At 41.4% G+C, this 139,613-nt stretch overlaps 6 protein-coding genes across 12 annotated transcripts in view; 2 read left to right on the top strand and 4 right to left on the bottom strand.

Annotated features, from left to right (window-relative positions):
* The first annotated feature begins 14,309 nt into the window (after positions 1–14,309).
* Positions 14,310–26,817, top strand: dapk2a (death-associated protein kinase 2a). 3 transcript variants are annotated; one of them, XM_052127921.1, is made up of 11 exons: positions 14,310–14,475; positions 15,544–15,611; positions 17,585–17,806; positions 17,945–18,083; positions 18,248–18,377; positions 18,510–18,558; positions 18,658–18,684; positions 20,713–20,865; positions 21,010–21,055; positions 21,181–21,859; positions 26,792–26,817. In XM_052127921.1, exons 2-10 carry the CDS (start codon positions 15,550–15,552, stop codon positions 21,805–21,807), a joined length of 1,455 nt encoding a protein of 484 aa, XP_051983881.1. In that variant the 5' UTR covers positions 14,310–14,475; positions 15,544–15,549; the 3' UTR covers positions 21,808–21,859; positions 26,792–26,817. The 3 variants fall into 3 exon arrangements, with proteins under 3 accessions (XP_051983881.1, XP_051983874.1, XP_051983866.1); XM_052127914.1 differs by lacking the exon at positions 26,792–26,817 and adding an exon at positions 22,082–22,229; XM_052127906.1 differs by lacking the exon at positions 26,792–26,817 and adding an exon at positions 22,044–22,190.
* An 11,275-nt stretch (positions 26,818–38,092) lies between these two features.
* herc1 (HECT and RLD domain containing E3 ubiquitin protein ligase family member 1) lies at positions 38,093–98,006 on the top strand. 5 transcript variants are annotated; one of them, XM_052114560.1, is made up of 78 exons: positions 38,093–38,307; positions 40,053–40,999; positions 41,201–41,296; positions 42,043–42,237; positions 42,359–42,670; positions 42,766–42,862; positions 43,934–44,077; positions 44,272–44,399; positions 44,484–44,628; positions 45,854–46,025; positions 46,291–46,425; positions 46,876–47,041; positions 47,136–47,261; positions 47,363–47,575; positions 48,057–48,209; positions 48,305–48,437; positions 49,981–50,172; positions 51,513–51,728; positions 51,836–52,009; positions 52,875–52,989; positions 53,081–53,201; positions 53,296–53,476; positions 54,382–54,640; positions 55,684–55,804; positions 55,906–55,957; positions 56,684–56,952; positions 57,093–57,317; positions 57,836–57,956; positions 58,044–58,281; positions 58,456–58,625; positions 58,744–58,899; positions 58,969–59,075; positions 59,171–59,281; positions 59,613–59,783; positions 59,891–60,130; positions 60,266–60,349; positions 63,213–63,742; positions 65,504–66,285; positions 69,390–69,606; positions 69,989–70,149; positions 72,095–72,211; positions 72,304–72,511; positions 72,819–72,940; positions 73,032–73,261; positions 75,172–75,440; positions 75,540–75,592; positions 75,746–75,946; positions 76,433–76,607; positions 80,658–80,925; positions 81,107–81,320; positions 81,641–81,897; positions 82,842–82,969; positions 83,082–83,218; positions 83,333–83,533; positions 84,819–84,949; positions 85,105–85,316; positions 85,397–85,517; positions 85,655–85,801; positions 85,930–86,031; positions 86,133–86,306; positions 87,664–87,981; positions 88,113–88,178; positions 88,292–88,417; positions 88,509–88,647; positions 88,785–88,966; positions 89,479–89,634; positions 89,737–89,859; positions 90,819–90,921; positions 91,062–91,231; positions 91,338–91,476; positions 91,602–91,771; positions 91,882–92,051; positions 92,208–92,373; positions 92,523–92,599; positions 95,243–95,495; positions 96,703–96,855; positions 96,991–97,296; positions 97,379–98,006. In XM_052114560.1, exons 2-78 carry the CDS (start codon positions 40,082–40,084, stop codon positions 97,562–97,564), a joined length of 14,616 nt encoding a protein of 4,871 aa, XP_051970520.1. In that variant the 5' UTR covers positions 38,093–38,307; positions 40,053–40,081; the 3' UTR covers positions 97,565–98,006. The 5 variants fall into 5 exon arrangements, with proteins under 5 accessions (XP_051970520.1, XP_051969780.1, XP_051971257.1 ...); XM_052113820.1 differs by having other exon boundaries at positions 54,358–54,640; positions 73,032–73,240; XM_052115297.1 differs by having other exon boundaries at positions 54,358–54,640; positions 81,692–81,897.
* Positions 98,007–98,509: 503 nt separating this feature from the next.
* aph1b (APH1B gamma secretase subunit) lies at positions 98,510–105,007 on the bottom strand. The gene is made up of 6 exons (XM_052123277.1): positions 104,679–105,007; positions 101,514–101,684; positions 101,280–101,353; positions 101,068–101,190; positions 99,763–99,890; positions 98,510–99,553 (listed from the first exon to the last, which is right to left on the bottom strand). Exons 1-6 carry the CDS (start codon positions 104,789–104,791, stop codon positions 99,386–99,388), a joined length of 777 nt encoding a protein of 258 aa, XP_051979237.1. The 5' UTR covers positions 104,792–105,007; the 3' UTR covers positions 98,510–99,385.
* A 1,213-nt stretch (positions 105,008–106,220) lies between these two features.
* Positions 106,221–111,888, bottom strand: LOC127638098 (putative sodium-coupled neutral amino acid transporter 8). Its single transcript, XM_052119840.1, has 10 exons — positions 111,691–111,888; positions 109,994–110,192; positions 108,741–108,897; positions 108,421–108,525; positions 107,472–107,529; positions 107,158–107,272; positions 106,894–107,041; positions 106,592–106,791; positions 106,435–106,486; positions 106,221–106,323 (listed from the first exon to the last, which is right to left on the bottom strand). The coding sequence occupies exons 1-10, from the start codon at positions 111,886–111,888 to the stop codon at positions 106,221–106,223; spliced, it is 1,335 nt and encodes a 444-aa protein (XP_051975800.1).
* A 7,706-nt stretch (positions 111,889–119,594) lies between these two features.
* On the bottom strand, positions 119,595–127,773 carry tmppe (transmembrane protein with metallophosphoesterase domain). Its single transcript, XM_052117602.1, has 5 exons — positions 126,712–127,773; positions 126,504–126,614; positions 121,863–122,028; positions 121,590–121,729; positions 119,595–121,355 (listed from the first exon to the last, which is right to left on the bottom strand). The coding sequence occupies exons 1-5, from the start codon at positions 127,415–127,417 to the stop codon at positions 121,165–121,167; spliced, it is 1,314 nt and encodes a 437-aa protein (XP_051973562.1). The 5' UTR covers positions 127,418–127,773; the 3' UTR covers positions 119,595–121,164.
* Positions 127,774–135,142: 7,369 nt separating this feature from the next.
* Positions 135,143–139,613, bottom strand: part of LOC127637335 (guanine nucleotide-binding protein G(o) subunit alpha-like) — a 5,465-nt gene continuing 994 nt past the window's right edge. Inside the window, exons 3-8 of the mRNA XM_052118714.1 lie at positions 138,538–138,679; positions 138,026–138,186; positions 137,723–137,851; positions 137,055–137,184; positions 136,608–136,761; positions 135,143–136,522 (exon numbers count right to left, since the gene is read on the bottom strand). Of these exons, the coding sequence (XP_051974674.1) occupies positions 136,335–136,522; positions 136,608–136,761; positions 137,055–137,184; positions 137,723–137,851; positions 138,026–138,186; positions 138,538–138,679 (904 nt within the window). The 3' untranslated portion in view covers positions 135,143–136,334. The remainder of the gene's footprint in view (positions 136,523–136,607; positions 136,762–137,054; positions 137,185–137,722; positions 137,852–138,025; positions 138,187–138,537; positions 138,680–139,613) is intronic.

The following is a 139,613-nucleotide window of genomic DNA, read 5'->3' as shown; positions in this document are numbered from 1 at the left end:
GTGCATAAAATCATGCAGATACAGGTCAGAAGCTTTATTAATGTTCACATCAACCATCAGAATGGGAAAAGAATGTACAGGTGAAACTCGAAAAATTAGAATATCGTGCAAAAGTTCATTAATTTCAGTAATTCAACTTAAAAGGTGAAACTAATATATTATATAGACTCATTACAAGCAAAGTAAAATATTTCAAGCCTTTATTTGATATAATTTTGATGATTATGGCTTACAGCTTATGAAAACCCCAAATTCAGAATCTCAGAAAATTAGAATATTGTGAAAAGGTTCAGTATTGTAGGCTCAAAGTGTCACACTCTAATCAGCTAATTAATCCAAAACACCTGCAAAGGGTTCCTGAGCCTTTAAATGGTCTCTCAGTCTGGTTCAGTTGAATTCACAATCATGGGGAAGACTGCTGACCTGACAGTTGTGCAGAAAACCATCATTGACACCCTCCACAAGGAGGGAAAGCCTCAAAAGGTAATTGCAAAAGAAGTTGGATGTTCTCAAAGTGCTGTATCAAAGCACATTAATAGAAAGTTAAGTGGAAGGGAAAAGTGTGGAAGAAAAAGGTGCACAAGCAGCAGGGATGACCGTAGCCTGGAGAGGATTGTCAGGAAAAGGCCATTCAAATGTGTGGGGAGCTTCACAAGGAGTGGACTGAGGCTGGAGTTACTGCATCAAGAGCCACCACACACAGACGGGTCCTGGACATGGGCTTCAAATGTCAAATGTCTTACCTGGGCTAAAGAAAAAAGAACTGGTCTGTTGCTCAGTGGTCCAAAGTCCTCTTTTCTGATGAGAGCAAATTTTGCATCTTATTTGGAAACCAAGTTCCCAGAGTCTGGAGGAAGAATGGAGAGGCACACAATCCAAGATGCTTGAAGTCCAGTGTGAAGTTTCCACAGTCTGTGTTGGTTTGGGGAGCCATGTCATCGGCTGGTGTTGGTCCACTGTGCGTTATTAAGTCCAGAGTCAACGCAGCCGTCTACCGGGACATTTTAGAGCACTCCATGCTTCCTTCAGCAGACAAGCTTTATGGAGATGCTGACTTCATTTTCCAGCAGGACTTGGCACCTGCCCACACTGCCAAAAGTACCAAAACCTGGTTCAATGACCATGGTATTACTGTGCTTGATTGGCCAGCAAACTCGCCTGACCTGAACACCATAGAGAATCTAATCTCTTGCCAAGAGAAAGATGAGAGACATGAGACCAAACAATGCAGAAGAGCTGAAGGCCGCTATTGAAGCATCTTGGTCTTCCATAACACCTCAGCAGTGCCACAGGCTGATAGCATCCATGCCACGCCGCATTGAGGCAGTAATTAATGCAAAAGGGGCCCAAACCAAGTACTGAGTACATATGCATGATTATACTTTTCAGAGGGCCGACATTTCTGTATTTAAAATCCTTTTTTTATTATTGATTTCATGTAATATTCTAATTTTCTGAGATTCTGAATTTGGGGTTTTCATAAGCTGTAAGCCATAATCATCAAAATTATATCAAATAAAGGCTTGAAATATCTTACATTGCTTGTAATGAGTCTATATAATATATTAGTTTCACCTTTTAAGTTGAATTACTGAAATTAATGAACTTTTGCACGATATTCAAATTTTTCAAGTTTCACCTGTAATCTCAGTGATTTGGACCATGGCATGATTGTTGGTGCTAGTCTTCTGGAGATAAGATATTTACTCCTGCCACATGTATTAAGAAAGCCTTTAAAGACTTCTAATTCAATCTTTATAGTTCCACATCTTCATTTACCAATAAGTACATTAGCAAATTTCTTAAGAGCCATTACAACTTCCTAAATTGACGAATGATCAAAAAAACTCTGGACTCAGATATTACTTTGGAGGAGCTTGTTGAGGTAATTAAAGTCTTACCAACAGATAAGGCCAGATGGTTTTTCCACAGTTTTCTTATGTCACAGAACTGCCAGATGACATTATTATTTGTATCCGAACCTAGAAGAGCTATGCCTACCCTCCATAGAATTATTAATTCTTTCTTCAAATTTTCAGGATACAGGTTGAAATGGTCTAAATCGGAAGCTCTTGCTCTGACAGCATATTGCCCTAACACAGCTTTTCAACCTGGCACCTTCCAATGGCTTTGTAACGAAGGTCAGACGAGGAGTGAGGATCTACATGCAGCTTTTTTAATGGAAGAACAAAAGGTGAACAGGATAACTCAAAATAACAAAACACAGGGAACAAATAAAACATCCATGAGGGGAAAACCAAAATACAAATACGAGAAACACCCACAGAGGGCAGGAACACAGTCAAGGACATACATTACATTTAACAACTGACCACGAATGAACAAACAACAGGGCTTAAATACACAAGGATGATGATTAAATTAAACACAGGTGAGAACAATGAAACTGGCAGTGATGAGGGCAGGGAATTGTGGGAAGTGTAGTCCGGGACAGATGACAATTGAGAAACACAGGGCAGACCACAGGGGATCGTGACAGGCTTAAGCAAAGTATTAGTTATTTAGGCATTTTATTTCCAGAACATTTTAGAGATCTAGTTAGAGTTCATTTTGACCCACTAATTAAAAGGTTCTCATGTGATGTTAATAGGTGAACTTCACTTTGTCAATGACTGGGAAGGCGAATGTTATAAAAATGATCTAATGCAGTCTCTTCCTCTAGACATTCCTCTTTATTTTTAACAATCTGATACAATATAAAAGTCTTTAAACAACCCACAAGAGAGAGCCCCTGCCTGGTACAATATTGAACAAGTGGTCCTTTCCCCAATCTCACCATTGCAAAGTCTTTCTATTAAATTGCCTGGAGAAGTCTTGGTTTTAAAGATTAACCTACCTGCTGGCGATGTCAGTTGGAGGATGGAGACATAGCCCATGCTCTGTGGTTCTGCTCTAAGATTCAAGAATTCTTGGTAAGAGTCCAGAATTGTATCTGTAAGCCTCTAGACACTCAAATTTGTATTAAAGTTATTAAAGTAGGTGACAAATATACAAAAACCTGGGTCCAAACTAGTGTAATGTTTGCAAACAGATAATTCTTAGAGGATGGACGTTAAAAGGTGCTCCCTCATTTCAAGAATGGTTCACCGAATTGGGCAGGGTGGTGGCATTTGAAAAGATGTCATATAAACAGCTTGGTAGATTAGACGTCTATGTAAGAAATGGGACAAATACTTGACCTTTCTGGAAGGCTGTTTGTGAGAACCATGTGGAGAGAAACATGATTATGGAATTTGTAAATTGTATCCTTTGTGGAATTCTTTCTTTTCTCCTCTTTATTTGTTGATTTTTATTTTATTTATTTTTTGTTTGTTTATATGTTTGTAATTTGTTGAGGGTCAGGTTGGGGTTGGGGGAAAAGGAAAAATGGGAGGTAAAAGTAGATTCTTTGTATACTTTATGTTCTATTTCACCTCGGTCAACACGCCACAGTATGGGTCAGCTTCGATAATGTTAAGCTGTCAGGAGATGTATAGCAAATTAATCATGCCCCTGAGTGCAATCAACCTTTACAAATACAGGTGCGAGCTGGCAGGCACTTTATCTTTTTCCCTCCTGAGGAATGAGCTGTTTGGAAATGCGAGTCGTTCTTATTAGGGATTAAAATACATCTGACGAAAGCAACTATAGAAATGAACAAAGAGCGAAACTTGGAAGTGAAAAGAACACCCGTGCATGTGGAAGTTCATTGTTCGCATGCTGACTGGAGCCTCTGCTCGCGAGGGTGAATGCTACCATGTCGGCTTCAGCTGTTGGAATTGGCATTGCAATTTGCGAGTGAGTATTCAACCAACATTATTTAATTTAGCAGTTGCCTCATTGTTGACTTGTTGCTTTTCTGAGCTGGATATATGCATATATGTTAATATGTTATTATTTTCCTCAAAATTCTACAAACTATAACCCCATAATCACAACATGAATTTGTTTGGTTGAAATCTTTGCAAATTTATTCAAAATAAAAAACGAAATAAATCACATGTACATAAATATTCACAGCCTTTGCTCAATACTTTGTTGAAGCACCTTTGGCACCAATTACAGCCTCAAGTCTTTTTGAGTATGATGCTACAAGCTTGGCACACCTAAATTTAGCCAGTTTCTCCCATTCTTCTTTGCAGGACCTCTCAAGCTCCATCAGGTTGGATGAGGAGCGTCAGTGCACAGCCATTTTCAGATCTCTCCAGAGATGTTCAGTCAGGTTCAAGTCTGGTCTCTGGGTGGGCCACTCAAGGACATTCACAGAGTTGTCCCATAGCCACTCCTTTGTTATCTTGGCTGTGTGCTTAGGGTCATTGTTCTGTTGGAAGATGAACATTCACCCCAGTTTGAGGTCCAGAGCACTCTGGAGAAGGTTTTCATCAAGGATGTCTCTGTACATTGCTGCATCTTTCCCTCGATCCTGACAAGTCTCCCAGTTCCTGCCACTGAAAAACATCCCCACAGCATGATGCTGCAACCACCATACTTCACTGTAGGGATGGTATTCGCCAGGTGATGAGCGGTGCCTGGTTTCCTCCAGACATGACGCTTGCCATTCAGGCCAAAATGTTCAATCTTTTGTTTCTCATGGTCTGAGAGTCCTTCAGGTGCCTTTTGGCTGTCATGTGCCTTTTACAGAGGAGTAGCTTCTGCTTTGCCACTCTACCATACAGGCCTGACTGGTGGAGTGCTGCAGAGATGGTTGTTCTTCTGGAAGTTTCTCCTCTCTTCACAGAGAAACGCTGGAGCTCTGTCAGAGTGACCATCGGGATCTTGGTCACCTCCCTGACTAAGGCCCTTCTCCCCGATCGCTCAGTTTGGCCGGGCGGCCAGCTCTAGGAAGTCCTGGTGGTTCCAAACTTCTTCCATTTACGGATTATGGAGGCCACTGTGCTCATTGGGACCTTCAATGCTGCAGACATTTTTCTGTACCCTTCCCCAGATCTGTGCCTCGATGCAATCCTGTCTCGGAGGTCCACAGACAATTCCTTGGACTTCATGGTTTGATTTCTGCTCTGACATGCATTGTTAACTATGGGACCTTATATAGACAGATGTGTGCCTTTCCAAATCATGTCCAATCAACTGAATTTACCATAGTTGGCTCCAATCAAGTTGTAGAAACATCTCAAGGATGATCAGTGGAAACAGGATGCACCTGAGCTCAATTTGTAGTGTCATGGCAAAAGCTCTGAATACTTATGTACATTGTTTTTTATTTTTAATACATTTGCAAAGATTTCAAACAAACTTCTTTCACGTTGTCATTATGGGGTATTGTTTGTAGAATTTTTAGGAAAATAATGATTTTGTGATTTTATGATTTTGAAAATAATTCAATTTTGGAATAAGGCTGTAACATACAGTAACAAACTGTGGAAAAAGTGAAGCGCTGTGAATACTTTCGGATGCACTGTAGATAGATATACTATATGTCGGTTAAGTAATTATATTTACACATTGATTTCGCATAAATAATATTTCGATTTGGTTATTGTTATCACTGTCGTGAATAGTAATATTAATTTAGTAAGAAAGGTATAAATAAATAAACAGACAAAGAAGCCTCATCGTCCGAGTGGTCCAAAACTACCTGGATCATATCCACTTCCTGTATATTGTTGAGCAATGCTGCAGGAAGATGACAACATTGGCTTTTCCTCTAAGGAAGGCCAGGCATAACAGAGGGGGATATGGAGCACCTCTAGAGGTAGATGTGAGAAATGCAAGCATGGTTTGCATGTTTTTTGCAGATCCAGCATTGGTCTCCAGTGCTCCCAGACTCTGGAGAGCCATCAGTAAAACATCAGTGCCACCACCCATATGAACTGACAGTGGAAGCCTCTGGAGTATTTGGAAGTGAAGAGAACCCCCAGTCTGACTCACCCAGAAGAGCTTTGTGACAGTATCTCTCAGACATCTGATCCAATTCCACTGGACCCTTCAGACAAAGCGGTGATTGCTAGAGCAGCAGAACATGCACAGCGGCCACCCAAATCCGCAACACTTGACGACCTCCATGTTCAACAGAGGCCCACAACACCGCAGAGCAGATGGGCTACCTGTATTCCTAGATTATGACAGAGTTACAGTTCTCTTGAAAGGCCCCTAGCTGTAGTGTCCTCCCCATGACATGACTTGGCTGGGGGTGCCGACAGCTTGCTACAGCTCACCAGGTAGGGCACACATTTGCTATGCTGGCAGGGGCAGCAGCCAGGGCTGGTTGAGATGCTACACATTCAAAAATGCATTGCAGAGCAGTTGACAGTCAGCTACGGAAAACGTATCATGCCTCTGCTTTGTCAGCAAGGCTTGCATGCACCAACTCTCTCCTGCTAGTGAATCTAGAGGGTTTGCTGCAAGGTTTGTTCCTCCACTGTGTCCAGCGAAGAAATTCCAGAGTCTCTTCTTTTATTAGATATGCTGATCCTAGGAACAAGTGCTCATGCAAAGGCTTTGGGGAATTCCATGGCTTATATGCTTCAGGTACATTGCCAGATATGGCTATCCCAATCCAATTTAGCAGACCAAGACTGCATAGCAGTCCTTGTGGCTCCAGTGATTCCAGGGGATGTTTTTGGCCACAATCGGAAGCAGCAAGCAGGACAAGGGAGCTGACAAGCTCTGTGAGTCGGACACCAGCTGTCCACATGCCACAGCCATCAGCTGGTGGTAGCTGGGCTCTAACAGGTTTGTCAGGTCAGCCCCACCCAAGGTCGCAGTAAGTCTGCTGCCCAAGGCTCATCAATGGGCTCAGGTCAGGGGGACCAGCATTCCTTTCGTAGATCTGCCTAACACACAAATATCAGGAGGCAGGACGGTTGTCAGCCTCCAGCCTCACACTTTACTCACCAACATCTTCTTTACTGAAACCAGTGCACCCAGTGTCCATGGGCGCTCAGCACACTGAAATTTGGCTACAGCCTCCAATTCAACACCAAGCCACTCCATTTTCTATTGTTAATTGTTTAATGAACATTGTTCCTACGGTTCTAAGGAACGAGACAGAATTCCAGTCTCTTATAGCAGAAGTCTTAGTGCTTTTAGGAAAGGGAGCAGTAACATTCCTGCCCTCAGAGTTGACAGTGAAGGGGTTTTATTCCAACTTAAATCTCAAGAGGTTCAGTCATCATCTAAAGCGACTGCCTTATCGTATGCTCTGCATAAAAACCCTCTTCACCTTCATTAGGCAAAGGAACTGGTTCACAACAGTGGATCTCTGCGATGCTTACTTCCAAATCTGAGTACAAGGTGCCCACTTTTGATCTATCTCCCTGCACCTTCACAAAGTGTTTGGATGCAGTGCTTATTCCACTTCGTTCACCAGGGTGTGTGTATAGCCAATTACCTTGACAATTGGTTAATTTGTTCCCCCACAGAACAGCAGGCCAGGAGCAACACAATGGTCGTGTTGGCCCACCTACAGTAACTAGGGCTGACACTGAAAAGGGAGAGGAGTTGCCTCACTCCCAACATGGTGGTGACATATCTCAGCTTGATTTTGAATTCAGTTATGTAGTATTATATATACAGAAGAATTGAAACGACATGATTTGAATATAGGAAAAACACAACCTTTGCAATCCAGGAATTCTTCACCATCATAAATTAATTAATTGCTCAGAAAGGCCCCTCAGCACGACCTTCTGAACTTCCACACAGAGTTAAAGCAGACTTCTCTTTGAAAGGTTTCCAAAAGACCATCAGATTTGCATGACTCAAATACTAACACATTTCATCTTAATCCAGGAACATTCAACTGTTAGGGGTATAACAGTTGTGACCCGGACCAGATATGGAGAAAGAAAACCAGGAGTCGAGAAATTCAATTAAAGAATCAAAATTTACTGAAGAATAGTTTGCAGTGAAATTGGTAGAGCCAGGCGGCAAAGTCTCACGAGGAGATCGAAAGCTAACTCATACATTACACAAAATCTTACATCAATTATACCATTTGCAAGGAGTACATTCTATTATTTCACTCCTGATTGGCAGAGCATAAAGTCACAACATATAGATAGCTATAGCACATCAACTTTAATCAGCGCAATTGTCGTCCTGGCCCGAGATTTACATCTGAAGTGACCTCGCAGATGGTCTCGGGCGTCTTCGAGTCTGCCTGCTGTGTCTCCCTGGATTCAAAACCTGGGTAGGAGGTCAATATGCACACACGAAACACTGACGAACGACAGTGTTTCTCTGTGCACAAGGGAACCAGAGCACACATTTATCAGGTCATTTTAACCAAAACAGTGAGATAAGAAATATTCACCCCTCAGGCAAAGGAGAGGAAAGAAATAATAAGAGAAAATTTACACTTCTACTTATTCAAGTGCTATCACATAGGATTTTAAATCATATAATTAGTCATGGACAGGTAAAAATCAACCACAGAATACATCTGGAACATATGTTTAACATTCTCCCCGGTGTCTCATCTCAAGCTTATTCCCAAGACGACCTTCAAGTCAGCCTCCGTGCAGAACAGAGAGAGGGCTTCAAGGAATGTGCATGAAATCAAAATTAACTCTTAACACACATATGATTCAGCGTATATTTCAGTTATGCATAAGAAAAACAAAATTGATTATGTGATCATGCATATAGTTAATTCATCATTTTATTAAAGAAGTTAAGCAACAGAATATAGATAGATATTGATATAAAAGGATATATATATGTATTGATATATCTGAAGAGACAAGGGATTTCGACCCTCACCCTTCACTACACAAAGTCACAGTACTTTAGTACTTTAGTACTTTAGTACACAGTAGTATAACTGACAAATGAATGATTATAGCATGATGTACCTCTTTAAAATGTGTGTAATGTTTTATCCATGTTGTATAACCAAGGAATTAACCAGTATGATTTGTAACCAGGGATTTTCATGTTTTGTTACCTACACGTACCATATTAATGAAAGAATGTCAAATTTGGTATGCAAACGCTCGCTTAGTTACATGGAGGAAGCTGATAACATTGAATATCATGTCTCTTGGACCATTCTCAAGATATAAAAGTTCATGTTTAAATATGCACTATTTTTGTGCAGGAGAGTTGTAAGAATCCAAAACAAAGGACCATAAATCAACAGCCCAGTTGACCATGTGAATCTGAAATGTCACTTCTGATTGGCGCAGGACACCTTTGGGGATGCGGCCAATTTCATTTAAAATGTTTCCAAACAGGAAGAACATGCTCTCTCTTCTTTTCTTCTTCTGTCTTCAGGCTCTGCTTGTCTCTCCTGCTCTGCTGACTGCTCAGACTTCACTCTGACTCTTCCCTCATGGTCTTCTCTGGATATCGTCGGAACCAGATCCATGCCATGTGAGGTTCAAGGGAGCTCGGGACTCAACGTCCCGAGGAAGCCTCTCAATCTCTATGGTCCATGAGAAGGCCTCGCTTCAAAGCCAACCTCATCATTCATACAGACAATAATATCCGATCTTACAGAGGTCCAAAACATCGACGGAACGAACTTTCGACCAAGAACCAAGCAACACAAAGAATGCAAGTAAACACCACAACACGCAAGTACATCTCCAATATTGTGCTCAAAGTCCTGGTGTATTAGTTGAATACATTGGGTAATCCGATAGCAAATCAATGTAGACTCAAATAAGGTTAAATGGTTCTCAAGTCTTTGTCTACAGACTCCATAAATTCATTTTCACTGTATTGATCATTTATTTCACATTCTTTCACTCTTCTCACCAACCTGTCTCTTGTATATATGTGTTAGATTAGATTTATGTTTGGAATAGCAATAAAGTTTGTCTGTGTTCAAAGGCGACATGACTGTGGTATATTTAGATAAATAATCTCATCCCTGTTTCTAAAAGATTTCGCTTCAAAGCTGTACCTAAATAGGTGTCATATTATTTTCAATAAGCTATGAGAATAATATCACTCCAATAAGTGAATTAATCATAATTCACTTATTAAAGCTAATTCCTTACAGTAGAAATTGTGAGCGGATACAACGAGACATTGTATTACGATTTTAATGGTGTAGAATAATCTAGTTATTTGTCATTTATCTAATTTATAATCATTGTCGAATGTGACTAATTCCATTATACATTTCATTACCTAATAATGTACAAGAAGGACAGGTGTTAGAAGACGGGCACGTTAAAGGTTCCTGTCTAAATTCATCAGTACCAAATATCTTACATATAATGGTGTGAGAATGAGGGCACTTTAAAAAATTCCCTTCTAAATTTAGCATACCAAATATCCTACAGTTACAATGAGACCCTCTCTGACTCCACAGAGGAAATCAGTGTTGAGAGACCACTTGTCCCAGTTCCATGCAGAGGAGCAGGTGACAGTGAAGTGTGGCCGGAGGCTGCTTGGCCTTATGGCAGCAGCCAGTCAGATTGTGCCTTTGGGGCTGCTTCATTTGCATTCGCTGCAGCTGTGGTTTGCGAGGCACATAGTAGGTCCATACGAGGATTGCCAGTGGCTGATTCCAAGGGACCTTGATTGTCTCCCAAAGGTACAGTGGTGGCTCTCGACCCCAGGTCTAAAGAAGACCTGTGTCCTAAAGAAGTGTGCTTGAGGGTAACCATAACAATGGATGCCTCAGAAATGGGCTGGGGAGCTGTCTGGCAGGGCACTCCAGTACAAGGTCAGTGGGAAGCCTATTGGAAGAAAGCACACATAATCCTCCTTGGAGGAACTAGAGGAAGGATTTCAGGCATTGATCCATTTCCTGCCACAGTTTCAGGAGAAACAAGTTATTATTCATACAGACAGTATCACAGTGGTCTCATACATCCATCACCAAGGTGGGTTCACTCGCACACTTTACACAGGAAGGTTCGAGAGCTTCTCCTATGGGCACATGTTCAGGGGTTGTCACCGAGGGCCATATACAGTATCTTCAAGTAGAGGACAATGTAACATCAGATCTCTTGTCCAGGGGAGGTCCCAGGCCAGGGGAATGATGATTTCACCCAGCCATTGTTCAGGCCATCTGGGCTCACTTCAGGGAAGCCGAGGTGGTGCTTTTTGCCTCACAGGAAACCAAACATTGTCCACTGTGGTATTCAATGGTGGGGCTCAGAGGTCCCTTAGGGGTGGGTGCTCTGGCCAATGAGTGGCCTCATGTTCTCCTGTATGCATTTCCTCCTTTTCCACTTCTGCCAGTGGTCCTGGCCAGAGTGAGGAGTTTACAGGCGAGGGTTCTGTTGGTTCCACCGGACTGGCCCCAGCAGCCATAGATGCCAGATCTGGTCACTTTGCTGGTGGGGTCACCATGGTGTCTCCCAGTCAGTCAAGATATGCTGTCACAGGCTCAGGACCAACTCTGGCACCCTAATCCAAGGCAGTATAGGCTGCATGTTTGGCCCATGGACGGGAGCCATTCGGAGGTCTTGAACAAAACCTACAGACAGCTAAAGCTCTGTCTAAAGCTCTATGCTAACCATTGGGGAAGGTTTTCTCAGTGGTCTCAGTCCAGGGGGGTGGACCCAGTCTCTTTTGATGATAAGTCAAACTTGTCTTTTATCCAGTCCCTGTTGGAGAGTGGTCTGGCAGAGTCAACATTGAGGGGGTATGTAGCAGCCATATCTGATCGCCATGCAGGTTTTGATGACTGTTCAGCTGGTTCCCAGACTCCCATCGGACACTTTCTAAAATGGGCCCGTAGATTGTGCCCATCACGAGCTCAAATTATCCCCTCATGAGATTTCACCTCTTTGAACCCTTGGGCAATTTATAGATAGATCTTCTCTTATTTAAGACAGCTTTTCTTCTTGCTATTACCACAGAAAGAAGGGTGAGTGAGTTTAATGCCCTGTCTGTGCACCCAACATGCTTAAGATTAGGAATAGAGGGCTCAGCTATTTCTCTTTTTCTAAACCCAGCATTCCTTCCAAAAATACTACCCCGTTCGTATGTATCCAGGCCCTTGGTCCTAGATTATTTTCATCCACCTCCTCATAACTCTGTGTAAGTAGCTAGATTGCATCTAATCTGCCCAGCCAGAGCACTGAGGAGGTAAATTGCTTGCACGCAACCTATAAGGAAAACAGATACATTTTTTGTCTGCTATGGGGAATCAGTTTGAGGCCAGGCTGTGTACAAACAATGACTGGCCAACAGGGTGGTCAGGGTGATAGAGTTAGCCTACCATAGTTCGGGGGTGGTCGCCCACTCTACTAGAGGGAGGGCTGAGTGACTCACTAGAGGAAATGTGTACAGCAGCTGGTTGGTCTTCCTCTTTGACGTTCACCAGGTTCCATCGCCTGGATATCACATCAACAGTAGCATCTTCTGTCTTGCAGGCAGTGCAGTGCACATAAACAGTCCTTGCCATGTTTTGTTAATTTGTCAGACACCTGGTGGTTTATTTGTGCAATTAAAATGGAAACTAATACAATTCTCTGTTAACCAGAAAATTGTGATTCTCGTCTTATTGCCCCACTATTTTTCCCTCCTGACCTTATCTCATACACGGTTGGCCCATACTGTGGCGTGTTGACCGAGGTGAAATAGAACAGAGGGTTACGCAGGTGTGATGAGGAGAAGGCAGAAACTGGCTGAACAGTCAACATAAATTTTAATTATATAAATGATCTAAAAACAACAAAACATAAGGACACAGACACAGACACACATGCAGCTGGGCCGTATGCGTCTCTCTCTCGAACTAGCGCCTCTGGTTCCCCTTTATCTTGCTCTCCCGCTGATCAGCTGAGTCAGCACCGACCGTGCACAACTCCTCGTCACAGAAGCTAACCCAGATTCTATGAATTAGGTCAACATGCCATACAGTGTTGTCACTTGGGGAAATGCGTGTTGCCATTCAGCAAAAGAGAAAGTGCCTGCCAGCTCGCACCTGTATTTGCTATGTGTCTCTTGACAGCTTAACCTCAGTGAGGCTGGTCCATACTGTGGTGTGTTGACCTTATTCACAGAACCTGGGTCACATGCTTTATCCAGTGTTATGGTATAACATGGGAAACAAAACTTTTTCAGAAACTGTACATTTAAAGCTGACAGGATAATAATTACTACACAAAATACTAAATTACACAGGAACTGTACAGTCTAAAATGAGTAGAAACAAGGTCCTGAGGGGAAAAATAAACAGCAGGAAATGCAGTAATAATACAATGATACAACCCCAATTCCCAAAGAAGTTGGGATATTATATGAAATTATGTAATTCTAAATGAGAATGCCCCCAAAGTTGTTGGGCAACTGCCCATGTCGCCCATGCCTCAATCTGCCACTGTGTGTTAGCATGTATTACAGCTCATGCTGAAACAAAGCCAGTGTTAAAGTAATGTCTCTGCGCATACCCAATCCGATAATCTCTCATTAGTTTTTACTGCCTGGAGAAGAAGCCTTGGATCCAGGGAGGAAAACATCAATCACACAGCACTGGCGCAGCCTGAGTATCCACAAACCACCTGAGGATGTGCTCCCTCTGTCCATAGTGAGATCTCTCCCCACTCCCTCTATTCTTTCCATCAGCTTCTCATTTAGACTCATTCAGATATCTTCATCTGCTGGTAAATGGCTGCCTCTATTTGCTCTACTGTGAGCATCTCAAATATTAAAACGATTAAAATTTGTATTGATGTGTCTGAGCATTGTTTGTGGTTAAGAGATGGAGATAGATATTGAAATAGTCAACAATGACAATTCTGTCAGGTTAGTTTTGTTAATATTTCGGTTCTCATAAAAAACTAAAACAAGAACACATTGTAACGCAATTATGAATACAAAATTGTGATCTGAAGTATTTACACATATGCCTCACAATTGACATATTATCAAAAAAAAATAAAATTAACAGTTTTAGATTTAACTTTTTGCAGTATGTAGATCTGGAATATCTAAGCAGTACAAAACAACAACAAAAAATCTGTAGCCAACAGTTTTACACTTTTGGATTGGAATCAGTCTTGAATTTTGATAAATGTAGCAATGCGCTGTTTTTTATTATTCTTTTTGGACAGGACATAATCCATTTTGCAACAACTGAAATCTGTTTGTCACATGTTCTACATGAGCGATGATAAAACTTTAGTCCATGTCAACACTAAACATATAGAGGAGAGGAGTCTAACAATGCGAAACATTGATTGTTTACGCATCTCTCAGACTGAAACTGTCTACTAGTCTGTGACCCAAAGTCAGCGCGTTTGTCTTCCGATTGAAGAGCAGGGAACAAATCAATTTCGACGTATAATACAAAACAATCCTTAATTTAAAAAAAAAAAAAAAAAATTGTTTTCGCTCAGGCCTGTCAATGCCACATGCATTGCCATCTTTACTCAAGCTCCAGTTCTGTCTGTCAGCCAAGAGTTCAACAGGTGGCGTGTCCTCTTTTAGAAACATACGCTGCCGGCGGGACGTGTGGAATTTCCTGAAGAAGATCTAGGCTATGGAGAACGCGTGAGCGCATGAAAAGATTCAGCAACATAATATATTTGTCTGCAATGACAGGTAGATTATTTCTGCTCCTCTCTGAGTTTAATGAACTCTTAATTTAAACATGCAAATGTCTTACAAACGCTAGATCTTTGTCGTGCATTTAAAGCTAACCGCAATCGGGAGATCTGCTGATTTATTTAAAGAACATCTAAAGAATTACGTGTGCTCATTGCATTTTCGAAAGCCTGAAAACAAATGTAGGACCTAGCCTACAACATATTTGATTTTGTAAGACAATAGTGTTGAGAAAATCAGACCTTGACGCTCAGGATGACCTACCAACTGGCAGTGGACATATTACGTATCTATGTACTTTTATACATATGTATTTTTATTTTTTGTATTTTTGTATGTTTTTAATTCAACATATATTTTAGGTTAAAACACATAAGGACGTGTGCATGTCTTAAGGGCCTCTTTTAAGTTTTTACCATTTTAATCACCTTTTATACTTCTACAGTATAGGAGTGTCCTGCAGTGTGACAAATTAATTTTTTAAAGTACAAATATTCAATGTTGTCTCTATTTATATGAGATCATAAAACTGTATGTATACCAATTAAGAATTGGAAACATTGTTTTAAATGGTTTTAGATAAATTGTAGCATGTCACACTGATGAAACTGCTTGAAATGTTATTGTCAACTACCGTTTCATGTGTCATGCTTGGCTAAAATGTGTTTCTTTAAGATACCTTTAACATTACATGATGAGTAGGAAATATTGTAAGGCAGAAGAAAGCTATACTAATGTACTACAACTAAAAAAAGAGTGTTAAAAACATAAGTATAGTAGAAATAAATAGTCATTGCATACATTTTAGCTAAATATTCTTGAGGACTCTTTATCTTGCACACTTGAGTACGACCTACATTTGTCAGCCCATCATGAATGGAATGTTTAGGTCACATAGTATGATAAGCCTCATTGCACGTTAATTTATGTAATTTATGTTAATTTATATACACTGTTAATTTATGCATTAAGATGATTATCCTTATCCCACATATTGTAAATGTGTGCCATTATGTTGTTAGTTCAATACATCTGATAGGCTCCTCTCTTTCTTTCCTTAATAAGATTAAAATGGCTGTGTTCAAGCAACAGCAAGTCGAGAATTTCTATGAGATTGGAGAGGAACTTGGAAGGTAAACATATTTGTTTACTTAAAACTGTTTACTTGCTGATAGACAGTTGCATTGTATAACATAGAGTATACAGGTGAAACTCGAAAAATTAGAATATCGTGCAAAAGATCATTAATTTCAGTAATTCAACTTAAAAGGTGAAACTAATATATTATATAGACTCATTACAAGCAAAGTAAGATATTTCAAGCCTTTATTTGATATAATTTTGATGATTATGGCTTACAGCTTATGAAAACCCCAAATTCAGAATCTCAGAAAATTAGAATATTGTGAAAAGGTTCAGTATTGTAGGCTCAAAGTGTCACACTCTAATCAGCTAAACACCTGCAAAGGGTTCCTGAGCCTTTAAATGGTCTCTCAGTCTGGTTCAGTTGAATTCACAATCATGGGGAAGACTGCTGACCTGACAGTTGTGCAGAAAACCATCATTGACACCCTCCACAAGGAGGGAAAGCCTCAAAAGGTAATTGCAAAAGAAGTTGGATGTTCTTAAAGTGCTGTATCAAAGCACATTAATATAAAGTTAAGTGGAAGGGAAAAGTGTGGAAGAAAAAGGTGCACAAGCAGCAGGGATGACCGTAGCCTGGAGAGGATTGTCAGGAAAAGGCCATTCAAATGTGTGGGGGAGCTTCACAAGGAGTGGACTGAGGCTGGAGTTACTGCATCAAGAGCCACCACACACAGACGGGTCCTGGACATGGGCTTCAAATGTCAAATGTCTTACCTGGGCTAAAGAAAAAATGTACAGGTCTGTTGCTCCTTGGTCCAAAGTCCTCTTTTCTGATGAGAGCAAATTTTGCATCTCATTTGGAAACCAAGGTCCCAGAGTCTGGAGGAAGAATGGAGAGGCACACAATCCAAGATGCTTGAAGTCCAGTGTGAAGTTTCCACAGTCTGTGTTGGTTTGGGGAGCCATGTCATCGGCTGGTGTTGGTCCACTGTGCTTTATTAAGTCCAGAGTCAATGCAGCCGTCTACCGGGACATTTTAGAGCACTCCATGCTTCCTTCAGCAGACAAGCTTTATGGAGATGCTGACTTCATTTTCCAGCAGGACTTGGCACCTGCCCACACTGCCAAAAGTACCAAGACCTGGTTCAATGACCATGGTATTACTGTGCTTGATTGGCCAGCAAATTCGCCTGACCTGAACCCCATAGAGAATCTATGGGGCATTGCCAAGAGAAAGATGAGAGACATGAGACCAAACAATGCAGAAGAGCTGAAGGCCGCTATTGAAGCATCTTGGTCTTCCATAACACCTCAGCAGTGCCACAGGCTGATAGCATCCATGCCACGCCGCATTGAGGCAGTAATTAATGCAAAAGGGGCCCAAACCAAGTACTGAGTACATGCATGATTATACTTTTCAGAGGGCCGACATTTCTGTATTTAAAATCCTTTTTTTATTGATTTCATGTAATATTCTAATTTTCTGAGATTCTGAATTTGGGGTTTTCATAAGCTGTAAGCCATAATCATCAAAATTATATCAAATAAAGGCTTGAAATATCTTACTTTGCTTGTAATGAGTCTATATAATATATTAGTTTCACCTTTTAAGTTGAATTACTGAAATTAATGAACTTTTGCACGATATTCAAATTTTTCGAGTTTCACCTGTATGTCTGTGATCTGATTTTCTTTTTAACTTTTCAAAGTTATAGCAGACTCAAAGTGCTTTTGACTATTCAGGTGTGCATGTCATGTGAAATTAGTTATCTTCAACCAACAAGCAGAGCAACCCACACATTGCAAGTATGAGGGCTTGTTGTGCTGTATCAAAGCGCCTTGTAAATGTCGCTGCCTCAAAATATCAAAGGATGTATTATGGTGGTTTGCTTGCTTTAGTCCCTATTTAGGTTTGCTGTAAATCCAAAGTACAGTTTAAAATATTTAATATTTCTCTCTGGCGAATTGGCTTCTTGTCTCGAGATAGTTGTCAATGTGTTTATTTCTACATGTTCTCCAGTGGACAGTTTGCAATCGTTAAGCAGTGTCGTGAAAAGAGCTCAGGCCGGGATTTTGCAGCCAAGTTCATTAAAAAGCGTCAGAGTAATGCCAGTCGGCGAGGTGTGCTTCGAGAAGAGATTGAGCGAGAGGTCAACATCCTGCAGCAGATTCACCATCCCAATATTGTCATGCTGCATGACGTGTATGAAAACAAGACCGATGTGGTGCTGATTTTGGAGCTGTGAGTAGATCTTTTATCGTCTTACAATTTTGTTGTGTAAATGTATTGTTGTTTTTACACTGGTAGTATGTGTGCATTGGTAAAGTTTTCACTTTTTCACCAACCTATCAATACTGAGTAGAAATCTGTTAATTCTAGGGTGTCTGGAGGGGAGCTTTTTGACTTTCTGGCGCAGAAAGAGACTTTGAGTGAGGAGGAGGCCACACAGTTCATTAAACAGATACTAGAGGGCGTGCATTATCTGCACACAAGGAATATCGCTCATTTTGACCTGAAGGTACACTCATTGTTCTTACAACAGTGAGCAGTCACTACACTATGGAAGGGTCTGCACAGAACAACTGTCAGTTCCCAAGGACACACAGTGGAACAACGTGTCTATGTTTGCTTATGAGTGTGGTTGTGCATCTGTGTGTGTAATGTTTGTTTTCTGGTTTGCAGCCTGAAAACATCATGCTCCTGGATAAGAATGCCCCTCTACCCCGGATCAAACTCATTGATTTTGGGTTGGCCCACAAAATTGCTGAGGGGGTTGAATTTAAAAACATCTTTGGAACGCCAGAATTTGTTGGTATAAAACATGCTCTATCCAAAGCCTAACGTCAACGTGCACACTAACACACTTGTGGAACTCATGTTTATTTTATTCCTCCTCTGAGTTTCAATTTACGTATTGTTTTGTGTCTTTTTGCTTTATTTTCAGCTCCTGAAATTGTGAATTATGAACCATTGGGACTAGAAGCAGATATGTGGTAAGATAAAAAAAAATTTCAGTAAAAAATAAAACACAAAATATTTTGCTTGTTTTTTTATTGTAAATACTTCAATTTAATACTACTTTATTTTTCTAGGAGTGTTGGTGTTATTACATATATTCTGTAAGTACACACAATGCAACATACATTATTTATTTTATCAGACTTACTATTTGCACTAGGTGTAAATAGCACCTGCCACAGCAGCAATGGTGTAGTGGGTAAAGACAGTGTTGCTGTGCATTTTATATGCAGACAACCTGGGTTCGATTTCCCCCTTTTGTCCCACTTTTCCTTATCCTGTTTTCTGTCTCCACTCTTAATATTTTCTTTAATAGAACTTATAATAAAAATACAAATTTATATAAAACGTAATTTTCTGGCAGTGATGTGGTCACGGTGACAGTCAGGGAGTTGAGAGAAAGGTTTGTGCCAGGTAAAATTACTATGGTTTTACTATAGTAATATTGTAGTAACCATGTATATTTATGGAAGCCATAGTTTTAATGCCATTAACCTTAGTGTAACTACAGTAATATAAATGGTGTTAATATACACTCACCTAAAGGATTATTAGGAACACCTGTTCAATTTCTCATTAATGCAATTATCTAATCAACCAATCACATGGCAGTTGCTTCAATGCATTTAGGGGTGTGGTCCTGGTCAAGACAATCTCCTGAACTCCAAACTGAATGTCAGAATGGGAAAGAAAGGTGATTTAAGCAATTTTGAGCGTGGCATGGTTGTTGGTGCCAGACGGGCCGGTCTGAGTATTTCACAATCTGCTCAGTTACTGGGATTTTCACGCACAACCATTTCTAGGGTTTACAAAGAATGGTGTGAAAAGGAAAAACATCCAGTATGCGGCAGTCCTGTGGGCTGAAAATGCCTTGTTGATGCTAGAGGTCAGAGGAGAATGGGCCGACTGATTCAAGCTGATAGAAGAGCAACTTTGCCTGAAATAACCACTCGTTACAACCGAGGTATGCAGCAAAGCATTTGTGAAGCCACAACATGCACAACCTTGAGGCGGATGGGCTACAACAGCAGAAGACCCCACCGGGTACTGCTCATCTCCACTACAAATAGGAAAAAGAGGCTACAATTTGCAAGAGCTCACCAAAATTGGACAGTTGAAGACTGGAAAAATGTTGCCTGGTCTGATGAGTCTCGATTTCGAGATATTCAGATGGTAGAGTCAGAATTTGGCGTAAACAGAATGAGAACATGGATCCATCATGCCTTGTTACCACTGTGCAGGCTGGTGGTGGTGGTGTAATGGTGTGGGGGATGATTTCTTGGCACACTTTAGGCCCCTTAGTGCCAATTGGGCATCGTTTAAATGCCACGGCCTACCTGAGCATTGTTTCTGACCATGTCCATCCCTTTATGGCCACCATGTACCCATCCTCTGATGGCTACTTCCAGCAGGATAATGCACCATGTCACAAAGCTCGAATCATTTCAAATTGGTTTCTTGAACATGACAATGAGTTCACTGTACTAAAATATCCCCCACAGTCACCAGATCTCAACCCAATAGAGCATCTTTGGGATGTGGTGGAACGGGAGCTTCGTGCCCTGAATGTACATCCCACAAATCTCCATCAACTGCAAGATGCCATCCTATCAATATGGGCCAACATTTCTAAAGAATGCTTTCAGCACCTTGTTGAATCAATGCCACATAGAATTAAGGGAGTTCTGAAGGCTAAAGGGGGTCAAACACAGTATTAGTATGGTGTTCCTAATAATCCTTTAGGTGAGTGTAGTAATCATGTTTAATTTTGTGGTTACTATGATTTTAATACAAAATACTATGGTGATACTATGGTTACTGTAGAAAAACCATGGTTAATTTGTGTAAGGGAATGTTAGGGTTAGGTTTAGGTTTAGGGGAAAGGGGTTGCTGTAGGGTGTCTTTATGACTCTAAATAAACACAATAAACACACTGCAGTGATGCAACTATACTGTATCATCGTATTGAATTAAAGGTGCATATAGTATCTGCCACTTAGTGCAATGAAGATGCTTATTGTTGCTATTTACACTGTAAATATATTGTATATATAATGTGTAAAATATATAATATTTCTTACTATAAAATTAATAATATTCAGAATAATTTTAGTGCCTTCTAAATGTAGGTTGAGTGGGGCATCTCCCTTCTTGGGAGAGACAAAACAAGACACTTTGGGAAACATCTCAGCAATGAACTATGAGTTTGATGATGAGTTCTTTGGCCACACCAGTGAGCTTGCCAAGAATTTTATACGACAACTGCTGGAAAAAGACACCAAGTAAGCGCGCAGCCTGAGTATGTGTGTGTGTGTGTGTGTGCGTGCGTCCGTCCGTACGTGCACGTGCGTGATTGCGTGTGTGTGTGTGTGATTGTGAGAGCAAAATGTGATGCCAGACATTATCTTTTAAATTATGTATTACAGAAAAAGACTCACGATTCAAGATACGTTGAATCACCCGTGGATAAAGGTATGGGCATTTAGAGGCATTTATAGTGCCATGCATTTGGTGCATTCTCTGATAAAAATTTCATCTCTTTATAGTACGCTTTCTCTCACTCTCTGGTCTTTCTCCACTTCTTTGTCTGTTGTTAGTCTAATGAGCATAAGGACGAACGCAGTAAAGCTCCAGAGAGGAAGAGAGAGCGTAGGCAGCTGAAGACCAAGCGTCTCAAGGAGTACACCATTAAGTCCCACTCTAGCATGCCCCCTAATAACACCTACATCAACTTTGAACGATTCGCTCAGCTGGAGGAGGAAATCTCGGCTATGGAAGGTACTTTCTGCCAGCTGGCCTCAGCCCACGACTCCCTGCAGGAAGACATTGATGCTCTAGTTTCTATTTACAATGAGAAGGAGATGTGGTACAAAGAAGAGAGCGAGAGCATCCGTCACGAGTTATCCCAACTTCGTTATGAGTTTCGTAAAGTTGAGGCACAGAGGCGGGCCGTTCAGGAAGACATGAGGAGCGTGGATGCCAGTGTGAGCAGAGTTAGTGAGCGATATAAGGAGAGGCAAACACACTTTGAGGCCCTGCAGAAAGAGCTGTGTGCCGAACTGCAGTGGGTTCAGGAAGTGGTGGGCACATTCCAGGTCAGCTTCCCAAACTGTAGCTTTAGCAGCGTGTTCAATACCGATGTCAATGAAGCACTGAAAGAACTGTTGAACAGATCCTGTGGAGGAGACTTGCTGACAGGTAGCAATCAGGACCAGCAGAGATGATGCATTAATAACCTCCCACCCACTGACAACACATCGTTATACAAGTGTCACGGTATTTAATCCTATGTCTCTTCCTTGTCTCGTGCCTTGTTCTTAGTGTGTGTTGTGTGGGTGCGTGAATGTGTGGGCGTGTTGTTTGTACCATGATTAGCGCTCTGCCGCAATCACTCCTCTCACCAGCTGTTACTCATTCCCATTCCCTTTAAATTCTCACCACTCTCTCATCTCCTTGTCAGATCGTTGTTTGTGATGTCCGGTGTTGTTCGCTCTTCAGAGTTCCAGTCCAGTTCTCTCGTTGTCCCTGTTTCGTGTCCTGTTTGCTGTTACCCGGATTCGCCGTGTCTGTTCAACACTTCTCTTCACTCTTCTCACCACGATCATCTGACCATTGGAGACTCTGCGCCACTAGACCATCACCCCGGACTTTTCCCCTATCTTCTCAATTTGACTGTCAATAAACTAATTGTCAACTTGCAACTTGCTTCCTAGCTTCATTACGTCACAGAACGATCTGACCACAAGATGGAAGCAGCGAGTAACAATTCAGACAGCCTAGAAGAATTCGTGATGAACAGCAGACTTCGTATGGAGAACCAGGAGAAGAATCTCAATGACACGGCTCGCGCTGTCCAGGCTCTAGTGGCGCAGGTGTCCGGACTCACCCAGCAAATTCAACTTCTGCGAGCTCCCACTGCGCCACCCGCACCGCTGATTCCTCAACCACCACCAGCGCCCCCTCCCAGTCGGAGCCCCGCCTACCGGTTCCAGAGCTATATTCAGGTGAACCTAATTTTTGCCGAGCTTTTCTAACACGATGCTCAATGCATTTTTCTTTACAACCCAGAACATTCTGTGATGAAAGAACCAAGGTCGCTTTTGTCCTGACGCTACTTTCTGGGAGAGCGGCCCTTTGGGGAACGGCGGTGTGGGAGAATCAAGATGAATGCTGCACCTCTTTTCAAGCACTCTCCGCGGAGATGAAGCGAGTTTTCGACCGTGCTGTCTCCGGTAGAGAGGCAGCCAGAGTGCTGGCCGACTTGCGTCAGGGGAGAGATCTGTATCAGACTTTTCTATCGAGTTCCGGACGCTAGCGGCGGAGAGCCAATGGAACGAGGAGGCGCAGTGGGACATGTTCCTGCATGGGCTGGCTGATCGCGTCCAAAAGGAGATATACGCCATGGATCTCCCCACCAAGCTAAACGATTTGATCGCCTTGGCGCTTAGAGTGGACGCAAGGTTATCCAGAATGGAACAGCGAGTACAAACCAACCGCCCCTTGAGAGGATTAGGCGGTCAATGTTCTGGAGGCGGGGACGCGTTCAGCCCCGTCTGTGATCCCGAGCCCATGCAGGTGGGTCGAGCCCGGCTTTCCCGGGAGGAGAAGGAAAGGCGGAGATCCCAGGGACTGTGTTTGTACTGTGGTGGTGCTGGACATTTTGCCTACAACTGTCCTTTAAAAGGATCCGCCCGATAGCAAGTATGAGGCTACTATCGGGTGGGATCTCCGCCGAGAAGACCTCATCCACATCTACCCTCCTTCCGGTAAGTCTTCAATGGTCTAATCACCGTCACGACTGTCGAGCACTTCTGGATTCTGGGGCCGAAGGAAATTTCATGGACTACACTTTTGCACTCAACCACCAAGTCCCCCTCAAGTCTCTCACTCACCGGATCGCTGTTCACGCCCTCAATGGCCAGAAACTTCCCACCATTTCCCTAGCCACTGAAGACATCACTCTCGTCACGTCAGGCAATCACACCGAGACCATCTCCTTCTACATACTGGACACTCCTCTTGCCCCCATCGTCCTTGGTCATCCCTGGCTCACCCATCACAACCCTAAAGTGGACTGGCAGTCTAAGTCTGTGTCAGCGTGGAGCACTCAATGTCATAAGTCTTGTCTTGTTTCTGCCTGTTCGTCTGTTTTTGTCCCTGTTTTTCAGGAAGAGGCGGTGGATTTATCTAACGTGCCCGCGGAGTACCTGGACCTGAAGGAGGTGTTCAGTAAGTCTCGGGCGGCTTCTCTCCCTCCACATCGTCCCTATGACTGTGCCATAGAGTTATTGCCAGGTACATCTCCGCCTAAGGGCAAGTTATATTCACTCTCGATTCCAGAGAGGGAGGCTATGGAGAAATATATTTCTGATTCTCTAGCTAATGGATTCATCCGCCCTTCCTCTTCTCCAGCGGGGCGGGATTCTTTTTGTGGGGAAGAAGGATGGATCTCTGCGACCTTGCATTGATTACCGGGGCTGAACAACATCACGGTAAAGAATACTTATCCTCTACCGTTGATGTCTTCAGCTTTTGAGAGGTTGCAGGGAGCATCTATCTTCACGAAATTGGATTTACGTAATGCTTATCATTTGGTCCGCATCAGGAGGGGGATGAATGGAAAACCGCTTTTAACACCCCCAGGGGGCACTTTGAATACTTGGTCATGCCGTTCGGCTTGTCCAACTCCCCAGCGGTCTTCCAGGCACTCGTCAATGACGTGCTGCGAGACATGGTTGATCAGTTCATATATGTTTACCTGGATGACATATTGATTTTTCTTCTTCTCTCCAGGAACATGTGCAGCACGTCCGGCTAGTGCTTCAGAGATTGCTAGAGAATGGGCTTTTTGTCAAGGCGGAGAAATGCGCTTTTCATGCACAGTCTGTTCCTTTCTTAGGGTACATCGTGTCGGTTGAGGGAATGCGCATGGATCCTGAGAAGATCAAGGCTGTGGTAGATTGGCCAAGTCCAGAGTCTCGTAAGGCCCTACTGAGATTCCTGGGGTTCGCCAATTTCTACCGGCGTTTCATTCGCAATTTCAGTCAACTAGCCACACCTCTGACCGCCCTGACCTCCCCAGAACAACGTTCAGGTGGTCAGACGCAGCTGAGGCTGCGTTTGCCAAACTGAAAGGTTGCTTTGTTTCAGCCCCCATCCTGATAACCCCTGATCCATCACGTCAGTTCGTGGTGGAGGTCGATGCATCAGAGGTGGGGGTAGGCGCAGTGCTATCCCAGCGTTCTCCTTCAGACGACAAGATACACCCTTGCGCGTTTTTTTCTCATCGCTTGTCCTCGGCCGAACGTAATTATGACATTGGTAACAGAGAGTTGTTGGCAGTCAAGTTAGCTTTGGAGGAATGGCGCCACTGGTTGGAGGGTTCGGGGGTACCTTTTATCGTCTGGACCGATCACAAGAATTTGGAATATATTCGCACAGCTAAAAGATTAAACTCCAGGCAGGCTCGGTGGGCTCTTTTTTTCGGTCGTTTTGATTTTACTCTCTCGTACCGCCCGGGTTCCAAGAACATCAAACCCGATTCTTTATCACGTATTTTTGATCACTCCGAACGCCCGTCTACTCCCGAGTGCATTTTACCAGAGACTCTATTCATCTCTACACTCACATGGGAGATCGAATCGAAGGTCAAGACGGCCTTAGAAGGGGTAACGCCCCGGCTCGGTGCCCACCGAACCGTTTGTTTGTGCCGGAGGGGTTACGGTCCAGCGTTATTCAGTGGGGACATTGTTCTAATGTGGCTTGTCATCCAGGAGTTAATCGAACTAAGTTTTTAGTCAAGCAACGATTCTGGTGGCCTTTGATGGTTCGTGACGTTCACAGTTTTGTTTTGGCTTGCTCAGTCTGCGCCACTGGTAAGAGTTCCAATCGACCCCCAGACGGGTTACTTCAACCGCTGCCGGTGCCATCGAGACCCTGGTCCCATATCGCTCTAGATTTTATCACCGCCCTCCCACCCTCACAGGGACACACGGTAGTTTTAACCGTGGTGGACCGGTTCTCGAAAGCGGCCCACTTCATTCCCTTGCCCAAATTACCCTCTGCCAAGGAGACAGCGGTGATTGTCATTGACCACGTCTTTCGGCTACATGGCCTCCCGACAGATGTGGTCTCTGACAGAGGACCCCAATTTGTGTCCAAATTTTGGCGAGAATTTTGTAAATTACTGGGAGCGACTGTTAGTCTGTCCTCAGGGTTTCATCCCCAGAGCAATGGTCAATCTGAGCGAGCCAACCAGGATCTGGAGAGAACGTTACGATGTTTGGTATCCAAGAATCCTTCCTCATGGAGTCAGCAACTGTCTTTTGTTGAGTACGCCCACAACACGTTACCAGTATCATCCACGGGCCTATCTCCGTTTGAGTGTAGTGTAGGTTACCAGCCACCTATTTTTCCTAGTCTGGAATCCGAGTCGCGGTCCCTCCGCTCACGCCTTCGTCCAGAGGTGTCACCGCACTTGGACTAGGGCCGGAGACTCTACTCCAAGTGGGGTCACGCACCAAGGCCAAAGCTGATCGCCACCGGTCTAGGCCTCCCGTATACGTCGTTGGTCAAAAAGTGTGGCTTTCTACTAAGAACATTCCTCTACGTTCCGTATCTAATAAACTTGCACCTAAATTTATTGGCCCGTTCAGCTGTCACCAAGATCGTTAGTCCGGTGGCAGTCCGCCTCAACCTTCCTCCAGCGTACAGGAGAATTCACCCGTATTTCATGTATCCAAAATAAAACCCGTCTTTTATTCCCGCATTAACCCGCCGGTTCGGTTCCCCCGCCGCGACTTCGTAGGCGGGGAACCTACTTATTCGGTCAACCGTATTCTGGACTCAAGGCGGAGGGGCGCGGATTTCAGTACCTGGTGGACTGGGAAGGTTACGGTCCGGAGGAGAGAGGTTGGGTACCGGCCAGAGACATTCTGGATCACTCCCTTATCGATGACTACAATCGGCAGGTAAGGGAGCCTGGGAACGCCAGGAGGCGTTCCTAGGGGAGGAGTACTGTCACGGTATTTAATCCTATGTCTCTTCCTTGTCTCGTGCCTTGTTCTTAGTGTGTGTTGTGTGGGTGCGTGAATGTGTGGGCGTGTTGTTTGTACCATGATTAGCGCTCTGCCGCAATCACTCCTCTCACCAGCTGTTACTCATTCCCATTCCCTTTAAATTCTCACCACTCTCTCATCTCCTTGTCAGATCGTTGTTTGTGATGTCCGGTGTTGTTAGCTCTTCAGAGTTCCAGTCCAGTTCTCTCGTTGTCCCTGTTTCGTGTCCTGTTTGCTGTTACCCGGATTACGCGTGTCTGTTCAACACTTCTCTTCACTCTTCTCACCACGATCATCTGACCATTGGAGACTCTGCGCCACTAGACCATCACCCCGGACTTTTCCCCTATCTTCTCAATTTGACTGTCAATAAACTAATTGTCAACTTGCAACTTGCTTCCTAGCTTCATTACGTCACAACAAGCACATGAGAGTTACACATGCTAAAGGCAATTTACATTAAAGGCTCAACAGTGCTGAGGCTTAAAACTGAAGTTGAAGTATGCTCAGTTGGAGGGAGCTTAAGTATATACATGAAATATGCATGAAACAATTTACATATAAACACTCATCGTCCAAATTTTCCAATTACTCCCTCAGTGCAGTCAAATCAACATGCTTACATGATTATTTATGCAGTAACACTATACAATAAGGTTCCATTAGTTAATGCATTAGGTATCATGAACAAACAATTAACAATATATTTTATACAGCATTTGTTCTCTCTCTTTCCTAGCGTTTGCCCCATGCAGGTTCTGCTTCGTGATAGTCCGCATATACATATCTGATTTGGCCGAAGTTTTTTTTACACCGGATTCCCTTCCTGACGCAATCCCCAGTGGCTGGGGGACTCTCACACACATACGGGGCAATTTAGAGTCTCCAATTAATTTAACCTGCATGTTTTTGGACTTGCGGGGTAAACCGGAGCACCCAGACAAAAACCCACACAAACATGGGGAGAAAATGCAAACTCCACACAGAAAGGCCCTAGTTGAGCCAGGACTCGAACTCAGGACCTTCTTGCTGTGAGGCGACAGTGCTAACCACTGTGCTGCCTTTTACAGCATTTATTAAACTTTGTTGAGTAATGTTAACAAAGTGAACCTTATTGTAAAGTGTTACGATTTAAGCTTATGTTTTAAATTCAAACAAGGAACAAAAATTATGTCAATTCTGATGTTTTTAATGGTGCTGCAAAGGTCAGTTTGGTGACTATTGTTTTCCTCTAAAATCAGAGTTCTCATCTGAAGAGCCGTTGAGATAAAGCAAGATATTGTTTTGATTTGAAATAGTCTAGAGATATTTAGAATCTTTGTGTTTCCTTTCTTTATAAATATGTGATTAGCTGTGATTGAATTTGTTTTGTGATGCAGTGTTTATACAGAAAAGTGTGTCCGCTGTGGATTATTTGTTTAACAGATTAAACAAAAAAAGCTTTAAAAGGCAAGTGAGTCAAGCTTATTTGATTAAATTGAGCTACCCCATAACCCAGCACTTTGTATATGTCTCCCCCAGCTTCTGGTTTAAATTCCTTTTTCGGTTTTTGTCAACTGAATGTGTTTATGTGGAATGCATGTGTTTGGTTTTAGGTTGTTTTGAACAATAAGAGAGATACAGAGGGATCAGTGGTCATGGCTTGAGATGGTATTGGATGATGCAATATGCTATCATGAACCTATCAGAGACAAATCTGTTTTACACAATGGAAAACACTTTTGGATTTACTGAAAATGGATGTTAATTCTCAGTCAACAAGCTGTCATTGCATAAGTCTCTCACATTCTGCCCATTAATGGTTAATTATTTAAGTGCTAGTGTTTGTGTGAAACTTGGCATGATCATGTTGGCACTGGTTGAATACCGACTTTTCTTTTACTTTTCAACAAAGTTATCATTTCAGAAAAGATTTTAAAGTTGTCATTTTCAGTATGTTAAATTGTATTCATCCATTCATGCTTTGATGACATACTTCAAAGCTTCCTTTCCATATGTTGTAGAGTTTATACAGTATTACACATTGATAAACAGTATATTTCTTATTTATAATTTTTTTTAAAAGAGTCTTCTTGGCCTGTTACAAAAAGTAGAATAATTACAGTGCCCACATACATCAACACAAGTGTTGCAACATGGCCTCAGGGTCCTCTGTTGTTAGGTAACAGCAAGAGCAGTGACCTATTGGTGTTTGATCACTTAGAAACGATAAGACAGATAAATGATGGCTGAATGTTTTAATGAAATTAAAGGGCAATTAGTGCAGTGTTTCAGCCCTCAAACAGTTTGTTATCATGATAATTTGCTAACTTTATTGTTAGACACACTGAGAACAACCCCTGAAAGTAAGTTATGCATAGTTTATTCTTATTAAATTATAAGCTTTTTTTTATCTTGTTTTTTATGTTTCCTTGAACTCACAACCCTCAAATCTGCTTGTTTGTGTGTTTTTAGGGGTTCAAGTCCGAAGGGCTGAAACCCTATTGTAATTGTAGGGTTTCGATTTTATTATTATTGTTTTCTCCGCTAAAACTGATCAAGGTGGAGACCAAACCGCCCCGATCGGCCAAATGGGTGCATGAACAAAACAAAAATAACTCCATAACTCGTGAATCATGAGGACTAAACAAGAATAATGTTTTCCTATGCGTCATGACGAATAGTTTTGCCCCATGTCCCTTTTTTTGTTTTGCTGCGCTCTTTAGTTCCCTCTCAAGAGGTCTCTCCTATTGCGTAAGTAGCTTACGCTATAGGAAAATTCCGTTTCTCGAGAAATATTGAAGTCTTTATGTAAAACGCATTGCAGCTGCACAGCATACAGCAATGAGCGAGGCAGCTCGGTCATTGGCTGTGCTGCAGCAACTTGCTCGAACCAATGACGGGGCGACTCTGAACGCGCGCTTCGCGCTCGCGCGCTCAGAGCCCGCCAAGATGGGCGTGGCTAGGGCTATATATTAGGCACCCCGTCATGAGAGTTCTTTAGATTTAATCTCCTTCAGCAAAGACCTTCTCTTCGCTGGATCCTCCGGATTGTTGGAGTCTTTTCGCCCGCCTTTGACAAGCCTACAGCAGGACTGCTAAGAGGACGCCGGCGCCTTCAGCCGCCTTCGAAGCCTTCTGCTACGCCATCTGGCGCGCATCACTGATATTCTTTTTTACTTACAAGTGTTCGCCTCTGCGACGCTTTTGATTTAAGTAAAAGAGCAATTTTCGAGGTGTTGTTCCAAATGCCTTTAACCTGGGCCTCGTGCAGAGGCCCTCTTCCTGACGGGGACCGTCACGTTATCTGCACTCGCTGCCTGGGACCTGACCACGCAGAAGCTGCTCTCATTCAGGGCGGATGCCCTGAATGTGACTCCCTGGGCCTCGCAGAGCTGCGCGCTCGCTTTGCCGCCTTCGCCGCAAACGAGCCTGCTTCCACCGTGCTGCCGTCTCCTCTGTTCGAGCCACGCAAGAAAAAGCGCCGCTCACAGAGGCTGCCAGAGCGCCGGGCCAGTCCCCGCGTGCTTCACCACTACCCAAGATCTCCCCGCCGCCAGTCCATTTCACGCAGGCGGACCAGCACCCCTCCAACAGAGCGGTGGGTCTCGTCTCATTCGGCGCGTCAGGGGACGACGGTGAAAAGGATGACAGCCTTTCTATTGACGCTGCATCCGACGACTGGCCGGGCTCGGCATTCGACCCCGTGCTGTCGACATTTGCGGACACGAGCACGGGCACCAGCATGGACTCTGAGATCGTCCGCATCCTGTCCAAAGCCGTGGAAGACCTCGGGCTCGACTGGTCTTCTCCGGAAGAACCTGCCCGCAGCCGGCTGGACGAGTGGTTCCTGCAGGGGCGCCGGCAGGCCCCTCGACAGAGACCCTCCCCTTTCTTCCCCGAAGTTCACGACGAACTCACAAAGTCGTGGAAAGCCCCACACTCTGCTCGCCTGAAGCCTTCTTTCTCTTCCTCGCTCTCCTCGGTGGACGGCGCGAGAGAAAGAGGCTACGAGGGAACCCCGCCCCTCGAGGAGGCTGTGGCCAACCATCTGTGCCCACCCTCCACCGCTGGATGGAAAGCCAAAGCTTCTCATCCCTCGAAGCCCTGCCGATCTACCTCAGCTCTCGCCGGCCGCGCATACGCCGCCGCCGGCCAAGCTGCGTCAGCGCTTCATTCCATGGCTGTTCTACAAGTTTATCAGGCCAAACTTCTCCGCACCATGGACGAGTCGGGACCTGAACCTGAGGCTTTCAAGGACCTGCGCAGCACCACTGACGTAGCCCTGCGAGTCACAAAGGCCACCGCCCAATCCATCGGCCGGGCCATGGCTAACCTGACTGTCCTTGAGCGCCATCTGTGGCTGACGCTAACAGAGATGAAGGACGCGGATAAGGCGCCATTTCTTGATGCGCCTATCGCTCCAAGCGGCCTGTTCGGACCGGCGGTAAAAGAGTTTGCTGAACGCTTCACTGAAGCTCGGAAGGATTCGCAGGCTATGCGTCACTTCCTGCCCAAGCGCTCCAGCTCGTCTCAGAGCCGCCAGAGACCGCCTCAGCAGCAGCAGCGAGCCAGGGCGGCGCCTCCCGTCTCCCAGCCAAAGAGCAGACCTGAAACGGACACTCGACGCCGCTCGCATTCCGCTAACCGAAGGAAGCCGCCTGAGCAACGGGGTCCTCGGCCCAAGATCGTGCTGAACCTGGAGCTTCGTAAGTCTTCCTAGCAATAGGAAGAAAAAGAGAGAGTGCGTGTCTCGCAAAAGCCGGACCACTCTCTCTAAAATGTGTGAAAATTTACCCAGTCCCCTTACAGGCGGCTGGAAATGTCTGTACAGCAGTCAATGGGCCAGTCACAGAACTCGCTCACCTGCAATCAAACGCCGTTTTAACGGCAACACACAGAAATCACAAAAAGAGTCATTTTCTGCCTGTGTCACTAAGGGGTCACGTGTCCACACTAAAGTGCGCATTCCCACGTATCAATACTGTCCAAACAGTGCCAAATACTTCCCCAGCTCCAGCTGGACGCACCATATATGTAGATCGTGTGCCTATTGTCATGTATGCACCACTACACGAAAGCACTGTTCCCACAGTTATAAACACTTCCCCAGTAAAAGCGGGAAATACTATAAAGGTAGCGCGCGTGCCTGCTGTCCTGCATGCACCCCTACACACAAACACTGTATGCATAGCCAAACCCCCGCGAGCGGGAGGCTTTATGAAAGTGGCGCGCGTGCCTACTACGGTATATGCACCCCCACCCATAAGCACTGCCCATACAGTTTCAAACAGTTCTCTGTCTCATGCCGCAAGCATCACAGATGCGACGCGTGAGCCAAGAAACTCCCCGCCTTGGCTCTCAGAGCCCTGCTTCCGTACCTGAAAAACGAACACGTCCTGGTCCGAACGGACAACATGACTGTAGTATCGTATATAAATCGCCAGGGTGGACTCAGGTCGAGCTCCCTGCACTCTATGGCCAGGGAGCTCATCTCATGGTCACAGCACCACTTGCGCTCGCTGAGAGCAGCGCATGTGCCAGGCGTCCTGAACCAGGGAGCGGACATGCTGTCCAGAGACAAGGTTCTCCCAGGAGAATGGTCTCTCCACACCCTGACGGTTCAGTGGTTATGGCAAACCTTTGGCAAGGCGGAGGTCGACCTCTTCGCCTCCAGGGAAAATGCGCACTGCCCCTTTTCTTCTCAAAGAGGACGGACGCCTTCGCCCAAGTCTGGCCGAGCCGCCCTTGTATGCTTTTCCCCGATCGCGATGCTACCTCAGGTCATCAGTCGGATCAGGGAAGTGAAATGTGCAGTGCTCCTGGTAGCCCCTCTCTGGAAAAACCAGACGTGGTTTCCAGAACTGATGCAGATGATGCAATCTGCCCCATGGCCGATTCCGCTGAGGCTAGACCTCATCAGGCAGGCCAACGGGATGATTCTTCATCCCCGCCCTGGTCTGTGGGCCCTCCATGCATGGCCCCTCAACGGGTTCCCGAGAACCTCCCCAGTGGAGTTTTGAGAACCATCACGGAGGCGCGAGCGCCCTCTACGAGACGTTTATATGCCCAAAAGTGGAAAGTGTTCAGTGACTGGTGTGATACCAAGAGCTTGAACCCCAAATCGTGCGAGATACCAAGTGTACTCGCCTTTTTGCAAGAGCTGCTGGAGGTGGGCCACACACCCTCCACGCTCAAAGTCTATGTGGCTGCCATAGCGGCGTCACACAATCCTGATAAAGGACGTTCATTAGGGAAAAACGACCTAATCATTCGTTTCCTAAGAGGCTTAGGAGGATGAACCCCCTCACCCCCCTCGGTGCCGATCTGGGACCTGGCCACGGTCCTGGACGCACTCAAGAGTGCCCCGTTCGAACCTCTCCGAACCGTGCACCTTAAACAGCTCTCGCTCAAAACTGCGCTCTTGCTGGCGCTCGCCTCAGTCAAGAGAGTGGGCGACCTGCACGCGCTGTCATCAAGCACTGCTTGCCTGGAATTTGGACCTAACGACTGCAGAGTTGTCCTTAGGCCAAAGCACGGGTATATTCCTAAAGTGCTCTCCACACCCTTCAGAGTACAGGTGATATCTCTGGCAGTGCTATCGTCCCCAGCGGACGAAAGCGACGCTAATTTACTCTGCCCGGTCAGGGCGCTCAAGAGTATATTTGGAACGTTCTGCCCCGTTCAGACAGACGGAACAATTATTTGTATGCTTTGGCGGCCGCACTAAAGGTCTTGCAGTTTCAAAGCAAAGAATATTGCGCTGGATAGTGGATGCTATAGCGCTGGCTTATGAAGCCAAGGGCCTTCAATGCCCCTTAGGCGTCAGAGCTCACTCTACGAGGAGCATGGCCTCCTCGTGGGTGTGGTCGAGTGGGATACCCATTGAAGATATTTGTGCGGCAGCAGGCTGGGCCTCGCCTTCGACATTTATCAGGTTTTATAACCTACAGGTCCCCTCATTCCAACATTCTATCAGCCTGACTGTAGAATGGACTGGAGTATGTATATGCTGAGCATTATCTCCTCCCTTATAGGTCCGTCTCTGACTGACTTAGAGGATTTTTTATGCATATCAATACATAGAAAAATCAGTACATAAGTTATGTGCTTGTGTTTTTACAATGAGCGCCCCACCATGGACCTCCTTGGGGCAAAGGCGCTCTGTATTTTCCCATTATTTAGCTCGCCATTGGCCGGCTTGTTGGATAATCACTTTGCTTTAAGGCTCAGGCATCCGCCTCTGGCTTTATAGAGTGAAGTCAGCACGCACGGCGTTTTGCATGGTGTTCCCATAGCGTAAGCTACTTACGCAATAGGAGAGACCTCTCGAGAGGGAACGACTCAGTTACTAACTTAACCTCGGTTCCCTGAGAGGAGTGAACGAGTATTGCGTAAGCTGCCGTGCTTGTGCTTGGTCAGTTCGCTTCAGTCGATTGAACCTAAAGAACTCTCATGACGGGGCCTAATATATAGCCCTAGCCACGCGGCGTTCAGAGTCGGCCCGTCATTGGTTCGAGCAAGTTGCAGCAGCACAGCCAATGACCGAGCTGCCTCGCTCATTGCTGTATGCTGTGCAGCTGCAATGCGTTTTACATAAAGACTTCAATATTTCTCGAGAAACGGAGTTTTCCCATAGAGTTTTCCATAAGGGAACCGAGGTTACGTTAGTAACCGAGTCGTTTTCCCGCTATTTTGTTTGAATACATTTCAAAGTGAACTAGTACTACATTCGCCTGATCTGAACCAAACCAGTGCGAAAGATTCAGTGGAGTCCAAAACATGAAATGTTTTATATATATATATATATATATATAAGTTTGAACATTTGATTGATCGTCGCATTGCTAAGCCAAAACGTAAATATGTTGCCATTTTTACGAAAATGGTTATAACTCTTGAAAAGAATGAGATATTGACACCACATTTTATATCGTCACCAAAGTCATGCGTTTGATTGATTGTTTTAGTTTTAGCCATTCTAATGACACACACTAAAAATGTGCACCTCTGCCTCTTGGGGGCGCTATCCAATCCACTTGAAATTTTGCATGGTGTTTTTTTTTATTTTTATTAACAGAACATAATATACAACAGTATACAAATACAAAATATACCATTAATTCCATTAATAATAAAAAATAACCACGAAAAATACTACAAGTCTTTTTTGTTGACAATATTCTCCAAACAGGTGCAATTAGTTCTTGATCGCCTGGAGAAAATGAATGAAATGAATGAACTTCCCCAAAATAATAAGAAGTTGTGCATGCAGTGTTTTGTCAAAGGTGCCAACAAGTCTGACAGTCACATATCTTGAAAAACATGGCCACCGTCGACCAATCAGCTTTTAGCAGCTATTTGACAATGTTAAAAAAAAGGAAACGAAACGTGGTATGCATATTTGTTGGTCGGCCTAAGAGGTCTGTGCAAAATGTAAATAAATAATAAATCGTCCACCGGAAAGCGCTATCGCGTTTGACATGCGTGTAAACGGTTTAACAAAGAAACACGTTATTCATATTTTATGATAGATTTCCTCATTCTGAATAACTTTGCCTCAAGAACTATTGCTGTGAATCAAATCGTTTATGAAATATTTGAGATTGTTTTAGTTGCTAACAGACTGTCCAATGAATACGTAATATCTGTTACATGTGTACTTAGACCGTAAATGCTTGAACCCCATCAATTGCTGATTGCAGCTATATTATTATTTAGTTTTGTTAAGTGTGTGCGCACCAGGGACTAAAAACGTTCATTCTAGGCAGAAACTGTATTTTTTAAATTCCGTTTCGCAGCCAACAATTTGTAATCAGTTGGAACAAAATAATAATAAAACAGTTAATAAGTATTTTTACAACTTTTTTTGATGACTGTGCTAAGGGTGGGTGAAATACCAGTTGCAGTCACATTGTTGGGAGATCTTGCTAGAGAAACAAACGTCCTGGTCTTGAAAACTCAGTGAATTCAATCAAGACTTGGTAACAACTGAGAAATGTACTTTTTTGCCTTTTTTGTATCTGTATTAACAGATAATGTATATGTACAAATTGTTTACAGTTTAAAATGTCTTCATTCACAGAATGCTACATCCACAACTAGCAATGCAGCAGTTTCCTTCAGGATCAAAGCACATTTAATTTTTTCAGACAATTAGAAAAAAATGCTGTGATACATCGTTTGGCCTTTGATTTCATTAAAAAATAAAAACGATCTGAATGAAATTAACCATTTATAACCAGTCACCAACATCTGAAAATAAAGTTTTCACTCCAGAACAAATTTGAACAATTTAAATTATTTTGTTCCTGTTTTTGGTTACGTTCTACAAAAAAAATTAAACAAATTAAATAAAGGAATAAAGAAGTTGTTTGTTTCTTGAGCTGTTTTTAGTCCCTGGTGTGCACGGTCAAAGTGTACATTGCTGTGAAGATAACTCTGGAAAGAGTCTTAGTATTTTTTTATAGCATTATATATTATCTAGTATTTTTGCTGTACAGAATGTCTCTCTTGCATTAAACCAATTCACAACCTTGACTTAAAGCAGTTCTGTCACGGTCTAGTAAGGAAGGACCCAAAGGCAGAACAGGGCTTTTATGAAATAAAAGGGTAATAAAGAGTAATAAACATTTGGAAATACAAATAACTGGAGACAGGAAACAGACCAGAAAACACCAACAGAGTAACAAAGAAAAACAATCTAACAAAGACAGAACAAATGAGATATACATCTAGTGGAGCTGGTAATTGGAGGCAGGTGACCTGATGAGCTGGGTGGAGAAACAATCTGTCGTCCTGGCAACTGAGCTGACGTTCTCCACCTGGCACCTGCAAAACACAAGAGGGAGGGAAACACAGACACACAAGACAGACAGGAGGGACTGTCTAGCCCATGTGACATTAAATATATATATATATATATACACACACTGGTGGCCAAAAGTTTGGAATTATGTACAGATTTTGATCTTATGGGAAGAAATTGGTACTTTTATTAACCAAAGTGGCATTCAACTGTACATTAATGATGCAAAAAAGTACCACCATCACTATTTGAAAAAAGTTATTTTTTATCAAATCTAGACAGGCCCCATTTCCAACAGCCAGCACCTTATCCTTGTGTAATCATGCTAAATTGCTAATTTGGTACTAGAAAATCACTTGTCATTATATCAAACACAGTTGAAAGATATTTGGCTTGTTAAATTAAGCTTAAGTCTTTGTTTTTGAGTTGCCACAGTATGCAGACTGACATGTCTTAAAGTCAATATAGGTCAAAAATGGCAAAAAAAAAAAAAAAAACAACACACGCAACGCTTTCTCTAGAAACTCGTCAGTCAATCATTGTTTTGAGGAATGAAGGCTATACAATGCTTGAAACTGCAAAAGAAAATGGAAGATTTCATACAAAGGTGTTCACTAAAGTCTTCAAAGACAGCACAACTGGCTCTAACAAGGACAGAAAGAGATGTGGAAGGCCAGATGTACAACGAAACAAGAGGATAAGTACATCAGAGTCTCTAGTTTGAGCAATAGATGCCTCACATGTCCTCATCTGACAGCTTCATTGAATTCTACCCGCTCAACACCAGTTTCATGTACAACAGTAAAGAGAAGAATCAGGGGTGCAGCCTTATGGGAAGAATTGTAAAGAAAAAGACTTTAACATTTTTCTTTAAAAAAAAAAAAAAAAAAGTGAGCAAAGAAACAGACATTGGACAACAGATATTTGTAAAAGAGTGTTATGGATCTTAACACAATTGAGCTTTTGTCGGAACTGCTAGACTGTAAGGTGCGTGAGAATTGCCCGACAAAACTACAGGAAGTGTGGGGAGAAATGTCACATGAGTATCTGGACAAACTGACCGCTGCAATAACAAGGATCTACAAAGCTGTCACCGTTTCACGTGGAGGATTTTTTTTGTTGAGAACTCTTAGTTTAAGAGGTTCTGAATTTTTTTTTTGTGAAGAGATGCTGTTTTTTTTTTTTTTTTTTTTACATTGTAATAGTAATTTTTCATGTTATTAATGTCCTGACTATACATTGTGATCAGTTGAATGCTGCTTTGGTGAATAAAAGTACAACATTTCGTTCCATAAGAGCAAAATCTGTATGTTATTCCAAACTTTTGTGTGTATTATGTGTAGAAAAAAGCTATTTATTTCTTTTTACTGGTGTAGTGGGCGTTTTTGTCTGTTTATAGATATAATGGAAACCATTGTACTTGTGCATTAAAAAAATCCAGTGGTTGGCACAAACAATTTCATGTTTTCGTTAAAAACAAATAAACTACACTTCTCTTTAATTCATTCACTTTCTTTGTGTATGTGTGAATAAACTGATGCACCACAAAGGGTTTCACGTAATGAACACACTGTCAATATTTATACAGACAGATATGGTTTTATGTAGTTGGCGCTTAGGCTCGTGAGCGCTGTTGCTCTGTCTGTGCAGCGCGTGTAATAAATGGTAGGGAGGGACTGAACACAACACGAAGTCTGCTGCTGCTGTACATAGCAGCCACCAAAGCTCTCACCTCACTATCAATTATTCTGCCTTACCAAATCTTCAACCGGCAAATACCAACCTTTTCTATGCACTGTTACATGCAGGTGCAGAGGGACCATTAATCGCCATGATAGCCATTTTCGCTCGTGCACCGAATAGGCCTTTGGCAGTTTATGGTAAGCTTTAGCCTCACCTTTCAGTTCTTTATAACACAACAGCGGCATGCTCAAACCATTTCAAATGTGACATTGTGTTCAATATTCTGAGCTTGCATTTCAGTTTTTTTAATGGCCTATATGTCAATTGCACGATTAGCTTTATTGTACTGTGAAACAAAGACGATATTGCATGATATTACTGTGAAATTTCAGCAGCTGACTCATGTACAGTCGTAGGTGGAGGGGATTGATCACATCAACCACAGACAAGCAGCTGTACAGCCGGGCTAATGCGACAAGCTACTCATGTTACACAGACCTGTATTCAATAGACAGTCATTTTAGTTTACTATTTAACCCAAGACACTATTAACGCGATAATTTAATGTAGCCACAGAGCATGCAATGTGTTGTTAGTGAATAACACGCTGTATTATTAGCTTAGCTTACTGGCGTCTGCTGGTCTGTTAGCTTCACTCATGCTAACGCCAATAATTTACAGACGTGAACACATAACTGTTTACTTCATAAGCACAGAATGTCGACCTTTTGAACACAAATAACACACGTATTCGGGTCTTTTACGAATATTTAAGCAAAGAGTGGTTCAAGAGCAAGGGTTGTTTAAGTAACGTTAGCCGACAGTCAGCTATGTGAAAGGATGCTTCAGCTAGATGATTAAGCAAACCGCAAGACTGGCAAAACTTGTACTGGGAATCCCTAGAAACCAGTGACAGTCAGACAGTTAGCTGGAAACGTCATAGTATTTTATCAGCCATACTTAGTACTGGCTTGTTGTAAATGTAATTTCTAGAACCTAGAGAAAGGCTAATTAACCAGATGTGCTGCTGTATACTTACGTTGTACATAACGGACAACCTGTAATTTGAATCGGATTGGAAAATGTAAGATATCTGGCATTATGAATTTATAGGAGTGGTCTTATATTCTTTTGACCATTTGAGAGGTAAATGAGTTAGACAGCCAGCAGTGTACACCTAGCTTTCTTATGAGAATAATCACTGCTGTATATGGTACAAAACTGCTGCATGATTACTCTTTGAAATAGATATCTGGTGTAGGAACCGGCAGCCTCGTAATTTCGTATGAAAGGGTTTAGTGCATGTTATCATAGGCTGATCTGAAATGTTTATTAAAAATTAAGGAGCTATAGGCTGCATTGTTTTAATTCATACTGTAGAAATTAACAGGGACATACCATGCAATCATTAGACAACATTTGCCTGTTGCACTAGTGTCATACTCGTTCTGGTCAAGTTTCTTATAAAATCAAACAATGGTATAAGATGTGGAAAATCAGACCTTCTAAAGTCGACCTACTAATGAAAGTTTGCTGACTCAATAAATAAGTAATTAATCAATGGGATGACTCGAGACCTAGATTTAGACACTTGTGCTGAATTCCCAAAGCCTGTCTTTTCGATCGTTACTTTGGCAAGTTGACAATTATGTGTCATTGTGACTCTTCTAGACCTGAGGACCTTTCTAGCTAGTTCAGTGCTGAAGTGACAGCTACCATTTCCATTTCCTTTAATGCATAATTAATCACCACTTTGTATTGTTAATCATTGTTTATGATTGTACCAGAATTTCTTGAGGTTATATTCTTGAATCTTTTAATATCTACTTTAAACCGATGCATTGGTTTTGCCTCATTTGCTGAATAAGGGAACAGGTTTCTCTGGTAATGTGTGTGTGAGACCTTTCACGGCTCAATTCCACTGTACCTGTTTATCTCTTAGATGTGACGTTGTGGGTGTAAGGTGGCAACATGGCTGCAATGATACCGCCAGTTAAACTAAAATGGCTGGAGCACCTCAACAGCTCCTGGATTGCTGAGGACAGCGAGTCCATCTCAACACGCGAAGGAGTTGCTGTGCTGTACGGCAAGCTGCTGGCCAACAAGGAGGTGGTTCTTCTCCCTCAGCAGGTGCTCTGTCTAAAGGGCCCTCAGCTGCCGGACTTTGAGAGGGACTGTCTCTCCAGCGATGAGCAGGAGCATTATCTGGACGCGCTGCTGGCCAGTCAGTTGGCTCTGGCCAAGACGGTCTGCTCAGACTCGCCTTTCGCCACTGCCTTGCGCAAACGCCTGCTGGTACTGCAGCGTGTTTTTTATGCACTTTCCAACAAATACCATGACAAGGGCAAGGTCAAGCAGCAGCAGCACTCTACTGAGAACACTTTGGGTTCTGCTGACATGCAAGCAGTTAGTGAGCGTCCTCGCTCTAGTACAGACGCTCTTATTGAGATGGGCGTGCGGACTGGTCTTAGCTTGCTGTTCGCTCTGCTCAGACAGAGCTGGACACTTCCTCCAGCCGGGCCAGGAATCAACCTCTGCAACGATGTCATCACTACAGCCATCGAAGTGGTGGGCTCCCTTCCACCACTATCATTGGCGAATGAGAGCAAGATTCCACAGATGGGCTTGGACTGCTTGGCCCAAGTGACCACGTTTTTGAAAGGAGTGACCATGCGGAACTCGGGGGCAGACGTGGTGGGGAGGAGGCTGGCATGCGAATTGCTACTGGGCTTGGCGGCACAAAGGGGATCACTGCGCTACCTGCTGGAATGGGTGGAAATGGCACTGGCTGCATCGGCTGGTGTCACTAGCCAGGATATACAGAGCCAGGAGGGACTGATGGGATACAACTGCTTCATGAACATTCTAATGCAGATGAGAAGTTCACTGGTACCTACTCACAAAAACACAACACTGTCATGACACCAATGATAATGATAATTTAATCCTACTTGCAAAAAATTTCATTACATGCTATATCAACAATTTGTTCTGGATTTGCAATTACAGTATATTTGAGTGAAGAGATGCTGTTGATTAGGCTATATAAAGATGTGTGTTGACTTTTGTTTTAAATGTCTGGTGTTGTAGGGTTCATCTAATGATCGGAGCCAGTGGAGAGAGCCGACCCGCACACCTGATGACCTCTGTTCCCTTTATGAGGCTGCACTTTGTCTGTTCGAGGAGGTAACATAAAAACTATTGTCTATTTGAAAATATATGTTTAATTTAAACAAGAGGAGACCAGATCTGTTAAAATATGGCTTTCATATTAATTACTCAATGAAATCTAGTTTATGATAACATTGTATTGAGGTGTGATGTAGTCTTTTAAGGAAAGAAAACTAAAACAACATTTTTTTATCACCCTTGTATTAATTTGGAGATGTAGGACATCTTTGATGAAGACTTTACACATTTAGCTGTTAAAGGTGCTGTAAGCAATTCGTTTTTCATGGAAAAGTATGCAAAAGAAATGTCCCTCTCCCTTAGATAATAATGAAATATGTGTCCTAAGATATCTCACTGGTCTCTGTGACAGCTTTAGACTTTAACTGCAAGCAAAAATATGCCTGCGGAACGCGGACATTGACACTTTTTTCACCGGTCAATAATTTTGTTCTTTCTCATTGAAGCGGATCATTGAGGCTATGATCCATAATGTTTGTCAGTTGGGGCGTTATTGTGCCATTGTTGAATTTGACAGCCACAGGAACAAACAATGCTTCTCTTTTGCTTCGTTTTGGTCTCAAAATTATCTGTAGAGGGCTGGGTTTTGGAATGAGGGGGCATGGCAAATTCAATGGCTCAGTCACGTGAAAAATTCAGAATGCTATAATGGATCGTGTTGAAGCGCCAAATATTTGCAGGAAATGCAGCCATTTCTTTCTCATATACCAAATAATTTATTTTTCAATTCCCTTATGCTATAGGTGTGCCACATGGCTTCAGACTACTCAAGAACCTGTGCAAGTCCAGACAGCATCCAGGCGGGCGAAGCGGCAATGGTATCTGAGACCTGTGAGGTGTACGTGTGGGGCAGCAACAGCAGCCACCAGCTTGTAGAGGGCACTCAAGAGAAAATCCTACAACCTAAAGTAGCTTCCAGCTTCAGTGATGCACAAACGGTATTAAGCATATTCATATTAACCATTTATACATTGTTGTTAGTATTCTCCTCTGTACCCACTATGGAAGTTTTTCTTTTCAAGCGGGTATGTCTTAATGACCAAATTTTCTATCTTTCAGATTGAAGCTGGCCAGTACTGCACTTTCGTCATCTCCTCTGATGGTTCAGTCCGAGCGTGTGGGAAGGGTAGCTATGGCCGCCTGGGACTGGGTGACTCAAATAATCAGTCCACTCTTAAGAAGCTGACCTTTGAACCTCATCGTGCCATTAAGAAAGTTTCATCATCCAAAGGCTCAGATGGCCACACGTTGGCTTTCACCAGTGAGGGGGAGGTGTTCAGCTGGGGTGACGGAGACTATGGCAAACTGGGTCATGGCAACAGCTCAACCCAGAAATACCCCAAACTAATACAGGGCCCTCTGCAAGGAAAGGTACTTGGCTCATATAGTTATGCATCACTTGAACATCTCAGGCACTCAAAACAAATCTGTGAGTTTAAATGATTAATATCTTGGATTGTGTGTAGGTGGTGGTTTGTGTGTCAGCAGGCTATAGACACAGTGCTGCAGTCAGTGAAGATGGAGAGCTCTACACATGGGGAGAGGGGGACTTTGGAAGATTAGGTATTTTCTAACTCTCTGTATTTCTGCTGTATTTATTACCTATACACACTTCATATCTGTAGGGTTCCCACATACAAACCCAATTCTGATTCAGTTTGAAAAATGCTAATAGATACAAAAAGGAGAGGGGGTTTGAATCCAGGGTGTGCTGAGTGACACCAGCCAGGTCTCCTAAGCAACCAAATTGGCCCGGTTGCTAGGGAGGGTAAAGTCACATGGGATAACCTCCTCATGGTTGCTATAATGTGGTTCGCTCTCGGTGGGGTGCGTGGTGAGTTGTGCTTGGATGCCGCGGAGAAAAGTGTGAATAGCATGCCATGTCTCTGTGGTAATGTGCTCAACAAGCCACGTGATAAGATGTGCGGATTGATGGTCTCAGACGTGGAGGCAACTGAGGTTCTTAGAAAAAATGAATACATAAAAAAAAAGAGTGATTTGTAAAATCGGTTCACCTTGTGATAAAATATTATTTGTGAATTGAATGTGTTTTTTTCTCTAAATAATATACACTAATTTCAAATCAGATGATGCAACAAGCTCCAAAAATTTTGCGACAAATTTCCGTTCCCTCACTGTGTTACCACTGTCATGCGTCTGTAATGGATGTTATGGCATGGGATCATATAATGTGTTGTTGTAGTGTTTTCAAACTAGCTCAGTGTGAATCAAATTTACAAATCACTCCTTTTTGTTATTATAAGCATTTTCCATACTGTCCCAACTTTTTCTGAAGTTCTACATGGAAAAGCTGAAAGAATAAGGGAATTTTAAAGTTGTGATTTCCAGGAAAAATTATGAAAGTGTAATTGTTTTAAGTCAATAAAAATCTTCTCAATTATACTCTGCTGTAAAATATTTCAGTACCTAGAAATTGCTCTCTCTGAGTGCAATTTCTGTAAAATGATTCTAAAAAACACTTATCAAGAGCAACTGGATAAGTCATGGAAATGTATTGGTCTCAAGGTGTGGGAACCCTGTATCTGCCAGCAATGTTATAATATATATATATATATATATATATTACTTAATTTTATGTTTACAGATATGTATGTTTGTCTACACTTTATGTAGGTCATGGTGACAGTAACAGTAGGAATATTCCCACACTTGTTAAAGACATCAGTAATGTGGGTGAAGTGTCATGTGGAAGCTCCCACACCATTGCCCTATCTAAAGATGGACGTACTGTCTGGTCTTTTGGAGGTGGAGACAATGGTGAGTTGACTAATATTGCAGAGGAGATATATGTATGGGGCTGCTGTGCTGTTTGTTTTGTCAGTAAATGTTGCTTACTTTTTAATCCACTTATAGGTAATATTGCATGTAGTTACTTGTTTATATGATGATGGAAATCCTATGGTTAGGCAAACCACTCCTGGATCATCATCATTTGTTATGCTTCTCTGCAGGAAAACTGGGTCATGGAGACACCAATCGTGTGTATAAACCTAAAGTGGTGGAGGCGCTCCAGGGAATGTTCATTCGCAAAGTATGTGCTGGCAGCCAGTCATCTCTGGCCCTTACCTCTACTGGTCAGGTATGTCATGAAACTGATTGTTGAAATCTACCTAGCTCACTTCGCATTTTTGATAATTTCATGGTTTTTGAATTTTTTGTGTAGGTATACGCTTGGGGCTGTGGTGCATGTCTTGGATGTGGTTCGTCAGAGGCCACAGCTTTAAGGCCAAAACTGATCGAGGAGCTTGCTTCAACCAGAGTCGTTGACATCTCCATAGGAGACAGCCACTGCCTTGCTTTATCTCATGGTAAGATGGTACCGTAAACAGTGTCAGAAATGAACACTGTAGGGCAAAAGTTGCATTAAAGTATTTTTTTAAATACTTAAGTTAAAGAATTGATTAAGTTCTCAATCTGAATAATTCGATTTCGATTAGAACTCGTAGTTTATTTGAATGTGTATTACTAGGCTTATAATAGAATATTAAGAATTGTATCAGAATTTATAAATAAAAACAGAGGAACTCATTATGTGGGCAGTTTTTTCCCCCACATTTCGGATTTCGGTGGCATTTTTGCCTCGATTTCCCCCTTAATTGCTGACCCTGACTGTAAATCACTTGAAACCAATGTAGAGTGCCCAAAGATACTTGTCTATCTAAAATTCTGTTATCATTTACTCACCCTCATGCCATTCCAAACTTGTTTTTCCATAGAACACAAACTGAGAGGTTAGGAAATGTCAGCCTCAGTCACCATTCACTTTCAATGTATGGGAAAAAAGATGCAGTGAATGTAAATTGTGACCAAGTCCTCTGCCTAACATCTCCTTTTGTGTTCCATGGAAGAAAAGTAAACCCAAATGAGTTAGGAACAATATTAGGGTGAGTAAATTTTTGTATGAACCATCCCTTTGAATGGTTGCAAAAACAATATTGAGCACAGCAAGACATTCCTGCTAATTCTTTATAGTACTGCATAATTCACCAAATAATCAATACACTACAACAATAGTATATTTCTTGGTTTATGTTCCTCCTCAAATATCCCTCAGATCTTTATCATATTTTCAGTTTCACTCTGTTGCATAAAGAACTAAACTAAACAATCAATGGCTGGTGGTAGGGTGCTGTTGGGTTATTGAATTTACTTGGAGCAGTACTGTAAGGGTTGTTTGAGATAGTGGAGAAAGAGAGGGGTCAGACTAGTAGCAGCAGGGTATGTGCTGACTCATAGACACTCAGATAAGGTGAAGCGAGGGGCCCTTACATACGATGTCACAGACAATTTGACACGGTGTGCTTAAACCGAACATGGACTGTTCACATGTGTTACAAAAATTGAGGGGGCAGATTGCCTTGTCAGCTTAGGCCAGACTGCTTCACACACCTGCACTATAAAATGGATAAGCCTGAAATAATTTGCCTTATTATAAAACAACTTTTTTGTAGTAACTACTAAGTTTTAACTACTTGCTGTGCTGTGGATTTGATCTAAGGGCTTTTGTTTTTCATGTGGATGTTTCTTTTGAAGACAATGAAGTGTATGCCTGGGGCAATAACTCCATGGGCCAGTGCGGTCAAGGGAATTCCACTGGACCCATCACCAAACCCAAGAAGGTGATTGGTTTAGATGGAGTGGCCATTCAGCAGATCTCTGCTGGCACCTCCCACAGCTTGGCATGGACTGCTCTCCCTAGAGACAGGTTAGCAAAAACTTTGAACCCCAGTATGAGTGAAATTGTTGCCAAAATCTTCCTATTAAAAAGAGAATTTAGAAATTCATTACCCTTATTTAAAATTGATTGATTTATTGTGCATGGTTTTTCCTATTAATAACGTTTTATTTTGTGCATTCTTGTGGCAAGAAGTTTCTGTTCTTTTGGGTTTCTTCTTTATTTTCCTTTAGTTACTATACATTTTTTTTGTATTTCTAGATCTAAGCCATTTATTATGTATGTGTTTGTGTAGGCAGGTGGTGGCCTGGCACAGGCCGTACTGTGTGGACCTGGAAGAAAGCACTTTCTCTCACCTTCGCTCATTCCTGGATCGATACTGTGACGGCATCAACAACGAGATCCCACCACTGCCTTTCCCATCCTCCAAGTGTGTATTCTGCCACCACCATAGACTAGTGCAGTTTGGTCACTTATGTTTAGACCATTATTTTTGAAGAATATTATTGAAGAATCACTGCTGCTTTTGAGATTAAGTTGAGTCTTAAACACTGGTCATAATACCCCTATAATATGACTTAATGAGCACAGTTTCTCATGGAAGACAGGACATATCTAAGGGCTAAGGTCTCTCTCTCTCTTTTTTTTAAATAGCCAATAGCCTTTAGTTTACATCACAGCCATAAACATGTCAGAGCAGGTGGTTTAGGGTGCGGGGACATTCTCATTCTATAAACCACAAAACTCCAAATTTAATTTCATGGTTTCTTTAATCAACATTTAAAAAAAAAAAAAAAAAACTTCTTTAAGATTATTATATATTAACTGAAAATTCTTGCACCCTGGAGTTCAGAGTATAACTTTTGTTTTGGGCCAACAGGGAGCATCATAACTTCTTGAAATTGTGCCTGAGGCTATTGTCCAATCACCTGGCTTTAGCACTGGCTGGGGGTGTGGCCACCAGTATTTTGGGAGGTCAAGCACGGCCACTCCGCAATCTGCTCTTTAGACTGATGGATGCCTCAGTGCCTGATGAAATCCAAGAGGTCTGTGTTTGTGGTAGCACGCTTTCATGTATTTCTGTGATGTTTTTGATGACTCATAGTTTTCTCTGATTTAATGAAATTGTGTGTTTTGTAGGCCGTCATTGAGACTCTGTCAGTAGGAGCGACAATGCTGCTGCCCCCTCTTAGAGAGAGAATGGAACTTCTGCATTCACTCCTTCCTCAAGGGCCAGACCGCTGGGAGAGCCTCTCCAAAGGACAGGTATGTGTGCGCTTGTTTGTAAGGATCAGACGGTCAAATTTAACTTGCAAAAGCATCTGTCAGTCATGCTCTTGTGTATTTGTGTGTGTTATCTGTTACAGAGGATGCAGTTGGACATAATTCTCACTAGTTTGCAGGATCACACCCATGTGGCATCTCTTTTAGGCTACAGCGCTCCTCCAGATGCCTCTGAACCACCCAGTCATCCTTCTGACTCTACGCAAGTGCCTGGCACACAGCCTGATACACATCCTGACACACATTTGGCAGAGATCTTAATGAAAACTCTACTAAGGAACCTGGGCTTTTACACGGTCAGTCTTCTGCAGATCAAGATCTCAAGGCTTTATTTACACTGTCCACCAGATGGTTCTAATGAGATCTGGCATAGATCAGATCTTGTTTCATGGGTTTAAAAGGGCCATTTTCAAATATGGTTCTGAATCTTATTGGTAGGCTTTTGGGGGGTATTTACACTTTGTCACTTCACACATTTTTACTGATCGGATTGCTATCTGATATAATAAGCACATTCCATTTACACTTGGTCTGTTTATGATCAGATAGCTATCTGATCTGTAAAAATGCATTAAGTGACAGTGTAAATGCTGCCTTTTGATATCTGGTTATCTTACCTACATCTAAACACACTGATGTTTACAATACAGATCAACACATGTTTGAAAATGCAGCCTCCAATATATACTACTGGTTGACTCCACAGGGGTTCAACTGCTCCTTCCTAGAGACTTAAACAACAGCCTGTTTTCACGTGTGTGTATGTTAACCCCACAGGACCAGGCATTTGGAGAGCTGGAAAAGAACAGTGATAAGATCTTGCAGGAAACATCATCATCTGAGAGCAGCCAGCCAGCTCACCTTCATGAATTGCTCTGTTCTTTACAGAAGCAACTACTGGCTTATTGCCATATCAACTGCGTTACAGAGGTACATAAGCACATACATATCTGAAAGCAAATCAGAAGCACTATCTTTGAATGTTCTGCCAGAATGATTTACTTCTGTATGTGTGTGTTTGTCAGGGCTGCAGTAGTGTGGCTCTTCTACATAAGCACTTGCAGTTATTGTTGCCTCATGCCACAGATATTTATAATCGTTCTGCAACTCTTCTGAGAGAAAGCTCTGGAAATGGCAGTGTGTGTGAGAAGCTACGAGGTTTGTGAAAAAAATAAAATAAAAAAATATATATACAGTGTATCTGGAAAGTATTCACAACTTTTGTTGAAGCACCTTTGGCACCAATTACAGCCTCAAGTCTTTTTGTGTATGATGCTACAAGCTTGGCACGCCTATTTTTGGGCAGGTTCTCTCATTCTTCTTTGCAGGACCTCTCAAGCTCCATCAGGTTGGATGAGGAGAGTCGGTGCACAGCCATTTTCAGATCTCTCCAGAGATGTTAATTCGGGTTCAAGTCTGGGCTCTGGCTGGGCCACTCAAGGACATTCACAGAGTTGTCCCATAGCCACTCCTTTGTTATCTTGCCTGTGTGCTTAAGGTCGTTGTCCTGTTGGAAGATGAACCTTCACCCCAATCTGAGGTCAAGAGCGCTCTGGAGCAGGTTTTCATCAAGGATGTCTCTGTACATTGCTGCATTCATCTTTCCCGCAATCCTGACTAGTCTCCCAGTTCCTGCCACTGAAAAATATCCCCACAGCATGATGCTGCCACCACCATGCTTCACTCTAGGATGGTATTGGCCAGGTGATGAGCGGTGCCTGGTTTCCATCAGACATGACGCTTGCCATTCAGGCCAAAGAGTTCAATCTTTGTTTCATCAAACCAGGCCTTTTGGCAAACTCCAGGTGGGCTGTTAGGTGCCCTTTACTGAGGAGTGGCTTCTGTCTGGCCACTCTAGCATACAGACCTGATTGGTGGAGTGATGCAGAGATGGTTGTTCTTCTGGAAGTTTCTCCACAGAGGAAACGCTGGAGCTCTGTCAGAGTGACCATCAGGTTCTTGGTCACCTCCCTGACTAAGGTCCTTCTCCCCCTATCACTCAGTTTGGCTGGACAGCCAGCTCTAGGAAGAGTCCTGGTGCTTTCAAACTTATTCCATTTACAGATGATGGAGGCCACTGTGCTCATTGGGACCTTCGAAGCTGCAGAATTATTTCTGTACCCTTCCCCAGATCTGTGCCTCAATACAATCCTGTCTCGGACGTCTACAGACAATTGCTTGGTTTGTGCTCTGACATGCACTGTTAACTGTGGGACCTTATATACACAGGTGTGTGCCTTTTCAAATCATGTCCAATCAACTGAATTTACCACAGGTGGACTCCAATCAAGTTGTAGAAACATCTCAAGAATGATCAGTGGAAACAGGATGCACCTGAGCTCAATTTTGAGTGTCATGGCAATGGCTGTGAATACTTATGTACATGTGATTTATTTGTATTTTTTTTTTTGTTCTTTTTTTCTTTTTAATACATTTGCAAAGATTTCAAACAAACTTCTTTCATATTGTCATTATGGGGTATTGTTTGTAGAATTTTGAGGAAAATAATGAATTTAATCCATTTTGGAATAAGGCTGTACATAACAAAATGTGGAAAAAGTGAAGCGCTGCGAATACTTTCCGGATGCACTGTGTACACACACATTTAAACTTAAACTCATATAAACTGCTAATGGACTAAACATATTGGCAAAATATATCTCTGACATTCTCTCTATGACTCTGTTTGTGGATGTTGTAGATGTGATCTACATGTCTGCAGCAGGCAGTATGTTGTGTCAGATTGTGACGTCCCTGCTGTTGTTGCCTGTATGGGTGGCAAGGCCATTGCTCAGTTACCTCTTAGACCTGCTGCCCCCTCTGGACCATCTCAACAGACTCCTACCTGCTGCTGCACCTCTAGAGGAACAGGAGTTACAGTGGCCTCTACACGGTCAGACTTTATTGAAATTCACATTTTCGATCTTACCTGTTACTTGTGTTTTTTATTTAATTTAATTTATCCATTTCTCCCAATTTAGAATGCCCAATTCCCACTACTTAGTAGGTCCTTGTGGTGGCATGATTACTCACCTCAATAAGGGTGGCAGAGGACAAGACTTAGTTGCATCCGCTCCTGAGACAGTAAATCTGTGCATCTTATCACGTGGTTCGTTGTGCATGACACCGCGGAGACTCCGCACAGGAGGCTCATGCTACTCTTCGCAATCCATGCACAACTAACCACGCGTCCCATTGAGAGCGGCAACCCCTAATCGTGACCACGAGGAGGTTACCCCATGTGACCATGCAACCGGGCCAGTTTGTTTGCTTAGGAGACCTGGGTGAAGTCAAGTTGTACCTTTGTTTTGAAATGTACAAGAATCAGTGCGGCAGTCACAGTTGGATCATGAACTGGGGTCTTGGACTTCCAGTGGCTTCCAAAGCCTTAAGCAGCGTTTCCCAAAACTGCACCAGGAAATACAGTGCAATTTGACCACTAGGCCGAATTGTTTAAATATTACGGCAATACAAATTTGAATTGTGGGTCCCTAGAGCCTCATTAGACCATAATCCTGTCCTGGCTGCAGTGTCATTCTGATATGATCAAATATGATGCATGTTGTAGCGGTTGAAGTTCTTGGGTAAAAAAACAAACAAACATTGTTGGTTTGAACCCTATCACCAAATATCATCATTGTGTTCTTTAGAAAATCACTTGTACTGTAAAGCCTAAAGAATGCCCCGTTTTGACACGAACGCTCAGCCTTTCAAGGTATTCTTCATTTGAATGTGCATGCATGCACATGTTGTCAGTGTATGCACACTATAACTTCTATGTGATGCACACACATTCTGACATGTACATCTAATGTTTTTGTTTCCACCTTTGTCTCCTGTTGTTTGCAGTGATTACATCTTTTTCTAGTGCTTCTTCATGAAAGCAATGGCTCAACTGTGAGTGTTGCTACCTTGTGGACCCACTTATTAGCACAAATAATTCCAGGTGCATTCACATACTACATGTTCAGAGTACGCATGGTTAGAAAAATGTTATTGCTGGAGAGCGTTCCTGTCCCTGTCGATAGTGTTCGCAGCAAGGTCCCCCAACAATAGTGATCTCCCCTTCAGTAGTGATCTCTGGGGGGACTACACTGGTTGCACCCAACCCCCCTCCGAAGCTCAGGGCAAGGTGCGACTGCTCCGGTTTCACCACCCTAAGAATGGCTCTGCTCGCAAATAATATACTGAGAATTTTTTTAATATACTGAGAACTTTCCTATCTTCCTGTAGGCACCCCAGATCTGGTTGATCCAGTTTGTGTGTCAGGACCGGCACAGTACTGGGTGTGGTTAGTGGATCTTGAGCGCACCGTAGCCCTTCTGGTGGGACGCTGTCTTGGGGGAATGCTGCAGGGTGCCCCACCCTCACCAGAGGAACAGCATACTGCTCACTGGCTCAAAACACCACTCTTCAGTAATGGCTTAGAGACTGACATACCCCAACTTGGTATGCACATACAAACACGCACATACTATTGTATGCCTGCAAAACTCATAGATCACAGGGTAAGCAGGTCAAATATTAAAGCTCAAAATAGTATGTTGATGTTTCAGATGCTTGTATCAGCTCTTTGCTGGAAGTGGCTTTATGTGGGAATGAGGAGCAAAGACCCTTTGATTGTCAGTTGCGTGCTGACATGAGTGTGCTAGTGGATTTGGCCCTTGGATCAACTAAAGAGCCCACGCACAGCCTGTGGACAAACTTGCAGGACTATGCCATCAGCAAGGGTATGACACACGCCTACTCGCCTGGTATCTCCTAAAGAATCACTTTTAGTTGCTATTGCTGTTTTTATACTTATTATCCCCTTTTTTTCCCAATTTGGAATGCCCAATTCCCACTTCTTAGTTCCTCGTGGTGGCACGGTTACTCAATCCAGTTGCCTCCGCTTCTGAGACCGTCAATCCGCGCATCTTATCACGTGGCTCATTGTGCATGACACCGCGGAGACTCCGCATGTGGAGGCTCATGCTACTCTCCGCGATCCATGCACAACTAACCACACTCCCTATTGAGAGCGAGAACTACAAATTACGACCACGAGGAGGTTATCCTATATGACTTTACCTTCCATAGAAACTGGGCCTTTTTTTTTTTGCTTAGGAGACCTGGCTGGAGTCACTCAGCACACCCTGGATTTGAACTTGCAATTCCAGGGGTGGTAGTCGGCATCAATACTCGCTGAGCTACCCAGGCCTCCCAGTTGCTATTGCTGTTTAGAAAGATCACACTACTTTAGATAAATATTTGTCCTTATCCGACTATAGCATGGATCTTATGTCATATTTGAACTTAAGATCCCTGCAATAGGGCACACCATTTTTCTACATTTACTGCTTTGAGTTTACAGTACACATAATGGCATTTGTCTCTCTTATTCAAGATTTCTATGTGACAGCTAGACATAAACCACATCTTTATGTTGTAAACTTGTCACAAAGCCTCGTTTTGTATGGTTGTAGTATGATTTAAGTTATATCAACTTGTATTTGTTAGGAATTGTGCGAGCCAACAGCTTTAATTGTGTGTGTGTGTGTGTGTGTGTGTGTGTGTGTGTGTGTGTGTGTGTGTGTGTGTGTGGCGTTGGGATAGATTGGGACAGTGCGTTGCTGCCTAACGAGGCTCTGTTAGACACAGTGTCACGGTTCGTACTTGGTGTACTGCTGAAACACACAGGGCTGCTGGGACAGGCATGTGGAGAGGGGAGGTATGACCTTGAAGCCAACATTACTATAGAGAGTGGTACATAATATTACACAGCTGTGGACACTGCTGAAATTTTTTTTCTCTCCATGCAGATATCAGCCATGTAAGCTGTTGGCTGAGGTGTATCGCAGTGTTTATAAGGTGCGCAATCGCCTCTTGGCTTGCAAGAACATGGAGCTCATCCAGACCCGCTCGTCATCCAGAGAACACTGGGTACGACTTCACATATGTTTGCACAGATGCTCTACTTCTCATATGTCTTCTCGTGTATTTAATGTAATTTCTTATTGGTGTCTGCAATGTTCAGATTCCTGATAACGTGGACTCAGTGGAGTTGGACCCTCAGGAGCACTCCTTCACTCGAACTATAGATGAGGAGGCTGAAATGATAGAGAGAGACAGAGAAAGAGAAAGAGAAAGAGAGGAAGGACACCAGGAGCAGGAAGACGATGAGGAGGAGAGAGAGCATGAGGTCATGACCGCAGGAAGTGAGTTCATACTTATAGGTCAAGGGCAAGTGCGTGTTCTGAGATGGGCTGATGCTTTGGGTGGCATTTTTTTAAGTTGTCTCACACGTTTGAACACACTTAATACCTTTACTGTTTATTGTCCCAGATCAGACATTGTAAAGATGTATTAATTTGCATAAATGTTATTGATTCAACATTACACGCAGTAAATACACTGTGCTACAATATACAACAAAGTTCATGTTGTTCCAAACCTGTGTGCTCTTTATTTTTTCTGTGGAACACCAAAAGAGAATTTTAGAAAAATCTTCATGCTGCTTTTTACATAGAACAGGGGTGTCAAACTCGGTTCCTGAAGGGCCACAGTCCAGCAGAGTTTAGCTCCAACCATTGTTAAATACAGCTGAAGCAGCTAATCAAGGTCTTCAGGAGTACTTCAACATTACAAGGAGGCATTTTGGAGCAGAGCTGGAACAAAACTCTGGATGGCTGTGGCCCTCCAGCACTTTTCAGTGAATAAAAACTTTAATATCTGTCTGTTCCTCTTCAGAAGACTGGTAATATAGTTCACGAGTCATATGAGCTGCTTTTATGCTTCTTGTTTGTCACAAAGAACTGTCGTTGTATGGAAAAACCTGTGTAAAAATTCTATGAAAAATTAGCTTTTTGTGTTCCAGAGAAGGAATAACCACAAATGGCTTTGGAATAGCATTTGGGTGAACTTTCCCTTACATACAACCTAACATAGATGAACAGTAACCTCACTTTGTCTTTATAGAAAAAAGAAGAATGACGCACAATGGCGTTGTGTAATAACCAGCCTTAGAAACGTAATAACGGCATGCTTCTTGGCTGCTTTCCTAACCCAGCTGCTTTGTGTCTTGTCTTGGTGGATACAGAAATCTTTCAATGTTTTCTATCAGTACGGGAGGCTGCGCGAGGGAGAGACAAGGATCGAGCCGGCAGCATGAGCATACAAGAGGAGCCGGCTCAGCACGGGCTTGAGCGCAGGTGCAGCACTGTTCCGCAGGAAGGACAGGATCTTTACACCACCGCATGCAATGCTGTCATCCACCGCTGCGCCATGCTCCTGCTGGCCGTCAGCACACCACTCACACAGCAAATCAACCAGCAGACGCTGATGGGCGGGGTCAACCAGGATGGAGGCGGGTTTATTACGAGGTGAGTGGCATCAGCAAATTTTATCAGTAAGCTGATAAAACAAGTGCAAGCATACCTTTAAACTTTTAACCTGATGCACATTGAGCCCTGTTAACATTTTGAAGCAAGTCTATTATAATCGTAACCCTTATCTGTGAAGCCTGAAGTTCTCACTGAACTCCCTTACCTCTTTTCCAGTGCATGCTCTGCTACAGCCTGATCAGGAATGCCTGACCTACTTTTCAGATTTCACATTATCCAGTTGCCAAAGACCATGTGTGCTGACCTAATTCTGAAGCACCTTTTATAGGCTGACCCAAATGCAATTAGTTTAAAAGCAGTGGTTATTCTGATACTTTTCAAGGAATAAAAAAAAAAAAAAGTAATTCATTAGTGACATTAATTTACTGTATATTTGGGTCATGTTTCTTAAAGGAATGTTCCGGGTTCAATACAAGTTAAGCTCAATCGACAGCATTTGTGGCATAATGTTGATTACCACAAAAATATATTTCGACTCATTCCTCCTTTTCTTTAAAAAAGCAAAAATCGATTTTACAGTGAGGCACTTACAATGGAAGTGAATGTGGACACTTTTTGGAGGGTTTAAAAGGAGAAATGTGAAGCTTATAATTTTATAAAAGCACTTACATTACATCTGTTAAAACTCATGTAATATTTGAGCTGTAAAGTTGTTTACATTGTAATTATCTACAGACATTTTGGGATTTTAGGGTTTGTTGACTTTACATTGTCATGGCAATAATTGTATTATGCTAAAATCATGTTTACATGCATATTGTTTATATTGTGTGGCTATACTTTTGAAAAGGTTAGTATTTTAACCCCCATTCACTTTCATTGTAAGTGCCTCAGAGTAACCCATATTTTTGCTTCTTTTAATAAAAGGAGGGGAACGTCAAAATAAATGTATGTGGTTGTCAATAATATGCCACACATGCGGTCAACTTGTATTGAGCCCAGAATATTCTTTTAATGCATTATGTGAACTCATAGAAACTACTAACCTTTTTTTCTCTAATTTAATTTTGTGTGTTTTGTAGGAGTGAGAGCCTGACAGCTGAGAGTCGATCCATTCAGAACAGTCCCAGCTACAGGCTCACAAAATCCAGAAGTGAGTCTGATCTGTCTCAGCCAGAGTCTGATGAAGAGGGATACTCACTGGTGAGCTCCACCACACATACTCCACCCGATCTTATCTGCTTTACTCTTTGTATGACAGTTTGAATTGTGGTTACTTAACCTATTGGTGTGGATTATTTCAGAATGCAAGGAGGAATGTGGATCTGGATTTAGCTTTCACTCCTAAAAAAAGAGGTAAAAGCCCCTCCCCAAACACCCTTAGACCTTCTAACACTTCTGCTGGAATACAGTGTACTGCTCTCTTAATCTTAATATTTGTGCAAGACTGTTTGTGGAAGTACACATGTAACGCTGACAAACTTGGGTGTCAGTCTATTTTCCTCTTGGCCAAATGTGGGTGTAAAATGAGAGGGAACAGTGGTTTTCTTTTGCCATCTGTCTTTCCTCCTGTATTCTCTTAATTGTCTGCCATAATTCAGCACCATGCTACTATGTGGAGAAGCTTGAAACAATTCAGCTAAATAATAATTCTGATCCGCACCACTCATAATATTCATTATGCGTGTGCAGGCCTGCACAGAATGTGTGGCCACAGAATTCTGCAGATATCCACAGAATTCAAACAAGTTTTAAACTCTGAGCATTTTCAGACATTGTTATTGTTTGCTATAAAAAATTCATATTTGCCCCTGTCATTTTTCTATTGGACAGGACTCACCCAATCCTGCTTCTGGAAAGCCACTCTCTGACAAAGTTTAAAAAACCTGAAATATATGAATAAGGTCTTGGGGTGCTCTTGAACATTACAGAAAGTGTGAAATGAAGCGCTGCAGGAAGCGGTAGGGTACCGTTAGCATAGTGCCAGGAGCAGGATTGGGCACAATTAGCATAGGCATTTGCTCTGCTTACAATTAGATTCGACTAAATGATGAATCTCTTTATGTGTCTTTTGTCTTCTAGGCTTTCTTTACAGTTCTCCAGACTCTTCTGCTGAATGGTTTGGGGGACGATTGGCCCGTGAGTGTTTATACAGCTATCCACAGTTCTACGAGGAGTCAGACCTCGATCTAAACCACTCTCTCAGGCTCCATGCACTAATTGAGAACATAGTGAACTTCATCAGTGGAGATGTTGGGAACACCCCTGCTTTTAAAGAACCAGAAGAGAGTGTGTCTACCAGCCCACAAGCCATTATTATAGCCATGGAGAAGCAACAGGGCCGAGCAGAGGTATGTGTCCGCACTCACATACTTCCATACACTCTGACAATTAAGATCCCACTATATCTGTCTTTACCTCCCTCACATTATAGAAGAAGAATCTGCTTATTTTATCCTTTTATGTTGCTGTTTTTCTTTTGTTTCTGTAGTTGCGTCTGGAGGCCCTTCATCAGATTGTGGTGTTAATTTCTGGGATGGAGGAGAAGAGCAGTCAGGCAGGCACTGGAGGTGGAGCTGGATGGACGTGCCTTAGTTTTCACTCTGCCTCTTTGCTAACATCAGTCAGACTGCAGTTCCTGTCTGGGTGTTTTGGCCTGGGTGCCATCAGCAGTGGTGGTCTCAAGGGGGAGAGTGTCCAACTACACCATTACCAGGTAATTATCTAGCACACATATCTAATTGAATTGAACTGATTCAGATAAGAGGCACTAATGAGTGTTGCATAATATTGATTATAATCTGACTATTATGCCACAACAATGTCAATATATTATACTATACAAAAAGTATTGCTCATTGGCCCAGTGTCAAGCTGAGCTGAGCTTCAAGTGGACTTTTATGTTGGTTTTACTGACTCCATATGAGTGCATTTAGAAGTTATTTTGGTTACTGACAAAGGATGACCAATTGTTTTTAGATATTTGGGAGAACATTGAGGCTTATAAAATTGATCAGTCTGGCTTGAGAAAAAATCTCACCATCTATACATTACAGTATTCACTCTATATACTATACACGAATCAAGTCAATCACCCTCAAAATAAATAATGTCAATTATTTAATATTGCCAGGTAAATTATGTCCTATAGACTGGGCGTGAAAAAAAGAATTGCTAAATTTTATAATTTATGTTACGGGCTTTGCAAGTGTTGTTCTTTGTCTTTCCTTATAGGATGAAGTCAGAGCAGCCAAGAAATGTTTACAGATGGACATTCAGACAGCTGTGCATAAGATATACCAGCAGCTGTCAGTCACATTAGAGAGAGCCCTTCAAGCAAACAAGCACCACATCGGTATTGTGTCTGAACATACACATACAGTGATTAGACTCCATACCTGCATGACATCATGTATATTTAAAATGTTGTGTGTGTCACCAGAGGCCCAACAGAGGCTGCTCTTGGTGACAGTCTTCGCTTTAAGTGTGCGTTACCAGCCTGTGGACGTGTCATTGGCTATCTCCAGTGGCCTCTTGGATGTTCTCTCTCAGCTTTGTGGCACTGAAACTCTCCTTGGACAGACTCTGCAACTATTGCACAAGCCTACGGGCTCTCAACTCAGCACTGCTCTTAAAGTAGCCAGCACCAGATTGCTGCAGATACTAGCCATCAGCACCGGGTATGCCACATTACTTCACAGATGCTCTGACTTTCTATAGTTGGTTAAGATCTAAACCGGTCAAATGCCTTATAGACTCGCTCTGAGATTATGGTGACATCTGTCTGTTAAGATTTCACAAACACATTGGTTCGTGGCCTTTAGAGCTAACTGAATATTGCTATTCCCTATCAGAACATATGCAGACAGGTTGAGTCCAAAGGTGGTCCAGTCTCTTTTGGACCTTCTGTGTAGTCAGCTGAAGACTCTGCTGTCTCAGGCTGCAGGAAGCACGCTCAGTGCAAGTCCAGATCTTCAGGAGAAGACTGACGATTGTGCAGATGTCCAGAAAAAAGATTTCCGATGTAGGACACTCAACAGCAACCATTCAAGCGCAGTAACACACCTGCAAACACTCATTAAGTCACAAAGTTGTTCTGTTGTTATTATTATTTATTTATTTATTTATTTTTGGTGGTGCAGCATTGTTACGAAAGAGACACACTGCAGAACTGCACCTTGGAGACTTCTTGGTGTTTCTGCGTCGAGTCGTCTCTTCCAAAGCCATCCAGTCCAAGATGGCATGTCCTAAATGGACTGAAGTTCTTCTCAACATTGCTGCTCAGAAATGCTGCTCAGGTAACAGCTCACAAACCCATCAACTTGTAACTGTCTAAGTGCTGTTATACTTAGAAATATATTTTTCAGGCATTCCATTGGTTGGTAATTTGAGGACTCGGCTGTTAGCCCTGCATGTTCTGGAAGCTGTACTTCCTGCCTGTGAGAGCAGTGTGGAGGACCATCTGATGTCCCAGGTCTGCCTCCACACACCTATGTTGGGCTTTTTTATTTATTTTTCTCTTTCACTCTAATGGTTTTAGTTCTTAATTTATTTGACTATGTGTGGCAGGTGGTGGAGAGATTGTTTTCCCTGTTGTCTGACTGTATGTGGGAGGCTCCTGTTGCTCAAGCCAAACACACCATGCAGCTGAAAGAGAGAGAGCAGGAGCTGAAGCTACAGGTGAGAGAGATACAGCCGGTCTAGTGTAAGCGGATTAACCTCACCCCCATCTTGTTCCAGACTCGGATGACTTTCTGTCTTTAGTGGAAAACAAAAGGACATGTATAGGTGGAATGTTTTGGACCAAGAGCCTTGGTCCCCATTTACTTTCTTTGTATGGAAAAAGAGCAGTGTCAGCATTCTTTTCACCTTTTCAGTTCCATGAATGAAAGTCATATAGGTTTGGAGCAACATTAGGGTGAGAAAATATCTGAATTTATAATTCAAGCAAACTCCCCCTTAAAAATCCACCATTCTGTGGTCACTTTTGCTGGTTTTGGACCTGTCTTAGGGTGAGCCAGAGGAGGAAGAGGAAAATTTACCTATCCAGGAGGTGACCTTTGACCCTGAGAAGGCTCAGTGCTGTGTAGTGGAAAGTGGACAGGGACTGACTCATGGCAGTGGGGGCAAAGGTTACGGTCTAGCTTCCACTGGCATTTCATCTGGCTGTTACCAGTGGAAGGTTCTACTCACTTTCTTCTATGCACACACATTCCACACAATCCAATTTCTAAATACAAGTCTTTCTCTGTCTATGTGAGTGTAAGAGTGCGTAATATGTGTTTTTAGTTCTATATTGTGAAGGAAAATCGTGGCAATGAGGGCACGTGTGTGGGTGTGTCGCGCTGGCCAGTGCATGACTTCAACCACCGCACAACGGCAGACATGTGGCTCTACCGCGCATACAGTGGCAACCTCTACCATAACGGAGAGCAGACCCTCACGCTGTCCAGCTACACACAGGGAGACTACATCACCTGTGTGCTGGACATGGAGGCTAGGACTGTGTCCTTTGGGAAGAATGGAGAGGTGCTGTGCTGCCTATTCAAAAATACACACATTGTCAACCACTTTTACAACCCGCAACTTTCTCTAATTAACTCACTTCGTATCATAGACCTCCTAATACCTTTATGTGCTAAACCATGATGCTTTATGTTGCAGGAACCCAAACTGGCCTTTGAGGATGTTGATGCATCAGAGCTCTACCCTTGTGTCATGTTCTACAGCAGCAACCCAGGAGAAAAGGTGAGACAAAGAGACGATGATGTTGATGTAACATCAGTGGTACTGGCCATCTTTTTTGATGATCTAAAATAAAGCTGAAAAAAATTAACCTTTTCATTGGGCATTTCCAGTGGGTTTCCAGTAAGGTCTGTGGTTTACTTGATGAAACTTTCATGTTTTGCTCTACAACATAATTTATACACAGTCATACCTTAAATCTGAATTTTGAAACCATTGTGTTCTTTAAAAACGGAAATTGCGTGAGTCACGTAACAACGTTTTGATACTTCTAATGATATAAACTGGTGAGACTCGATACACCCTGATCCATAACTGTTCTAGGAAGACAATATGTCAAAGAATTAAGAATCCTCTGCTCTGGAGACATTAAAAGACACTTGCGTGCTCAAGCTGACGTCCCTCTAGAGGCCTCAAGCCAGGGAGTCGATTTGGCCGGATAGGTGAAAGAAATTCGACGAGAATTGCTTAACGCATCAGCAATGCTAACGAAGGTTCTTGCTGCAATATGTCGATCAATTCTGGCCAAATTTCTAAGATCATCCGATAAAGATCTCGTGTTACGTGAGGAGTAAAGGAAGGCTTTCTTGGAAGAACCACAGCATTTTCTTGTTCCGAGACTTTGCCAATTTCACGAAAGAAACGTGATCGATTCAATGAATGGAAGAAACTGTTACATCAGCGTTCGCTTTTGCATTGATGTTCCCAGCCAAATTGAGAATAAATACTAAGGATGGCTGTAAAGTATTTGCATGTCCCCAGCAAGCAGTCATTTTGTATTACTCACATTGCAGCCAAGTAAGCTTGACTCACTGAACATTCACTTGACTGTCCGAGGAATCTGGGCACCTTTTTTTTTTGTTTCTTTTTGTGCTGGTTCAACTAGAGGCTGGAGTTTGTTTTGTGGAGTATTTCTTGCAGGACATTGGAGTGATTGGGTCATTTGTTGCACTCATGTTGCAGTTGAATGGGCTGGCTCACTGAACATTTAATTTCACTGTCTGAGGAAACTGAACGACATCTCTTTATATATATATATATATATATATATATATATATATATATATATATATATATATATATATGTGTATATGTATATGCATGCATACAAACAGTATCTCACAAAAGTGAGTACACCCCTCACATTTTTGTAAATATTTGATTATACCTTTTCATGTGACAACACTGAAGAAATGACACTTTGCTACAATGTAAAGTAGTGAGTGCACAGCTTGTATAACAGTGTAAATTTGCTGTCCCCTCAAAATAACTCAACACACCGCCATTTAATGTCTAAACCGCTGGCAACAAAAGTGAGTACACCCCTAAGTGAAAATGTCCAAATTGGGCCCAAAGTGTCAATATTTTGTGTGGACACCATTATTTTCCAGCACTGCTTTAACCCACTTGGCATTCAGTCTCAGACATTTGACTCATTGGTCGCTTCCACCTGAGAGAGCCCCTGCCTGGTTTTGTATTGAACAGGCAGTTCTTGCCCCGATTTTGCCATTGAAAAGCCTTTCTGTCAAACTAATCGGAGAAGTTAAATTACACCCCATTATCTCGCATTTGCACTAAGAAAGGAGAAAAGTGTCCAGTGTGTTTAATTCGGACATTTATTTAAATGTTGCCTCGAGCATATGGCTGAACCAAAAATTGTGTATTAATAAGTCGCTTTCTGCTGGTCAGAGTGGATTGTGAGCGGGGGTTACTAAACTCAGTGACCTATCTGAGAGTGGAGTGTTGAGATCCTTTGAAAATATAGTTCAACATTTTGGGATTGCCAGATCAGTTCTTTAGGTATTTACAGCTGTGCCATCTGCTCTGTCCTTTTTTTTTTTTTTTTTTTTTTGGAGGAGCACACCTCCCTAAAACAGCAGATACTCAGGGAGTGGTGATTACTTATTTAGGAAAAGGTCATGAGGCATCAGTGAATTACTCCCTGCTAATTCAGAGTCTGAGGAACAGAGCTTAACTTCAATCAAGAGATTATGGGAGAAAGATTTAAACTTTGTATTAGAGGAATTGTGGTCTAGGATAAAAAAAATAAAAAAAAACCAAGTCTGCATCTAGAGATGCAAGGGTGTACCTTTTCAATTCAAGATTTTACATCGAATCTATTGGCTCCCCTCTAGATTGTATAGGGTTGGTGTTAAAGACACACCCACCGGCTGGAGATGCCAATCAGAAGATGGAGACACAATCCATGTCTTTTGGTGGTGAAGATCCAAGAATTTTGGTTGAAGGTTCAGAGTTTTATATGTGATGTATTGGGCACTCAAATTTCATTTTGCCCAGTCCCTGTATTTTGGGCGATGGGACGGTCATCAATATGGGGGATAAACACTTGTAATTGGGTTGTGACCAGTGTTAATTTCAGGGTGGGGTTGGTGATTGGGGAGGGGTAATAGTGGGTGTTAAATGTTGATTCAATGTATATATGTTGTTTTTCTTTGTTATATATCTACAAATCAATAAACATTTTTAATTGGAGGATAAAAAAAAGGAAATTGCTAAGTTGCTATATAAGTATTACCTCGGTCATCCGATTCATCAAGCATGTAAACTCGCAGCCTTGTGGTGGTGGTTGTCCTTATGTAGCAACTTCTTTGAAACTAGATCTTTAAAACAGTTGAAAAATTCACATTTAAAAATTAGAGCGCGACTGTGTAATTTATGTTGTAGAGCAAAATGTGGAAGTCACTTCATTTAATGTTAGACTTCATTTTACTCTGCTATTCTTAAAAATCCTTTCAAAATTCCAGAGGGGAACCTATGCTGAATTAGCCTTTTGGCTAATTGGCATCATCATTGAACAGCTATGATTATTGTTTGAAAGGGGAATTCTAAACTTTCCACCTTGCAGGTAAAAATCTGTGACATGCAGATGAGGGGCACACCCCGTGACCTGTTGCCTGGTGACCCGATCTGCAGCCCTATTGCCACTGTCCTCGCTGAAGCCACCACCCAGCTGGTGCGGATCTTGCACCGCTCTGAACACTGGACGCAAACTATCAACCGCAGCATTCTGCAGCGCCTCCAGCAGATCAGAGGTTGTCTTCGGGAAGGCGCACCTCCAGCAGGGGCCACCAGACTGCACAAGAGCCGCTCGGCACAGAGCCGAGAGGAGCAAGATGAGAAAGAGGAAGAGAGAGAGGAAGAAAGAGGAAGAAGCGGACGGCATGCTTCCGTAGAGCTGTCAGAGATGCACTTGCGAACGCTGTGCCACCAGGTGTGGCCTGTGTTAGCTGTTATAGGGGGAGTAGATGGTGGGTTGAGGATGGGGGGACGGTGTGTGCACAAGCAGACTGGGAGACATGCCACTCTGCTGGGTGTGGTGAAGGAGGGGAGCACATCAGCCAAGGTGCAATGGGATGAGGCGGAGATCACAATCAGGTGAGAGATTGGTATTTGTCTGGGTTTTTTTTTTTACTCTCAAATGGAGATCTATCTGTCAAACTAAAGTCCCGTTCAAACTGCCAGGGATTTTATCGCTTTAGGTCTCTAGTCCCTGTATGGTAGGTTGCTAGTCGGCCAATTAAAAAATACGATTTTCTAATTTGAAAAGCAATTGGTTTTCTTGCCTAACCTAATCCTAAAATATACCATTCTAGAGGAAAAAATGCTCCATGCATCAAATAATTTACAAGATGAATGATCTGTGAATGTATGAATCAAACTCTCTTGTCATGTAATACTTGTCCACGCATCATTTAAAATGATATCCATGTACACTATGTGGCTAAATGTTTGTGAACATTTAATTAACAGGTTTGGGTATTCCATTAATTTCAGTAAAAACAAATCTTAATGCTACAATATAGTGGAATTTAAAGAATTGTGTGCTTCCATGTTTGTGACAACAGTTTGGGAAGGGACCTTTTCTGTTCCAACATGACAATGCTCCTGTGCACAAAGAAAGTTCTATCCATAGTTTTCCTCTGCAACCACTATGATGATTCTGATTGCCTGTTTTCTGTTTCTGGTCTCAAGAAGCAATGTAAAAACTACAGAAACAAGCGATCCAGATGGACTACAACAATCATTTAATTGTTATTTGGAGTTCAAATTAATTTCAGGTTAATTTAAACTCAAAGTAGTTCATGATATCAACGCAACTAACCTCGGACCATCGCTTCATGAATTCTACACAATCAGTTGAGGCACTGTCAATAAAACACTTGTCATTTCGTCTTTGTGAAGTATCGGTACAATACAGCCACATGCGTTTTGACATTTTTACAAATGTAATACTTCAAACATCACATTACCCGATAAGAATATATGCCAATGTGAGTGAAAACACTGGAGACCGGAAACTGACAACAGGTTAATTGTGGAACACATCCATGTTCCAGGAAAAATGTGGATAACCCCACTGAACACCTTTTGGATGAAATTGATGCTGACTGCGAGCCAGGATGAATCATCCAACATCAGTTTCTGACTTCACTGATACTCTTGTATCTGACTGGGAGCAAATCAATGCAGCTATGTTTTCCAACATCAAGTGGAAAGTGTTTCCAGAAGAGTGAAAGATGGTTTTGAAATTAAATTATCGAGCACATATAAATGTTGGTGTACAGGTGTCCATTAACTTTTAGCTATATTGTATGAGGTTACAGACAAATCATGCAGAACAAAAAAAATGCTCAACTTCTCAATCTTGCCTGCACTTAACTCCAGTATGTAACAGGAGCTCCACTGTCTTCACTCCCATTGGTTTTTACTGCCGAAAGTTGCTCCTCAGTTGCATAAAACATTTAAACTTTTTTTCCAATTTGTTGAACCTCTGGACATGGCCACATATTGTTGCTGTTGCGTGTGTTACCAGAAGTCACCTGCTCTCATTGAAAATGAATGAGATCAGAACATTTTGTCGCTGGCGGTGTGAACAGGGCTTAAGGCTTTTTTTTGGTAAATTCTTTTACGTCACTTTTACTTCCCAGAGGTCTCCCACTTTCTTTCTATCTCCTGGTCTCCTTTGTCTATATTTCTTCCTCTTAATCCATTCCTTTGACCTTGTCCTGTGCATTAGCTCAATGACGTTGCATGTCCCTGTCCCCCTGCTCTCTCTCTCTCTCTCTCTCTCTCTCTCTCTCTGTCTTTCTCTCTGTGTTTGGTTTGTCACTCTTTTTCATGTTTTTTGTCACCCAGTGACACGCCGCTGTATAACCTGGAGCCGATTGAGGCCCTGCCCTTTGACGTATCTCGTTTCCGCGGACTCACTGCGGCTCTGCTGCTGGACCTCACCGCCCTCGCCAGCCTGCAGGATGACAGCCCCAAACCTGCCTCCTCCCGCCGGCATGAGCGCAGACATCGGCACGAACCCCAGGAAGAACGTGAGAGTGAGGCACGCACCAAGACAAAGGATGGAACAGGAGACCTGCGTGTATCTCACAGCCTAGATGAGGTTCGAGCTCGCACACCTACCAATTCACGCTCCGAGAGTGAGCTGGCCACCTACACGCAGGACACCACGCAGGACACCACGCAGCACACCACGCAGCAAACGCCAGCCGAGGGACGCCGCAGGCTGCAGGAGATTGTGGGGTCACGGGGAAGCTCACAGGAGGCTGCCGCGCAGATGGAAGTGCATGCGGTGCAGCTGACATATCTGTATCTGGGAGCGATGAAGACTTTGAGCGTCCTCCTGAGCTGTAGTAAATATGCTGAACTGCTGCTGATCCCTAAAGTGATGCCCGACAATGGCCATAATGCAGACTGTGCCAGTCCGGGTGTGAGCGTCTGTCAGGAAGAGGCGGAGATGCGATCGGCTCTACAGTTTCTCATGCGACACATGGTGAAGCGGGCAGTGATGAGGTCACCCATCAAAAGGGCAATTGGGCTGGCAGACCTGGAGCGGGCACAAACCATGATCTACAAACTGGTGGTCAATAGCCTACTGGAAGAACAGGAAGGCCAGAGTGCCAAACCAGGTACATCAAACACCTCTAATACATGCAAACCCACATGCACATGGTCTTAAAGGAAAGCTGCATGACTTTCATGAAACTCAAAAGGAGATGTTAGGCAGTATGTTAGCCTCAGTCTCCATTCAATTTCATTGTATTGAGAAAAGATGCAATTTAATGAATCTAACGGAGGCTAACATTCTGCCTAAACAGCAAAGTATATTTTGGTTTTCCATGTTCCAGATAGGATTATGCACGTTGTGCGTGACACAATTGTTATCGTCAGCACAGTCCGCACATGGCCGGGTTTTTCCTCACAACACAGACTGTCCTAATCTGTGTGCATTGTCATCATATGTGCTTCCCTTTAACTGTACTGAAAGAGTATCACGAAGTCGCAGTGTGCATGCGTCAAACGTGTTCGTATTCGCTCACAGTATACCCGAACTTTAAAGGAATAGTTCAACAAAAAATTCAAATTCTCTCATTATTTACTCACCCTTATGATATCCCAGGTGTGTATGACTTTCTTTCTTCACCAGAACACATTAAAAGAAAAATTTAAAAATGAGTTTGCTCAGTAGGTCCTTAAAATGCATGCGAATGGAGATTTCAATTTTGAAGCTCCAAAAATCACACACAGTTTTTGGTGCAAAAAAACATCAATATTTAAGTACTTTTTAACTATGCTTGACGAGAGGACGGGAGTCTAATGGTCTCTCATGTGACTTATTCGCATTGCCATGATACCGACATAATCTCATGTTCTCATCTCGGTTGAGGCATCCAGGGTGAGCACACAAACACCATTGTGAGTAAAGAAACAGATAATTACAGATCTAAGCCAAAACCAACCAAGCTACTGTACTGCCGTGGCAAAAAGTATTGGCAGTGACATTTTGTGTTTTGCGGTTTTCTCCTGGTGGTGTGGTGTTGATTCACATTGTTACTAGATTATTGTGCAGAGTGATCAGATGCATTTTAAATAATTGAAAAAAGCTTCATTGGCCAAAAAAATTTACTTTATCACAAAAACCCAAATTTCACAGTTTTTTTTGGTCCTGGCACAAAATGACCAGCCAACATCATTTCACTAATCATATCAGCAAGACCTGGGAAAGTGTGAACGAACTAGTCAGGTGAAATCACTCTATCATTCTGTTTGGATTATAAGAGCAGACTGATTGCTATAAAATGAGGGAAGAATTGCTTCCAATCATTGTGTTCTTGTTAGCAATGGTTACTTCTAAAGAAAGACGTGCAGCCATCATCGCTTTGCATCCAAATGGCCTCACATGCAAGGAAATTACTGCAAAGAATATTGCACCTTAAAGAACCATTTACCGGATCATCAAGAACTTCAAGGAGAGAGGTTAAACTGCTGTGAAGAAGGATTCAGGACGTCCCAGAGTGTCCAGCAAGCACCAGGACCATCTCCTCCTGAGGAGTCTGCTATGGAATCGTGTCGCCACCTGTGCTGAAATTCTGCAGGAACTACAAGGATTGGACAGCAGAAGACTGGTTCAAAATTATTTTCTCTGAGGAAGCTCCCTTTCTGACTGTTTGGGACATCTGGAAAATTGATAGTCCAGAGAAGAAAAGGTGAACGCTACCATGAGTCCTGTGTCGTGCCAACAGTGAAGCATCCTGAGACCATCCATGTGTGGGGTTGCTTTTCATCCAAGGGAGTGGGCTCTCACAATTCTGCCCAAAATCACTGCCATGAATAAAGAATGGTATCAAAACGTCCTGCAAGAGCAACTTCTCCCAACGATCCAGGAGCAATTTGGTGATCCGTGCATTTTCCAACATGATGGAGCACCAAGTCACAAGGCAAGAGTGATAATGAAGTGTCTACTCCGGAAATTAATCCCATAGAGAACTTGTGGTCAGTCCTCAAAGGTGCGTGGACAAGCAGAAGTCCACAAATTGTGATCAAATCAGAGCACTAGTAAGGCAGCAATGGATCGCCATCAGTCAGGATTTGGCACAGAAGCTGATATCCAGCATGCCAGAGCGAATTGCAAAAAAGAGGTTATGAAGAACAAGGGTCAACACTGTAAATATTGACTCTTTGCATAAATTGAGTGTGTTTGCCAATAAAAGCCTTTAAATCTTATGAAACGCTTATCATTGTTTTCCAGTATACAATAGAAACGTGAAAAAATGATCTACAAATACTGAAGCAGCAAACACAAAATGTCTGTAACTGCCAATACTTTTGGGCACGGCTGTACAGCGTTTCTCTTCACTTGTAAACAGTGCTGCTCTTCCAGCTGTAATGCACTTTTCTCAGTTCTCGCGTGTTTCATGTGTTAATGCGATTATGTCACATGCACATACTGCTGCTGACAGGAAGCATAATTTTTGTTTAAAAAAGTACTTAAATATTAATCTTTTTTTGCACCAAAAGCGATCGTGTCACTTTAGAAGACATTAATTTAACCGCTGGAGTCATATTGATGACGTTTATGCTGACTGTCTTTGAGCTGTCTTGGATATTTGGAGCTTCAAAAGATAATTTTCAGTTGCATTTTAAGGACCTACTGAGATGAGATATTTTTCTTCATATGTGTTTGGTGAAGACAGAAAGTCATACACATCTGGGCTGGCATGAGGATGAGTAAATAATGAGAGCATTTTCATTTTTGGGTGAACTATCTATTTATGTCCTTAATGTGTGTTTTGTCGAAGAAGGAAAGTCATTAGGATTTGAAACATCATAAGGGTGTTTTATTGATGACGGAATGTAAATTTTTACTTTCTTTTACAAATGTCCCTTTTCAGAATGTAAGATGTTTTATGACCCCAATGAGTTCTTTTGGTAAAGCTCACGGCGCACTGTGTCATACAAGCAGTCACACTGCAGGAATTTGACCCCAACATTTCTGACATTGCCAGAACTTTGTTGGAGGAATAACTTTATCACAAAGGCAATTTATAGACCATCATTGAGCATATTACCATAAATGATCCAAGACTGAAGATTTTGCATCAGGATGAAATACGTTTTAATGATCTGTGAATTTGGTCTCAGGGGGCAAAACTGTGGCAAAAAGCCTTCTGTCTCAATCTCATTCTCAAAAAACAGTGAATCTTTTCATAAAATATGTGTCTGTGCTTTTTAGTGGACACAGAATGTGAGGAGTTGGAGGGAGAGCAACAGTTTCAGACTCCAGTCACCACCTCCCCCTCAGCCTCTAGCAGCACCTCCTTCATGAGCTCCTCACTGGAGGACACCACCACAGCAACCACACCTGTTACCACAGCAACCACCCCAGTCACTGACGCTGAGACCGCACCAGCTTCTGAGTCACCTGGAGTGATGCCACTCAGCCTGCTCAGGTACATACATGCACACACTAATACACACTCACAGTTTGTCAGGCCTTTTATGTTGAATCTTTTTGACTTTGAAACATTGAATCTTTAAAGGGACAGTTCAACCAAAGAGGAAAATTCTGCCATCATTTACTCACCCCAATGTTGTTATGTGACTTTCTTTCCTCCGTGGAGCACAAAAGATGTTAGGGTGAAAGTTCATCACGATTCACTTTCATTATATCTTTTTTCATTCTGCCTAACATCTCCTTTTGTGTCCCGCAGAATTAAAAGTAATACAGCTTTGGAACAACATACAAATTACTTTTGGGTGAACTCTCCTTTTAAATTTTCAAAGCAGTTTTCATTATTAATCAGTGTTTATGTACTGTATATGTTTGAGCAGACAGATGTTCTCCAGCTACCCGACCACCACTTTGCTGCCGGCGCGTAGAGCTCAGACCCCTCCCGTCTCATCATTGCCCACCTCACCTTTGGACGAGCATGGCCGTAGACAGAGCCTCACATCACCCGAGTCCCAGCCTGCCAGGACCACCAGCAGGACAGGTACAAACACACACACAAGATTAATCGCCTGTATACACAGTATAAATGTAAAGTTATGACTTACATCTGCACAGACAATGAAGAGAATACACTGAAGAATTTAACTAAGTTACATGCTTGTCAGAATGCATAACTTGCGTGTCTTGTGAATATGCTGTTTCCTTAATAATGCCCTACACTGGGGCGTGGTTAGCTTAGCGAGTAAAGACGCTGACTCCTGGAGTCACGAGTTTGAATCTAGGGTGTGCTGGGTGACTCCAGCCAGGTCTCCTAAGCAACCAAATTGGCCCAGTTGCTAGGGAGGGTTGAGTCACATTGGGTTAACCTCCTAGTGGTTGCTATAATGTGGTTGTATCACTTTTTACCAGAAATTTTAAATATATATATATTAAAAAACAAATGTATAGGCATTCTTCATGTCATTCTTATCCTATGTACTTAGCCATTGTCTTTGTTTTAGTTGGTTATTTTGTTGTGGTAGCCTTTACGCCTCTGAAATAACTGGATAATTTGATAAAGTGATATGGAACCGTTATGCTGTCAAAACCAGGAACTACTTCATAGTTGTGCGTTTACTGGAAAATAATAGAGTGCAACAGTGCTCCATCCACTTATTCAGCATTTGGGTTACGGAAGTATTTTTTCCATTCTTTTTTCAAAAGACTTTTAATAAAATCCTCCATAAAAGCGTTCTAAGCTGTGAACCAAACCAACCAGTTCCGAGGTGAATCACATCATCACAAACTTTGTTTGTATTTAAAAATTGGACAATAAGACAAATTTACAAGATTATGTACTTGTCTTTCACAAGGGGTACAAACTACCATACCATGAAACATTGTGAATGGTGTAATTGAATAACAAATGTAGGTTTATTGCAGAATATTTAAATATGTACAATTATAAGTAGTTTAAGAGTAAATGGAGACTGATTTGATTGTCACTTACAGTGTGTCATGGGAGTGGGCGGTTGTTACAAGGCAAATTTTGCAGTCTTTGTTGGCCATGGTTCTCTGATTGGTGAAGTGTTCTCTGCTACCATGGGTAATGTAGTTGTTTACCAGGAGTTCCACTTTCAAACATGCTATTTAAAGGAGCAATCAGTCATTTTCCCCCCATTAAAAAAGTTTTACTCATTGACTTATTTTGAAACGTGTATAAAATCATGACCACTCACCACCACTCACTGAGTACTCTAGTCATATCGGTAACCTTATAAAAACCTTTATGATGTATGGGGGCTGCCATTATAGACTCACATGGCAAGCTGATAACTGCTCTCAGTAGCCTAGGTGTCACTGTATGTCCAAGATGACCAACAAAAGTTACAGAGTGCACATTTAAACAATGAAGATGAAATAATGCAGATGGATGGTTCAACATAAGCATATACCATTGATAAATAACCTGGTATGTCTGTCTAGAATCTAACGCTGAAAATCATTCCTCTAAGGAAAAACTTAATGGGACTTTTACTTGCGGAACCAGACTGTTGTCCACCTTAGAATGTCTGTCAACCAATCAGAATCAAGCATTCAACAGACATGTGGTATTAGGAAAATTAAAGCATTAAGAACTCATAATACAATAAGAATGTTTTATTTTATTTATAATTGTTAGATTTTTTTTTACATGTTTAAATTAATAAATGGTTATGCTTTTTAAAATGTTTGAACATTTGGTTAATGTTTGGCATGTTACGCTTTTTGTCATTTTGCATAGTACTGTCAACTAAAATGTTATTTTCTTTGAATAAAATTGTGCCATTTTGTCAAAGTAAAATTGGCCAAAATTAATGAATATGACAAAGTGTTAAATAACATTTTGGTCAAAGAATAGAAAACTATGATTTAAACAAAATCCAGTCAGTTCAGTCATATCTCTAAAAGCATACTTAATTATGCTAAATTCTCCAATACCTACCTCTGTTTTTGTTTTCTCCAAGCTCTATCGGATCCCAGCAGTCGACTCTCTACATCTCCACCCCCTCCAGCTATCGTAGTTCCACTGTTGGAAATGGGCTTCTCGCTCAGACAAATCATGAAAGCTTTGGAAGCGACAGGTACACAAACACCCAGTCAGGGTGTCTTCATTTACTGTTGAGAATCATGTTACCCTATCAGTGGTTGAGAGCTTTTCTGTGTTTGTTTGTAGGTGCTTGTGGTGAGGCAGATGCTCAGAACATCACTGTACTTGCGATGTGGATGATCGACCACCCGGGGACAGCAAACTCTGAAGAGTCTTCAGACCCCTGTTCTGGGGCTGCAGGAGGGGGCAAGAGCATAGAGAGGAGCTACCTGCGCTCCCCGGAAGACATCCCCAATGCTGATGCTGCAGAGTTGGAGGAGGGATTCAGTGAGAGGTATAATGTGACAACTTGACAATGTATGGGATAATTTGTAAATAACTTGGGTCATTCTTTGGTTTGGTTTTAGACTTTGAGTCTTATCTCTTGTGAAATGAATGCTTTAAAAATTGGAAAACAAAAACAAAGCACAACTAGGTTTTTGTGGCCCCTGTATATTATTTTAAAGCTAATATACGCTACCATACTTCAACCACATACATGGACCTCCAATGATGTCTGTCAGGTACATTTCTGGTAGGTACGTTTTATGTGTTAATCAAATTAATCTCGTGCAACAACTTCAATCTCTCTCTCTCCTTAGTCCTGAAGGACTTGATCAAGGTTCAGCCTCTGCCTCGGCTGATCCCACTCACAGGGGACGCTCTGCAGCCAGCAGGAAGCACCGCTTTGACCTTGCTGCACGCACTTTACTAGCTCGTGCAGGTACATGCAGTCATGCATCAAAACACAAAGAAAACCCCAAGCTCTCAAAAGTCCTCACAAGCATTACTAAAATTTAAATTTTTTCATGTAGCTGGATTGTACCGCTCAGTACAGGCACATCGAACTCAAGCCCATCGAGAAGGCTCCGGGCTGCAGCAGGAGTCTGGGCCTCTGGGAGCGCTGTACGACTTCAATCTGGATGAAGAGCTGGAACTGGAGCTGGATCAGGAGGCCATGGAGGCCATGTTCACCCAGGAGCTGGCATCTGACTCCGACATTCTGGGAATGTGGATCCCAGAGGTATTGGACTGGCCAACATGGGTGTGTGTGACAGCAGCCTGGGGCTGCCGCTGCTTTACTACTCACCTTTAACCCCAACTGCACGGCTGTACAAACAAACATGCCCCTACACACTCAGAGATGCACTCTAACACACGCACGCTTACTTAGCTGTCTAAATCGAGACATAACATAGCCTAATATTGTTTAATTTCATTTCAATATAACTACTATAGACGAACACAAAGTATTTTTAGAATATTATAAAACAGTATTTGCTTTATTTATTTCTCCAAAGGGAGGTTTTGTCAGATTTAGCTCACTTTTGGGGACAATTTTTATCTCCAAACTATAGCTAAATACACACACACACACACACACGCGCGCACACACACAGCTCTGAACCACTGCAAAATTATCAGTTTCTCTGGATTTACTATTTATAGGTATGCATTTGAGAAAAATGAACATTTTAGTTTTATTCTATAAAGTACTGACAACATTTCTTCCAAATTTCACATAAAAATATTGTAATTTAGAAATTGTATTTGCAGAAAATGACAGCTGGTCAAAATAACAAAAAAGATGTTTTCAGACCTCAAATAATCCAAAGATAACAAGTTTATATTCATTTTTAAACTACACAATACAAATGTTTTAACTTCGAAAGAGTTCAGAAATCAATCTTTGGTGGAATAACCCTGATTTTCAATCACAGCTTTCATGCATCTTGGCATGCTCTCTACCAGTCTTTCACATTGCTGTTTGGTGACAGTGCCAATCCTGGTTAAAAAAATTCAAGCAGCTCTGTTTTGTTTGATGGCTTGTGGCCAACCATCTTCCTTTGATCACATTCCAGAGGTTTTCAATGGGGTTCAGGTCTGGAGATTGGCCTGGCCATGACAGGCTCTTGATCCGGTGGTCCTCCATCCACACCTTGATTGACCGGTCTCATCACCAATTCTCCACCAAATTTCAAAGTGGGTCCAAGACACTGTGGCTTGAAGGCCTCTCCAGGTCTCCATCTTACCATTAGACGACCAAGTGGTGGATCAGTGATGATCTGGGGGTGTTTCTGCAAGGCTGGAATTTGGCAGATTTGTCTTTGTGAAATACGCATGAATCAAGCCATGTACAACGTTATCCTGGAAGAAAACTTCCATCTGCTCTGACTATGTTCCCCAACTCTGAGGATTGTTTTTCCAGCAGGAAAATGCTCCATGCAACACAGCCAAATAAAATATTTTTATTTGGAATTTGCGAGAAATGTTGTCAGAGATATTGATAATTTTGCAGTGGTCTCTATATGTATATTCTCACATGCACATACTGTATTTGTGATTTCTTTTCTCCTCACGTTACCAGCATTCAAAGAAAACAATCACATTTCTGCAGAAAGCACAGCCGCTCACTCACTCACACTAATACTGGTGCATGCTGACACTTGTATGCTGAAGCAGCATACATTGATAATGGGATTAGAGGTCGACCGATAGTGGATTTTGCCAAAACTAATAAATTAGGTGGTGGGAAAGGCCAATAACAGATTAATTGGCCAATAGTTTTTAAAAACGATTTATATAATGTAAAGAAAATTTACTATGGCGGGCACAGAAAAAGATTTGGTGTACAACGCAGGACTTTTATGTATAAACAAGCCCAAAACACATCTGGGTACAGATATTTGCCAATAACCGATAGTTCCAAAAAGCAATCAGATAATTGGTAAAACCGATACATCGGTCTACCTCTAACTGGTATGCTTCATCACTGATCTATGTTGTACTGTTTGACTTCAATTAACATTAAAATGTGTGTTGCGCAAAAGCCTGTAATCAATGTGTTTGTGTTCTCAGTGTATTCTTGTGTGCTATTGTGAAACAAATCAAAACGTTCTCCTCCATCTAACCACAGTTGTTTGGCCTTGTCTTGTCTGTCTGCGTGTGTGTTAGCACGTGTGCGAGTCGGAGGACCGTGATGAGATGGTTGTGTGCGAGCTGTGCGGGGTGAGCGTGTCCAGTTTTAACCAGCACATGAAGAAGAGCCACCCGGGCTGTGGTCGGAGTGCCAATCGCCAGGGTTACCGCAGTAATGGATCTTATGTGGACGGCTGGTTTGGAGGAGAGTGTGGAAGCGGGAATCCCTATTACCTGCTCTGTGGCAGTTGCAGAGAGAAATACCTCAACATGAAGAGCAAGATCAAAGGACCACTGCCAGAAAGGTGAGCTTGTGAGAGAGAGCAATCACATGCATGTCTTGCAATACAAGACATGAATCTGTGATAAACATGTAATGTTTTTCACTGTTCTCTGTTGTTCAGGTATAAAGGTCAAGCTCCAGACCTGTTGGGAAAGCAAGACAGTGTGTATGAAGGTATTTAAAGGAAAAGATCATGCACATACACACAAAATAATGCAAAAAGCGTTTGTCAGGTTCCCATAACTTTTGGTAAAGAGGAGTGAGAACCATGTTTGTATATGTGAGTTTGGGTCAGTGTGTCTTAACTCATGCTCTTTTGTTCTGCAGAGGACTGGGACATGTTAGATGTAGATGATGCAGAGCGTCTGACAGGTGAGGAGGAGTTTGAGATGCTTTCTGCTCCGCTGGGTCTCGGTGAACACAGACCCGTCCCGGAGGCCGTCCATTTTCCTGACACTGACCCCCTCGGAGCATCTGTTGCCATGGTCACAGCCACCAACAGCATGGAGGAAACTCTTTTGCAGATAGGTACGATAATAACACCCTACTGCTGTGGTTATGTGATTGCATTAAACTGCAATGCAATTGCTGCAAATGCACCAATGTATTTCAGAGTGAAGCAGAGTTTTATCATCTTTGGATTGTAAAATGTGAAGGCTATAAAATGTTTACTTCAGAACATTGTGAACTGAGGAATCATGCGCAATAAGACCAGAGACTTTTTTTTTTGATTTCTGTTGCCTTTTCAATTACCCTGCCTGTGCAGTATGTATCAGACCTTATTCACTGAACAAGAACAGAAAATAATAGAACAGAAATGTAAATCGTATGTAAAACTATTCTCACGCAAGTTGTTGCATTTAAGTAATTTGGGCATTTTACCTAAATATTGATGCATGAACAAGTTACACAGAGATTTTCTTTTTGTAGCATTTTTTAAGAAAAGGCCCATTGTCTAGTAAGTGTATATGTGTGTCTCTATGGATTTCAGTGTAATGCATGCTCTGTCTACAGGTTGCCAGAGTTCAGTTGATAAGAGCTCATCAGGTCGATTGTCTCTGGGGGAGCAGGCGGCAGGTCTGCAGACATCTGCTGATCGCCTGGTAGCTCTGAAGAGAGTCACTGCAGCTGCACAAGTCCTGTTGGCCAGAACGATGGTCATGAGAGCACTGTCCCTGCTCTCAGTAAGGTTGGTTGTTTTTTATGTGCTAAAGGATTGGTTCACCCAAAAATTTAAATTTACATAAAAAAAAATGTGTATGACTTTCTTCTACTGAACACAAAGATTTTTAGAAGAATTTTTCAGCTCTATACATTGTAAGTACTTTTTACTATAAATATCCACTTTCACATTCATCTTCTTTTGTTGTTGACAATTCGCATTCTTCGTGCATGTCGCCACCTACTGGGCAGGGAGGTGAATTTATAGTAAAAAGGACTTAAATATTGATCTGTTTCTCAACCACACTTCTATCGCTTCAGAAAATATAGATTTAACCACTGGCGTCATATGGATTACATTTATGCTGCCTTTTTGTGCTTTTGGAGCTTCAAAATGTTGTTACCGATTCACTTGTATTGAATGAACCTCAAACATTCATTTAACAACTGTTCAGCAGAAGTAAGAAAGTCATACACATCTGACATGTCATGAGGGTGAGTAAATTATGAAAGAATTTTCTTTTTGGGTGAACCGTTCCTTTAAGCAAGCAGTAAGCATCATACCATATGAATAAGAATGAACCTTAACAGGGTGACCAGGACCCTGAAATTGAGGAGGGTTTTGTTAGACTGAAGGGGTTTATGACTAGCTGAATGAATGAATGAACGTTAGTTACACTTATATAGACCTTTTCTGACACTACAGCCATGGCCAAAAGTATTGGCAGTGACATCAATTTTGTGTTTTGCTAATTTTTCTGCTTCAGATGTTTTAGTGTTGATTCCACATTGTTTCTAGATTATTGTGCAGAGTGATCAGATGCATTTTAAATAATATAGAAAAGCTTCATTTGGCCTAAAGAATTAACTTTAAAACAAAAACCCAAATTTCACAGTTTTTTTTGGTCCTGGCACAAAATGACCAGCCAACATCATTTCACTAATCATATCAGCAAGACCTGGGAAAGTGTGAACGAACTAGTCAGGTGAAATCACTCTATCATTCTGTTTGGATTATAAGAGCAGACTAATTGCTATAAAATGAGGGAAGAATTGCTTCCAATCATTGTGTTCTTGTTAGCAATGGTTACTTCTAAAGAAAAGACGTGCAGCCATCATCGCTTTGCATCCAAATGGCCTCACATGCAAGGAAATTGCTGCAAAGAATATTGCACCTGAAAGAACCATTTACCGGATCATCAAGAACAAGAAACAGTAAAGAAGGCTTCAGGGGGTCCCAGAGTGTCCAGCAAGCACCAGGACCGTCTCTTGAGGAGTCAGCTACGGGATCATGTCGCCACCAGTGCAGATCATGCTCAATATTGGCAGCAGGATGGTGTGAGTGCATCTGCACGCACAGTGAGGCAAAGACTTTTGGACAATGGCCTGGTGTCAAGAAGGGCAGCAAAGAAGCCACTTCTCTCCAAGAAAAACATCAAGGAAAGACTGAAATTCTGCAGGAAGTACAAGGACTGCAGAGCAGAAGACTGGTGCAAAGATATTTTCTCTGATGAAGCTCCCTTCCCGACTGTTTGGGACATTTGGAAAATCGATAGCCCGGAGAAGAAAAGGCTACCATGAGTCCTGTGTCATGCCATCCATGTGTGGAGTTGCTTTTCATCCAAGGGAGTGGGCTCTCACAATTCTGCCCAAAATCACTGCCATAAATAAAGAATGGTATCGAAATGTCCTTCAAGAGCAACTACTCCCAATGATCCAGGAGCAATTTGGTGATGATTTGTGCATTTTCCAGCATGATGGAGCACCATGTCACAAGGCAAGAGTGATAATGAAGTGTCTCGGAGATCATTACATTGAAATTTAGGATCCATGGCCAGGCAACACCCCGGATCTTAATCCCATTGAGAACATGTGGTCAATCCTCAAAAGGCGAGTGGACAAACAGAAGCCCACAAATTGTGATCAAATCCGAGCACTAATAAGGCAAGAATGGGTCATCAGTCAGGATTTGGCCCAGAAGCTGATATCCAGCATGCCAGAGCGAATTGCAGAGGTTATGAAGAACAAGGGTCAACACTGTAAATATTGACTCTTTGCATACATTGAGTGTTTTTGCCAATAAAAGCCTTTTAAATCTTATAAAACGCTTATCATTGTTTTCCAGTATACTATTGTAAAGCAGTTCAGTGGAAAGGAGGCGGCGAGAACAGGCTTGACGATATAAATATTAGTTATAATAATAAACCAAAACAAATAACACACAGATCAGCTGCCTGTCATTCTCTCGAGCCATCGTACCGGCTGCTTTTATCCCTTGCGTACACCCATCAGACTGATTATGGACCAGGAGTGCATTGTTCCAGCCCGGCCCCACCCTCCTCCACTATGCAACCATAGAAACATGTGAAAAAATAATCACAAAAAGTACAAATACTGACGCAGCAAACTTTGCAAAACACAAAATGTATGTCACTGCCAATACTTTTGGCCACGGCTGTACACTCAAAGCGCTTTACACAGTGAACAGGGGACTCTGCTCAACAACCAGCAGTGTGCAGCATCCACCTGAATGATGCAACAGCAGCCATAGTGTGCCAGTTTGCTCACCACACACCAGCTATTGGTGGAGAGGAGATAGTAGAAATATTGTTCATTATCCTGCTCAAAACACAGCTACTTGCCAAATACACTGGCGGCTAAAGGTTTAGAATAATGTACAGATTTTGCTCTTTATGGAAAGAAATTGGTACTTTTATTCACCAAAGTGGAAATCAACTGATCACAATGTATAATCAGGACATTAATAACTTGAAAAATGACTACTACAATTTGAAAAAAATACACTTAAACTACTTCAAAGAGTTCTCATCAAAAAAATCCTCCACGTGCAGTGACAGCTTTGCAGATCCTTGTTATTCTAGCTGTCAGTTTGTCAAGATACTCGGGTGACCTTTCACCCCACACTTCCTGTAGCACTTGCCATAGATGTGGCTGTCTTGTCTAGCAGATCCCACAAAAGCTCAATGGGGTTAAGATCCATAACACTCTTTTACAAATATCTGTTGTACAATGTCTGTTTTTCTTTGCCCACTCTAACATTTTCTTTTCTGTTTCAAAAGTGGCTTTTTCTTTGCAATTCTTCCCATAAGGCTGCACCCCTGAGTCTTCTCTTTACTGTTGTACATGAAACTGGTGTTGAGCGGATAGAATGAAGCTGTCAGCTGAGGACATGTGAGGCGTCTATTTCTCAAACTAGATGCTCTGATGTACTTATCCTGTTGTTTAGTTGTACATCTGGCCTTACACGTCTCTTTCTGTCCTTGTTGTCCTTTGTCTTTGAAGACTGTAGTGAACACCTTTTTGTATGAAATCTTTTTTTGGCAGTTTCAAGCATTGTATAGCCTTCATTCCTCAAAACAATGATTGAGTTTCTAGAGAAAGCCATTTCATTTTTTCAAAAAAATGTTTACCTAATATTGACCTTAATACATGCCAGTCGATTGCATACTGATGCAACTCAAAAACAAAGATAATGTTAAGCTTCATGTAACAAACCAAATAGCTTTCAGCTGTGTTTGATAAAATGGCAAGTGATTTTCTAGAACCAAATTAGCAATTTAGCATGATTACTCAAGGTGTCGGAGTGATGGCTGCTGGAAATGGGGATGGTCTAGATTTGTTTAAAAATGACTTTCATATAGTGATGGTTTAGTTTTTTACATCAGTAATGTCCTGACTAAACTTTGTGATCAGTTGAATGCCACTTTGGTGAATTCAAGTACCAATTTCCTTCTGAAAGCAAAATCTGTAAATTTGTCTAAAATTTTGGCCAACAGTGTAAATAAATGTATGTGAATAAACTATATAAAGGGAATTACTAATTTGAGTTTAAATGATTTTATTATGTGAGAGGGAAGAGACAGTGGAGTGATATGTGAAACATAAGGCTATCACAGTTTTGTAGGAAAACAGCTGCCAATTATACAAAAATATTTGACTATAGATTACTTGATTTTGATTGGACAATAAATGGCATTCTACAGAGCTATGTAATAAATATATACAGTATATAAAGGCAGAGTTTCTCTATAGATTGTCATTTTTGTGTGCTGCTTAGTGGTTCGAGTTGCAGTCTGGCTGCAGGATTGGAGTCTCTAGGCTTAACAGACATCAGGACTCTGGTACGTCTGATGTGTTTGGCTGCAGCAGGTAGAGCTGGACTATCTACAGGTCTTGCATTAGGCCCTGGATCCTCTGAACGGCCACGAGGGGCCAACAAGCCCACCAAACCCATCTCCTGTTTGGCATACCTCAGCACTGCTGTGGGCTGCCTGGCATCGAATAGCCCCAGTGCTGCCAAACTACTGGTTCAACTGTGCACTCAGGTAGCCAAGTGATTACCTAAATATCTACTGTGTAGATTTTCCATAGACAATCACTGTCTAATAACTACACTTATAGATGTGTAAATATCTAGATATCCACAAAAATATTAAAGCGGGTGTTGAATCTTTTTGTCTCACTCATTTTGTCATACCATTCCCCATTTTCTTTCCCTCTATGTAGAATCTGATATCAGCTGCCACTGGGATGAATCTGACCACAGTGGATGATCCCATCCAGAGGAAATTCCTGCCAAGTTTCCTGAGGGGTGTGGCAGAAGAGAACAAGCTGGTGACATCACCCAATTTTGTGGTGACCCAGGCACTGGTGGCCCTGCTTGCTGATAAAGGTGCAAGGCTTCGACACGGCTACGACAAGGCCGAACTGGAAAAGAGAGGTCCGTAAACATCTAGTCAGCCACTTTAGAATGCCTGCTACATTATGCACTTAATTATTTGTGTTTTTTTCAGTCATCTATTGTTATAATTTCATTTTGTTTGGTTAATCTCATATTTATTTATTTTTGGCAGCAAAAAAGGGAGTTGTTAGAGTTCTTGCTGTCCAAAACTTCAGTCTTTGCCTATCATTACCTACCATTTTAATTTGTCATGTTGGTTTTTTTTGTTTTGCATGTGTGTATTCGTCTGTGTGCACATGTGCGTATGTTTATGTGTCTTCTCGTTCGTGGCCTGGGTTTGCTATGTTCGATCATCGCAGGGTTAATATCGCCTCTCTATGCACACCTTTCCTGTGCCCCCCTTGCTGTAGGCCCATTGGAGCTGGCAAATGCTCTGGCGGCGTGCTGCCTCTCATCTCGACTCTCGTCGCAGCACCGCCAATGGGCCGCGCAGCAGCTGGTGCGCACACTGGCTGCTCATGACCGAGACAACCAGAGCCGCCCACAGACATTTGCAGACGTGGCAGGAGACCTGCGAAAGTGGTCCACTTTCAGACTTGAGGCTCACCAGAGCCAGGTATGATTCCTCCAGCCTACTCAATCAAGAGTCATTCTATGTGTTTGTGTTTCACACATGTGTTGTACACATTTACGTTTGTCAATTTCAATAATGTCCTGAATGTTTTAATATGTTATGTAACTTTTACTATGCACAATGATCATAATGCTAGGCAAGCACATCACAGATAAATTTAGTGTAGGAGTTGGCTGTTGGAATAATTAAATATTTTAAATGGGCCGCACTTAATTTTTCGACTAGTCGACTCCAAAATGTAAATGTCAGTGAAATTAGTCATTTTGCAAATTGTACATTGCGAACGGTTAACACACGAGTATTGCTCGATTCATACAAGCATGATAATATAAGCTTCAACAACCCTACCAGACAACATATCCAAGCATTATAACAAGTAAAGAACTTTGCCAAACAATTAACAGATAAACATCCATTCAGAGTGCATGAACTGTGTGACTGACTGAACTGAATAGTGTTGTAGTTTCCCCAGCCAGAGCGACGTGACAGTCGGTGCTCCTTTTCTGTGTTTACGGACATGACGTTATGACATAAGGATGATCAACATAAGCATGTGATTTCGCTCCAAATACGACCCCAAAATACTAATTCTTCCTGTAGTGAATCAGGGTAAGATAAGGACATTGTTTTTTAACACTGTTTTTTATGTACTCAAACAATAATTGCATTTTGTTCATTTTTATCCCAAAAAAACATCCATAGTGCATCTCTTAAAAAAAATAAAAATCAATTCTATGTCACCTTTGCGCAGTATTAATCTAAAAAAGCAGGTCGTTCACATTCAGAGGTTAGTGATGAATGATAAAGTGATTATTGTGTCAAAAAGCATTATGGTTATTGGAAACTTCAATTTAAAAATATTGATTACAAAAAAACAATATAAGTAAATCTCAAGCTTTTATGCCAAGTAATTTGGTCTCTTGCAGGTGATCACATGCGGGTGGTGTAGTAAAAAAGGCCTCCTGGCCACCAGCGGGAATGACGGAACAGTCCGTGTTTGGAACGTCAGCAAAAACCAGTACACTCTGCAGCAGACATGTGTCTTTAACAAAGCGTGAGGTTTTTCCTCTTTCTCCTGCTTTGATTTATTTCTGCATTTAAGCCTGTTCTTTAACCAGTAAAGCTGTTGCCTGAAAGGTCACATTTCTGGTCTTGTGTGTTGTCAGAGATGACACCTCAGAGGAGTGTATGAGTAATATGGGCTCACCAGGTGATCCGAGCCTTGCTCCAGTGGCCTGGAGTGTCAGTGGGAAGTACTTTGCTGCTGCCATGGAGAAAATAGTGAACATCTGGCAAGTCAATGGTGAGTTACCAGGATAATGCTAATAAATATTATTTTATGATTAAGTCAGTGTACATAGTTATTGTGTATAGTGTACATATATTAGAAAATATATGGTGTGTGTTTGTGCAATAGGTGGGAAGGCCTCTTTTGACCTGCAACCCCATTTGGTGTCGTCGTTAGCTTGGCCGGAAGAGGAGACGGGGTCTCTGTGGGGCGGGGAGCCTCGAGAGCTACTATTGGTGGGTCGCATGGATGGAACACTGGGCCTTCTTGAAGTCCTGGATGATTCTGACATGCAGAGAATTGAACTTCAACACTGCTACAGGAAAGACGGTACTGACATTTTAAACCTCCACATAAATTCATGCTAATGGCCTCTCAAGAATGATGTGTTAGTGAATGAGACCCCGTTTACACCTGATATCAAGATGATATTAAGATGTGTTTTGAGTGATCCAATCACGTGTGGACTGTGTTAAATACAGTTGTAAATGCATTCTGGACAGCAGCGAAGTGCCACCTCTCACCGGTCAGTCAACTGCTGCACTAAAATAACAGTTTATATTTTGCTGGTTTAGTATGGCTTTAAAAGGAAATAGCCATCCAATCTGGAAACTTGAAAGAGCACTTACAGAAAAGACGTACAGAACTTCAATGAAGTTCTCATGCAGATATGTGTGTCTGATATCAACATAAAGTAACAAAGATGAAAAGCACACCTCTGAAGCTCCAGTTAAAGGAATATTCTAGATTCAATACAAGTTAAACTCAATCGACAGCATTTGTGGCATGATGTTGATTGCCACAAACATTTATTTATACTTGTTCCTCCTTTTCTTAATAAAAAAAAGCAAAAAATCTGGGTTACACTGAGGCACTTGCAGTGGAAGTGAATGGGGGCCAATTTTTGAACATTAAAACACTCACTGTTTTGAAATTTTAGCCACAAGATATAAAGGATACAGTTTGTGTGTAAACATGATTTTAAAGTGATTAACTCGCTTACTATACTTTTCTGTCAAAGATATAACCAATTTTATAACTTTGTTGCCATGACGATGTTGTCACCAAACCCTAAAATGCCTGTAAAAATTACTTTTTAATTTACAGCTTCAGTTTTAACAGAAGAATTAATGCAAGTGCTTTTATAAAATTACAAGCTTTATATTTCTGCCTTTTTAAACCTTCCAAAAATTGTCCGCATTCACTTCCATTTGTAAGTGCTTCACTGTAACCTTGATTTTTGCTTTTTTTTTTATTTTTGTGGTAATAAATATGATGCCACAAATGCTGTCGATTGAGCTGAACTTGTACTGAACCCGGAACATTCCTTTAACACTGGTACTCCACTAAAATGACAGAATTCTGTCCGAAATGTTGCATTTGTGCTTGGATTAAAATTTATCCCCATCTAGGAGAAACAGTGTGCCTTTTTTTTTATTTTTTTTTATTTTATTTTTTTGCAGTTTATTATTATACAGCAACACACTGATATGGTGATTTATGTTGTCATAAAATCAGAGGCCCTCCCCTTGAAGTCAAGTGGTTAAACTGGGTCTGAGACTGCTTTAAGAAACTTTTTCACTTTGTCACATTTGTCTGTTGCTGCTCTCTACAGTGGCCGTGATTCAAATTGCATGGTACAGTGAGGACCGCCCCTTTGCTGTTGGATATGCTGATGGAAGGCTTCTGATTGGCTCTAAAGAGCCTTTAGAAAAAGGATCTGTGGTGGTTATTGATGCCCACAAGGTCAGAGTCATCATGATTCTTGATCTAAACTGACACACATATAAACATATGCATGATCATACTTTCACTCATTAAGGCACATAATCCATGTGAAGAACTACTTTAACATGCTTTCATTGATCCACTGAATGTCGATTCTTTGTTTTTTCCTGTAGGAAAGCATCATTTCATTGCGCTGGGCTCCAGGTGGGCAAGTGCTGATAAGCTGTGCCAAAGAGGAGATTATTCGACTATGGTCCGGATTGGGGACAGAGTTGGGCCAAAGTTGGACGTGTCTGCAGAGTATCACCCACCCTGCTGTTGTTAATGCTGTTGCCTGGTGCAACCTGCCTGGTCAAGGACCCAAACCTCTCAACATGTTTGCCACGTATGTATACAAACAATAACGCATGAGAAAATGCCACGATGCAATAATGCTTTATTATCTAGACATCTTGTGTCTTGCAGATGTTGTCAGAACGGTCTGGTATCTGTGTGGATGGTACCACAGGACCCCTCATCATACTCTCAGTCCAGCACTGCCTGCCCTGATGCATGGTGGGAATCAGAATCCAAGTCAAAACTGATGGTAAATCCAATTTCTCAGCATTTAAATATCTCTGAATTTATTGTGAATTATCCTGGGTTAGTTGTGCTTCTCAGCCATTTCAAGACTATTGTGTCTACTAAGTTTTTAATCATGTGTCTTTCCTGGTCTCTCTCCAGCTGGACCCACAGCGGTGTGAAGGAGCAATGTGTGTGCTCCAGCTGCGGGGTCATATGACTCCTGTTCGAACAGTAGCTTTTAGTCCAGATGGGTTGGCTCTGGTGTCTGGGGGTGTTGGCGGACTTTTGAACATCTGGTCTTTGCGGGTCAGTGTCTGTCACAGACATGCACACACTTTATAAAAATATACAGGCGAACACTCAATCCAGCCCACTGTGTGTAAAGAATCTATAGTGTTTTCATGAAGATAAATGTGCTTTATTTATGGATGTAGGATGGATCAGTGCTGCAAACAGTAGTTGCTGGATCAGGAGCTATTCACAACACCGTTTGGATTCCTGACGTGGGTGTGGCAGTCTGCTCCAACCGCTCAAAGGTAAACAAATCCTAAATGTTTCAATATCAGTTCATTTTTCTTTTGTTTAAATGAGGATTTTTTTTGCAAATATCTAGAAGAAGTCTGTATTTTTTCTGTAGGATGTGCTGGTTGTTAATTGCTCAGCAGAGTTCATGGCAACCAGTCATGTGTTAGCAACCTGCCGAACAGCGCTGAAGAAACAGGGTGTTATGGGACTGAACATGGCACCATGCATGAGGGCTTTCCTGGAGAGACTTCCCATCATGCTTCAGGAGCAATATGTATATGAGAAGGTACACACTTTTATGCACACACAACTCTTAAGGTTAGATTACACTACTCAACTTATACAATTTCATCAGATTTAAAAAATACTAGGTGTCTCACACTTACTGACTGTGTAAATGGATACAGAAAACACTGGGCATCACACACCTAACCACTGAGGATCAAACACTACCCACAGGGCCGGTCAAGCCATTAGGCGACAAAGGCGAGCGCCTAGGGCGGCATCGCTTGGGGGCACTTCTTATAAGTTAAAAAGGAGTTAAAAATAAGAAACATAAACAACAAATACATGTTGGTTGCACTGCATGACTTTGATTTTGTGGACAAAAGCATTTTAAAAAATGAATTCTATTTTAAAACAATTGTTTCACTGCTTATTTTTTTTTAAGAAATAACAATAACATATTATTCTGCAGGTAGTCATGCATGCATGCAATAATACAATTTATTATTTCAAGAATTTCAGCTTTTAATGAGCCTTTTTTAATGAGCCTTTTCACCCTCTGTTATTGTATTTTATTATTTATTTTGTGAATAAAATTCATGTCATGAAAGAAACACACACACACACACACACACACACACACATTTGTTTCTACTCCAATAAGCGAAGTTTGCGCTGTTTATTTGAAGGATGTTTAAACAGTGGTGCAAAAAGTTGTTCTACACACAACAGTGTTTTATAGGTGAAACCATGAATATTGTTTGAATTAAAAATGTGTGCATGTTTAACTGTACATTTGTCATAGCAATATCTTACCAGCAATATCTTACCTTCTGTTCTCTTCTTTTTAAAGAAAGACAAAAGATTTCCTCTAACTGTTCTCTTTGCCATTTCTGAAAGTCGTTAAAACTTTTGAAAACTTGCATTACCTTCAGTGGTGTAAGTTTCTTTTTAACACTAAGATGGACAAGTCAACCCATCATCGCTAAACTCCGACATACCTGTTTGCCGGTGTTTTCAGAAAACCGGTGCCTTTTTGTGGTGGATAGAGGGCTTGCATGCTTATGGTTGTCAGATTGTGTGACTAAAGCGGCAGAATATTTCCAAACTGTGTAAATGTAAAGATCTGATTGGGGGATTTAACCTCTTGAAATCTGGCAACCCCAAACATGTCAATCTAATTCCAAGTTCTAAATATTTTACTTGCATAATTAGTTCTATGTAATACATTGCATGACACAATTGATCTAAAGGGGATTGTAAGGGGGGATGGTGGTTTACAAAGGGATGGTATTTGGTATTTCTTGCAACAAGGTGGATGGCATCCACTCGCATCCCCCCTCAACTAGAGCCCTAACTATATAGGAGCATGTTGATGTGTATTGAGGTCATTTCCAATTTCTTTAACTGTGTTTCAGCCTCACGTGGTTTGCGGAGAACAGCTCATCCACAGTCCTTACATGCAGTGTCTTGCGTCTTTGGCGGTGGGTCTGCAGCTGGATGCTCTGCTGTGTCACCCTCCTGTCCCACTCCACCTGGCCCACTGCCCACCTGAGCCTGGCTCCTCCTCTTCACCCTCCCCTGGCTCCTGGGCCAGCAGTGAGTGGGCATGGCTCCAATGCTTCACCACCACTGTCAAAACAGCCGAGGCTCTCGCACGTGGACATACCTTCCCCGAGTCTTTCATAGTTCCAGACCTGGAGCCCGTAGCCAAGGACAAATTGGCACTGCTTATGGTGAGAGAGAGAAACTGAGATTTGTTAGGGACAAAATGACAGGTTTAAAAATACTGTGACCACCATAACACAGTGTATATCTGATGCTTACATGTAACAGAGTGTCCTATTTGTTTTTGTGGTAAACACAGGATAACAGCAAGTGGATGTCTGGGATGGATGAACAGATCATGTCTTGGGCCACGTCCAGACCAGAGGTGAGAGCAAAGACTAACATTTGAAAACACGTACAAATACATGGTCACTATTCAAACTGCATTACACCTATGAGATATGTTTAACATATTTGAATTATCTTTGTATGTTAAAGGACTGGCACCTAGGAGGGAAGTGTGATGTGTTTTTATGGGGTGCTGGCAGGCACGGGCAGCTCGCTGAGGCCGGACGCAACATTCTGGTGCCAACTCTTGCTCCCTCATTTTCTCAGGCCCAACATGTATGCATCTAAAAAAAACACACACACCAATACTTTGATTATCCCATGCTTTCCTGTTTTATGTAATTGATTATTCTTTGTTTATTGTCAGGTTGATTGTGGGCAGAACTGCACATTTGTGATCCAGGCAAATGGAACGGTGTCTGCATGTGGAGAGGGCAGTTACGGCCGCCTCGGACAAGGAAATTCAGATGATCTGCATGTCCTCACTGTCATATCTGCTCTGCAAGGCACGCAACAATTCACACACTTTAACTATATATTACTTCAAAATTCAAAAAGATTTTCATTATATGCTGAAAGTGTTAACTCTGTGTGTGTGTGTGTGTGTGTGTGTGTGTGTGTGTGTGTGTGTGTGTGTTTTTAGGATTTGTGGTGACTCAGCTTGTAACATCATGTGGGTCTGATGGCCATTCGATGGCTCTGACTGAAAGTGGAGAGGTGTTCAGCTGGGGAGATGGAGATTATGGAAAACTGGGACACGGCAACAGTGACAGACAACGCAGACCCCGGCAGATAGAGGCACTGCAGGGGGAGGAGGTGGTGCAGGTCAGAAACACACTCTTTTAACATATTCTCATTAATGCTTATTCTTCCACTTCTCATTTACTCTCTCTTACTCATGTACACACCTAACAATGGGTCTGTAGGTAGGGCTGTGAACTGCAGGAAAAAACAATGCCAAATGCAAACAACAAAAAGCACATCCATATAATCACATATTTAGAGTGGCAAAACAAATAGGCCTATTTTCTTGTAAAGGAAGGAGAAAACACTTTTAACATCTTTTGTTTTTGGTGTTAAAGGCTATGTGTATAATCAAACTCCTTTGTCACTCATTCATTGGTCACATATGACTAATAATACTAATACAGTATTTAGCACAGTGTTTGTTCCATGGTATTAGGATGAATATGTATAAACAACAGCAAAAGTGTGATTTAACAGCTTACGTCTGGCTTAGTCTTCTTGTCCAATTTACAGTCTGGATCCTGAAGCAAAGTAACTGATCTAAGGTGTGTGTGTGATAATGTTCGTCAATGATGTATAATTGTGTGCAGATGTCATGTGGCTTTAAGCACTCAGCGGTGGTGACTGCAGATGGAAAGCTCTTCTCCTTTGGTAATGGAGACTATGGCAGACTGGGGCTTGGAAACACCTCTAACAAAAAGCTGCCAGAGAGAGTCAGTGCTCTTGAGGGTCACCATGTCGGCCAGGTAAAACAGAATACAGTCATTTTTCACAAATATACATGTACACATGTACATGAATCCAGTGTTTATGTTCAGTTTAACATGTCTGTGTATGTGTGTTTGTAGGTTGCATGTGGGCTGAATCACACTCTGGCAGTATCGTCTGATGGAATGACGGTTTGGGCATTTGGAGATGGAGACTATGGCAAACTGGGTCTGGGAAACTCTACAGCCAAATCATCTCCACAGGTACAAGAACTGGGACATCTCTGTGAGGACACTATAGCACAAGATACATACTACTTTAAGACCACACGCAATGCCTTGATGAGCGCATGTTTCTTTCCTGTGTTGATGTATTTCCTATTAAAACAGCACACGGGGGAGGGAAATATCAAAGGAACTGTATGTTTTTATTTAATTATCCATTAGTCTTTAGTTTGTTACATTCATGAACATGATTTATTACATGCTATTGCTAGTCAGAGGCAGGTCCTATTAGGGAGAGGAACATTCTAATTTTGTATACAGCATTTGTTTGGACAAAATTTGTGTGTTCATTATGAGTCATCTGTATTTTTGGTTTGTTTTCCCAGAAGAGAAAAACTAATTTTTGAACATCTACAGTACTGTGCAAAGGTCTTAGGCACAAACGATTTTTCATATAAACATTTGTCTTACTATGGTTCTTTCATATCTTCTGCTTAAGTGTGTATATAGGAAATAGCAATTTAAGATTCCAAGCATACCGTTTTGCAAATAGAAATGAATAGAAGAAGAACCAGGATCAGTAAAACAGATGTTGGTTTGGAATTACTTGAAGAAACAGGAGAAGCTGAGACAGCCGAAATGGAAGAACTGAGGCAAGTTCTCCAAGAAGCTTTGAAAAACCAAGAAAAGTCAGGGTTATCACATCAAATTTTTTTGTTTGTTTGTTTACTGCACTTTGTATGATGTTAATTGATAAACTTATTCATTGCATTATTTTTGAAAATATCCTCACTATACAAAATTTTTCATAGCTGCCTAAAACCTTTGCACAGTATCTGCTACAATTTATTTAGTCAAATTTTAGAAGTACACTGGCATATTAATGACCTCAAAGATAGCACTTGAACTGAAAGCCACAAAAGTCCAATAACATCATAACACACTCAACAAAACCACTCTTGATCTTTGCAAAAATAATTTGTGTGCTTGTTTTACAGAAAGTGGATGTTTTGTGTGGAATTGGAATAAAGAAGGTGGCGTGTGGGACACAGTTCTCCGTTGCTTTAACTAAAGATGGAAACGTCTACACGTTTGGCCAGGGTAAACCATGGACACAGACTCCCTTCTCAGAGAGACACTGTACACTTATGAATATGCTCTTAGAATGTTAACGCTAGTCCAACATTTCTAACAATTGTAAGAAAAAAGTCATTTAGCTGATTTCTGTACTCATTTGATAGATCGTTTAATTGGTCTGCCAGAGGGCCGAGCACGAAATCATAACCGGCCTCAGCAGGTCCCTGCTCTTATGGGCATGTTCATGGAGGATGTGGCTGTTGGGGCAGAGCATACGCTTGCACTCTCATCAAATGGAGATGTTTACGCCTGGGGGAGCAACTCAGAGGGTCAGGTGTGTGTGTTAAGGGAAAGAGGATTTTCAGCTTTTGCGTCTTTTATGTTTTTTATAGATAATATGAGCAATACCATGGGGAATTAAACCATTTGTGTGTTTGTAGTTGGGCTTGGGCCACACCAACCATGTCAGAGAGCCGACCCTCATCAGTGCTTTACAAGGCAAAAACATCAAGCAGATCTCTGCAGGTCGCTGCCACAGTGCCGCATGGACTGCACCACCTGTACCACCACGTGCTCCAGGTACAAACACATACACACTTCATTGCTTATACTAATTGTTACAACCTGGTCTCACTGATAACTCAAGCTACAAGCCAGATTATAGTTATTTGTGTCATTGAGACTGGATATGCTCATGTTTTCAGGTTCATCAGTGCCTCTGCAGCTTGGCTTGCCCGTGTGTGTGCCTCCTCAGTACAGTGCCCTAAGAGAGGTCAGTATGGAGGCTCTGAGAGCCAGACTACGCCTTCTCTACCATTTCTCTGACCTCATGTACTCTTCATGGAGACTGCTCAACCTCAGCCCCAACAACCAGGTATGCACACAAACATTTGAGGTTTGCATTGTTAGGTTTGCTCTTTTAAATCCTACAGCCCCATGAACATTGTTTGTGATAATACAATTATGATGCATTTTCTGTTTCAGAGCTGCACATCGCGCTATAATGCTGGAACATGGGGTATTGTTCAAGGACAGCTGAGGCACCTGCTGGCCCCTAGAGTTTACACATTGCCCATGGTGCGCTCCATCGGTAAAACCATGGTGCAAGGGAAGAATTACGGCCCACAAATCACAGTCAAAAGAATCTCCACACGGTCAGTCATTTACAAAATTATGGCCAGAACACTCTATATGTAATTTTTACCTGATTTTGTTGTTGTTTTTAAAACATTACTGGTAGCATACACTGTAAGAGCACCTTAGTTGCTGGTGATGCTTTTCTTACCTCTGATCTCTTCCTTTTCCTTCAGAGGGAGAAAGTGTAAACCCATCTTTGTGCAGATCGCTAGACAGGTTGTAAAATTGAATGCATCTGACTTGAGGCTGCCATCGCGAGCCTGGAAAGTCAAGCTGGTGGGTGAGGGAGCAGATGATGCAGGAGGGGTGTTTGACGACACAATCACAGAGATGTGCCAGGTATCATGAATCCTAACAGTGATGGATGTAATCACAGCTCAGCTCATATTAAAGCATTATTGCAAAATTTCATGGAGAATGAGGAGGGTATTTGAGAGAAATGTTCTTGAACTGAAGTGTCTGATTGAAACATGTAACTCTGACTGTAGGAGTTAGAGACAGGAGTGGTGGAACTTCTTATCCCTTCCCCCAATGCTGCTGCTGAGGTGGGCTACAACAGAGACAGGTAAGAGCTAGCTGAACCTTGTCCACTCTTTTTATTGCTATGTATTGGTGTTTTTAAATGATAGGCTTACACAGTCATGGAAAACCTGGAAATGTTAGGAACATTTAAAATTGCTTTCCAGGCCTGGAAAAGTAATGGAAACTAATAAAATCTCAAAAGTTATGGATGGTGAATATAATTCATGTTTTTTATTTTGTAGAGTTAAAACTTGCTTGCAAGCCATAGTGATCCAGTAGTCTGGTTTGTCTGTGAATCATTCTTTTAAAGCTACAATATGTAAAAAGCTTTAAGCTTTACGTAATTTCTGTTTGGTTAGAAATTACCAAAAGTTAATTAATGAGCAAGTACATCAACACTCCCGTCTTCCAAACCGTGTATTTGCCTTACCCCAATTCAATATGGTAAGCCGATAATAATTGATGATTTATATTTTAGAGCTGTTGGGACGGATTTGGTGTGAAATTTCATTCTTCCGTCAGTCATCCGAGTGTGTTTACGTCACATCTGTAAATAAAGAAAAGAATGTACGGGGCTACTACAGCGCTTGTGTATGTGCATTTGGTAGTTAGAAGCTGACAGCTTGTAGCCACAACACATGAGCAACACTGACCATTAATTATTCAAAAAGGCAACCCTCTGGGGAATTACCCATTTTCAAAATAAAAGAGTCTGCAAGAAAAAAGGGAAAGCATCAGAGCCCATAATAATGAAAATGGAATTAAATCCATGCAGAAGAGCAGAGCCAAAGCCCGACTGACATAATTACCAAAACGGTGTTCCTCTGCAAGTAACTTGCAGTTCTATACTTCAACCGCTAGAGGGCCAAAAGTTTTACATAGTGTAGCTTTAAGAGAGTTGAAAAGGTTCACAAATCTAGACGATTCATTAGCAAACCGATCTGAATCAAAATAATTTTTCAAAAATGTATCCAGAACACAAGTACATGGAAAGCATGGAAACTCTGGGAACCCAGTATAGACGATTAGCATATTTTATTCCACTCAAACCAATGTCTTATACATACAGGTGAAACTCGAAAAATTAGAATATCGTGCAAAAGTTCATTAATTTCAGTAATTCAACTTAAAAGGTGAAACTAATATATTATATAGACTCATTACAAGCAAAGTAAGATATTTCAAGCCTTTATTTGATATAATTTTGATGATTATGGCTTACAGCTTATGAAAACCCCAAATTCAGAATCTCAGAAAATTAGAATATAACATGAAATCAATAAAACAAAAAGGATTTTAAATACAGAAATGTCGGCCCTCTGAAAAGTATAATCATGCATATGTACTCAGTACTGGGTTTGGGCCCCTTTTGCATTAATTACTGCCTCATTGCGGCGTGGCATGGATGCTATCAGCCTGTGGCACTGCTGAGGTGTTATGGAAGACCAAGATGCTTCAAAAGCGGCCTTCAGCTCTTCTGCATTGTTTAGTCTCATGTCTCTCATCTTTCTCTTGGCAATGCCCCATAGATTCTCTATGGGGTTCAGGTCAGGTGAGTTTGCTGGCCAATCAAGCACAGTAATACCATGGTCATTGAACCAGGTTTTGGTACTTTTGGCAGTGTGGGCAGGTGCCAAGTCCTGCTGGAAAATGAAGTCAGCATCTCCATAAAGCTTGTCTGCTGAAGGAAGCATGAAGTGCTCTAAAATGTCCCGGTAGACGGCTGCGTTGACTCTGGACTTCATAAAGCACAGTGGACCAACACCAGCCGATGACATGGCTCCCCAAACCAACACAGACTGTGGAAACTTCACACTGGACTTCAAGCATCTTGGATTGTGTGCCTCTCCATTCTTCCTCCAGACTCTGGGACCTTGGTTTCCAAATGAGATGCAAAATTTGCTCTCATCAGGAAAGAGGACTTTGGACCACTGAGCAACAGACCAGTTCTTTTTTTCTTTAGCCCAGGTAAGACGTTTGACATTTGAAGCCCATGTCCAGGACCCGTCTGTGTGTGGTGGCTCTTGATGCAGTAACTCCAGCCTCAGTCCACTCCTTGTGAAGCTCCCCACACATTTGAATGGCCTTTTCCTGACAATCCTCTCCAGGCTACGGTCATCCCTGCTGCTTGTGCACCTTTTTCTTCCACACTTTTCCCTTCCTCTTAACTTTCTGTTAATGTGCTTTGATACAGCACTTTGAGAACATCCAACTTGTTTTGCAATTACCTTTTGAGGCTTTTCCTCCTTGTGGAGGGTGTCAATGATGGTTTTCTGCACAACTGTCAGGTCAGCAGTCTTCCCCATGATTGTGAATTCAACTGAACCAGACTGAGAGACCATTTAAAGGCTCAGGAACCCTTTGCAGGTGTTTAGCTGATTAGAGTGTGACACTTTGAGCCTACAATACTGAACCTTTTCACAATATTCTAATTTTCTGAGATTCTGAATTTGGGGTTTTCATAAGCTGTAATCCATAATCATCAAAATTATATCAAATAAAGGCTTGAAATATCTTACTTTGCTTGTAATGAGTCTATATAATATATTAGTTTCACCTTTTAAGTTGAATTACTGAAATTAATGAACTTTTGCACGATATTCTAATTTTTCAAGTTTCACCTGTAGATAAATGCATATATGAATCCATGATCTGTTCATAATTTATTATCTTTGTGTATCCTCAGGTTCTTGCTGAACCCCTCAGCCTGTCTGGAAGAGCACTTACTGCAGTTTAAGTTTTTGGGAATTCTGATGGGAGTGGCCATCCGCACTAAGAAGCCTCTAGATCTGCACCTGGCTCCAATGGTGTGGAAGCAGCTGTGCTGTATTCCTCTCACCCTTGAGGACCTGGAGGAGGTGGACCTGCTCTGTGTGCAGACCCTCAACAGCATCCTGCACCTGGAGGACAGCGGCATCACCGAACAGAACTTTTATGAGGTGGACCCACAAAATACTCACTTACACTGTGTTGCACAAATGTTTCGAAGCATAGTATATAAATGAATGTTTTGCCCTCATATAACACCATAATTAACTGGATGGGTAAAGTTTTGTCAAGACAAATTTTAATGTTGGCTTGACAAAGCCTTGTCTTTTAACTAGTTCATGATTATCTGAAAGATTTTGGTTGTTAATTGTGGGTATGACATACTGATAGGATATTGCTCTTGGTCAACTAGATCTGCTATGCTGCTGTGACTGCAGAGCAAGTACAGAGACTTTCTACTGCTAAGAAATACACAGATATACTAAGTTGTAGACATACTGATGCTGCACAATTAGACAAGACATGTTGCATTGAGCATGTAGGACATGCTGCTGCACAAATAGAGTTTACAAACAATCCAGGTGGAGGTGGGTTTCAGAGAAAAACTCTTACAGCTACAGTGAAACCACCTTATCAGCATAACTGAGCAATTTAAATGTAAGACAAAGAAAGACGCTAGTTGATTGGCTACCCGATTACATGTCAAAGGACCTATCAGTTTACACCATGTAAGCAATTGGCTAAAAGGTCTTTTTTTTTATTTTTTAAGTTTTAAGTTTGGTGGGTATACAGACATAACAGTAAGAAAAACGGCGAGTGAGCAAGTTGGAGTCAGTGTCCTGACTCTCACCGGTCTCTGTGACCGCTTTAGACTTTGAAAACAGCGAACAAAAATGTGTCTGTGGACATTGACGCTTTTCACCTGTCAATCATTTTGATCATTGAGGCTATGATCCATAATGTTTGTCAGTTGAGGGCATTATTTTGCCACTGTTGAATTTGACAGCTATAGGAACGAACAATGCTGCTATTTTGCTTTGTTTTGGTCTCAGAATTATCTTTGGAGGGTGGGGTTTTGGAATGAAAATGGCTAATTCAACTGCTCAGTCACTTGAAAGCTTCAGAATGCTCGTCGTTTGATGTGCGAAAACCAGTCCAGTCAGTTAGAAAAGACATACCACACTTTTCCAGAACAGTCTGAAGGTCTCTGCCAAGTTAGGTGGATGTAGACTGAAAGCTTTAGAAGTTAGTTTTAGAAATGTTGGTCTTTATTATAATAAGACAAATAATAATAAAACGTTAACAAATAAAAATAAAATTGGTCAGTTTGTTTAACCATATTCAGTTTACGAGTATTCCCTTATTATTTTTTTACAGATGATTCCCCTTGATTCATTTGTCGGTCAAAGTGCTGATGGAAAAATGGTTCCCATCATCCCAGGAGGAAACAGCATACCACTGACCTTTTCCAATAGGAAGGAGTATGTAGAGCATGCCATTGAGTATCGCCTCCATGAAATGGATCGGCAGGTTTGTGTTTGAGCCAGTCATTTTGAGTGGATCCTCACGCTTCATTTTCCCACTCCTGCTATTGTTACTACTTGTCATTGGATCCATTTGTAACATACCTCTTCCATTATGGTCTCTTCTGTATGTGCGGGTTAGGTGGCGGCAGTTCGAGAGGGCATGTCCTGGATAGTTCCTGTTCCGTTGCTCTCTCTACTTACAGCTCGACAGCTGGAGCAGATGGTGTGCGGGCTGCCAGAGATCAGCGTGGAGGTTCTGAAGAAGGTGGTTCGCTACAGGGAGGTGGATGAGCAGCAGCAGCTGGTGCAGTGGTTCTGGCAAACGCTAGAGGAGTTCTCCAATGAGGAGAGAGTGCTCTTCATGCGCTTCGTCTCTGGACGCTCTCGTCTGCCGGCCAACACTGCAGACATCTCCCAGCGGTTCCAGATCATGAAGGTGGACAGGGTAAGCATATGTGTATTTGTATATATGGACATAAGTGTTTGTGTGTATGTACTAATGTGTGTCACTCTCTTGTCTCTCACAGCCATATGACAGTCTTCCCACCTCTCAGACGTGCTTCTTCCAGCTCCGCCTCCCACCTTACTCTAGCCAATCAGTAATGGCCGAGCGGCTGCGTTATGCTATTAATAACTGCCGTTCTATTGATATGGACAACTACATGCTGTCCCGCAATGTGGACAATGCAGAGGGGTCGGACACAGATTATTGACACAATTAACACAGTGTATATGCTGTGTTGGACTGTTTAGGATTTGGTACAGGCTTTTATTATTTTTATGATTAAACACAATCCAGTGTTTTTATTTTCACCATTCATCATTTTGTTTCTTAGCAGTTAAACTGAACTTGGATGGGCCACACAATCTGTTCACACACACACACACACACACACACACACACATGTATATTCCTTCTATTCTCTGAAGCTCAGTCTTTTTCCACTATCCATTTTTTGGCTCTGCCTCTTTTTCAGGATATTCTGCATGAAATTATGTTGTTTAAAAATGTATAGAATGATTTAAAAAACAATATTGCACATTGTGTATAATGCTTCATTAGGAAATTGTTTTACTTGAGTATCTGTATTTATTTGAATTTTTTGAACCGCATTCACCAGGTTTCTTATGGCAGAGATGCAATAAATGTTTCAATCTAAAACTGCCCTCTGAATCATCAGGGTCAAACAAATGCAAAAAACAAAGAGAGGAGGGGTAAAGGGGTAGTTCACCCTAAAACGAAAATTCTCTCATTTATCCACCCTCATATCATCCCAGTTGTGAATGGCTTTCTTTCTTCACCAGAACACAAATTAAGATTTTTAGAAGAATATCTCAGCTCTGTAGGTCCAAACAATGCAAAAAGATCATAAGACTCTATTGGTTGAATCTATGTCTTCTGAAGTGATCCAATCTGTTTTGGGTGAGAACAGACCAAAATACTCCTTTCTCACCAAAACTCTGGACATAACCAGTCTCTTTAGCAATCATGATTTCAAGCTTGATTACACTTCCACCTACCAACTAGTGCTCTGCGCATGAGTCAAGCACTAGGAAGTGTCATCACGCTTTCCTCGTTGACGAGAATGAAGAATTCATCATGATTTAATACACTTCAGGAATGATTTCCTTGCTTCACAAACAGAACAGAAATTAATATTCATGCAAGAAATATTATGGAGATTGGGATAGATTTAATCTCAGGCTACTTTAAGTATGGAATATCATACACATTACAGCAAAAGGTAACCAATGAAAATGACATCTGAAAAGATGCCACCAACCCTCTTATGTAATTAATATCATTCAGACGTTCCTGTACAAAGTGGTTTCACTGCTTTAATCATTCAAGAATTTGCTATTTAAATGCATACCACGTGGTTGGACATAAAAGGCAAAATAACACCGCTGGGCTAAGAAGAGGTGAAAACGGTCTTGAAAGACAAATGTGCAAAAAAAAAAAAAAGAGACAAAAATCCAGACACATTAAATCAAATTAATTAAAAAGGAAATGCAATGCTCCAGGGTTTGGTCACCAAAGAATTAAAAGGTGAATAATGCTTTGTAAGATTCATTGCAGGGCTGATAAGGACAGAAAAGGTTATTCTGAGACTCATTTGTCAGTTAAAACAAAATAAAGGAAAAAACCTGACTGGTGGCACAAGGAGAATAAACCATTTAAAAGCTAGCCCTATACAAGGCCTTGTTCAAAACCTGCTACAGATGTAAGAATCACAGGGAAGCAGCTCTAGCCCTGTCTACAGAATCCTTCAATATAAAAAACACACACACTGATGCTTTCTCTATCGCTCACACAGAACATGAGGTGCAGAACAGAAAATAGAAGAGGAGGTAATTACAGAAAGTGCCAGATCTGCAGACATAAATACATATGTTGTTCAGCAACTATTCATATGCAAACTACCCAGACCATAAGTCCCTCAGTTAAAAGAGTCCAGGGCTGCTGGTCATGTTGTTGAACTATTTGCTCAGTGAGCCCATCATTGGAGAAAGTCCAGTTTGGAGCCGATGGGTTATCTAGGCCTGTGATTGGCCAGCAGGAAGTCTTTATCTTTACAGGTGAGGCAGAGTTTAAGGTTCCTCAAAGATCCTCCGGCACATAAGTATGCCCAGGCTGCCATGACAGACAGGATGATATAGGTTGGGATCAGACTGCCCTGATAGTGTGGGTTCACAAATGTCTAAAATACATAAAAAGGAATCAGATCAAAGGAACTTGGTACTTGCAGTCAATTGAATTAATAAAAAAGCCTGAGTGGAGAAGTAACAGAACCAAGTGTATAGCTGAATGCATGATCACATGATGCACTTGTGATCAGAGTTAGTCATATGCTGGTGTCAGTGTTTCTCTTCTATGAGTAAAACAACTGTACAATATATTTCTACTCACCAGGCATGATACTAGTAGATGACTGATGACCACAGCTCCAACAGCCCACCATCTCTGTTTCTCACATGCCTCAAAGAAAACAACACCCCAGAACATATGCAGCAAAATAATGGCCAGTGTCATAAACGCTGTGGAGACACACATACACACAGAGCAGGGATTAACACTTTGGAGCAGGGTTTCCGTTGTCCTGTAATTACCGGACATTGGCCGGTAAAAAAATTAAATGTCCGACAAAATTAAATCTCTCCGGTCAAATTGTCCGATTAAAATTGCCTAATAATCCCGTCCCCCTAACACAATCTGAATTTGAGAATAAGCCTAAAATGTATAAAGCAAAAATACACCGATCTCTTGCTATGTTATAAAGGAACAGGCTCTATCGTTTGAAAGTTATGAAACAACATCTCATGCTGCATTTCAAATAAAGCGCACGCCTAAAACGGCTGCAATATAGACCTAAACAACGAACGATTGAGTGAGACGTTTCAAATATGGCCAGGCCCAGGCAGACTAGCTTTAAAAGCTTTTTTCAGAGGCCAGACGATGGTGAATCAGGAACATCTCATTATAGATAGATCAGTGCTTCTAATCCGCGCAGTTTTTTTTTTCTCTATCATCAAAACTGAATAGCCTATGTTCATCAGTGCATGGTTACAGTCTATATCAAGCAGGGACACGTTTGTGTGCATTTTATTTTGTGATTTCACCGGAATTAATAGAGAGTCTCCGCAACAGCGATAGATTGAAACGCGCGTCCTAGTGAAGATTGCGCAACTCGCGCAACTCGCGCAGCGCGTCGTCCATGCAACTGATAGCAGCTGACACGAGCGCTCAGCTTGATTTCAAAAACAACAGATTTTAGCGCTACATCTCTTATTTAATAACGGACTAAATGAATGATCTGCTAGTTAACTGGAGATGTTTTATTTATTTGTATTAGGTACATCCGTGCCTCAATGTTTCAAAAAGTGAATGTGTGTGAAACCACAGTAAAAAACAATTGGCGTTGATTGACGCCAATCGGACGTTCATGTTTTTTTTTTTTTGTCTATTTGAAAGTTAAGCTAATAATAATAATATGTTGCATTCTATACGGCCTGATTATGTCATTTTTTAAGTTACATAGACTGCCTCCAGTTTTCCTCAACTTGACTAATTAAGAGGCGATATATTTGACCGGCATATCATCAAAATGTCCGTAAAACGAAACCTCACCGGCACCATTTTTTTCTAGCGGAAACTCTGCTTTGGAGACACTAAACTTTATTCTCTGGGTTGAAACACAAATTGCCATCTTATTACCTGAGGATAAGAAATAATGTTGAGAGTCGCCATGGATACCAACAGTTCCTGGGCCCAAAGAGTCAGACAGTATGTTGACCACAGAGAACGCTCCACTCATAAAGCCAAAGCCCAGACCAGATACTGCAAATAAGTCACAAACAGAAATTCATATAGAATCTAACAAACATTAGCTGTTCACCTTACTACCAGCACAAATGTGTGACGTATACCATAGGCTAGCTGCCGCATGGAGATGGGCACGGTGTCCTCTTGGCTGAGTGTTAATAGGCCATCATTTGCTTTCCTGTGAGAGATGCAATGAAATCAATTAACAACCATCTGTGTGACACTGCAGAAAGCTTTCCTTCAAAATATCAATGTGAATCACAATCTCTGGCTTATTTAAAATCACAATTCTGGGATTTATGTTGATGCAAACACAAAGATGGGATGTTAACTCTTACTTCAGCAGTTTGTAGTAACCAAATCTGAAAACCTCTTGAAGCAACACAGAGAGCACCACTCCAAAAATAAGCAGTCCTCTCTGCTGAGTGGCACTGTTCTTGTTGCTGATCTGAACTGTGATGAACCACACAAGAGAGGACAGCAGCACAGACACCAGCCAGAAAAATGCCCTAGAGCAAACACAACCATGTTACAAATGGGTCAATGATGTGATGCTGATTTTTTTTATTATTTTTTATTTTTTGTCTGGATCTATTACAGGAATAGTTCACCCAAAAATGTAAATTCTCTCATCATTTACTCTCCCTCATGCCATCCCAGATGTGTATGACTTTCTTTCTAGTGCAAATACAAAGGAAGATTTTTAGAAGAATATCTCAGCTCTGTAGGTCCATAAAATTAAATGGATTTGGCCACTTGAGTTGTATGGATTAATTTGTCTTGTATGCTGCCTTTTATGCTTTTTGGAGCTTCAAAGTTCTGGCCACCATTCACTTGCATTGTGAGGACCAACAGAGCAGAGATACTCTTCTAAAAATCTTGATTTGTGTTCTGCAGAAGAAAGTCATACACATCTGGGATGGCATGAGGGTGAGTAAATAATGGGAGAATTGAAATGTTTTGGGTGAGCCATTCCTTTAAGCTTTTCAAAAATACAATTCACACAAAACAAGTGTTATAACCCTACAGAGATTTATAGTTGTGGGGATTTTTTGGCATGAAAGTAGTTTGAAAAAAAAAAAATTGTTTGAGAGTTTCCAGTCACATAATAAATTAACTAGACTATAGTCTATATATAACAATCAGAGATGGGACCAAGTCACACATGTGCAAGTCTCAAGTCTTAACCTTCAAGTCTCAAGTAAGTCCCAAGTATTTTTTTCTTGGGCAAGTCAAGTCAAGTCACAGGCTATGTCAAGTCAAGTCCAAGTCAAGTCACAGACTATGTCAAGTCAAGTCCAAGTCAAGTCACAGACTATGTCAAGTCAAGTCCAAGTCAAGTCACAGACTATGTCAAGTCAAGTCCAAGTCAAGTCACAGACTATGTCAAGTCAAGTCAAGTCAAGTCACCTTATTGTTGTAATTTTACCTGCAGAATCTGATCATAATAAAGTGAAAAGACAAGATATAAGTAACTGTCAGTAAATTACAATACTCATGTTCAGTAAAATACATCATGGAATCAAACAAAATTGTAACTTCATAAAATTATTTATTTTTCACTTCTGCCAACAGTGTTTGAAATGTTTTACATTTTCAACATTGAGTCCATAAAACAAATAACAGCTTAACATCCAACAGACTCCTCTCTGAACACCTCCCTCTCTCTCTCTCAAACACAGTTATGTACATTAAACTTTGTTACATTTCTCCTCTCTCTCACACACACACACTCTCTCTCTCTCACACACACTCTCTCTCTCTCTCACACACACTCTCTCTCTCACACACACTCTCTCTCTCTCTCTCACACACACTCACTCTCTCTCACACTCTCTCTCTCTCTCTCTCTCTCTCTCTCTCTCAAACACAGTTACATACATTAAACTGTTACATTTCTCCTCTCTCTCACACACACACTCTCTCTCTCACACACACTCACACTCTCTCTCCCACACCCACACTCACTCACTCTCGCGCTCACACACACACACACACACACACACTCACTCACTCACTCACTCTCACACCCACACTCACTCACTCACACAGAGTATATCCATAAGCCTATTTTTGCAATGTCTGTGAGTGGGAAACGTTGAGGTACCAGCGCGCGTGAATGTCATGGCAACGTACAAAACAAAGTACCTCGCGCGGGAAACACTTAACGTAAATGCGCGTAACTAACGTAAATCAAGCAGGCTAGTATGCAGCATAAGCCACGAAGTGTTGGCGAAATAAAAAATTAATGGACAGATTTTTTTTTTCAGAAAACTTCTTGCACAAAATAAATTCAAGCACTTTCAAGGACCTGTATCTATGTATGTTTATTTTCAAGAACTTTCCAGGGCCTTGAATTTTATTTTTCAGATTCACAAACTTTCAAGGATTTCAAGGACCCGTGGGAACCCTGCTATTATTACATTAGCTAACTACCAACTAACCAGATAAAATTAACAAATTGACAAGCACTTACTGGGCAGAATGGCTCTTCAAATGGCGGACGAAATTGGAGGTTGTCGTCTGGCTGTCCGCGATCTTAACGTTGCATGTCTTGCAAAGCGCTGTTCGTCTTTTGCCACCTTGATAATAATTTTTGAAGCCGAAAGCGATGACCCTCGGTAACGTTACCCCTCCAGCTGACATGTTGATGTGTTATCTGATCTAAGTGGGCGTGGTGTGCGTAAGGTACGAGAGGGCATGGCTGATGATAGCCTATAGTGTCGTGATCCAGTCATGACAAAACTATTCTCAGCCTGCGCTCCAGCTGGATCAATTTTATTTTTTTAAATAATTTATATATTTTATATTCAAACTGAAAACATGTTAACACTCAAGTCATTCAAGTCTTCGTGTCTCAAGTCAAGTCAAGTCCCGAGTCTTTAATTTCCAAGTCCGAGTCAAGTCTCAAGTATTTTATTTTCTGTCAAGTCAAGTCACAAGTCATAAAAATAGCGACTCGAGTCGAAGTCACCAAGTCACAAGTCCCCATGTCTGATAACAATTATAGATAACAATATCAGTTCATTCAAAACTCACATCTTTATTCCCTCCATATCAAGCACTTTTCTAATAGAAGTTATCTAGACGTAAAACCTGAACAGCTGAGAACTGATCTATGGCTTAAGCGTCCGTGTTAACAGTAGTAATAAAATGAAAAATCAATCCACTTTGGTGAAAATATTTTAAACCACAAAATTTTACAAGTTTAAGGCACAATGAGTGCAGCTAGCGCTCCCTGTTTCATTTACTACCAAAGTTGTTTCCTCATTCCTTGACTTGTTTGTTTCTTCAATTCTTAAAACTTCTCTACAGTTGCATTCATAGTCGTGTGATAAAGTTTCCCCCTTTATGATCTGCAAGTATATTTAAAGACCTGAAAATCCAGTGATTTCACCAAAGCACCAGATGTGAGGATTCTGCCCAGATTACTTGCTGTATCACGGGACTTCAAACCCACAGTGAACCCCCACACGGGAGAGCAAGACAGCACCGGTACATACCCTGCAATGAGGAAGATCACACGGAGCGGATCCCGGGCGATTGTAAAGACGAACAAAGCGATGGCCGGGCCAAAAGCGATAAACGTACAGCCGAAAAACACCGCCACTGTCATGATTGAGCTCGGCTAATCTGCTAATTCACTCTATTCCGGCCAATTCACTCAGACAAGAGTCCACAGAGGCAATCGACACCTTTCACCCATGAGAGAGAGTCCATGCGGTTGTCAGTCGGTTCATATGAGGAACATGGATGAAGAGTTACCGAGGCGTGTGTGCCTTCTTTCTTCTTCGAAATCGGTCGAGAGGATTCAGCGGTGCGCTTCACAGCACAATGGCTGAAGTTACTTCCGGTTCCTAGTCAGGTGACCATGTTTAGGAAGCATATTTTTTGACACAAGTTTTCCTTCTCACCAGGTAACATATGTAATTACTTACGTTTGCAGTAAAAAAATAAATGGGTTTTATTTGTATCCTCTTGTAACAGTTCATGTTGAAAAATATGTGTTTTATTTATTTACTTTAATTTCAATAAAGAACCATAGAGCTTAAAAGGAAAAGTTCACCCAAAAATTTCACCCTCATGCCATCCCAGATGTGTATGACTTTCTTTCATCTGCTGAACACAAATTAAGTTTTTTAATTAATCTCAGCCTTGTAGGTCCTCACAGTGTAAGTGAATGGTGGTCAGAACTTTGAAGCACTAAAAAGCACATAAAGTCAGCATAAAAATAATCCAGATGACTCCAGTGGTTAAATCCATGTGTTCAGACATGATATGATAGGTGTGGGAGAGAAGTAGATAAATATTTAAGTTCTATTTTTCTTCATGCATATCGCCACCTACTGGGAGGAGAATTTATAGTCAAAACTGATTTAAATATTGATCTGTTTCTCACTCACACCTATAATATCTCTTCTGATGATATGTATTTGATAGACAGATATGAAGATATTTATTTCACTGGAGTCTTATGGATTACTTTTATGTACTTTTTTGGATCTTCAAAATTTGCATTTTATGGAACTACTGAGCTGAAATAGTCTTCTAAAAATCTTTGTTTGTGTTCTGCAGAAGAAAGAAAGTCAAACACATCTGGGATGGCATGAGGGTGAGTAAATTATGATTTATTTGGGTGAACAATCCCTTTAAATGAGCTTTCAATTCAGACTTCAAACTCACATTTAGGCAAAATCTTAAAATGTAATATTTAAACACAAATCATTCTTTATATTCATATGCATATTCTCTCATATACCACCTAAATAGGGACAGTTATTACATTCAACACATTTATCTAAGCCCATACTTGTCTAAACACAATTATATAAGACAAAATATGCTTTCTGTCTATTTCATTAGCAAAGGCAAACAGATCTAAAACTGAACAGTGATATAAATACAAGGCACTTTTTTATTTTAAAAGTATTCAGTTCAATCACATTATACCATCTTGAAATTGATCAACTTTGACATTTATAAATTAATCAACACACTCTACTGAGGTAATGATATTGCAAATGATGAGGATTTCATTATGAAGGTTAGAATTTGTGAAACATCTCCATAGCAGCTATAGTGGTGCTCTGGCCAAAGATAAAAGCTCCAGTAATGACAGTAATCACACCCCAGGCTGTAAAGAGGGTTCTGAAAGAGAAAGACAAAAATATATAAATAAATTGTGTGTAAGAGAGAGAGAGAGAGAATAATTAAATAGGTGTTAAATTATAGAAAAGTAGAAACACAGACATTACTAACCTCTTCCTGTGACTGATAGGTTCTGTCTGCATGGCGAAAATGAGGCACAGCCCTGCAGAAAATCAGCTTGGTAAGTTTCTGTATCTGAAAGTGCATGAATGTTTGTGTGCTGACCCCTAAGTGGGATGAGATTGTATTGTATCACTGAGTGCCTTACCAGGAAAGATGAAGATAAAGAAGGCACTAATTCCTCCAATTACGCTGATGACTTCACTCATGTCTGGTACATAGATGGCGACGAGGAGAGTCACAGTGATCCAGAGAATTGTTAGAATCAAACGGCACCGACTCTCAATCACAGATGTAATTAAGGCCCGTTTTTCCCAGAAGCGCAATATTTGTGTTTGAATCACAGACCTGTGAATTAGACACAACCATTGGCACATGAGTGTGTATACAGTATGTATATGTGTGAGCACAGTGAGCTATACAAATAACTGTATTTATGGTTTACAGTACCTGCCCAACAGTAGTATTATAGGATAGATGGTGATAATCGAAATCCCAAACAGCAGCCTAGCAATAATCATCACAACATCATTTCCAGGATATGACATCAGAATATCTGAGGCTACTGCCCGTCCAAATGTAAGAAAGCCAAATACACCTGCAGTATTGCAACAATGTGTCAGTCTTTTAGTATCTTAATTTCCACATTGTATGATAATAACAATCTCTTTAAATATGGGCATATATCACAGAGGATTTGGCCAATTAACTCACCTGTAAGAGTATAAATAAGCAGGCAGAAAACCATAGAAGTAACCGAGATGAAGACCCAATGTGTAATCTTCTTGTTCTCCATGCTGCTGTATATTGCAATGCAAGCTTCGTGACACTGTAATATAAATCATATATATTATATATAATACATATATAATAATAATATATTTTGATCTGAACAAAAATAAAAAAAACTACAAATAAACAGTAAACAGTTCAGCATATAAGCCTTGAAAAAACAAAACAGTCAAACATTCAAAGGAAATTGTTTTAACCGCTCATGCAAAAATGCACTAGTGATTGTACAATCGGACCTGGAAACCAAAACAGATAGTAGGAACCACACTGAACATGGAGGCCAACGAGTCCAACCTGTTACAAACACAAAACATAAATAAAAATGATATTCACTCATATGGAAAAGCAAATATAGCACATTATAACTAAGGCTGTCGATTTAATGTATTAATTCAGTGTGTTAATGTAAAAAACCACACACAATTAATCATGCCCCCTGACCATATGTAAATTCTGTAATGAGGAATTTTTCCACTAACAGAACAATTCAAGCTTGAAGTACCACTTTCTTGTTTTTGTGAGTCGCTGTCAGCATGGGCAGTCAGCGCAGCTCCAGCTGTACAGGGAACCAACGGACAGCTGTTCATAGACAGCTAGATGGAACAGAGTGCAAGTGTCCCTTGACACGTTCGTTAAAGCTGCAAACTACATTTAACTTGACACTCCTAAAAATGATAATGGCAAATGCAATCTAAGTGAGACGCTCCAAAAGCATCCATCTGATGCATCTACAGACGGAACACAAAAACATGTGTAATGAGAACAGCCCAAGTAAACCTTGGGTAGATTGCTGTCGACAGGCTTGTGTTCAACGATATGGAAATAAAGCAAATACTATATTGACTTTAAAGACACCTTTTTTATTGTCTAATGATTACACTTTAATCAACGCTTTACTTGTCTGCCACAATAATGTAATTGTTATATTTACATTATTATTTTGTTATGCGTATATTAATTTATTTATTATATTATTCTATAATAAATACATCATTATTATAATAAATTTAATAATTATGTATTTAATTATTTTCATTTGGGGGACTTATTGAGCAAATATTGATATATGCAATTAATTGTGATTAATTTGGTTAACTATTCTGCATATAATGTAATTCATTCGATTAAAATTGATTGACATCCCTACTTATAACACATTTCTATTTAGATCAACTCTTAACTCACCCTTCACTGTGCTCTGGTGTAATGTCAGCTGTATGCTCATCTTTCAGGTAATACTTCACAATTACAGCCACGCTCAGGTATGTAGCAGCCAGAGTTCCCAGTACACTAGCAACATAAACACACAAATTTTAAGTGATCAGAGATAGTGATAGGTAAGGCAAGTAAATGTAGGAAACGAGGTGGGGGAAAAGGAACTAAGCATTATGTACTGCAGTGCTTTTCACCAGACCCTAAAATGATGATAGTATTAAATGTTATATAAATCCATCACTAATTCACTAGGCACTAAATGAAAAATATATCAGTTTTTGAACACATACCTTGTGTATTTCTGGATGCCGATCTCTTTGGGTATTGAGAGTGGGAGGATGATAACAAGGCACATGACAAAGAGTGCAAAACGGTGATCTGCGTACCAATGATATGGTATTTCTCCTTCTGTAGAGCCTGTCACAGTCTCATACAGAGACAGACACACTGCAACACACAAACAATTATATTTAAAAGTGGACAGGATCTCTCTCTCTCTCTCTCTCTATATCTATCTTTCTTTATTGAGCACAATTGTGTTTACTTATAATAATGCTAAACATAAATTGTGTAAAAAAATACTGACAAGAAAATAATAATAATAATTAAATTAAAATTAAAATAAGGTAGTGTGTAAAATAAGTAGTGAATAAAATAAGATAAAAAAAAAATTATAGTAACAATATACACTATACAATATAAAATTACATTAAAAATGTACAACATATTATGGAAAAAAAATGCTGAAACATATGTGCATAGATACCCCTTTGAGACCCCTTTATTATCTCTCTCTCTCTCTCTCTCTCTCTCTCTCTCTCTCTCATATACAATTAATAGATGTTATCGTTGCTCACACAAAAAGGGACACACTCAAAAAAATGTATTATCTCATTATTTACTCACCCTAATGCCATCCCAGATGTGTTTGACTTTCTTTCTTCAGCAGGACAGAAACAAAGGTTTTTAGGAGAATATTTCAGCTCTGTAGGTCCAAACAATGCAAGTGAATGGGTAACAAAATGTTGACGCTCCAAAATTCTCATAAAGGCAGCATAAAAGTAATCTAAAAGACTCTGGTGGCTAAATACATGTCTTCTGAAGTGATATGATAGGTGTGGGTGAGAAACAGATCAATATTTACGCTCCTTTAAATTATCCTCCCCTGCTCCCATTCACATTCTTCTTCTTCTGTTTTTGGTGATTCACAGTCTTAATGTATATCGGCCCCTACTGGGCAGGGAGGAGAATTTACGATAAAAAATACATAAATATTGATCTGTTTCTCACCCACACATATCATATCATGTCTGAAGACATGGATTTAACTGCTGGATTCTTACGGATTCATTTTATGTTGCCTTTATGTTGATTTTGGGGCTTAAAAATTAGATTTTTTTTCCATTTTCACAACTTCCATTGTGAGGACCTACAGAGTTGAAACATTCTTTTAAAAATCTTCATTTGTGTTCAGCTCGACAGGCACATCCACACACAGAATGACTCTTATGGAATTAAAAAGTGGCACAAACACCATACTTACGTTTATCAAGTTGATCCTGCACAACCACCAAAAAGGCGACAGAGATCATGAAGAGGTTGAAAACAAAGCAGATCTCGCACAGATGGCCGATCCTCTGTCCACACACTTCTCGCACCACATCATGATATGTGTTCTGCCGACTGATTGATGAGGCATAGCCGAGAATGATCAACCCACTGATCAGAAATACCAGAGAAACCTGAGAAACAGAAAGAAAGATGCTGATTTGCTTTAAACCCCACTATGTATGTATGCACTGTAGGCATTAACATTAGCACCACTGTGTAAGGCTTTATGTGAGCTGGCTGGCAAGGAACTTCTAGTTTTCAGGAGCACTCCAAAACCCCACGAGGAACCTGACACACAGGCACAAACCACAAGTGCAGATGCTATCTAGTAATATAGTGAGAATGGCTAAGTCACTGCCAGTTTGAGGTAACTTTGCTAAAGATCTGCTAATCTGGAAAGAGAAATGGACCCTCAGTCACCCCCACACACACTTTAAAGACAGTAGCTTTCTCTGAAACACCTACCACCTTTCATTTAATTTGTGACTCACTGTGAGTAACACCCTGATGTCATCCCAGATGTGTATGACTTTCTTATTTCTGCGAAACACACAGCTGGAGCTGCGCTGACTGCCCATGCTGAAAGAATACCTCTAGATCCCAGTGAATTGTTCCCAGAAACTTTAAGGTCCAAAAAGCACATAGACTGCAAAAATATAATCCATACAACTCCAGCAGTTAAATCCATGACTTCAGAAGCGATATGATAAGTTTGGATGAGAAACAGATCAATATTTAAGTTCTTTTTTTAAACTATAAATCTCCACTTTCACTTTCTTCTTCTTTTGTTTTTGGCAATTCACATTTTTTGTGCATATCACCTCCTATTCAACAGGGAGGAGAATTTATAGTCAAAAAGGATTTCACTATTAATCTGTTACTCACCCACACTTATATCACTTCTGATGGCACGTATTTAACCACTGCAGTGGTTAAAAATGTTTTAATTACTTTTAAACTGCCTTTATGTGATTTTTTTGGAGCTTCAAAGTTCAGGCTACCAGTCACTTGCATTGAATGGACCAACAGAGCTGAAGTATTCTTCTAAAATCTTCCTTTGTGTTCTGCAGAAGAAAGAAAGTTATACTCATCTGGGATGGCATGAGGGTGAGTAAATGATGAGATAATTTAATTTTTTGGGTGAACTATCCCTTTGATATAATAACATTGAGGATTTTTTTTATTATTATTGTTATTGTAACGTAAGTAACCTAATATATGATTACGTTTTATTAATTTAATTTAGTAAAACATTACACAATTCAATTTTATGGAATTTTGTTATGAAATTGAAATGCATATATTTTTAAAATAGACATATAAATATATAAACCCTCACTCAAAAACTAAAAACTAAAATAAGCTTAAAATTATATATATAGGCCTATATATAATTTTTATTTTAGTTTTTTAGTTTTTGAGTGAGGGTTTTTCCCCACCCCAAATACTTATGATCACATCAATATCAGAAACAAATGTAGGGTTAGCATTATCAGTACTTCAAGGATATTATGATTCTTTCCCAAATGAAGCTAAATATTGAGAGCAAGGGAGCAAAACACTCAATTACCTGTGTAAAAGTCTAGCGTTAAAAACGACTTATCGACATTTGTTAGAAATTTAACACACCATCTCTACACTGATGGCCGTATTCACGCCGCCAGCCTTCTCAAAAGCCCAGGGAAAGTTAAGCAAACCCGCGCCGAGGGCGGATTTAAGCATGATGAAAACAGCTCCAAATGAGCCGAGGCGTGGGACTTCCGAACCCCGCGCAGGTTTGGAGAGGAGACTGATGCTGCGGATGCTCTCCCGGGCCAGCTCCTCCATGATCAGTGCGTGCACCGGACCTCCTCAAGCGGCACGAGGATGTATCAAGAAAATCAGATTCTCAGATTTAAAAAAAAAAAAAGTATAACAAAAAGCTATGGAGCGTTTTCCCAATGCATCCGCACTTGACTGGTCTAAACTCGTGGTTCAATTTAGTTTTGCGAGTGAAGCAGCTGCCTCAAGTAAGCCCCCTTAAAAATGTCATCCCAGGGTGAGAAATATTGTAAAGACTTGCTAGCGTTTGTAATAGAGGGGTTCGAGCTTAAATGAATGCTTCTCTAAAGATGCATATTACGAGGAATTTGCTGGTGATTTCACACAAGAACGATTTAAGCACTGCAACTGTCCGCTTAAATTAGACCCTGGTGATCTGTTTGGCAGTGGGCATTCATGGATTTATTTTCAAAAGTGGAAGGTTGTGTAAATTTAATTAGTGCTCGTCTTGCGACCCCGCTCGAACCACTTGAGTAAACATTCATTTAAAGCTCTCACTTGAGGCACGTGCCAGAAAAAACAGCTCGTTTATGAACTCCCATTGCTTTGCTTTGATTACATTTTGAAGGAAATGAAGATGTGAATATGGCCAATTTTAGTTGTCAGTGCTCAGTAGTAATGTATCACATGTAGTCTGGATTACGTAATCAGATTACAGAAATCAAGTAGGGTACAATGGGGCTTGCTGTTTTTAACATTATTTCCATTGGCTGACAAATTTACATTATAACTATTGCTCTTATATCTACACATTACCCCAAGTGTGTGCGGCTTTACCTCCAAGTGTGTGTTCCTTTTACACCAAGTGTGTGTGGCTTTTACCACAAGTGTGTGCCTTTTACCCCAAGTGTGTGTGCCTTTTACCCCAAGTGTGTGTGCCTTTTACCCCAAGTGTGTGTGTCTTTCCCCCCAAGTGTGTGTGGCTTTCCCCCCAAGTGTGTGTTCCTTTTACACCAAGTGTGTGTGGCTTTCCCCCCAAGTGTGTGTTCCTTTTACCCCAAGTGTGTGTGGCTTTCCCCCCCAAGTGTGTGTTCCTTTTACACCAAGTGTGTGCGGCTTTCCCCCCAAGTGTGTGTTCCTTTTACACCAAGTGTGTGTGGCTTTCCCCCCAAGTTTGTGTTCCTTTTACCCCAAGTGTGTGTGGCTTTTACCACAAGTGTGTGTGCCTTTTACCCCAAGTTTGTGTGCCTTTTATCCCAAGTGTGTGTGCCTTTTACCCCAAGTGTGTGTGCCTTTTACCCCAAGTTTGTGTGCCATTTACCCCAAATGTGTGTGCCTTTTACCTCAAGTGTGTGTTCCTTTTACCCCATGTGTGTGTGTGCCTTTTACCCCATGTGTGTGTGCCTTTTACCCCGTGTGTGTGCCTTTTACGCCAAGTGTGTGTGCGTTTTACCCCAAGTGTGTGTGCCTTTAACCCCAAGTGTGTGTGCCCTTTCCCCAAGTGTGTGTGCCTTTAACCCCAAGTGTGTGTGCCCTTTCCCCAAGTGTGTGTACCTTATACCCCAAGTGTGTGTGCCTTTTACCCCAAGTTTATGTGCCATTTACTCCAAATGTGTGTGCCTTTTACCCCAAGTGTGTGTTCCTTTTACCCCGTGTGTGTGTGCCTTTTACCCCAAGTGTGTGTGCCTTTTATCCCAAGTGTGTGTGCCTTTTATCCCAAGTGTGTGTGCCTTTTACCCCAAGTTTGTGTGCCTTTAACCCCAAGTGTGTGTGCCTTTTACCCCAAGTGTGTGTTCCTTTTACCCCAAGTGTGTGTGGCTTTTACCACAAGTGTGTGTGCCTTTTATCCCAAGTGTGTGTGCCTTTTATCCCAAGTGTGTGTTCCTTTTACCCCAAGTGTGTGTGGCTTTCCTCCCCAAGTGTGTGTGGCTTTTCCCCCAAGTGTGTGTTCCTTTTACCCCAAGTTTGTGTGCCTTTAACCCCAAGTTTGTGTTCCTTTTACCCCAAGTGTGTGTGGCTTTTACCACAAGTGTGTGTGCCTTTTATCCCAAGTGTGTGCCTTTTATCCCAAGTGTGTGTCCTTTTACCCCAAGTGTGTGTGGCTTTCCTCCCCAAGTGTGTGTGGCTTTCCCCCCAAGTGTGTGTTCCTTTTACCCCAAGTTTGTGTGCCTTTAACCCCAAGTTTGTGTTCCTTTTACCCCAAGTGTGTGTGGCTTTTACCACAAGTGTGTGTGCCTTTTATCCCAAGTGTGTGTGCCTTTTATCCCAAGTGTGTGTTCCTTTTACCCCAAGTGTGTGTGGCTTTCCTCCCCAAGTGTGTGTGGCTTTCCCCCCAAGTGTGTGTTCCTTTTACACCAAGTGTGTGTGGCTTTCCCCCCAAGTTTGTGTTCCTTTTACCCCAAGTGTGTGTGCCTTTTACCCCAAGTGTGTGTGCCTTTTATCCCAAGTGTGTGTGCCTTTTATCCCAAGTGTGTGTGCCTTTTACCCCAAGTTTGTGTGCCATTTATCCCAAATGTGTGTGCCTTTTACCCCAAGTGTGTGTGCCTTTAACCCCAAGTGTGTGTGCCCTTTCCCCAAGTGTGTGAGCCTTTAACCCCAAGTGTGTGTGCCCTTTCCCCAAGTGTGTGTACCTTATACCCCAAGTGTGTGTGCCTTTTACCCCAAGTTTATGTGCCATTTACCCCAAGTGTGTGTGCCTTTTACCCCAAGTGTGTGTGCCTTTTACCCCAAGTGTGTGTTCCTTTTACCCCAAGTGTGTGTTCCTTTTACCCCAAGTGTGTGTGCCTTTTACCCCAAGTGTGTGTGCCTTTTACCCCAAGTGTGTGTGGCTTTCCCCCAAGTGTGTGTTCCTTTTACCCCAAGTTTGTGTGCCTTTAACCCCAAGTTTGTGTTCCTTTTACCCCAAGTGTGTGTGGCTTTTACCACAAGTGTGTGTGCCTTTTATCCCAAGTGTGTGTGCCTTTTATCCCAAGTGTGTGTTCCTTTTACCCCAAGTGTGTGTGGCTTTCCTCCCCAAGTGTGTGTGGCTTTCCCCCCAAGTGTGTGTTCCTTTTACACCAAGTGTGTGTGGCTTTCCCCCCAAGTTTGTGTTCCTTTTACCCCAAGTGTGTGTGGCTTTTACCACAAGTGTGTGTGCCTTTTACCCCAAGTTTGTGTGCCTTTTATCCCAAGTGTGTGTGCCTTTTATCCCAAGTGTGTGTGCCTTTTACCCCAAGTGTGTGTGCCTTTTACCCCAAGTTTGTGTGCCATTTATCCCAAATGTGTGTGCCTTTTACCCCAAGTGTGTGTGCCTTTAACCCCAAGTGTGTGTGCCCTTTCCCCAAGTGTGTGTACCTTATACCCCAAGTGTGTGTGCCTTTTACCCCAAGTTTATGTGCCATTTACCCCAAATGTGTGTGCCTTTTACCCCAAGTGTGTGTGCCTTTTACCCCAAGTGTATGTGCCTTTTACCCCAAGTGTGTGTTCCTTTTACCCCAAGTGTGTGCATTTAACCCCAAGTGTGTGTGCCTTTAACCCCAAGTGTGTGTGCCTTTTACCCCAAGCCTATTAAATCAGCCTATTGCTGATATACATCCATATTTTGTGTGTTTTCAAATGGGGGGCTGGGGGGTTTGTATAATTGCGTGCATAAATGCTGAACCGATTGCATTAGTGTGGTAAAGTTACTTTTAGTATTGCAAATTGCATTTTGAACCAGCCATTTTCTTGCTTGTCCTATGTATGGTGAGGGGAGTGTTTGAGCCTATTCCAGCTGTCTCAGGCCGAAGGCAGGGAAACACCCTGGACAGGTGGCCAGTCCATCACAGGGCTAAATACACAGTCCAACACATTCACACTCTCTCTCATACCTACGGGAAATTTAGAGTCTCCAATACACGTGACCTGTCCTTGGCTTGAGCCAGGACTCAAACTGGTAGCCTTCTTGGTGACAATAAATCTCCACTTTCAATTTCCCATTCTTCTTTTATTTTTTTGTGATTTACCAGGGAGAAGAATTTATAGTAAAAAAATGACTTGAATATTGATCACACACCTAATATATCGCTTGTGAAGATATACTGTAAATTTAACCACAGTCTTATGGATAATTTTTTATGCTGCCTTTATGTGTTTTTTGGACTTTCAGAGCTGAGATATTCTGTTAAAAATGTTTGTTTGTGTTCTGCAGAAGAAAGAAAGTCATAAACATCTAGGATGGGATAAGGGTGAGTAAAGGATGAGAGAATCACATTTTTTTGGGTGAACTATCCCTTTAAAGGAATGTTCCGGGTTCTATACAATCGACAGCGTTTGTGGCATAATATTGATTACCACCTTGACTTGCAAAAATCTTGGTTCCAGTGTGGCACTTACAATGGAAGTGAATGGGGGTCAATCTGCAAACGTTACTTAGTGTCAAAAGTATAGCCACAAAACGTAAAGAATATGTGTGTTAACATGATTTTAGTGTGATAAAATCTCTTACTAACCTTTTCTGTGTAAAGTTATTGCCAATTTTACAACTTCATAACCATGACAATGTAATGTCAATAAACACTAAAACGGCTGTAAAAATTACCATATAAACAACTTTACAGCTCAAATAATACACAAGCTTTAACAGAAAAATGAATGCAAGTGCTTTTATAAAATGTTAAGCTTGTCATTTCTGTGTTTAACTTTAAACCCTCCAAAAATTTGCCATATTCACTTTCATTGTAAGTGTCTCACCGTAACCTCGATTTTTGCTTTTATAAGAAAAGGAGGAGTGAGTCAATATTCATTTTTGTGGTAATCAACATTATGACACAAATGCTGTCGATGGAGCTGAACTTGTGTTGAACCCGGAACATTCCTTTAAGTCCTTTTTTACTATAAATTGTCCTCTGATATGCACAAAGAATGTGATTCGCCAAAAGAAGAAGAATTTGAAAATGAAATGCTACATCCCAAACCGCACTCTTCTGCACTATTGTACTTCATTTTGAATTGTAAATAGTGCAAGTAGTATGTTTACACTGAAAATCAGCAAAAACAAGTGAACTACGAGAACCATCAAAACGGAGTGTGGAATGCTGGAAAGTTTGTAATGTTGAGATTCACCTTGGAGCTGGTTGGTTTGGTTCATGACTGACAACTCTTTTATGAAGGATTTTATGAAAATAAATTAATAGAAGAATACATTCATAGATCTGATTTTAAATATGTAGGTTTTGTGTGTGCAGAAATAAATGACAAATCTACACATTTACTGTAATCACAAAACCTTTTGTGTTATATTTGCAAATTAAACAACCATTTCTGACTTATACAAAACATAATTGTCGAAAATACAGAAGTAGCAGGCATTTAGAATAAAGTTAAGGACAAAATCCATTGATATTTCTCACTTTGGGCAGATCATTTTGCATGAATACATCACTTACGGTCTGGCACATACATTTTAGTCACACAAGCTGAAATATATGAACACAGCCGAAGCTCAAATCAGATCCAAAAGTGTTGCATGGTGTAGTGAAAATGCGGCTTATTTCTGTTTCTCACCCACACTTATCATATTGCTTCTGGAGACATGGATCATCCATCCGCTCAATGACCGATCGCGCCCCCCGGCCATGAAGGTCAGAAGCGCCGGCACTCGAACGGGCGATGGTCACCCCTGTGGTCCAGAAACGCAATCTATGGACTGGACCTGGTCGCAATTTTGGAGGTAGACAAAGCACACTTTCTCGAACGCCCCCGTCTCCAAGCTCCGTCCATTAGGCGGCACCGTTGACGACACCACCCAGCAGTCTTCAGCGGTGAAGTAGCAGACGGAGGCCATTTCACACATCCTGCCCCACCGCAAACCTACCACCATGGGCCATGCCCCGTCTGCTCGCCGAGGGCGTCCTCCTGTGGCTTCAAGAAAAGTAAAAAATACGTGCTGCTCTGCCTCAACCAAGATTGGGCCCAGCCCTCAGCCCCAGTGTCGAGCACCCCGCAGGAAGCGCATGCCCAGGTAGACCTGTTTGCCTCCCGAGAGACCTCCCACTGCCCTCTCTGGTATGCCCGAACAGAGGCTCCCCTCGGGGCAGACGTACTGGCACACAGATGGCCTGCAGGGCTGCACAAGTACGCATTTCCCCCAGTGAGCCTTCTTGCACAGGTGCTGTGCAAGGTCAGGGAGGACGAGAAACAAGTCACACTAGTGGCTCCCTATTGGCCCACCCGGGCCTGGTTCTCGGACCTCGTACTCCTCGCGACAGCCCCTCCCTGGCGAATTCCCCTGAGGAAAGACCTTCTTTCTCAGGGACAGGGCACACTCTGGCATTCGCACCCAGACCTTTGGAACCTCCATGTCTGGCCCCTGGACGGGCCTACCACCTACAGTCGTAGACATGATCAACCAAACCAAAGCCCCTTCTACCAGTTTTGTTGGGGAAAAGAGGACACATGGTCATTTACCATGGGGATTGTTTGAAAAAAAATCCCATGTCCTAAAGGCTCGAGTCCGAGTCAAGCTTTGGGTAAGCACGACTTAATCACCAGGTTGCTAAGAGGTGCCCGGAGGTTGAATCCCTCCCGGCCAAGCCTGTTCCCCTCCTGGGTTCCCTCGGTGGTCCTCGCGGGCCTCCAGAGAACTTCTTTCGAGCCGCTAGAATCAGTTGGACACAGGGCCCTCTCTCTTAAGACTGCCCTGCTGATCGTGTTCACCTCCATCAAGAGGGTCGGGGACCTGCAAGCGTTCTCTGTTAGCGACACTCGTCTGGAGTTCGGTCCGGCAGACACATATGTGATCCTAAGACCGCGACCGGGCTACATGCCCAACGTTCCTACCACGCCCTTTAGAGACCAGGTAAACCTGCAAGCATTGCCCCAGGAGGAGGCAGACCCAGCCCCTTCTTTGCTGTGTCTGGTACGTGCTTTGCGTACCTATTTGGACTGCTCGCAGGGCTCTAGATGTTCTGAGCAGCTCTTTGTCTGCTTTGGCAGGAAAGGGAACGCTGTCTCCAAACAGAGGCTTTCCCACTGGGTCGTGGATGCCATTTCATTGGCCTATCACACCCAGGCCGTGCCCCATACCCCCCCCCTTTTGCGGGTCCGAGCACACTCAACAAGGAGTGTTGCGTCCTCTTGGACACCTCCCTAGCAGACATATGTAGAGCAGCGGGTTGGGCAACACCTAATAAATACCCTTGCAAGATTTTTACAATCTCAGGTCCGAGCCGGTAGAACTCGGTAACACATTGACGGACTGGCCGGGTGGATCGCTTGCACCTAGCGTCCTTTCCCTCGGCCGAGGTAAAATTGTGCGCTTTCTCATCCCTGGATGATTCCTCCCTAGCCCTTGTGGGTCCGCAGTCTAGGGTAACCAGAAGGATTCCGACGACTCTTTTGGGGCATTGGGGAAGGGTACGTGCAGTCTGACACAGCTGCTCACCTTTGCACGTAAAATATCAGCAGAACACCTACACGGCTCAGCACATTTAAATTGGACCCCTAGTGTCGCTTCTTCGACACAACATCGAAGTGAGAGACAGACGGGGAACGTCTAGGTTACAGATGTTCCCTGATGGAGAGAACGAGACGTTGTGTCCTCCCGGCCACGTCATTGAGCCGAGCCACTGTAGTGGCCGGACCATTTCCGGCTCCTCAGAAAAATCCTGAATGAACTCGACATATTTCCTTGCCTTTATACCCGTATGTCCGGGGGCGGGGTATGCAAATACTGTCTGCCAACTTCTCAGTGGCCTTTTTTCATAGATCAGAGGCATATTCGGCGCTCAAGAGAGACCTCTAGTGTCGGTTCTTTTGACACACTATAACCTTTAGTGAGAACATGACTCATTAGCAGGCCCAAAAGATATTAAATATACTGTATGCTCATACTAGAATTTTAGTTTGAATTATTACAATAACAAAAACTGTTCTGTTTGAAGACTGGGTGTTTGAAGCCAACTTTCAAAACCACTGCTAGAGAAAGCAAGCATTATAGAAATTGGACATACATATTGTATAGCCCTATGGATGACTTCCCTTTGTGACAAGCAGCCCTGGTCACCCCTTTATAAAACATGCTGTTTAGAATACTGAGGCCCTATTCCTATTGGATTAATGATGCACTGTTGTAGAAACAACTTTTAATAATCAAAACTTGTAATGGCAACAGCAGGTGATTAATGAAATCCCTGATTGACTCACAGTGCAATGAATTCAAGTTTGATTACATGATACAATTTTAATTAAAATAAAGAGGCCTGGGTTTAACATCCCAAACATCTATTGAATGATTAAAAACTGGCACCTTTTGGAATATTATCATATTAAAGTGCTTGGATTTAGATCGAGTCCACCTGAGTCAAGTCAAGAATCTGGATTTAAATTGTAAATGTAAACTCAATTTAATTGAGTTTTTATTTCTACTTCATTTTCAATTTGTCCATTCAATTTAGTTTTTTTTTATCTAAAATTATGGGTGAAATGCATTTAATGTAATTAATTAAATACAATTAATATGTTTAATACATTTAATAAATGGTCATTTTAAAACATTTAATAATGCCCATAAACTAAAACAGAAAAGATCAGATACCATTAGAAATTAATTTTTATTACATTTCTAATGGAATTTTCAGTCCCCCTGCTGTGTCTAGATGTAGCCTACTTCCTTAAAGTTAAGTAGGGAGAGAGAGAAAGTACTTTACAAGAGTGCGCGCTGCTGCTCTCAGCCAGAATAATCGCACGTAAGGCCATGTACACGTGAAAACTGATGCACAGTATATCATATACACAGAATGTATGATAGTACTAACTGTAGAGAGCACATCATTATGACGACAAAGCCAAATCCCGGACATTTAGAGGCAATTTTGAAATCCCGCCTGGATGCTTTTTCAGGTCTGAAAAAGAGGACATGTCTGGGGAAAAGAGGAGGTATGGTCATTTACCATGGGGCTTGTTTGTGTGTTTGTTTGAAAAAAATCCCATGACTAAAGGCTCGAGTCCAAGTCAAGTCCAAGTCCATTAAAATTGGACTTGATTCAGACACAAGTCTGAACTCGATTGCCCCAACTCTACTTGGATTGCAACTATTAGCTTACAGACAATTATAACTTCTGAATGTGTCTCTGATCAAGATACTGCACTGACCCATTCTGTAAAATTGGCTTGGACAAGATTGTGCATATACAGTATTATAGCAATTCATAGTGCAAACACTTTCAATTTTGAAAAGACTGTATGCCTAATAGATATTTGATAAGAGAACAAAATAATTATGCATACATTACAAAATAATTACAGTGTAACTCATTGTGTGAGACACCAATCTTTTTAAGGTAATATAGGGAAAAATGTGTGTTTGATCCCTGCACTGTTGACTCAGGCACGTAACAGTATAATTTTTGTGATTTCTGATCGGCTTGCAATTCTCATTGGGATGCCATAATAACCAGTTCCAGGGGTAACATAGACCATAGTGTGTTCAGAGACACGGTAGAGTCCACAGAAAAATGGATTTGCAAGGAATGCCAGAATGGTGAGGGGGAACAGCTGACCAGCATGTGTATGACCTACACAAACAAAAAAATTGCATTTTGAGCCCAATCATGTACAAGTCATTATAGTCAAAACAGATAATATTTTCTTTGGTGTGATGCAGCAGTATGTTCCTAATGTAGTTCTAGTAAACTTGTTTGAATAAAACCAAATATATGCTACCAGTGCTACAATTGACAAAAAGTGTACTTTCTAGGTAACACCACTATTAACGATAATCTCATTGACATAAAGTCTATGCACAATACCTGAGAGAACCAGGTTGATGTCTGGCCTTTGCTGGAGGGCCTGTTTGGCAGCCTGAGGTTGATGTGCTAGAAGAATAATGGGCCTCTGAGCACTACAACCACTAAGAGCTTTCTCAACATCCATGCCATGGCCGGGGTATCTTTAACCAAAGCAACACCACTGACGTGAGCCCATAGGCAAATAATACTATATGATCAGACTTGAATGAATTCAAAGGAGCCTCTTGGAGAGGATAAGCTTAGCAGAGAGTTATAACCTCACTGTGAACTAACCGTAGCATCTGAGCCTCTAAGTCATCGATGCCTGCAAGGCAAATCCAGTCTTGAGTCTGTTCAGGGCTGAACACTTTTGCGTGGCTGTTGTGAAGTGGCTCGATTCCCACTGAGCGCAGCAGTTCAAACCAGCCTTCGACATCAGCAGTGTAGTAGTCATGATTGCCTGAAAAACACAGCAAAAACATTGTATGCATACAGCTTTAGTACATGTTTTTAATAGAGGTAATGAACTTTGCAGATACTGATAATCAAGGTGCTGGAAAAGGCTGATACATTCCTCCAACTCGGTTGTAAACAGCGCTGTTCTTCCGGGTGTGTCGCATGTGCATCAGTTCTCACATGAACATGCCAACATGATTATGTCACACATGCATACTGCTGCTGACTGGTAGTGATGTTTTATAGTTAAAAAAGGACTTAAATACTGATCTTTTCCACACCAAAAGCGACCGTGTTGCTTTAGAAGACATGAAGACGTATGGATGAAGTTTATCCTGACTGTCTGTTCTTTTTGGAACTTAAAAAGTCCAATCACCATCCACTTGCATTTTAAGGAGAGCAAAGATAATTTTCTAATTTTCTTCAAATGTATTCTGGTGAAGAATGAAAGTCATGCACATCTGGGACGATATGAGGGTGAGTAAATTATGAGAGAATTTTCATTTTTGGGTGAACTATCCCAATAATATTAAAAAGAAACATCGTCTTTACTGTGACAGGCACAGACATGAATAGAATCTCAGATGCAGTTTATTTTGCAATTAAAATCCCAAATATAACCATAAAGCAGCAAATATTTTGTCCATCATGCAGGACTTTTAACTGTAAACAAGCCTAAAATCCAAAGGGGATAATTATTTTACATTTACATTTAGTCATTACCGTGCGTTCACACCAGAAGCGGCGAGAGCGTCAAAATTCGCTCTGGCTGCCCTGCCTTCAACGCTCAAGGACGCTCTGACGTAGTTGAAATAGGTGGCAACGTTTGTTCAGAATGCTTTGTTTTGTGAACTATATTTAAAGGGGCCGCAATTTAAACATCCAGACATGTCGACCATTTACTTTTTGCCGACCTATCACAAGTAGCGTATATCCTCATGAACTCTTTAAAATGTGAAAATAAGAAATCGACCGATGGCAGAAAGTAATTAAAATTATAGTTGTTTGTTATCAAAATAAAATACATTTGTAATAATAACTGTGGGTCTTGGTAGTTTTATATCCCTGTAAGCAAACAGGGATAGATCATATATTACTGGGAAACCCGCCACGGCAATAATTAGTTTCTCCTCCATTTTATCTTCGGAACTAATGTTTGGTGGGAAACAAAGTTTACACGGTTGTGTTCTCTAGACTTTGCTAGAGCGGAGCACTTCTATATTCCAATAGGTTGCCGCCGAACCGCGTCAAAGCTCATTACCATAATGTTGACTGCACTTGAACTTTGATCTGACGCCCACACCGCCCCAAGACACGCTGGTTGTCATCGAAAATGAATGACTTCCGGTCGATTTAATGCTCTCGCCGCCTCTGGTGTGAACGCACGGTTAGGCAAACCCTTTTATACAAAGTGACTTACAATTGAGGCACATAGCAAACAATTTGTAATACAAAAGTTAACAATATCTGCAGTATCGCACTGCCAAGTTCTCAAAGTGGCAGGAGTTGTATAGAACTTACGATTACAGTTTTTCTCAAATGATTTTACACATTTCTCCAAACAGAGGTCACTACTCTCAAAACAATTAACACAGCCATCTGAACACCTTATATGTTACGATTGCAGGTGAAGGCAGACACGGGACAAGGATCTACTTGCAGCGGAAAGCTTTATTGAATAACAAAACAAACACGAACAAAGAAAACATCCACGATGGGAAAAGGTAAAACAAAACACGGAGGGCATACAAAGGGTTAAACGGGAAGTAAATAAAGATAGAGAGCACAGATAACAGGCGTCCACATACATCAAAGACCGACACAGGAATGGAGAAATAAACAGGGTTATATACACAGAGGTGATGGAACTAAACGATACGCAGGTGAAAACAATGAGTGAGTGCTGGCAGGTGGTGAGGGCAAGGAGAGTTGGGAAGTGTAGTTTTCTAGACAATGACTGGTGAAAACACGGACCAGACCACGAGGAACGTGACATGGAATGTGACGTGCTGAGTGAAACAGAAAACACGGAGCAGACAACACAGGAACGTGACGTTATAGTTGTCCTAAACAGATTGTACAGTTTTTTCGTTTTTTAGTTGAAAAAGTTAACACAGACAACTAAATTAAAAGACCACAGTCTGTTAGGATCAGCATCCACAACTCCACCCTAACTTTGAACACTGGTGTACCACAGGGCTGTGTGCTGAGTCCAATCCTCTACTCCATCTTCACCCACGACTGCATAAATGAACATGGCTCCAACTCCATAATCAAGTTTGCAGATGACACCACGTGGTAGGCCTGATCAGTGGCAACAATGAGACGGCCTACAGAGAAGAGGTACAGCACCTGGCAGTGTGGTGTGCCAACAACAATCTCACACTCAACACCCAGAAGACTAAGGAGCTGATTGTGGACCTAGGAAGGGCCACACATACACTCCCATTTACATTGATGGGAACGAAGTGGATCATGTGACTAGCTTCAAGTTCCTGGGTGTCCATACCTCTGAGGATCTTTCCTGGACCTACAACACCTCCACTCTGATCAAAAAGGCGTTAATTCCGTAGGAAGCTCAGGAAAGCTCACCTGTCCCCCCACATCCTGCTGAAATGTTACCGCTGAACTATTGAAAGTATCCTAACACACTGCATCACAGTGTGGTATGGCAACTGCTCCCTCCAGCGGGTGGTGAAAACTGCCCAATACATCACTGGTGTTCAGCTACCCTCCATCAAAGACATTCACCACAAACGCTGCCAAAAGGTGCGTACACACTGCCAGCAACTTTATCGCTGCAGGTCGCCAGTGGCTGGCGGTGAAGTCGCTAGTGGGTGTTCCCACTACTGGTTGCCTAGTAACGTTTATAAATGACATTCACGGATGTCATTCCATTGCTGTTGACAGCGAATCTCTTTTCTTGCCACTAAAAACAAACATTTTGGAGGGAAAAGACTAAATATAAATGGAATCAGTACATAAAATGCTTTATATCAAAGATGAATGAGAAACAAGGCGTGCTGTATGCCATAGCGGCTGTTTATCTCCGGCGAAAATGCAAATGCCGGTCTGTCTGGGTCCATAAAATCCCCGCGATCTCAGATACACCTTTCCACGCAGTATTTTTCTTAAAAATGTCCTTGTACGTGGGAAGAGACATATAAAGCACTGGAAAATTTCTAACAGCAAGAATTAGCCTTTCATCCATCTTTCTGTTACTGCAGGAGCTGAAAGAGAGAGAAAGGATCACGTGAGCTCTCCCGTCTTCTCTGCTATTGGCTGTCGCTTCCGTTAGTCGCTCCAAAGTTGAACTTTTCTCAACTTTGTCGCGTCGCTGGACACGCCCACATCTAGCGCCAACGGTCGCGACAGCTTGTGTCCCCGGAAGTCGCTGTGCTCGCATTGAAAATGAATGGTATTGAGTCACTGTCGCGTGTGATGTCGCTGGCAGTGTGTACGTACCTTAAGGAGGGTGAGAAGCATTATCAAAGGCACCTCTCACCCCAACCATGGTCTGTTTACTCCTCTCCCATCTGGGAGACACTATAGGAGTATTTGCTGTCGCACCAGCAGACTCAGGAACAGTTTCTTTCCCTCAGCTGTCAGCCTACTGAACTCTAAACTCAGGCACCGAACATTACATCCCACTCAATCCTACTTAATACTTAAAAATTTTTAAAAAAATTAAAAACCTGCACTACAATAACCTGTCTCCACACTGTACATTTACAATGTTTCTTGCCTCCTGATATTCTTGCATATTGTTTTGCACATTCCCTTCCACATAATTTCTACCTCTTGATGCCTCTTGCACTGGCCATATATAATATATTACATTATAATACATATACCTCATTCTGTACATGCACCTTCAGTGTTTATACTTCTACATTTGCAATTTGTATTGTATTCATAGAAACTTGCATTGAGCTGGTTACCTGTTTAGGTAGATCGGTTTCTCTACCTCATATGTATATACATACATACATATTGCTATTTGCACTTCTGGCTAGATGCTAACTGCATTTCATAGGCTGTGCACCTGTACTCTGCCCAGTGACAATAAAGTTGAATCTAATCTAATCTGAAGTCATATTCTCAAATGCATGTCAGGTTGTCAAATCCCTTCATATTGATGTCTGCTGCATTAGTAATGCATTGCACACAGCAAAGAAAATGCAATTTACTACATTTTTCAAACATCTTTGAATGTTCATGTTTTACCTTATTTATAGATAGTAAATTCATCAGAGCAAATGAGCCATGAGAAAGAAGGAGAAGTGGAAGAACAAGACAAAGAATAGGTAGAGTGTGTAAAGGAAGAGGAAATTTATTATGCAGTGAAATGTTTTGCACAGCTTTGAATTTTGCAGATAACCGATAGTTCCAAAAACCAACTATCAGCACCGGTATATCATCAACCTCGAGTTTGTAATCCCTATTTTATACTTATGTTATACCACCACTAAATCAGACCTGTAGCGAAATAGGTGCCCAATCGAGCCTTCATCTGTCCCAGTGGTTCTGCAGCACTCCTCAACCGAGTCACTTGAGAGTCGGTCAAATCACCGACAATCACCACCACATCTACAAAACAAACACACAGAAACACAGAAGGTCAAGATCTGCTGGGTACAAATTAGCATTTTAAAACACCCACGTCATAATGCTGAGATGTAGTCACCTGGGTCCAGCTCATTCACCATAGTAACAATGCGCTGCAGTTTGGAGCGGCCTATTGTGGGTCCCAGATGTATGTCAGACAGAAGCACCAACTTGAGTCCACTCAAAGACTCTGGGAGCTTCTCCAGTGGGATCTGCACCTCTACTACCTGTGGAGGCTGTGCAGCATTTACTAAACCATACACTGCCAATATTGCTGTTACAATCAATGCCAACACCGTCTGTCTGGCTGAGCCACTTGCAACCACATCTTCATCACCTCGGCTGGGGGACAGAAGCCTGCGAAGGCGGTTTAAGCAGCCAAAAACCACCAGGAAGAACAGCAGGATTACATAAATGCCCAAACAAGAGAAGCTCAGCAATGACAACCAGTGTGGCTCTGTGTCCACAAGGAAGAACATGCTTAGGTAACTGCCATGAACGAGAGTGAGAAACAGCAGAACAACGAGCCGCCAGCATTTCTGCGGCAATGTAAGTGCACCCCTGGTCCCGCACAGCCGCCTCACCACACGCTTCCAGATGTAGAGAGAGCCGAGCAGCAGCAGCGTGTTGAGCAACAGGACAAACTGGACGCGAAACAACAGAGCGCGCGTGTCTTTGTCAACCCGCTCCGAGATGATGGTTCTGGAAATGAGCATGGAGAAAAAAACGACCAGCGAGGCGATTCCGACTTTGCCCTCGGCGGAGAGACGACTGAACCCAAACATACTGGCCGGTATGTGCTCGGTCACTGACCCCGGCACAGTCTATAGCAAAAATGTATTAATTCATATGACATGCACTATACCCTGTAAGAATGATAATAGTTTGGCATACCTCTCCATTCGAGGTACCTAGACTCGTCCTAGAAAATATACGTTATTCTCTTAACTGGGTCAAGTGGGGGCATAAATACTGCACAAAAGTAGTTCCGTAGACAGAGACCTATGCTGACAACGTGAGTACCGTCATAGTTCCCGTCATGGTCAAAATAAAATTGTCACATATCCAAGCAACAAAAATTTTCTCCTAAGAATTGTTTAAAGAACTAAATATATCCTCGGCGGTCGTTTGCCGGACTCTAGAATCCGTTCAAGCCGCGATTAAAATGTGTGTGTGCGCTTATTGCGATAATTACGGTAATTTGCGGGAGGAACAGAGAGACGCTCTTTCTGTCTCCTGTTCACTGATAGGAGAGCGAATCTTACTATAATAACAACAACAAAAAGCGTTTATTATGTGTTTGTGAGATGTTGATGTTCATTAGTATATTTCATTTAGCCTGTGAATATGGTTTAAAGACTTTTGAATAGGGCAGGTGTATGCTTTATAACCGCAGTTTACTGCATGAACACTAGATTACCGTATTTCTCCCGCAAAATTACCGTAATTATAGATTGTAATCTTGACCGGAGTCAAGAACGATGTTCGCCAGCAAGTGTGAGCAGTAGCCTAATATCATTGATTCATTACATTAAAGAGTCGTGGCTAATGTGATGTTATTCATCCAAATGGTGTAAGGACTCAATATGAAAAACAAACATACAAAAAAAAAAAACATTTAAAACGGTGTTCATAGCTTTTCTCATTTGTATGGATGGACATATATTCATGTTTTCACGGCTGTGCATGTAGACGACATAACTTTCAAACGCGTATCCAGTACTTTATCCAGGTTTGTTCTTCTGTGACAGCGTTTTGATATTTGTATGAATCTCCAGGGTTGTTAAAACACTTGTTAAGTTCTTAGAAATGTAGTGTCAAACTTTGGTTTAATTTTTTAATAACCTTTATTTTCTACAAAATAAACAAACTAATAAAGAAATAATGACTAGAACTGTCATGTGTGGTGTAACCATCAAGTAAAACTTATTAAATACCTTCCCTGCACCCACATCAGCCTTTCAACAACTTCATCATTAATCTCAACAAAGTTTTCAAACACACTTTTCAACGTAATACATCATGATTTATTTATTTTTTTTTAAATATGAAGAACTTTTCTCAGGGTTACACCACATGTCCTGTACAAAATGTGCCTTTTCACAAAAAACTGACAAAATACTAGGGAAAAAACATCACACGTTTTTTTCAAAATACACAACAAAATAGCTACCTATTGTGAAATGTGGTACACCACATGACTTTGATTTGGTGGACAGATTGGCTTTTAAATATTCATTATATTTCAAAAATAATAATATATATATATATAAAAGATGATTCTGCACTACTCATGCCAGCATTTCTTTTTTTAAGAATTTCAGCTTTTAAGGAGCCCACATTTTCCCCCCAATCTGTGGACCATAATGTGGACATTAAATGTTTTACTTTAATACCCAGAAAAAAATATCAAAATTACTTTAAACTCAGAAATAGAAAATATGCTCAACTGCTCATCATAGAAGAGGTGCAGTCAAGTAAATTGTTTGTGTACATTGCATTTTTATGTATTTTTGAATAATTTAATCGATATGGGAAAAAACACTATGTCACATCATTGAACCATATATATTATGTAAAATAACCAAATGTTCCATTTTGAATACCATTTAACAGTTAAAAAACCAAGGAATGTATTCATAATTTCTGCCAAAATGCCACAGTTACAGCTATTGTTACTATCCTACAATAAAACTGTTGTATTGTTACTAGATATAACCATAAAACATATAAACAATCAAAACAATGTAAACATTCTGAAAGTGTTTTTTACACTGTTTTCAGGAGATCCCATATTAATGTATGATGGTTTTACTTTATTAACAGTAATCCTTGTAACTTTGGTATTTTGCCCAAAAATATGGTTACCATGGTCAATTTTAGTAAGGATGGGTGTAATAACGCTCTGCATTTTCTATGCCTTGCTTATTGACACAGATGGAATTAAAAATGGCCCTCTGAGAATGAGAATGACATGACTTTAGAACAAATCAATAGAGCTAACCAATTTTAGTCATCATCATTTCTTTTTTTTTTCCTTTTAAATTTGATCCCCTTTTCTCCCCAGTTTGTCATGCCCAATTCCCACTTACAAGTTCCTCGTGGTGGCACGGTTCCTCACCTCAATCCGAGAGGCGGAGGACAAGTCTCAGTTGCCTCCGCTTCTGAGACCGTCAATCCACGCATCTTATCACGTGGCTCGCTGTGCATGACTCTGCAGATAATTTGTATGTGGAGGCTCATGCTACGCTCATGCTACCCCATGTGACTCTACCCTCCCTAGCAACTGGGCCAATTTGGTTGCTTAGGAGACCTGGCTGCAGTCACTCAGCACGCACTGGATTCGAACTCGTGACTCCAGGGATGGTAGTCAGCCTCAATACTTGCAGAGATACCCAGGCCCCCCATTGTCATGTTTTTGAATTACTCATTCTCTCTTTATTTACTCACCTTCATGCCATCCCAGATGTGTATGACTTTCTTCTGCAGAACACAAATTAAGATTTTTTTAGAAGACTATCTCAGCCCTTTACGTCCATACAATGTAAGATAATGGGGGCTCCAAAAAGCAAATAAATGCAGCATAAATGTAGTCCATAAAACTCCAGTGGATGAATCCATGTCTTCAGAAATTATATGAGGTGTGGATGAGAAACAGTTTTAAGAATTTTTTAAATATAAATCTCTACTTTCACTTACGCATTCTTCTTTTGCTTTTGGCAATTCACAAATATTGATCTGTTTCTCACCCACACCTACATATCGCTTCAGAAGACATGGATTAAAACACTGTACTCTTATGCTGCCTTTATATGCTTTTTAGACTTTCACATTTCTGGCCACCATCACTTGCACAAATGGACCTATAGAGCTTGGATATTTTTCTAAAAATCGTTGTGTTCTGCAGAATAAAAAAAGTCACACATCTGGGATGGCATGAGGGTGATAAATGATGAAAAAAAAAATTGGGGGGTGAAATACCCCTTTAAAGTGCAGGCAGATAGGCCAACTGATTTGAATGGACATTAAACCATATTTTTATTAGTAGTTTGTGTCACTGTAATCACTGTTTATTTTACTGACCATTTCTTCACCAAAGGAGTTCTTTGTTTTGGATCATGGACAGTTATGCTCAGGGCCATAGCAAACGGGGTGAAAGGTGGTAACGATTCTAGGGGCCCACAGATCCAGGGGGGCCCACAGCTATTCTATGGGCCCACAGATCCACAGCTAATTTTAAACTGTATTTTTTCACATAAAAGGGATCCAGAGCAATATACAGTCAGGGGGCCTATTCTTTACTATACTATCAGTGCGACACAACGTGCTGCAACAGACGATTCCAGTGTAGACAGCATCATTGATTATAATGGGTTCTTTTGCTTTTGACGTCATACGCCACTCGCGTCCGGTGTAGAAACGGTGTTAAAATGTGTGTCCCCCACCAATTTTCAGATCCTTCCTACATCCCTGGCTACAACCCTGGTTAGGGTACTTTCGTTCTGTTTCCCTGATTTACACCTTAACTCATCTAGTCCCGCAGCTTTGTCAGAATTTCAGATTTTTTAAGGCACTGTTTCTTCTAGTCATTTAGGCCTATTGATATTTTGAATCTTGTGTAAATTCGGATTTCACAACCTATATATACTGCACAAATTGGAAGCTATTTTTCCTCAGTCCCATTTTTCCTGGATGACAAATGCGTTACAATAACACTTACAATCAAACGTGAATAGAGTTGGCAAATTATTAGCAATACAAATAAACACAAATAGCAAGTAGGGTACGTGATAAGATTAGCTTTTATTGAAGGATCGCAATTTCACTGCGCACATCACACGCTTTCATCAATGATCTTTCATTTGCAGCAGCGCGTTTCGCACGATTTCTCCTTGTCCTTGCACGCGCTCTCGCAGCCCTTGGTGTCCTTGTTGCATCCAGATGCAGCGCAGCAACCTACCGGGACGAAAAAAGGGAAATGTATACAATTCAACATAACCTTTGGTGAAGTGACGTTTAAAAATACGATATACGTCGTTTATTTGACTTACTTTTCTTGCATTGTGAGCTTGTGCAATTCGTGCATTTGCAGTTTTTCCCGCAGTTACATGATCCACCTGCAACATACAGAGACGTCTCTTAACATTCCCGGAGAGGCACGCCTGTGTCACCGCATTTTCTTCTTAAACTACTACACCTGATTTTAAATTTAGATTAGATTATACTTACTTTTAGAACAGTCACACTGATCCATTATTTCCCACCTCAATTCCAACAACTCTATGAATCTGGTCTGTGGATTTAAATGGAATTGCTCGTGTGTGCGTCACATTCATATCACGTGCAAACGTTATATAGACTGTGTGTGAGGCTGTGAGCGGAGCGCCTTGATGGATGAACTGCTGGTACCCCCGGTTGCCCAAAGTCTCGCGAGAGTCGCATGCAACGTTTACACACTAGCCCTGCTTACCAAACGGCCAATGATGCCTTCGGTGGGCACTTCCAAGGGGCATTATTGCCAAACTTTAAGGTTATTCCAAACAGAAATTCACATGTAAAATACTGTAAAAGTGAATGCCAATTTACCAGTATTTTTGAGCTCCACTCTTTTCAGCATTCCGAAGCTCTCACAGTGGATGCTATTGCAGTGGATGGTAAAGTCTTCGAAGGGAATTGGTCTTAGGGATGATCAGATGAAACTTAAGGATCGATACTTCCTATACTGAGGTGGTATCAATAATATCGATCCTCACATAAAAATATCTAAACTAATGATCTTAAAATTTTGCTAATATAAATATTAATGCATCTCATAAGCGTCGAAGTGGAAAATAATTAATATATGAGCGAATTGTTGCATGACACTGGAACTATTTTTTCTTCCGCTCATCTTGACGCACAGAAATGCTAAAATACACCAGCAGACAGACAGCGCTCAACCTTTCATTCATAGTGCTCGAGGGAGCAGTGCTTTACTGAGGTTATGACAGAAAAACAGCATCTGGAGTTATTCATACTAAGTTATGATAAACCTGGACATGACAATTTTTACTGGCTTATTTAAATTCAGAGGTGTTAATTAAGTAATATCACACTCGCAATAGTGCTATATTGCCCTACATCAGCACTGCTGTTATTCGGCTGCAGGCTGAGTGCCTGTAATTACAGCAGTGCTGATGTAGGGCCATATAGCACTATTGCGAGTGTGATATTGCTTATATACAACAGTTCAATGAACAAGTCAATTGAAAAAAATTAGGAAAAACCGAGTAAGGTCATAAAAACGCATTTGTGCATGGAATTACTTTATTACACTATAAACGGATCAGAATCTGCCATTGCTGGTTCAAAACAAATGATGTGTTCAAAAAGTTCACTTCAGAAATAGTATCACGGCTTGTGCTGTTTCTAACAAGTTACTGGATAAACAAGGATGGATTGATGGGTGTGTGTCTAGGTGTCTTTGTCTGTGTGTGTGTGTGTGTGTGTGTGTGTGTGTGTGTGTGTGTGTGAGAGAGAGCGAGAGAGAGAGAGAGAGAGACGGAGCGTGTGTGTCACCTGTTGCCACTCCCAATCAGAGATGCTGTCAGCGTTCTGAAGATCAGCTTTCTCAGTGGAAAAATAGCGTCCAAGCGGGGGTATTTCTCCCTATTTCATGGTAGCCACGCAAGAGTCAATCACAATAGAAACAGCGATGTCCTCTGCCAATTTTAAACAGTGTGTATCCAATGTGGAAACTCTGTAAGCGCCTCGAGTTCTGTAATCAAACAGTCCGTTGTTTCTCTCAGCTGCAATGAGCCTTAATCCTGAAATTGTTCATTTAAAGCCTTTTAAAACAATGTTCTAGCTTAAGTAATGTAGTGGTAATACGAGCGATCACAGAGTGCTGTTCTATGTAAACAGATTCACTTTACGTCACCAACTGGCTCATATTACACACAAAAATTATCTTTTGCCACCACCTGCTGGCTAACATATGTAATGTAAAAAATATAGACAGTAACTCCTAACACATATATACTGCTCTTACATAGGGTGACCATATTCTGGTTTTCCAAAAAGAGGACACCTTTTGTGTGTGTGTGTGTGTGTGTGTGTGTGTGTGTGTGTGTGTGTGTGTGTGTGTGTCAAAACAGTGTTACAATGAATGCAAACTTCAATACAGTGAAAAAGACACTCTATTAGCATAACATAAATATATATATATAAATAAATAACAATTTCCAACATTCTTTTGAATGTCCATGTACTAAAATAAAATATTTGATGCCATGAGTGTATCTTAATTTACTATTACTATTATTTTGAATGGACATGGAAAATGAAGCAATGTGATAACAATTTAGGAGACAAAGTAGTCCGTTAATTTACCTGATGAACTTTCACCTTTTGCTGACACTTTATACTTGACAGAGCTAATGTGTACTTCTAAATCACTTGCACCTTTATTAGCAAGCCAATAGTTGCTACAAGCCACTTATAATAGACCAACTGGTGTGCGAGAAGGCGGGACTTACAAAAAGGCATTAAAGCAATCCAAACATGCGCACACTCAGATGCATATTAAAATGCAACTATGCTGAACTACATATAAATATGTTGCAACTATATATAAATATTGCAAAAATATAACTTCTCTCATCATTTACTCACCATCATGCTATCCCAGGTGTATATGACGTTCCTTCTTCTAAAAATCTTTGTATTTACTAGAAGAGTATTTCAGCTCTGTTGGTCCAGTCAATGCAAGTTAATGGTTGCCAGAACCTTGAAGCTCCATAAAGCACATACATGCAGCATAAAAGTAACCCAGAAGACTACGGTGGTTAAATCTATACCATATGAAGTGATATTAAACAGGTGGATGAGAAACAGGTTAATATTTAAGTCAATATTTTTTTATGGTTTTTCTCCTCTTTTGGCCAGCCCCAACTAGTAGTTGGCAATATACGTAAAGAATGTGAATCGGCAGGGGGACTGGGCAGCTCAGACTACCTCACCTGGAGTCGCGAGTTAGAATCCAGAGTGTGCTGACTGACTCCAGTCAGGCTTCCTATAAGCAACCAATTAGCCTGGTTGCTAGGGTGGGTAAAGTCACATGGGGTAACCTCCTTATGGTCGCTATAATGTGGTACTCATTCACATGGCGAGTTGTGCGTGGATGCCGCAGAGAATTGCGTGAATAGCTAGGTCTCCGTAGTAACGTGCTCAACAAGCCACATGATAAGACACTGCCATGAACTGGGGTCCTCCAAGGAAAAAACGTGGAAGCATAATATTGTCTTAATCTTTCTCACTGATGATTTGATCTATTTATGAAATATCTTTTTCACTATTCATAGTCTTGTTGCTCTCAATCGTACCGTGCCATGAAATAGTATATATTATTTTTTATTATAATAGATATTTATGACATTTGAGCATGCCAAGCTTATTGTACTATACACTATTTAATACACTATTACCAATTTAAATGAAGGGACAAACCAGTACACAACCAGTAGTTGGTGCTAAAGTGTTTTCTTTTTTTAATGTAAACATTTCATTGGTCGGTCATAAGATTAAAACCAGCAGTACAGTGCAGTATACCCCAAGGGAGAAAAGAGAATATTCAGTGCACCAAACCAAAAAAATAATCCATCCAGAGCAAAGAAAAAGAAAAGAGGGATGGAAAAAGAAATCTGGGTTAAGTAACAGGTCATGGATGAATAGAAAGTGTGCATGCATCACACACGCACACCCTGTACACAATCTGTACACACTCTCAAGCATTACACCATCAGATATAGAGAGTGAGATAAAAAGAAACGACAGCTCATTCGTTCAGTAATTCAGTAATATATGACTCTGAATTACTTTCTTATAGTAATGCTTTTCTCCATCTAAAGTCTGTAAGCTAGTTCGTTTGTATTCATAGCCCGACTTTGCTAGAGTGCACAAAGTGTGGGCGATACAAAATATGTAAATACATGCGCTTATAATTATATAAATAAACAAACTACTGAATCATTTGTACAGAAGTGAACAGGTTTTGAGCTATTTGTGCTCATGTAGGGTGAGAATGTTGTCAACATCACACTATGTAAGAGGCTTCTTCAGCTGAAAGGCATATTATGTCACAGCCTGAAGCCAGTGGGCAGAGACCCAATAAGGAGCAATGCTCAGTTCCCAAACTACTTTGGCTGCCCCTGGACAACATTCAGTTTCTACAATGACATTCAGCTCTGCCAAATGATTAGTCAACCAATGACAATGACTCTCAGTAATTCAACATTTCACAGATATTATTAGATGAAAAAAGCCTGCAAGAGACACTGATCCTTCTGGGGTTCTGAGATTGTTTTAGATCAGGATCGTGTCAGCACTTAAAAGGCTCTGCCAAGTGAATTTGCACGGCAGAGAAATTTGTATGTTATCACCTGACAAGCACTCTCACGCATTGTGACTAACACTCACATACATGCACTTGTGCTTAAAGCATCTATGCCCGACCACACACATTTTACACTATACATGCACACCCGTACATTATTAACTTCAGCAACATACTGACAAACTACAAAAGAAATCAAGGGATAAATATTCTGAACAAAAGACAAAACTGACAGTGAAATGAAATGAGGGGGTGCCTTGGCCAATGTCATAGGGGTGTCAGTTCAGTCACTTGTTACCATATCGAGGGGCAACAAGAGGATTTGGAGCTCAGTAGAGACCACACCCACGCAGGTTATTGGCGATGATGATGTCAGTGACAGCATCAAAGACCACTTGGATGTTTCCAGTGTCGGTAGCACAGGTTAGATGACAGTAGATCTCTTTATTAGGAGAGCGATTCTTACTCTCAAACTGAGTCTGGACATATGCAGCTGCTGCTTCAAATGTATTTGGGCCTGTGGGAAAGATTCGGTAGTCAAACTCCATTGCCTTTTTTCGTATCTGTAATTTCTTCAAGACATTTGTGCATGGTTTTTGTACCTGTGTATTCTGGGAAGCAGATAGACAGTGGAGATTTCAAAATCTTTTCTCCAAAAAGATCCTTCTTGTTGAGGAAAAGGATGATGGAAGTGTCGACAAAGAACTTGTTATTACATATAGAGTCGAAAAGCATAAGAGACTCGTGCATACGGTTCTGCAGAGGAGAAAAAGAGAATCTATTGAGTAAAACACAAGCTGTGTTTTATGCTCTTTTAAGTTTACTTATGAGTAGCTTGTGGTGGGTGACTAAAGTTCAGGTAGGAATCCTCTGTATTTGGTGATACCAATTTCAGGTATACCTTCAAAAGTAAAAAAAATAATAATACAAAAACAATGTTTAAGTGAATAATTTACCACTCAGTGTAGTTTATATTTGAGACTATAGTGTGAGTATACAAGCTGTATAAATGATCAAGTGAAATCCTAAGTCTGAGAGAAGTAGTTCACCGTGGTCTCATCTTCATGGAGCATTTGGTCGTATCCACTCAGTGCCACACAGAAGATAATGGCGGTCACATCCTCAAAGCAGTGAATCCATTTTTTCCTCTCTGATCTCTGTCCCCCGACATCAAACAGCCTGGGGGGACACATCACACACTTTCAGGACACATGTAAAGCCATGTGCACGCATGTGTGCACACACAAGACACTTGGTCAGATCATACAAGCCAAACTCACAATGTACATTAAGAGACAAAATAGGTCAACCAAAGCTTCGGTATTTCACTTTTTCTTTTTTTTAAGTCAAACCCATTAAGGAGTGAATTTAAGGAAAAAAATATTTTCCAATTCCTTATGTCATTTAAACACAAACATATTGTGGATCTTTTAACAGTTTTCTGTCGATTCCTTCTACTTAATAACATTTATGTAGTATTTCATTGAACAAAATATGCTCTGCAATATGCTACAAGTAAAGAGGAATCTTAAAACAGCTGCACAGGAATCAAAAACTAATTTGAATACAACTAAATTACCTTTTCTGGCTTTTATAATTCAAGCTAGAATAAAGCTGAGATTTCCATTAATTTTTTTAATAGGAAGAAATGTATTAAAAGGTCAGATAATCAGGTCAGTTTGTTTATGTGCTAAAACAGTGGAGAAAGAATCTATACCTAAAGTTGAGGTTCTTGAAGCAAAAATGTGTTTCAACAATGCCAGTAGTTTTGACTCGGGTTCTTAGGATATCCTGTTCAGTGGGAAGGTAATCTGGAGATCCAATGCGCTGCAAACTGTCTAGATAACTAAAACACAGAATGCACAAACCTCACATATATTTTTAAATGTTCATAAGTATAACACCTTGTGCTGCGTGTATAAGAGAGAGAGCTCGTGTTCTCTAGCAAAAATAGTCCTGACTGTGACATACTCATTGCATAATCATTGCATTCAGGTGGGTATAACAGAGAGAGACTCACTACTGGGCAGAGTCATTGAGCTGGTACTCTCGTGAGCGGCCGAAGCAAGCTTGAGTTCCAGCATCAGTCCACACACGTATCATTGAAGCCAGCAGTTCTGTTGAGAATGGCTCTGTGTCCTCCATACGAGTGACCACATCAAATACCAACTTACCGTCAGCCTATAAACATGTGAAAATATATATTGTATAAGGTTATAGCCTTTTTTTTTAATATAAAAGGTAATATATTTTTAATATAAACTGTATCTTTTTCCATGCATATACTGTAGGTGTGCAGAGGAGTATTCTCTAAAGTGTATTATTACACTGACAAATCCAATGATGTTTAATAATTTCATTCACTAGATGTCACTGCAGCTCTGCATCCTCTGAAAAATAATACTTAAAATAAAACAACTACCACATCACTTTTTTGTAGTGCATTGCTTTTTTAATGTCAGTCTTGTCAGTTCTCTTCATACTTATCAAATTGCATGCATACATGCGTGTGTGCATGACATATATACATACAGCTCTGTCCTTGTCTGCATACTCTATACCAAGAGTCTCCATGGCTCGCAAGATGGTAGCGAGGCTCTGAAGGGTGTTGCTATAGACCACAGGTTTAAACTGCTTTACATCATCTCCAGAGAAACCATCTTCATGGATAATCCTGACACAGACACAACAGAGAACAGCCATTATGTACTTAAACACACACACACACACACACACACACACACACACACACTATACAATAAAAGGCAGACTGACACAATAACGTACATATACTGTATGTGCACTGCCAGGATATGTAATGGCAAAGTAGTATATTAGGAAGGTAACATAACGCTTTGTACTTGGCAGTGTGATACTGCAGATATTGTTGACTTTTGTATGACAAATTGCTTGCTATGTTCCTCATTTGTAAGTCGCTTTGGATAAAAGTGTCTGCCTAATGACTATATGTAAATGTAACACTTTACAAAAGGGTTCTATTTGTTAACATAAGTAAATGCATTAGGTATCATTTAGCTAACCATGAACAATATATATCTTATACAGCATTTAATACGAATCAGTGTTTATTTATGAAAATACATTAGTTCATTGTTAGTACCTGCTTACGTATGCAACTTTTTATTTTAATATTGCATTGATATATGCTGAAATCAACATTAACCAAGTTTAATAATTTCTGGAAAAGTATTGTTCATTGTTAGTTCATGTTAACAAATGTAGTTAACAAATACAACCTAATTATAAAGTGTTACCATTAGGGATTATGCAATAATATTTCTTGTGCTTCTGCACAGGTTGCATTTAGCTCAAGCGGTTGGTCATTTTTAATATATAAAGCTATAAGTTAAACTGTAACTATGCAATAACTGTATAACTGTAATTAAAGGTTCAACTGTAACTAGTAAGAGTGTATTTAAAAACTCAAAATATATCTTATATCTGTTGTGTGAGCAGTTAAGTTGGACCAGTGAAAGAGTTTGATCATTAATAAATATTAACCGAGTGTTTAATAGTACAACAAATTCTTCAAAACTGTGGTTTCGTGTAGTTGTGTGCTTTCCCGTTGTTATGAAAATGTAAGGTTA

This window comes from Xyrauchen texanus, chromosome 1, assembly GCF_025860055.1.
Source record: "Xyrauchen texanus isolate HMW12.3.18 chromosome 1, RBS_HiC_50CHRs, whole genome shotgun sequence".
Classification (NCBI taxonomy): domain Eukaryota; kingdom Metazoa; phylum Chordata; class Actinopteri; order Cypriniformes; family Catostomidae; genus Xyrauchen; species Xyrauchen texanus.
This window is presented reverse-complemented; position numbering and strand designations above follow the sequence as displayed.

What these genes read in the sequence shown, in the direction of transcription:
- dapk2a (XM_052127921.1), top strand. Translation starts at nt 15,550, where the DNA reads ATGGCTGTGTTCAAGCAACAGCAAGTCGAGAATTTCTATGAGATTGGA. An exon ending in TGGAACGCCAGAATTTGTTG is followed by an intron (nt 18,378 to 18,509) that starts GTATAAAACATG and finishes CTTTATTTTCAG; the next exon opens with CTCCTGAAATTGTGAATTAT. An exon ending in CTGCTGGAAAAAGACACCAA is followed by an intron (nt 20,866 to 21,009) that starts GTAAGCGCGCAG and finishes TATGTATTACAG; the next exon opens with AAAAAGACTCACGATTCAAG.
- herc1 (XM_052112362.1), top strand. Translation starts at nt 40,082, where the DNA reads ATGGCTGCAATGATACCGCCAGTTAAACTAAAATGGCTGGAGCACCTC. An exon ending in TGAACATCTGGTCTTTGCGG is followed by an intron (nt 85,802 to 85,929) that starts GTCAGTGTCTGT and finishes TTATGGATGTAG; the next exon opens with GATGGATCAGTGCTGCAAAC. An exon ending in GGGCCACGTCCAGACCAGAG is followed by an intron (nt 88,179 to 88,291) that starts GTGAGAGCAAAG and finishes TGTATGTTAAAG; the next exon opens with GACTGGCACCTAGGAGGGAA.
- aph1b (XM_052123277.1), bottom strand. Translation starts at nt 104,791, where the DNA reads ATGACAGTGGCGGTGTTTTTCGGCTGTACGTTTATCGCTTTTGGCCCG. An exon ending in GTGATCTTCCTCATTGCAGG is followed by an intron (nt 101,685 to 104,678) that starts GTATGTACCGGT and finishes TGTTTGCTCTAG; the next exon opens with GGCATTTTTCTGGCTGGTGT. An exon ending in ATCTACTAGTATCATGCCTG is followed by an intron (nt 99,554 to 99,762) that starts GTGAGTAGAAAT and finishes TATGTATTTTAG; the next exon opens with ACATTTGTGAACCCACACTA.
- LOC127638098 (XM_052119840.1), bottom strand. Translation starts at nt 111,888, where the DNA reads ATGGAGGAGCTGGCCCGGGAGAGCATCCGCAGCATCAGTCTCCTCTCC. An exon ending in GCAGGATCAACTTGATAAAC is followed by an intron (nt 108,898 to 109,993) that starts GTAAGTATGGTG and finishes TGTGTGTTGCAG; the next exon opens with TGTGTCTGTCTCTGTATGAG. An exon ending in GCTTATTTATACTCTTACAG is followed by an intron (nt 107,042 to 107,157) that starts GTGAGTTAATTG and finishes GCAATACTGCAG; the next exon opens with GTGTATTTGGCTTTCTTACA.
- tmppe (XM_052117602.1), bottom strand. Translation starts at nt 127,417, where the DNA reads ATGTTTGGGTTCAGTCGTCTCTCCGCCGAGGGCAAAGTCGGAATCGCC. An exon ending in GGGCACCTATTTCGCTACAG is followed by an intron (nt 122,029 to 126,503) that starts GTCTGATTTAGT and finishes TGTGTTTTTCAG; the next exon opens with GCAATCATGACTACTACACT. An exon ending in TTAGAGGCTCAGATGCTACG is followed by an intron (nt 121,730 to 121,862) that starts GTTAGTTCACAG and finishes CTTTGGTTAAAG; the next exon opens with ATACCCCGGCCATGGCATGG.